The following is a 144,179-nucleotide window of genomic DNA, read 5'->3' as shown; positions in this document are numbered from 1 at the left end:
ACTGCCAAACCCTGTGGATTTTCACATTCAAAGTCTCTCCCCAGCCTGTCCACTTTTTTTTTTTCACTTTTTTAATATAAATTTATTTCTTTTAATTGGAGGCTAATTAATTTACAATATTTGTATTGGTTTTGCCATACATCAACATGAATCCACCATGGGTATACATGTGTTCCCCATCCCGAACCTCCCTCCCACATCCCTCCCCATACCATCCACTTTTATACATCTCCGCTGCTCTGCATGTAAGCCACCATCAACTCTCATCTGAACAACTAAAACAGCCTTTTCCTTAGTCTCCCAACTTACAGAGTGAAGTAAGTCAGAAAGAGAAAAGCAAATATTGTATATTAATACACATACATAGAATCTAGAAAAATGGTTTTGAGGATCTTATTTGCAAAGCAGAAATAGAGACACAGAGATAGAGAACAAATATATGGATCCCAAGGGGGGTGGTGCGTGGGTGGGATGGATTGGGACTGACATATATATATAAAAATATATATATATATAATTGATACTATATATAAAATAGATAACTAATGAGAACCTAGTGTATAGCACAGGGAACTCTATTCAGTGATCTGTTGTGACCTAGATGGGAAGGAAATCCAACTTCCACTCTTGCCCTTTAAGATCCACTTCCCACATAATTTTTGGAGTGATCAACCTAACATGTAAAGACTCGGTTCAACTCCTGCTACTGAAATCCTTTCATTAACAGGCTCCTCTGAGCCTGTAGATCTGAGCTCTAATGTTGCTTCCTCAGAGAGGCCTTCCTGGGGCCCTGATACTGAGTGGGCTGGTCCCATACCCATCCCATTCTTCTCTCTCCCAGAGCCAGTTCTTTTCCTCTGCCACATGTATCACAACTTGAAACTATATATTTGTGGGTGTCCTTTGAGCTTGAGTATAAATTCAAGACTCTGATTCATTTGCCACACTATCCAGCAACAAGCACAGTGCAAAATCCTTGGTGGGCACTCAATTTTTTTTAAAGAAATGAACAAAGGGATATATGAGCTGAAGTAGAAGGAAGGGTCTAGGCTAATTCCAGGGTCTCTGGGTGACATGACAGGGGACCAGTGGTGGCACACAGAGGGAGCGGCAGTTCTGAGGGGAGAATCATGAGTTTGGAAAGAGCATGAGCAGATGCATGTGAACTTGCTTTGAGAGCCTCGACATTGTGAATGTGCAATAGGGACAGAAGCCAACGTGAGCTAGTGTGAGCTGAGGTGACAAGATCATCAAGACCAAGGCACTGAAGAGTGAATGAGCACTAGAAATAATTATGTTTGGCGATAGGCATAAACCAGGACTGGCAGCAAACAGGACATTGGTAACCCTAGGAATAGATTATATAAAGATGCGTTATAGATATACAGACACAGACAGACTGTCATGGAGTCCAAGAGCAAGGGTACAGGGGAACCTCATTCATTCTAGAATTGATAATAAAAAAGCGCTAGGGAAAAGGCAGTATCATGTCCCTGTTTCTCTGTCTTCCTTTCCCTCTCTCTTTCCATCATTTCCAGTTGCAACTTCCCAGGGAAAGGCTCTAACTGGCCCAGCTTTGGTGAAGTGCCAGCGCCTGCCCCCAACTCCCATCCCCAGTTCATTATACTGGGACCAGTAGGCAGGAGACCACCTCACAGACATGGTTTCCAGGTAGTACATGAAGCTGAGCAGACTCTCCAAAAGGGATCAACCACAAAATTTAACTGCTGCTGCTGCTGCTAAGTCGCTTCAGGCTCCTCCATCCATGGGATTTTCCAGGCAGGAGTACTGGAGTGGGGTGCCATTGCCTTCTCCAAAAATATAACTAACTAATGTTAATTAGTTAGTCATATTATACTATAATTAATGTAATTAGTTATATTATACTATTATAACTAACTAATGTTATATTAGCTCAGCTGGCAAGGCATGATGACACATCAAATAAATGTTAGAGTCAGATGCTATCCAAAACCTCATAGCAGGGAAAGACAGTCAGGGAAGACTTCCTGGAAGAGGTGACCCTTGAGCTCCGCTGACTTTGGATGGAGGTGGAGGAACCAGAGAAGTTTCAAGAGAAGGGAACAGCATGAACAAAGGCCAGGAAGCAGGATAAATGATTATTTGTAGATCAGTCATTCTCATTTGGCTTTTGCTATTCCCCCAGTTAGCTGCATGGTTTGTTATTGCAAAGTCATTTTTTGGGTAATAATCTGTTTGAGGATTTGAAACCTTGCTCCCCATTATCCTTCTGCTTCTCATAGGTGGGCAGAGTGAGCAACTGGCCATAATTGGCATTGTCTACAGGGTTCAGGCAGGCTTCTCTGGTGGTTCAGCGGTAAAGAATCTGCCTGTAATACAGGAGACCCAGGAGATGCAGTTCCATCCCTGGGTTGGTGAGATCCTCTGGAGGTGGGTGTGGCAACCCATTCCAGCATTCTTGCCTGGAGAATTTCATGTACAGAGGAACCTTGTGGGCTACAGTCCAGACACAGAGTCAGACACAACTGAAGCGACTGAGCCCTGCAGCACAGCGTTCAGGCTGTGGGACGAATAACTGAAGCCATTTTATGAGATGCCATTGAGACCATTTACAAAGATTTCTATAATAGAGCTTTTCCAATCATGTATTAGTGAGTCAACCTGTATTTATTTTTAGTGATAAAAATGGCAGCAGAATAGAACATAGAAGTCATTGCAAGAAGTAAGGGTAAATATCACATTGTGAAACTTGTTTCAGTCACATTTACATGATGTGTAGGTCATGGTTAAAAGTATTTCAGAACATTGCCTGAGTCAGACTCTCCTTTTCAGAACTTCTCCTGAGGAATGGCTTTATGGGAGTGAGTGTGGAAGTCAATGCTATTAACTGGAGGCTTTCCCAAGATTTGAAATGAGGATAGAAGAGAATCCTCCAGTATTTGGGGTTTTGTGTTTTAAAGATGTGCAGTGATGTATGTCCGGAGAAGACAATGGCACCCCACTCCAGTACTCTTGCCTGGAAAATCCCATGGATGGAGGACCCTGGTGGGCTGCAGTCCATGGGGTCACACAGAGTCGGACACGACTGAAATGACTTAGCAGCAGCAGCAGCAGCAGTGATGTATATCAGCCTCAGTTTTCAAGTGCTTCTGTTACCTTCCTCTCATTCTCTATCCCATCCTCCTTTTACCCATGAAGAGGTCCACTGATATGGAGTAGGAAAAAAGGAAACAGCACAGACTGGTGTGCAATAGTCATGTATGGTTTGGACAAGAATTTGCTGCTCATCAACCTCAGTGTGGATTCCCCTGGTAGGCTGCTTTTTGAAATGCCTTCACAGTGACAGGTCATGATCCTGGAACTCTCCCACTAAGATATAAATGACCAGACCTCCCTCCCATCCACAAACAGATCATCCCAATCTTCAGACAGCCATGCCAAGCATTTGAGTTGTGCACCAGGTTGCACAGGGTGGACCAGCCCCTGAGGAGTAAGCTAAGCAAGTTCCCAGGGTCTAGCTCCAAGGTCGGGATGCTAGGAGCCAACAGATTCTGCCCTACTTTTCCCCACCCATGGAAAAGTGCAGCCTTTGGGTCATTGAATAGGCCACTGAACAAATGCCCAGTTGGCCCGTGAGCCACGCCTTGCTCATTTCACTGTGGGAGGTCAGTTTCCTTTTTCCCCTAAGAATCCAACATTGAGTTTCCCAGTCCCTCTTCTCATTACACATTCCAGCTGTTTCCTGCAGCCGCCTGCCGGGGTGAGAGCACTCGGCTGGAGATATGGCTCTGAGACCAGGCTCCAGCACTCTTTAGCCATAGCTAGGTTGCAAGTCCTCTGTTTTCTTGGAGCACAGTTTCTTCATCTGCAAAATAGGAAAAGCCTCCCTGGGCTTCCCTGTAGGGCTGTGGACAGGATCAGGTGGCACTATTGCCACATTCCCTTCCGGAAGCCTGGCTGCAGTCTGTGGAAGTGGGAGGGGTAGGGCGGAGGGAGAGGCCAGGGTTGATGCTCAGACGAAATGCTGACCCAGGGATACCTACATTGTACTTGGCCCTCGGCCCACCCACAACTTTCCCAGCAATCTTGCCGCACCTTAAAACCACCCAGCGAGAAAAGGGGGAAACTATTTCCCTCAGTCAAACCCTCGGGTCCTCCCTCTGAAACCAGAGCTTCAGGGAGAGTAGCGAGTGAGTGGTGACTCAGTGTTTAGTCTGTGGCATTTTGGGAGCATAGGAAGACTCAGGGGGGTCTCGCTGAGCTTCCAAGGCCTCTCGTAGGAGTCTGTCTGGGAATGAGGCTGAGTCCGGGATGACTGAGGCTGAGGGGACATGCTGTCCAAAGCAGTGAGGAGGGAAAGGTTTAAAAGGCTGCCCTGAGCCTGCAAGTTGGGGTCAAACATGGGATGGGCTGGGGTCAACGTGGAAGACCTTCCAAATGGAGGTTTCTGGAGCCAATGTGAGGCTGTTTGGCAATCAGAGAGCTTCTTCCCCAGTGGATCCCCAGAAGAGAATGTAAACAGCCCGTGGTCTCCTCAGGACCCCATGCATGACTAAAGCTGGGAAGGAAGAGCCCTGACCCACCTCCCACCTCCCAGGCTCCTGTCAGACCCCCCACCTCGAACCCTGGGAGAAATGGTCCCCCCAAGTCTCAGCCCCATCCAGGGGAGGAAAGTGCAACAGAAGAAACGTCTGCTCCTCTTCACGGGAGTAAAATGGCCTCTGTGTGTGCATCTCTGCTTCCCCCTCAGGCCTCTGCTCTCCCAGCTCTCTTTCTTCCCGACTTTTATAAACATAATATGTGATGCTTGGGCTCACAAGCCAAATCCTGGAGATATCTGGGTGGGTCTGGCATACGTGGTTCATTTGCTCCATGAAGGCCTGGCTGCCAGGTTGAAACACATCCCTAGAAAGAGGCAGGGAAAGAAGAGGAAGCAGGGCTGAGTTGGAGGTGTGAGGAACCCAGGGAATGAGGGACACGCCAGGCTCACACTCTGGAGGAGTCACCACCTCCTCAGCCCACGCGCTTAGTGACAACTGGGGACACTTTGATTTGTCCCTTCCTGATGTTGCAATCTCCCCAGCCCCAAGCCATGGTTTCCACCTGCACCTTATTTCTTCCAAAGTTTAATGCCAGGACTCAGCAAGTCATAAATAATGGTAAAATAAAGAATACTGGTGGATGTTAAATCATTTAATACATCAGGCTGACCAGACATCTCCCCCTTTAACTGAAGGGGCCAGTGACAGCAAAAGCAGCTGTTGGCTGATGGCCACTAGCCATTCACGCCATGCATTTTGACCAACCCAGATCAAATCTGAGCACACGTAATTATCTTTTCCTAGCGTTATTGCAAAGTCCTCTCTCGGGTTTTCCCTTTTATCTCCCAGCCTCTCTTTTCCTAGTCGTATCAGCCCATGTGCTTCATAGGATACCGGTGATACTCATGCAGACGAATTGCTTTGGATGCAAGGGGATAAGTCCAGGAATAAAATCGTCTTTGTGTCAAAGGAAGATAGAAGATGCTCAACCCCGTATCTTCATAACACTTCATTTTATCACCGCCTGACATGATAGTCTGTGTGTTATATGCATATTCTGGCTCCTCCATTAAAAGATAAACTCCATGAGGATGGAGACCTTGACTTTCAGGGTTGATTGCTCACTGTATCCCTAGTGCCCAGGACAATGCCTGGAACCTAGTAGGTGTTCAGTGAATATTTATTCAATGAATGGATGGTTGGCTGAATCTCTCTGATCAGATTGGATTATGAATGACAAGTGAAATGTCTAACCACACAAACACAACGGGCACAAGTGTGCATGTACAATCACACACAAGACTGGGAGAGTTTGTGTGAATATGTAATGATAATGATAATATTAATTCTGACAATAATAGCTAAAAGTCAAGCCTCTCTATGTCACGAAGTGTGCTAAGCATGTACCAGCCTTGTATCAGTGAATATTCACAATGTCTTGCCCTACCTTAAAGATGACAAAACTCTCAGAGAGTAAGTGACTTGGCAAAATCAAGACTTAGTTGAGAACAGAGCCAAGACAGGAGACAGATCCATCTGCCTATAAATTCCATGCTTTTTAACCATGATATGCTTCTCAAGGTCATCATTTCATTCAAGAATTTATTGTGTCCAGCAAAATAGTCTACAATTATTATTCAACTTCTCATGGTACCTAATCTCCATCACTAAATTAGAACTTCACAGAGTTAGGGACTATATCTTATTTCTCTATTATATTACAAGCAGAACCCAGTACTATGAGCTGACCAGAGCAGATACACAATACATGTCTATTCAATTAATTAATTAATATAACCATAGAGCACATCATGAAAGAGAACTCAACTATAGATGACCTTCGAAGAAAAAGAAATAAGACAGAGGTGTCAAAATGGCCTTCAGTCAGTTCAGTTCAGTCGCTCAGTCGTGTCCGACTCTTTGTAACTCCATGGACTGCAGCACGCCAGGTTTCCCTGTCCATCACCAACTCCCGGAGCTTACTCAAACTCATATCCATTGAGCCGATGATGCCATCCAACCATCTCATCCTCTGTCATCCCCTGCCTTCTCCACCTTCAATCATTCCCAGCATCCGGGTTTTTTCAAATGAGTCAGGTCTTCGCATCAGGTGGCCAAAATATTGGAGCTTCAGCTTCAGCATCAGTCCTTCCAATTCAGGGCTAATTTCCTTTAGGATGGATGGTTAGATCTTGCAATCCAAGGGACTCTCAAGAGTCTTCTCCAACATCACAATGCAAAAGCATCAATTCTTCAGCGCTCAGCTTTCTTTATAGTCCAACACTCATATCCATACATGACTACTGGAAAAACCAAAGCTTTGACTAGACGGACCTTTGTCGGCAAAGTATTGTCTCTGTTTTTAATATGCTGTCTAGGTTGGTCATAACTTTTGTTCCAAGGAGCAAGCATCTTTTAATTTCATGGCTGCAGTCACCATCTGCAGTGATTTTGGAGCCCCCCAAAATAAAGTCTGTCACTATTTCCATTGTTTCCCCATCTATCTGCCATGAAGTGATGGGACCAGATGCCATGATTTTAGTTTTCTGAATGTTAAGTTTTAAAACAACTTTTTCACTCTCTTCTTTCACTTTCATCTTTAGTTCTTCTTCGCATTCTGCCATAAGTGTGATGTTACCTGAATATCTGAGGTTATTGATATTTCTCCTGGAAATCTTGATTCCAGTTTGTGCTTCATCCAGTCCAGCATTTCAAACGATGTACCCTGCATATAAGTTAAATAAGCAGGGTGACAATATACAGCCTTGATGTACTCCTTTCCCAATTCGGTACCAGTCTGTTGTTCCATGTCCAGTTCTAACTGTTGATTCTTGACCTGCATACAGATTTCTCAGGAGGCAGGTCAGGTGGTCTGGTATTCTCATCTCTTTCAGAATTTTCCACAGTTTGTTGTGATCCACACAGTCAAAGGCTTTGGCATAGTCAACAAAGCAGAAGTAGATGTCTTTCTGCAACTCTCTTGCTTTTTCCATGATCCAGCGGATGTTGGCAATTTGATCTCTGATTCCTCTGCCTTTTCTAAATCCAGCTTGAACATCTGGAAGTTCTTGGTTCACGTACTATTGAAGCCTGGCTTGGAGAATTTTGAGCATTACTTTGCTAGCGTGTGAGAGGAGTACAGTTGTGCAGTAGTTTGAGCATTCTTTGGCATTGCCTTTCTTTGGGATTAGAATGAAAACTGACCTTTTCCAGTCCTGTGGCCACTGCTGAGTTTTCCAAATTTGCTGGCATATTGAGTGCAGCACTTTCACAGCATCATCTTTTAGGATTTGAAATAGCTCAGCTGGATCCATCACCTCCAAAATGGTCCTACCTGGTTGGAAATCTCTCCTTGGCAGGGCCAAGTTTTTTTTCTCTTTATATTTTCAGTTGTTCATAAAATTCTTGGCATCATGTTTATTGCATGTATTAAAGAAAAACTGGTTCATAACCTGGGGTCTCACACAGTGGAAGAACTGAATAGTCTTGGGGAGGATTTTATCTAGAATGCTGAAGGTTTTGATGGATAAGCACCTCATATAATGTCTAGCCTGTACCATATACTCCAAAAATTCACTAAATTGGTGGTAGCCTCATAGTACCTGGCACAATATTTGACAAAGAGTGAGTATTCAATAACTGGTTACTAAATTATATGATCAAATGATTTTTGCTGATCTAATAAAAAGTTTCCATTTATTGAGCCAGGCACTTGAATTAATCATCTCATTTAATCCGCATATTACTCTATGGAGTAGGTGTTTTTTTAAAATCTATATTTTACAGATAAAGAAACTGAGGCTCAAAAAGGTCAAGAAATCTCTCTAAGGTCCCACAGGTAGAAATTAAATTGTTTAATTCCAAAGGTTCAGCCTTTGGAATGCTAACAGGATAGGATGATGCTTGGTGCTGCCCTGTTAGCTCCTTCTGGCAGAAGCAACGTGACCTGACAACATTGTTTAGTGACTAAATCAACATGACTCTTTTGCGACCCCATGGACTGTAGCCTGTCAGGCTCCTCTTTCCATGGGATTTTCCAGGTAAGAATACTGAAGTGGGTTGCCATTTCCTTCTTCAGGGGATCCTCCTGACACAGGGATCAAACCTGTGTCTCCTGCATTGGCAGGCGAGTTCTTTATCACTGAGTCACCAGGGATGGTCCTGGAAATACCCACATCCATGAGCCCACTTTCTGGAAAGAACATCAGGTACATGGCAGAGACTTAAGGGAGCACCATCTTCTGACTTCCCTGTGACCCACAGCCAGAATCCCCCATGTTCTCCTGCCCTTGCAATAACAACTTCAAGTCTCGGGTAGGAACATAAAAGGTTGAAGGCTCTTTGTCCACAAGGGTGTCCAGTACCTAAGTTCTTTGCTTTCATTGTGTGGTTTAGGGGTCTCAGAACTGTGTGATGTGTATACTGATTTTATTCCCATCCTTTGGAGGAAGAAATTGAGGCTTAGGGAGGTTGAGTTTACTTGTCCAAGTTCACATTGCTGGGAAGTGGCAGAGCTGGGTTTCAAACTCAGTTCAAGAGGCTTCCTAAGCTCTTCACCACCACGACTGCTTTATTTAATTTTACAGTCAAGGCATTACTATTTTATTTTATTGAAGCAGTGTTGTGTTCATTTCTGCTGTATAACAAAATGACTCAGTTTTATATATATATATATATATTCTTTTTCATGTTCTTTTCCATTACAGTTATCATAGGATATTGAATATAGTTCCCTGTGCTATACAGTAGGACCTTGTTGTTTATCCACCCTCTATAACAATTTGCCTCTGCTATTTGCTCCTTGGAAGGAAAGTTATGACCAACCTAGATAGCATATTGAAAAGCAGAGATATTACTTTGCCTACAAAAGTCCATCTAGTCAAGGCTATGGTTTTTCCAGTGGTCATGTATGGATGTGAGAGCTGGACTGTGAAGAAAGCTGAGCACTGAAGAATTGATGCTTTTGAACTGTGGTGCTGGAGAAAACTCTTGAGAGTCCCTTGGACTGCAAAGAGATCCAACCAGTCCATCCTAAAGGAGATCAGTCCTGGGTGTTCATTGGAAGGACTGATGCTGAAGCTGAAACTCCAATATTTTGGCCACCTCATGTGAAGAGTTGACTCATTGGAAAAGACCCTGATGCTGGGAGGGATTGGGGGCAGGAGGAGAAGGGGACGACAGAGGATGAGATGGCTAGATAGCATCACCGACTCAATGGACATGAGTTTGGGTGAACTCTGGGAGTTGGTGATGGACAGGGAGCCTGGTGAGCTGCGATTCATGGGGTCGCAAAGAGTCGGACACGACTGAGCGACTGAACTGAACTGAACTGAAGCAACAGCAAGAGAAGGAAACACATGTGCAGAGTAAGAAATGCAGGTGCTAAGTGGAATGCCTTTTAGCAGGTAGGATTAGACCCCTTCAAATAACATTGCGAAACCTATAAAAACCTGTTGGAAAATGAATAATTTAAAGAGATGGCTCTAGGTGTTTTCTAGAAATAAGCATGTTACGTTGTTATCATTAGAATCAACATTGTCAGAGCAAGTCTTACACATTCATTAAGCTGGCAAATGCTTCTGAGTATAATTTAGGCACTCAGGGAGTGATCAGAATAACTCCTAACATCCGTATGAATTTATGGTGCATGTTGATTTTTCACATATACCGTATTGCTTTGTCCTTACCACAAACCATTGAGACGTACAGGATTTTCATTCAGAATTAAGGAGATGAATGTTAAGATTTTAGGTTTTCTGAATTAAAAGGATTTGATTTTTCAATTACTCTTAAATGTAACAATAATAATACATATAATATTAATAATGGAAATTAAGGGAATAGCCTGGCAAAGCAGATATACTCACCTTTCACATCTGCCTGGGCCTTGTGTGATATGTTGGCTTCTTGTATTTTGTAAGAGATGATGAACAGTGAGTTAAAAATGGATGTGATTCTTCCCTAATGGATGAGTATATTCAGGTGAGGTAATGGTGTTGCCTGTCTGAAGAAAATGCATTTGTGCATTCATCAAATACAAGGACATAAGGCTTTGCTGGCACATGACAAGTTTTTGTGCAAATTCCCAAAAGGCACCTCATCTTTACCCCAGGTAAAGACATATTTACTGACCAGCACAGCACTGTCCAGATTTAGCTCCCATTCATCCCTCAGGCCAGATACCTTTGTCCAGTGTACAAATTGTTTACCCAAAGCAAAGACTCATATCTAGAGGAGGGGATGATGTATATAAGTGGATCATTGCAGCAATGTAATTAATATAATAAAAGATTTGAGAAAGGAACTTCAGGAGGATTAACTAGGAGTTGTGTTCAAAATTTTGCTTTTAATACTACTGTTGAGTACTTTTAACAGTAGTACTCCTGTTGAGGTTTGAGAGAGCCCAACTAGTGTTCTTTTTCCCTGACCCTGAACCAATTGAGAGACAAAATTTTAAAATAAACTGATATTAGAGAATGTGACTTTAAGCCTATGAGCAAGTAGACATTTTCTTACTAAACCTCAGAAAGAGACCAATTTATACGTCTGATTAGTTACCAGTCACATTAGGTTTTCACTACCTTCACCCCACCTGGACCCACACCGGGGCCTGGTCACATCAAACTCAGTGTTTGGAGAATCCAGGCAGAATGTGTGTTCCTACAAAGTGAATTACACATGAGAAATGAGGAAGAAGAGATGGAGATACCCATTCCCAGTTCCTTATCCCCAGTTCAAAAATTCAAAAGGCCAGGAATTATAGCAGAATTACTCCCCCATGAAAAGAAACATCAAAAATGGGGAAGGACTTTCACTCTACCCTGCTCTCATCTAACAAATATGAAGATGTTATCCCGCCCCAGCACTAGATCACAAGCAGGGACCATGTCTGTTCTACTCTTTACTTTTTCTCCAGTATCCATCACAGCCCTTGGTGCACAGTAGACCCTCAATAAATACGTTAAAAAAAAACAATGATTAGGGACTTAACTGGTGGTCCAGTGGTTGAGAATCCACCTGCCAATGCAGGGCACATGAGTTTGATCCCTAGCCCAGGAAGATTCCACAAGCTACAGGGCAACTAAGCCCATGAGCCACAACCACTGAAGCTCATGAGCTCTAGAGCCTGTGCTCCTCAACAAGGGAAGCCACCACCACAAGAAGCCCGCACACCACAAGGAAGAGTAGTCTCTGTGAGCTGCAACTAAAGAAAGCCGACATGCAACCACAAAGACCCAGTGCAGCGCTCAGTCACTCCAGTTGCGTCTGACTCTTGCAACCCTGTGGACTGCAGCCTGCCAGGCTCCTCTGTCCATGCGATTTTCCTGGCAAGAATACTGGAATGGGTTGCCATTCCCTTCTGCAGGAGCTCATCCCCACCCAGGGATCAAACCCACATCTCCTGCATTGCAGGTGGTTTCTTTACTGTTGAGCCACCAGGGGAGCCCAAGCAAGACCCAGTGCAGCCAAAAATAAATAAATAAAATTTTTAAATGATTAAAAGTTGTCTGAAAAGCTCAGGAAAAGCCTTCAGAAAGGCAAAGTCATGTGAGTTAAGCCTTAAAGAATCAGTAGCCAAGATAAAGCAGTGATGGAGGGGAATTGCAGGGACATGAATAGAAGCAGCAGGATCTGTGAAAAGGCGAAGATGGGAGGTGATACAGGGGAAACCAAGTGGTGAGATGCCTCAGATGCCAATCAGAACAGTATTGGAAAAGAAAGAAAAATAAACAAGGGTGGGCTGTGGATTCACGGAATAATGTCTGGGTAAACAGAACAGTATGGAGAAGGCAATGACACCCGACTCCAGTACTCTTGCCTGGAAAATCCCATGGACGGAGGAGCCTGCTGGGCTGCCGTCTATGGGGTCGCACAGAGTCGGACACGACTGAAGCGACTTAGCAGCAGCAAACAGAACAGTATAGCAGTGTAGCTGAGACCCCTTACAAACCTGCCTCCTCAAGCCTCCTATTCAAATGCCCATGGAGATGTACCAAAGGGCAAAATCATCCTCAACAGAGTGAACAGAAGATTGTAGATTACATCATTCCTGGGAGAAGTTCCACCATCCACTTTATGGAAGGAGATGCTGCTATAAAGTACGTTCTACAGCTTTGTTTCTCATGCTCCACCTTGAAGCAGAAAAGCGGAACCCCCAAAGGGCAGACACCAACACTGCCGCTCACACTGCCATTCCCTTTTAATGGGCAAAGACTTTATTTATTTTTTTTTCTTTTCTCTTTTTGTAACACTTTATTTAATTGAAGTATGGGTGATTTACAACATCGTGTTAATTTCTCCTGTACAGCAAAGTGATTCAGTTTTATACACACACATGCAAAGGTGCATAAAAGAGAAAAATGTTGAATTATGTGCTGCTTAGAAGAGTTTCACCTAGAAGAAAATGGCTTAAAATGGTTAAAAACAAAAAGATGAGTGTATCATTGACCCGTGGACTTGTCTGGGCTAGGGCAGGCAGGAAAATCCATTCATGAATTCTCAATGTGACACCATAGCAACTAACTCCAGGAAAAATCATAACCAAGGCCAGTAAAATCAAACTACCACAGTCATTACTTAATCTTTCTGTCTTCCTCCTGGCTTCCATCTTTGATTGCTACTGCCCGTGTGCCTCTTACCTGCCTCCAGGATGCTCACCTACCTGGGCATGCTGGCCTGCATTCAAGTGTATCATGAAAGCTCTCTTACACTGAACTGGGCACTAACTCTTCCTTGTACAAGGCCATCCTCCTATTCTACCAGTGTTCTCTTCTGGCCACAAAAGGTAAATGAAGTGTGTGGGAGTTGTCCAACCTCGATTTTTTCTACAAGTCAATCTTTTAAATACACAGCCCAACCCAGGACCTCTGTGTCCTCAGATACAAGAGCAGACACGAACAAAGAGGAAGCAAGGGTGCCAATAGTCATATCAGATGATACAGAAAGCAAAGTAAAAGTGCTTTGCTTTTGGGACAAAGAGGGTTATTTTATTTTTAAATGTATCTATTTATTTTTGGGTGTGCTGGTCTTTCTTGCTGCTCGGGCTTTTCTTCAGTTGTGATTTGTGGGCTTCTCATGGACGTGACTTCTCTTGTCACTGAGCACAGGCTCCAGGGTGCATGGGCTTCAAGATTTGCAGCTCAGTAGCTGTAACTTAGTAGCTCTGCAGCATATGGGATCTTTCCAGATCAGGGATCGAACCCGTGTCTCCTGCATTGACAGGCAGATTCTTTACCATTGAGCTGCCAGGGAAGCCCATTGAGGGTCATTTTAAATGGATACATGGTAGACTCCACCACAAAGACATCACTAATTTTTATGGACCCAGTATTCATAAAGTGAAAACTGCCATTGCTAATCTCAGTCCCTCTCATTTCTCTTTGTATTGTGACAACCTCCCAGCTTGTCTCCCTACCTTCTCTCCTGGGACTCTGTAATCTCACTCCCTACTGAAGACAGAAAAGATTTTTAAATGCATTCTGTGAGTGTCGGGGCTGTGAGAGCAGGGATTACACTTTACGTTGTTCCTTCTTAAAACTCAGCACCCAGCACCAGTGCCTGGCACCTGCTAGGAATACCTAAATGTATTAGAGTAAATAAGAGAAGAGTTTGGGGTGGGGGTGGGGGGGGACATGGAGGAAGTGAAAGGAAGGAAAAGAGGAAGGCAGGGAGGGAAGGACCACTTAGAAGAGGCAAGGACAGAGAACTAGTAAATGTCATCAGCACGAGGAAAGAAATGGAGTAAGACTCCATCAGGGAGAAAAGTGAAAGTCGCTCAGTTGTGTCTGACTCTTTGCAACCGCATGGATATACAGTCCATGGAATTCTCCAGGCCAGAATACTGGAGTGAGTAGCCGTTTCCTTCTCCAGGGGATCTTCCCAACCCAGCGATCAAACCCAGGTCTCCTGCATTGCAGGCAGATTCTTTACCAGCTCAGACACAAGGCAAGCCCAAGAATACTGGAGTGGGTAATCTATCCCCTCTCCAATGGAACTTCCTGACCCAGGAATCAAACAGGGGTCTCTTGTATTGCAGATGGATTCTGTACCAACTGAGCCATCAGGGAAGCCCTCAGGGAGAAAGGGAGAGTCAATAGATGAGTGTTCCCTGAGTCTTCTGTTGGGGGATCCTGGAGTTTGCTCCCAGAAATCTTCCATCCCTTTGAGAGTCTGAGACCCTCAAAGGGATGGAGCCAAGCCAAGAAGGTCTGTCAAATGAATCAAGTATTTGAAACAAAGACACCCTAAAATCCAGGAATTCTGGTCATTTGTCCCTGTAACCCACATGTGTGTGTGCATGCTAAGTCATTTCAATCATGCCTGACTCTTTGCAACCCCATGGACTGCAGCCCGCCAGGCTCCTCTGTCAGTGGGATTCTCCAAGCAAGAATATCGGTGTGGGTTGCCATGCCCTCCTCCAGGGAATCTTACCAACCCAGGAATCAAACCCATGCCTCTTAGATCTCCTGCACTGGCAGGCAGGTTCTCTACCACTAGCACTACCTGGGGAGCCCTGTACCCACATGGGACAGACCAAAGCCAGACCCAGAATGAAGCCACAGAAATTCAATGCACTCCACTGGAGAAGCAAACTAAACAGCCCATTTCACTTTCATTTGTCCTTTCAGGGGACATGAACCTTATGTGAGAGTTGCAGGTTTGAAGAGACGAATCCACCCAGTAAATAATGACGGGTCCTGTCACCTTGTGTTCACCATCATGGCTGTCCAGGATCGTCATCTTGGGGCCTCCAAGATGCTTCTTCTTAAGGACAGAAAGAAGCTCACATTCCTGCTCTCTGCTCCACCCAACCTCTCTTCTTTCCCTTCTCCCCCATCCTACCCCTCCCTAAACACACACACACACACACACACATACACATATACACAGCACCCACCCCCACTCCTTCACTAACACACAAACAGCTGTGTTCTCATGATTGGAATGATATGAGATCTATTTATTTGGGCTTAAGAAGAAAATGTTTATAATTCACAAAATCAATGAATGGTTTCCTAGCAACTTCTTGTATAACTATTATGAAATAATATTCTTTCACTTTCTCCCTTAGTCGCTCTCTCTCTCTCTCCCTCTTTCCCTCCCTTCCCTTCCCTCTCTCCGTTTCTCTCTCACATCCTCTCCCTGACCACCAAGGAGTCTTTTTCTATTTTAAATAACAACACATTGAGGGTTTGATTTTAAAAAACTGCAAATCTCTTCCTATAAAAACACATGTAAATATCACACTTCTGTGCATACAATTCAAGGAGTTCATAGCACCCCTGAAACCTACCCATGGAACCCACTTAATAACCCTTTCCTACACAGGTAACATCCCCTTAGTTTGACTTCTCTCTTATCCTGACAAGGAAAAAAAAAATGGCTATGGGGTGGTTATTCTGGCAAAAACTTCATGAACTAAGCTTACTTCAAACTATCTCCTCCACCCGTCCCCAGCATTACACATTCTAATCCCAAAGCATCGTTTCGCCTGCCCAGCAGCATCTGTTCTGCCTGTCTCTCCCTGCTTCCCTCCAGCTAGCTAGCTGGCAGCTAGCACATGTGAACACACTTTATGATTGCCTGAGAAAATGCCATTAACACAAGGCACCCAAAGCTTTCAATATCACCAGTCTTCTCTCTCGGCCCGAGCCACCGCTGGGTGTTGGTGAGAGCCACGGCCAAATGCAAATGCTGGGATACCCTGCTCTCCCACACTCCTAAACACAGCCCAAGGTTGACTTCACTGCTTCATGAGGCCCAGGGGCCTTGTAAATGTCAGCTGGTTTGGGGATAACCAGTCACTTCAACATCATCAAGCTGGAACATCTCCTTGATCAATCCTTTATAAAATGAGAAACAGAATAAAGGCAGATGCTAACAATGATCTCTTAGTATTTATTATGATTACGTTCCAGGCACTGGGTTAGATGCTTACCTTACATATCCTTCTTTTGTCTAAGGTATCACTTCCAGGAGTCAGTATGGTGTGGAAATTAAATAGGCAGCCTCTAGAGACAGAGTCGGAGAAGGCAATGGCACCCCACTCCAGTACTCTTGCCTGGAAAATCCCATGGACGGAGGAGCCTGGAAGGCTGCAGTTCATGGGGTCACTGAGGGTCGGATACCACTGAGCGACTTCACTTTCACTTTTCACTTTCATGCATTAGAGAAGGAAATGGCAACCCACTCCAGTGTTCTTGCTTGGAGAATCCCAGGGACGGGGGAGCCTAGTGGGCTGCCAGCTATGGGGTCGCACAGAGTCGGACACGACTGAAGTGACTTAGCAGCAGCAGCAGAGACAGAGCAACCTGCTTGGAAGCCCATGTCTGCTACACACCAGCTATGTGACTTTGGCCAAGTTGTTTAGCCTCTCTGTGCTTCAGTTTTTCATCTATAAAAGAACTCTCCTTTTACATCATTTACATTATTATTCTAACAATGCTTTCAAATATCTCTGTTATAGGGTTGTCACAAGGATTAAGAGAACCATTAAATATATGACATTTGGAACAATCTAGGACTTCCCCGGTGGCTCAGGTGGTAAAGAGTCTGCCAGCCAGTTTAGGAGCCATACGAGATGCAGTTTCAATCCCTGCATCAGGAAGATCTCCTGGAGGAGGAAGTGGCAACCCAATCCAGTATTCTTGTTAGGATAACCCCATGGACAGAGGAGCCTAGCAGGCTACAGTCCATGGGGTTGCAAAGAGTTGGACACGAATGAAGAGACTGAACACACACACGAACTGGCAGCAGTTAAGTGCCTGATAAATGTAAGCCAGTACCACTCTATCCATTTTACAGATTATAACACAAAGCCTGAGAGAGGTGAAGTGACTCTCTCAAGTCATACTTCTCAATTACATCTCTGACAAGTGATCCTAAGGCATGGAGTCATAACAAATTTGTGATGCTTCCAATCTTGCTTGAATTCCAAACTCTTAGAAATGCTCGCCTTTTCAAAGTCAGTTGTTATAATATCACATTATTCCCACGATATTTCTGTTAAAAATGCAAACCTGCATCTAACTTATAAGGAAACATCAGATAAATCCAAATTGAGAGCCATTTTAAAAATAACTGGCCCCCACTCTTGACAAACATCAAGGTCATGAAAGACAAAACTGAGGACAATCTTACGTTTCAAGAACTAAAGAGACTTCACAATTATATTCAACACAGGAGCCTGAAATGGATTCAGAGTTAGAAAAATGTTTTTTTCCTTTGCTATAAAGGATATCATTAGGCCAGCTGGAAAAACTGAACAAGATCTGTGAATTACAAATAACATACATCAATGTGACTTGCCTGATTTTGATCACTGCGAGAGACAGTCCTTGTTCTGGAGGGAATACACACTGAAGTATTCAGAGGTAAGGGGACATTGTGTCTGCAACTTCCTCTCAAGAAGGTCAGAAAAAGAAATGATAATATGTATATAGAGAGAATGACAAGGTGAATCTAGTAAAATGCAAACTTTGGGGAAATCTAAGAATATTGGGGGAATCTTTGTAATATACTTGCTACTTTTCTACATCTAGATTTTTTAGATCTGGAATTACTTTGAAATAAAGTGGTTTGGATGGGCTTCCATGGTAGCACAAGGAATCCACCTGCAATGCAGGAGATGCGGGTTCAGTCCCTGGGTTGGGAAGATCCCCTGGAGAAGGAAATGACAACCCAATCCAGTATTCTTAGCTGGGAAATTCCAAGGACAGATCAATCTGGCAGGTTACAGTCCATGAGATTGCAAGGAGTTGAACACAACTGAGCCACGAAACAAGAACAAAGACAAAGTGTTTTGGAAAAAGAAAAGACAAAGCATCAGTCTTTGTCCATGATTGCCCCTGAGCATGCTAGCTGTGGGGCATGTTTTCTTACATTCTTACCTATAGACACAGCCTCATTCCAGAGAAGGCTTCCTTCTTGATGTTAAGACCCTAGATATGCTTTTCCAAGAGAGAAAATACTCCTAAACCTTCCACTGGACCCTTCACATTAAATGAGAGACTTTTAAAATTAGAAGGCATTGTTCTTTTTTCTCCAAGAGGATGTAACAATTCCTTATCCCTTTCCCCACTCCTAAAAAAAAAAATGTTCATGGCTACACTCATCATCTAACACCCACTCACAAAACCCTTTTTTGTCTGCCAGATTTTCACAGGCTTCTAAAGAATGCGGTGAATTTGCTGTTGCTGAATGTGGTTCATTTGAGCAAAATTCCTCAACCCCCTATTTCCATCCTCACTTTCATCATCCCTGCCCTTTTCTCCAATAGGTCACTTAAAAACAGGACCAGAGAATGAGAGGAGGAATGGCAAGGGCGAGGGGGGAAGCTGCAGCTCATTCCTCCGAGTAAGATTTGTTTAGTGAGCCCTTACTATGTGCTGCCAACAGGGACAGGGACCCAGCAAGAAGGAGGAGCCTGACCTGCCTGCATGGAGATTGCCTTGCAGAAGGAAAGTGGGAGCTGCTAACCAAAGCGTAGAGAGTGCTCCAGAAAGGGAGGTACAGGGTGCTGGTGGGACATGTAGGAAGAGAACAGGTCAAGGGAAATCTTATACCTGAGGGATGACCATGTGCCAGTTAGATCAGAGGGGGTCTGGGTGAGGACTGGGAAGGAAAAAGAATAATTTTTCACTCATAAAAATAAACAACCTACTCTCCCCCTGCCCCATGCCCACATCTCCATTCTCTGCATCTGTGTCTCTATTTCTGCCCTGCAAATATCTGTACCATTTTCCTAGATTCAATTTAATTCGCTTAGTCATGTCCAACTCTTCGAGACCCCATGGATAGTAGCCCACCAGGCTCCTCTGTCCATGGAATTCTCCAGGCAAAAATACTGGAGTGGGTTGCTATTCCCTTCTCCAGGGGATCTTCCCAACTCAGGGATCAAACCTGGGTCTCCTGCATTGCAGGCAGATTCTTCACCATCTGAGCCACTTGGGAAGATTCCATATGTATGCATTAATATATATTTGTTTTTCTCTTTCTGACATACTTCACTCTGTATAAAGGGCCTAGGTCCATCCACATCTCTACAAATAACCCAATTTCATTCTTTTTTATGGAGACATATATACACTACCATGTGTAAAATAGATAGCTCTGAGAAGATGTTGTTAGCACAGAGAGCCCAGCTTGGTGGGCTTAAAAACAGGACCAGAGAATGAGAGGAGGAATGGCAAGGGCGAGGGGGGAGGCTGCAGCTCATTCCTCCGAGTAAGATTTGTTTAGTGAGCCCTTACTATGTGCTGCCAACAGGGACAGGGACCCAGCAAGAAGGAGGAGCCTGACCTGCCTGCACAGAGATTGTGCAGGCAATTGTGATGACCTAGAGGGGTAGGATGGGGTGGGGAGGTTCAAGAGGGAGGGGATAAAATGTATACGTATGTCTGATTCACTTTGTTCTACAGCAGAAACTAACATTGTAAAGCAATCATACTCCAATTTTTTTAATTAAAGTTAAAAAATAAGCATGTATGTACTTTCTTAAAGCAAAACAGAACAGCCCATAGTTAGTAGAAGGAAATAATACAGGTCAGAGCAGAAATAAATGAAATTTTAAAATGATAGAAAAGTTCAATGAAAGTAAGAGCAGTTCTTTGAAAAGATAGACAAGATTGATAAACCTTCAGCCAACCAAGAAAAAAAAAATAGACCAAGGAAAAAAAAGAGAGGGTCCAAATAAATAAAATTAGAAATAAAAAGAAGTTACAAAATGACATCCCAGAAATACAAAAGACCGTAAGAATCACTAGGAACAATTATATGTCAATAAAATGGATAGCCTAGAAGAAATGGATAAATTCCTAGAAATGTACAGTCTAATATCAAAACCTCAGGTTCTAATCCAAGCTGAAATTTCTCCCTCCAGACCCTGGCCCCTCCCCACCACTCAGTTCAAGCCACACTCCAGTCTGGAAGCTGCCATTGAGGAGTGGGGACCAGAGGGTCTTTCCTCACCCTGCTCCAGCTCCTCTATTACTCCCTAATGCTGTTTCTGGTCCCTCAGGGGCAGGGGGAGAGCAGGAGTGAAAGGAAGCTCTGACTTGGTTGGTACTTGCAAAGTGGCCAGCCGTGCAGCAGATGAGAATGATTTTGTGGTGGCTGGAGATTCTCTCCTTGGTACTTCTCTCTAGCCCTTCTCTGGCCTAGGTGACCCACCCCGACTGACTGATTAGCACAACCTTCTCCCATCACCCCACACAGTCCTCAGCTCACCTCGCAGTTCCAAGGAGAGGGGTGAATCCTGCCATGATGATCTGCCATGGCTTCCTCATCCATTCTCTGCCACTGCTCCCCTCACCATTGGCTATCCTGTCACAAGCCTCTCAAACCAGCTTCTCGCTTTTAAACTTCTCCAAGCCAGAATCTGGCAACAGTCCCTGCATCTCTCCAAACATCCCCAGGCATCCTCAAATTCTCCCAAGAGCTCTCTAATTACACTTATCTCCAACCCAATGGAGGCCTGGAGGCCAGGAGTTTGCACAACTCGGCCGGTATGGGGGCAATGGGCATATTTGCTTGCTTCCTGGTGGCCCTCTCTACTCTCTGTGAAGGGGAGCTCCCAGTCTCTGACAGCTTTCTGCACACAAAATCCCTCCTCCCCTTCTTTCCTTGCTCTGTCTCATGTCTTTCAGTTTAGTCACTCAGTCATGTCTGACTCTGCCACCCCATTGACTGCAGGATGCCAGGCCTCCCTGTCCATCACCAACTCCAGGAATTTATTCAAACTCATGTCCATTGAGTTGGTGATGCCATCCAACCATCTCATCCTCTGTCATCCCCTTCTCTTCCTGCCTTCAATGTTTCCCAGCATCAGGGTCTTTTCCAATGAGTAAGTTCTTCACGTCAGGTGGCCAAAGTATTGGAGTTTCGGCTTCAGCATCAGTCTTTCCAATGAATATTCAGGACTGATTTCCTTTAGGATGGACTGGTTGGATCTCCTTGCTGTTCAAGGGACTCTCAAGAGTCTTCTCTTAAGCACTGGCTGAATGATTGATGGCTACAGGTCACAGAGCTGGTCTGGGACCACACTGTGCATGGATGGTCTAGCACAGTGGGTCTCAACAGGGACAATTTTGTGCCCTCCTCCACTTCAGGGACATTTGACAATGTCTAGGTTGTCACACCTGGAGGGGTGTTACTGGCATCTAGAGGGTCGAGAGGTAAGGATGTTGCTAAACATTCTACAAGGAGCAGGACAGCCTTTCATAGCAAAGAACTATCTGGTGCAAAATGTCAATAGTGCCAAGATATGGAGAAACTTGGCCTTGTACCTCCCTTTATATAATGCTGGAGGGGCGTGGACAGGTGCCTCTCAGGTTTGGGACCTTGGTCAAGAGTAGAAAAAAGTCCCATTAGACTTCTGTCCTTTATTATTTATATTAAGAGCTCCTGATGGAGAGTAGCTCTAGACTGGATCAATCCAGCACCTCAACCCTGCTTCAAGGGCCCTTTGAGAGGGACTGGGGCATCCCTGGTGCCAAACTCACTGTGCTAGTCCATCTGCTTAGGCTGGCTCCCCTCATGTTCCCAAGATGGCTGCTTCACCTTCCAGACTCCGAAGTCTGGGGACAGAAGAGGGAATGTGTATGCATGCGTGAGTGCTAAGTCATTTCAGTCGTGTCCGACTCTTTGTGACCCTATGGACTGTAGCCACCAGGCTCCTCTGTCCATGAGAATCTCCAGGCAATACTGGGGTGGGTTGCCATGCCCTCCTGCAGGCGATCTTCCCAACCCAGGGATCTAACCCATGGCTTCTGCAGCGCCTGCCTTGCAGGTGGATTCTTTACCACTGAGCCACTGGGGAAGCCCCAGAAGCGGGAGTGATTATCTTTTTAATCCACAAGGATAGCTATTCACAAAGACCCTGTTGACATCCGTTCCTATCTCCCTGCCAGCACTGGGTTACGGGGCCACACCCAAACCTGCGGTGGCAAGAAGGATCCCTGGCTTTCACTAGTCAGGATTTGAGGCTGGAAGTGTCCACTCTTACCAGAACAACACAGCCACCCATGGCCTCACACTAAGTTTTGTCCAGGCAGCAAGTACAAAGTGGAAGGGTGACTGATGGATAGGAACCCAACAGTGTCTGCCACATCCTGATCCTGTGTCCCTGGCCTTCCCCTCTCACAGCTCAAACAACTTGTTCACATAGTGGCCCTAGGGCAGTGCTTCTCCAATATCAACACACATCTCTGCCACCTGGGGACAGAAGCTTCTGCACTGGGACCCTTGCAGATTTGTCCTGTGTACCACTTCCTCTGATTGCTCGTGTGTGTCCTTTAAATGGCCATCATTCAGAATAGAGTTTCCCTGAGTTCCATAAGGTCTTTCTAGTGAATTATCAGATCTGGGGCCTAGGGATCATGGGAAAACAAAAACAAAAAAAAGTGAAAATGTTAGTCACTTAGTCATGTCCAAATGTTTTTGACCCCATGGGTTGTTGCCCACCAGGCTCCTCTGTCCATGGAATTCTTCCAGCAAGAATACTAGAATGGGTTGCCATTCCCTTCTCCAGGGGATCTTCCTAACCCAGGGATCAAATATGGGTCTCCCGCACTGCAGGCAGATTCTTTACTGTCTGAGCCACGAGGGAAGCCCCAGGGATCATGGGGACTGCTGAATTTGTAGCCAAATTAGGTAGGATGTGTGTAGCCTGGAGACTCCCACTTGCTTCTCACGTCTGAAGTAAGAGCCGTCTTGTTGGGGACCTGACCCTTTGACTTGTGGAACCTGATGCTAACTCCAGGTAGTTAGTGTCAGAATTGAATTGTGGGATACCCATTTGTTGGCAGAGAATTGCTGTTGGAATGCATCAATCATTAAATTGATATTATACATATACGTTTTAATCATTCCCATTTTAGAGATGAGAAACTGAGACAGAGTGGATTCACATTCTCACAATCACACAGGAGGAAGCCATAGAGCCCAAATTTACACTCAGATTTGTTTATCTCCAAAGCCTGAGCACAGTGCCAGGGGTAGTGCTAACATTTTGTTCATGTGGATGATCCTCCTGCCATTGTGCATTATTGTGCAATGCACAACAGCACTTCCCCAGCATTGGCCGGACTTGCCTGATCACCAAAATCACCTGGGGCATGTAAACAGGCATCTCCAGCCCCTCCTCTGACTCAGTAAGTTTGGGGTGGGGCCTGGGAATTTTTATTTTTAACAAGTTCCCCCCAGTGATTCTGACAATCAGGCAGTTTGGCAAACACTGCACTGCATTTACCAGCCTCCTCGCTCAGGTGTGTCCTCCTGCTCTAGAATCCAGCGCTCCTGTTGCCCAGGTTTTGACAGGGACCTGACGCATCCCTGTGCAGAGTTTCTAAGAGCTGGATATAGCCTTTTCCAATCTCCATTCTGTTGCTCATTCTTACATGGGAAGACTTTTCATGAATCAGGCAGTGTGAGTCCAACTCAGCAAGGCCAAAGCCAAAGCCATCAACAGCCCCCCTCCTGCTTCCTGCTCTTCCTCCTACGTTCTCCAGCTCAGCAAAGGACCCACCATCCACCCAAACGGCAGAGCCAGGAATCTTTGGCACATCTTCTTTGCTCCACTTTCTCCTTTACTCCTCATTTCCTGATCACAATTTTCTAGTGATTTCTACCTCCCACATAATACAAATCAAGCCCTCCTCTTCTTCTCCTCTTTCTTACTGCTTATTTGACATCCAACTCCACTTTTACCCAGACCAGATTGCTAATAAGGCTTTCTGCCATCATCTTCTGCTCCCATAGGAGACAGATTGCATAGTCCAAAGATGGTTACAGTACCTCTCGTCTCATACATTCTTCTAGAATCTTGCCACTACTCCATCAAAAGGTAGGGTTTAATATCCCTTCTCTTGAATATAGATATGCTTTTGTGACTATTTCAATCAATAGAGTATGCAAAAATGATGCTATATGACTTCTGAGGCTAATTCCTAAATGATGATTCAGATAATCCTTTACTCACTATGACACTCACTCTTGACATCTCTAGTCTCCGTCTATGCCTCCACACCAACAGTCAACTGTTCTGAGACCACCATGCTGAGAGAAAGCCCAAATTAGCTCACAAAAGAGATCTCTTGACATTGCCTTGAAACTACACAGAGAAAGAGAGATGTCTGATCAGCCCCCAGTTGCTCCAGTCCAGCACTATTAACAACTCCAGCCATCTCCAGCTACAATTTCACAAGAGACCCCAAACCAGAAGTGACCAAATGTGCCCCTCCCAAAATTCCTAATGCAAAGAAATCATGCTGCTGCTGCTAAGTTGCTTCAGTCGTGTCAGACTCTGTGCAATCCCATAGACGGCAGCCCACCAGGCTCCCCCGTCCCTGGGATTCTCCAGGCAAGAACACTGGAGTGGGTTGCCATTTCCTTCTCCAGTGGATGAAAGTGAAAAGTGAAAGTGAAGTTGCTCAGTCGTGTCTGATTCTTAGCGACCCCATAGACTGCAGCCCACCAGGCTCCTCAGTCCATGGGATTGTCTAGGCAAGAGTACTGGAGGGGAGTGCCATTGCCTTCTCCGAAGAAATCATGAGAGATAATAATAAAATAATTGTTCTAAACCAGGAAGTTTTGATAGTGACATTTTTATGCAGTTAAAGTTAACCAGAGCCTCATTCGATGGGCACACAGTGGCCAGAACTGCATGAAACATAGCTACACAAAGTGTGGCCCCTGGCCCAGGGCTGGAGAGTGAATTGTTTGTTACCAGTCAGTATAGAAAATGAGAGTAAGTATTAAGAAGCTTTCTTGGGGTGGTTTTATTGAATCTAATAATTTTAAAAATTTGGACTTTTGTTCTATCTGGATGTGGGCAGACCTGGGTTCAAAGAGCAGAAAGGAAAGCATTTTTGATTGGTTGGTCAGACACAGCCCCTTTGGGAAACAACAAAGCATTGAAATGATGGAGAAAGGCCTCAGGTGAGGAGCGCGAGGAGAAAGAGGACTGAGCAGAGGTGAGTGTATAAGGCGAGTCCCAATCTAACACAAGAAAAAGAGTGACACGTTCAGGGGACTAAAAGCAAGTGAGGTGTCTTTAGACAAACGCTCACCTTGAGAATCCCTTTAGCTGCAGGTCACAGGAAGCCCTTCTCCAGGGGCTTAAACAAATTGTGGTTTATTTTTCTTGTTGCATCAGAATCTTGTTGTGGAACCCCCATATCCTCTTGGCAGTGGACACTTCTTGTGCATACCAACCAGTCTTCCAGAGGCCAGAACGTACAACTCTTCGAGGGCTTTCTCCAAAGTTCCAGAAGGTCACTCTGCCCTTGGGAAGGATGAGGAGTGTGTGTTCTATATGGGCTCCCAGGTGCCTGAGCAGGATTCAGCCCCAGGTGCCCAGAGGGGTCATACTGAATAACTCACATTTATTGCCTTTCTTCTCCCCCTTGTCTTCTGCACCATGTCCCTCATCCACATTTCCAGGGATCACTTACTAAATAAACTACTTGCATTCTGCAGAGCCAAAGCAGCCTGAGCAAGACAGAGAATGGTCTGTGGTAATGCTGGAAAGTAGAGACCAGAGAGACAGAAGGGAGTAGACTTGCCTGAAGACACACAGAAACCATCACCCAGCTAAAATTAGAAGATGCACCCACGTAGTAAGACTGTCCATTTCATGAGGCTGCATTGTGCTCCCTAAGAAGTCTGGAGCAGAATGGTCAACCTCGAGTTGCCTCCAAAACCATCCTGGTGATTCTTCCTACAAAGGACTCCACCCAAATTCTTACTCCTCATGGTTTCTTCCAGTCAGGTAGCACCTACCTCAGAGCATTTTTAATGCTGAGACTCTTAGACCAAAAACAAAGGGGAAAAAATGGCTCAGAGGGGCTGGGAGTGTCCCTACTAGTATGTCCACATCAGTCAGCTTGAGTGGGAAAAACAAAGCCCTTGAAGGCACAGACTCTGCTGCATGTATGCCTCCTCTATCTGCTTGCTGTGTGACTAAAGGAAATTTTATTAATTTTTCTGTGCCTTTTCTGTAAATAGACATAAGCTCACAATGCTATCTTGCTGGGTCATTTCAAAATAAAACATGGAAAACTGCTGAAGTTGTGCCTAACACCCATTAAGTGCTCCAGTAATGGCCCATCTGCTCTCTTTCCATACATTCTCTTTCACTACAGAAGGAAAGGTCAAGGAAAGGTATATTGGCCAAATAATCAGCTGCATTGCCTGGCATTTCTCATCCCACTTGCTTCACATGATTATTTCTATGAGGTTAATACCTCATACAATATCACTGCACTCTAATACCAGGGGGTCCATAAAAAGAGGCCCAACTAAAATAAAATCATTATAATCATGGCCCAGTTTTAATCACTGGCTAGTGGGCTCCCCAGTGGTTTGATTAAGAGCCAAGCCATAGTCAAATAATCAAACTGCAGATGCTAGGAGAGCAAGTCAGCTTGGATTTAAACAGTGGCAATGACTCAAATGGCAGTGAGGAGAAAAGAGAGATGAGGAGTGAAGAGGCAACCTTGCACAATGTTGGAATTTCCCTTCCACGTCCTCCTGAGTTAATTGGCCCATAAAATAACCAGGCTTGTTAATGAATAATAGGCTCATTCCTGAGCAGCCCCTGGCTCAGGCAGTCACTCAGGCCCGGCTGGCTGTCAACTCTGCTCTTAGAGCTGAAAAGAACCCCAAGGGTGACATGAAGTGATCTCTTCGTACCAACCGCTCACAAGAAAGAGAATCCTGAGTCCTACCTAAAACCAGTCAGGAGAGGAAAGAAGAGGCAGATTAGCTTGAGGAGCCTAAAGCTTGTTCCCTAGTGGCTTAGTGATAAAGAATCCACTTGCCAATGCAGGAAATGCAGGGTTCGATCCCTGGGTCGGGAAGATCCTCTGGAGGAGGGCATGGCAACCCACACCAGTATTCTTGCCTGAAGAATCCCATGGACAGAGGAGCCTGGTGGGCTACAGTCCATGGGGTTGCAGAGTTGGATTCAGCTGAGCGACTGAGCATGCACGCACACAAAGCTCATGCAACTGGGGTAGGGGTGGGGGGGTTCCTCTTTGAGAAAAACCAGACAAAACTATCCATATAGAATATGCAATACCACCTTGGAGGAACACCATTCAGTACCACCTTGGTCATCCCAACTCCACTCAACCCAAGAAGTGTGAAGGAGATGAAGTGGGGTGGAAAGAGAACAGCAGGCGGAGCCCACTGAAGCTAAAATAGCTTTAAAAGGCCCACAGCCAGGTGAACACGAAGCCAGGGACACACCTAAGCAACTGGGGGGCCCTCAAAGCCTCATTAGCTTTATGGTAAACTCATCTCTGATGGGGACATAAGACCATGAACTCCTGAGTTTTCCAGATTTTGTTTCCTGATGTCATTCCATCGAACCAAGAACCTGATGCTACCTAACTTCAGAGCTGGACTGTCAATAAGAGCGTGGCTTAACTAGTCATGCTGAGCAGGGCAGAGGATACCTGAATGTGAATGACAGCACATAAGATTGTTTCCAAAACCAAATCACCAAGGGATTTTGATTCCCCAAGTTGTTCTCTCTTCTATCCATAAGAAACTACTTTAAAGCTAGATACTTCAAGAAATAGGTGGATACTGAAGCCCAAATTCTTCAAAGGAACCTGGACATTCAAAGAGAACTACAGTTTAGACCCTCACTGGGCAGACTGTCAGTGGCTGAGACCATCATGGTTAAAAGTATAGGTTTAGGGGCTTTTTTATTTTTTAACTGGAGGAAAATTGCTTTACAATGTTATATTAGTTTCTGCTGTATAACAACATGAGTCAGCCATGTATCCCCTCCCTCTTGAGTTTCCCTCCCCTCCATCCATGCTGCCCATCTTGGTCATCACAGAGCACCAGGTTGGGCTCCCTGTGTTATACAGCAACTTCTCACCAGCTATCTATTTTACACATGATAGTGTAGGTTTTTAAACTAGGCAGATTTGGGCTCAAGTTCCTGCTATGCTGTTACTAGTTCTGTGACCTGAGATAACTTACTTAACTGCCTTCAACATCAGTTGCCTCTTATGTAAAATTGAGGTAAAGATAATATCTATTTCATAGAGATTGAAGGGTTAATTAAGATAATTCACATAAAGCACTTAGTCCAGTTTCTGACATATAATCATGGGAGACAGATTCACTGAGATTAAGAATAAATCTACTATCCCTGAAAGTTTGTTACCTCCCCAAAATTCATGTTGATGCCCCAGCCCACAGTGGAGATAGGGCTTTTGTGGAGGTAATTAAGGTAAATGAGGTTATAAGGTGGGTCCCTGATCCAGTGGGGTTAGTGTCCTTATAAGAAACTGTCTGGTAGCTACCAACAGTTCTCCAGGTGAGGACACAGGGAAAGGGCCCTTTTAAATGTCCTTTGTTTAAGCCACTCCAAGCACTATCTGTGGACTGCCAGTCTTCCCAACCCCATTTCCAGCTACAGGGGTGGGCCAGCAATCCAAGATAGCCAACCAGAACACTTTATCTCTCCAGCCACAGGAATTGGACAAGAAGTGGACACATGATCTGAGCCAAGTTAATAGTCTTCACTGAGACTTTTCTGTTAAAGCTATCTGAGAGGACAACTTCCTGTTATGGGTGTTCTTGGGAGGATGTGTAGTTACAGCTTCCAGGTAATCTTCCTCTATAACAGGGAGTTAACCTGTCTACAGGAGGAGAAAATAAGGCCAATGCAGAGAAGGAAAAAGAGCAAAGAGATGAAGAAAAATAGGGCACTCTGAAGCTGAGTGAGGCTTTGATCCAACTATGCCTGAAACCTACCTTGGACTTGCCAGTTACATTTTACATTTTCCTTAAGCTAATTTGACTTGGATGGTTGTGGATTTTTATTGTTGTTTTTGTAACTTTTGTCAAAGAGAGTCCTAATACACTTCCCAAGATACACAACCTGACCGAATATTATTGGCATCATTTGGTCAGATGGGTCACCATTGGGCAGCATTCTCCCACATCACTCCATACTCAAAAGTGGCCATTCTTCCTTGTTGTCCAGTCCTTAGCCACCAAGTGGCCTCGGTGGTATCATGCCTACAGGCCTCTGCAAAGCACATGGCCCACACAACAGCATTTAAAGCAGGAAAAACCAAGTCAGGGCTGCTCTGCTTAAGTCTATCCCAGGCACCTTTAAACTTGCAAATGCACTTACCTGAGGGAAAGTTGGTGGAGTCTGCCAGCCCAACAGGTTCAGCCTGAGGGAGGGGTCAAAGTTTTTCTATCACTCCCACCGCTGGCTTCCAAAGCTGGGACCGCGGGTCCAACGTCCGCTCCGGAGAGAGATGCAGTTTGTCTGTCTCGGCTCCTCTGTGCCGAGGAGCCAGCACTTCTATCCACAGGACACAGAGAAGTGAAGCCAGCTTGATCTGAAGAGTGGCCAAACCATCTGACATGGGGCTGGAGGGCACTGGCTCCTGGGAAAAGCACATTCCCGTGTGTTCGGTTGACAGCCCAGTGCAAGCGAAACAGAGCCATTGCTGGGCCGCCACGTCACCGCCCCAGACTCGCTGGTAACAACACATCTGGGAAACAAGAAATCAGAGCTTTATGGAATTTCTTCCCCTTTAACCTATGAGAGGCTTTCACAGACGGCAACTCCATTCGAGTCTCCCCCCAGCCCAAGGACAGGAGGAGGGGACCAGGCAGAAGGGAGTCTCTTCCATGTGCTATCTAGGGACACTGAGGTTAAGAGACTAAATTGGTTTTTCAAAACCACACGGCCATTCCCGTGCCTCAATTGCCCTGCCTCAGCCCTTTCCAAGTGTGCCTTATCTTGGCCCCCTGACCCATCTGCCCCCGAAACCCGGAAGGCCTTAAGTGATCCCTGCAGTGTCCTGCCTGAGCATCTTGGAATGAGGCAGAAATTTCTTCAATACACAGACAAACAGTCCCACACAAGCACACCTTCTTACACAGGTACACACACACATGGACTTACACTCATTCATATGTTCACAGGCATGTCATGCCCCCAGGCTTATCACAAACACATACACAAATACCTGTGCAGGATACACAACAAAAAGACACATTCACCTCTGGTAGAGTTTAGTACCTGGCACCCCTTTAGGCAGGGGTTTCCCTGGTGGTTCTGTCAGTAAAGAATCCACCTGCAATGCAGGAAACCCTGGTTCGATCCCTGGGTCAGGAAGATCCCTTGGAGAAGGAAATAGCAACCCACCCCAGAATTCTTGCCTGGAGAATTCTATGGACAGAGGAGCCTGGCAGGCTACAGCCCATGGGGTTGTAAGAGTCGGACTTGACTTAGTGACTAAACCACTACCGCTTCAGGCAGCTTCACAACACAGACCCTTAGAGCTGATGCCTGCTTTCCTCTGTTGAACTGAGTCTTCCAGCCTGTGACCCCTCCCCTACACCCCCAGAGCCTAGTGATTTCATCCAGAACCGAGATCTGAGTTTTTCTTTATTCAAAACTTCTTACTGATGCTCCAGGACTATAGGTCTGTCACAATAGCCGGAACAAAATGTGTCACTAACATATGTGGAAATGCAATGAAGAGGAGGTGTGATCCAGTGGAAAAACCAGCAACGGTTCACTTGTGCCAAAACTAAACATGGAGAAAATGCAAATAAAAATCATAGTCCATATTCACTAAAATAGATGCTAAATTCCAAATAAATATTAACCTCAGATTTAGCACTGTAATAAAAGAAATACAGTCATGGAAAGAGTCATGAAGTAAGACATCTGCGATTGTAAATTATTACATTAACTCATTCAAAAATACTTATTGTGTTGTTTGAACACTTACTCTTTGCCAGTGTTGTACTGGCTCAAGTACAGAGCAATGGAACAAAATAGATGGATGAGCATGATTAAGGCTACAAATACATAACTGGAACAGGAGATCCCAGAGACAGACTGATATCTAGTGACATACCATACTTTTTCAATAAGGGTGACAATTTAACTCAGAAAGAAAAAAGACTATTCAATACATGATATTGACACAATAGCTCAATTACAAAAGGAAAAAATAAAATTAGATCCTACTCAGTGCTATTCAAACTAATATATCCCAGATGCTTTAGATTTCAATATAAAAACCCAAACTACAGAGTATGTCCCATAACAAATGAATTCAGATAAAGCACCAGTGATTGGCAATTAATTCTCATCTTCAGGGCCTGAACACCAGCCCCACCTCTTAAGTGACAATGTTTTGGGCCCCGCTTCTAGGAATATCATGGGGTTTTAGTATACCTAAAGAGAACATAGGAGAATATTTTCACAACCTTGATCTGGGGAGAAGTCCATTGTAAATAAGACACAATTTCAGATGCTGTAAAGAAAAGATTGACAGATACAACTACACTAAAATTGAAAGTCCTACAGGGCTTCCCTGGTGGCTCAGTGGTAAAGAATCTGCCTGTCAATGCAGGGGATACAAGTTCCATCCTTAAGCAGGGAAGATCCTACATGCAGCAGAGCAGCTAAGCCTTGTGCCATGACTGTTGAGCCTGTGCTCTAGAACCCATGGGCCCCAACCACTGAAGCCTGCATGTCTAGAACCTATGTTCCGCAACAAGAGAAGCCACTGAGATGAGAAGCCTGCACACCACAACTAGAACGCAGCCCCACTCTCAGCAAGTAGAGAAAACCCTCACAGCAACAAAGACCCAACACAGCCGAAATAAATAAATCATTTTTTAAAGATAAATTAAAAACTGAAAAAATATTTTTTTTAAAGAGAAGGCTCTGTTACATTAACAGCAAATTAAGTTCCAAGGTGAAGCACTAAAAACAATATAAATGTTCTCAAAAGCGTAATCACTAATAAATTTAATAGCATAATTTACCATCCAGTCTTTTGATGCAATCTTAGTTCAGTACAGATCAGTTCAGTCACTCAGTTGTGTCTGACTCTGCGACCCCATGGACCAAAGCCTTATGTATGGAATTTTATATGGAATCTTAGTACCGGTTACCAAAAGTAATGCAAAGTTATATGTATACAGGTGGAGAAAATTTTCTAAGACATAGAGCTGTGTCAAAAATGAGTCACAGAACTAATGGGATAGACGTGAGATGATAGATCTCACTCACATTTAAGAAGCGACGTGAAAATTATCAGTGAACTCCATAGAAAATGAGCAACACTCATCCATAATGAAGCATTAATAATAGTTATCTCTGAAAGTAGGCCAATAGGTAAGGGGAAAATTTCACTTTTCACTCTATATGCTTCTGAATTTTTGAATTTTTACAAAAGAGAGTGCAGTTGTACATTCCATGTAAGAGACAAAGAAAATAACATGTGAAATCAGTCAGGCTGTCATCCTAGCTCCAACTTAGATCATCTTTATGAGTTCTGGCAGTTGACTCTGTCAAAATGGGGCAATAACACCCTCCTCATAATAATGTCCTGAGCACTGGATATATTATCGATTCGGTTCAGTTCACTCACTCAGTTGTGTCCGACTCTTTGCGACCCCATGAATCACAGCACGCCAGGCTTCCCTGTCCATCACCAACTCACGGAGTTCACTCAGACTCACGTCCATCAAGTCAATGATGCCCTCCAGCCAACTCTTCCTCTGTCGTCCCCTTCTCCTCCTGCCCCCAATCCCTCCCAGCATCAGAGTCTTTTCCAATGAGTCAACTCTTCGCATGAGGTGGCCAAAGTAACCACTGTTTATTGAGTACCTACCTCATACCTTACATGCACCATGTGTAAATCACTTCTGTCATGTCCAACTCTCTGCATCTATGGGCTGTAGTCCACCAGGTTCCTCTGTCCATGGGATTCTCCAGGCAAGAATACTGGAGTGGGTTGCCATGCCCTCCTCCAGGGGATCTTCCCAACCCAGGGATTAAAACCGTGTCTCCTACATATCCTGCATTGGCAGGCAGGTTCTTTACCACTAGCAGCACCACATTACCTTTTAAATCTATTATCATGCTGAACTGTACTAGCAGCCTTGTAGCTATTACGTTTTGCTTGTAAGAAACTGAGACCCAGAGGGGTGAAGTGATTTGCCCAGGATCACAGAGCTGGTAAGGAGCAGAGCTGGGGAAAAACCTGGATCTTTTCGACTCCAAGATCAATGCTAATTCCTCGCGTGTGCACCACTCAGGGTCCTTTCATCTTCTCTCAGAGGGGTGATGCTTGCCCTGGGCTGAAGCAACAGTCCAGAATAAATCTTCGACCAGCTCCAGGACAGCCCTCAGCCTAGACCCTGCAGAAAGGGGATCAGGAATTCCTGACTCACAGCCGCAGCCGATTGCTCACAGACAGTGTCTGGAGGCGCCTATCTCCCACTTCCTCTGAAAGAGATAACAATGGCTATTTTAGCCTGAAATGCCCCTGGTGTAGACACACAAAGAGTGATAAATCTCGGTCTGAAAAAACTCTCTTTGTAAGACAGTTAAGGATAGGGAAGCCCGGTGTGCTGCAGTCCACAGGTTTGCAGAGTCAGACATGACTTAGCCACTGCACAATATCAATAACAAAGTGGCAGTCAGGGACTTGCATTTTAAACCCCCTTACCCTGCTACAGCCTGTTGGAACTCCCACTCTGGGGACCTCCTGCCAAAGAAAGGAGAGAAAGACCAGGGGACCAATACCATAAACAGTAGCAGGCTAATTAGAACCTTCAGAGGCAGAAGCTGAACAGAGGTAATTAGCCAGGAATGGCTAATCGGCTATTGAATTTTTTATGGCAGGGTACAGATTTCCCTTGGTGAATCTGAAATGTTCAATATACCTACAAATATTAGCCAACCCCTTTTAAAACTTATTATGTGCCAGGAAGTGTCCTAGGAATTTTCACAAATTGACCCACTTAATCTCCACAACAATTTAATTATTATCTTAAATTTCCAGACGAGGAAACAGAGGCATAGAGAAATTAGGTAAATTGTCCAAGGTCCCAAAGCTTGTGACAGGCCCGGGAAGTCTGACTTCAGGATCCCTGCCCTTCACTGCCATGCCACACTGCCTCTCAAACCTTTGAGGGAGAGGGGGTGCTTTGCATTGGAATCAAAGTAGGAGCTGAAAGTTAGGTTTGGGTTGATGTAGCTCAGAGAGGTTCATCTCAAGGCCAAAAATGGCCTAGAGGAAGTCAGGAATATTCAGAAGTCTGGAGAAGAGAGTTGGCCTGCCTGGAGAATGGGATGAGTTTTCAAGCCAATCTTATCTGGATCTCAAGGGTTCCAGAAACCCAGCTGTTGTCTGAATTATGTTTCTGAAAGACTTGACCACTTTTTCTCCCCCAGATCTCTTGGGAGGTCAAGAATTCCTAATGTGTGCTGGTCCTTGGCAGCTGGGTCTCTCCCTTCTAGTCCCCCTCTCATTCCCCAGTCCAGTTTCTGGACTGTTTCACCCTTGTCCTTGTTTGGCTGTTGTGGGATTTGAAGGGATCCATTCTCCTCTGCCATGAAGCCAGGCTTCAACAGTATGTGAACTGTGAAATTCCAGATGTTCAAGCTGGATTTAGAAAAGGCAGAGGAACCAGAGATCAAATTGCCTACATCCACTGGATCATTGAAAAAGCAAGAGAGTTCCAGAAAAACATCTATTTCTGCTTTATTGACTACACCAAAGCCTTTGACTGTGTGGATCACAACAAACTATGGAAAATTCTGAAAGAGATTGGAATACCAGGCCACCTGACCTGCCTCCTGAGAAATCTGTATGCAGGTTAAGAAGCAAGAGTCAGAACTGCACATGGAACAACAGACTGGTTCCAAATAGGAAAAGGAGTACGTCAAGGCTGTATATTGTCACCCTGCTTAGTTAACTTATATGCATAGTACATCATGTGAAATGTTGGACTGGATGAAGCACAAGCTGGAATCAATATTGCTGGGAGAAATATCAATAACCTCAGATATGCAGATGACACCACCCTTATGGCAGAAAGTGAAGAACTAAAAGCCTCTTGATGAAAGTGAAAGAGGAGAGTGAAAAAATTGGCTTAAAACTCAACATTCAGAAAACTAAGATCATGGCATCTGTTCCTATGACTTCATAGCATAAGGAAACAATGGAAGCAGTGAGAGACTTTATTTGTGGGGGCTTCAAAATCACTGCAGATGGTGACTGCAGCCATGAAGTTTAAAGATGTTCACTCCTTGGAAGAAACATTATGACCAATCTAGACAGTATATTAAAAAGTAGAGACATTACTTTGCCAACAACTGTCCGTCTAGTCAAAGCTATGGTTTTTCCAGTAGTCATGTATGGATGTGAGAGTTGGACTGTAAAGAAAGCTGAGCGCCAAAGAATTGATGTTTTTGAACTGTGGTTGGAGAAGACTCTTGAGAGTCCCTTGGACTGCAAGGAGATCCACTTAGTCCATCCTAAAGGAAATCAGTCCTGAATATTCATTGGGAGAACTATGCTGAAGCTAAAACTCCAATACTTTGGCCTCCTGATGCGAAGAATTGACTCATTTGAAAAGACCCTGATTCTGGGAAAGATTGAGGGCAGGAGGAGAAGGGGGCAACAGAGGATGAGATGGTTGGATGGCATCACCAACTTTATGAACATGAGTTTGAGTAAGCTCCAGGAGTTGGTGATGGACAGGGAAGCCTGGTGTGCTGCAGTCAATGGGGTCGCAAAGAGTCGGACACGAATGAGTGACAGAACCGATTTGCCTCTGCTCCACTGCCCCCAGGGCAAAATACCTCTAGCACTATAAACACAGAAGTCAGGTGGAGGGTAAAGTGCCGATTTTGTATTGTCTGGCTGGAGAACACAGCTAATAGCTCCTGGCTAATGGGGTTCCTATGACTTTCCCCAAATGTCCAGCCCAGTGCCATCCAATTGAACTTTCTACGATGATGAATATGTCCTGTACCTGCACTGTCCAATAGGTAGTCATAAGCCATGTAAGGCTCTTGAGCAGTTGAAATGTGACTAGTACAATGGAGGAAGTGAATTTTAAATTTGTATTTAATTTTAATATCTACATATGGCTAGTTACTAGGCTTCCCTGGTGGCTCAGTCCCTAGAAAATCTGCCTGCAATGCAGAAGACCCAAGTTCAATCTGTGGGTCAGGAAGATACCCTGGAAAAGGAAACAGCAACCTACTCCAGTAATCTTGCCTGGGAAACCCCACGGCCAGAGAAGCTTGGTGGGTTGCAGTCCATGTGGTCTTAGGAGTCGAATACAACTTAGTGACTAAATCACCACCAATGGCTAGTGGCTACTGATGTGAACAACACAGCTCTAGACCTTGGAGCACAACCCATGAAGATGAGCCAGACACCACACAGCAAGAAGGGGAATTGCTGCCTAATAACAATTGAGTCTGTATTAGTATCTTACTGCTGCTGTAACAAATTACCCAAACTTCATGGCTAAAAGCAACACAAACTTATTATCTTATAGTCCTAAATGTCACAAACACACGTATTAATTTCACTGGGCTAAAACCCTATTGTCAATGGGCCGTGCTCCTTTCTGGTGGCTCTAGGGGAGAATCTTTCCTACATTCCTTGGCTCATAGCTCCATCCTCAATCTTCAGAGACACCAGCACAACATCTTTAAGACTCTTTCTTCATCACATCACCTTCTGTCTATAATGACTCTGTGATTTAACTGGACCCACCCAGATAAACCAGAATAAACCTCTCAAGAAGACTCTTGAGAGTACATTTAACAGCAAGGAGAACAGACCAGTAAAATCCTAAAGGATATCAATTCTGAATATTCATTGGAAGGACTGATGCTGAAGCTGAAGCTCCAATATTTTGGCCCCATGATGTGAAGAGCTGACTCATTGGAAAAGACCCTGATGCTGGGAAAGATTTAAGGCAGGAGTAGAAGGGAATGACAGAGGATGAGCTGGTTGGATGGCATCACCAACTCCATGGACAAGAGTTTGAGCAGGCTCCAGGAGATGGTGAAGGACAGGGAAGCCTGATGTGCTGCAGTCCATGGGATCACAAAGAGTTGGACATGACTTACCCACTGAGCAACTCAAGGCCCTTAACCTAATCACATCTGCAAAGTTCCTTTTGCCATGTAAGGTAACATATGGAGGTTTGGGGGTTTAGGATGTGGATGGCACATTAGTGAGATGGCACTATTTTGACCACAAACAGCCTAAATGGGGAGAGCAAGAGATGCACTTGCAGACCTGCCTCTAAAAACTGTCTCTGAGCTCTGGTCCAGAGGTGTTTTCTACTGGAGGCTGGAGATGGAGAAGAATGAAGGGCTAGCACCCTGCTCAACTCTAGGGAGTGCCATTGCCCCTTTATGCAAAGGACTGCAAGGAGTTTTGCAGTGCACATGAGCAGCTGTATGTGGGAGCCCTGGGAGAAAGATTTCAGCCTATAGACAGGTCATAATGAAGGAAGAAAGAGAAAAAGAGGTGGGCATATATATTCATTCTTTCTCCGGGTTTGGCCAATCAGATTAGATCCTCTTCATCCCTTGGGGGAAGATTCAGTGAACAAAGGTAGAAAATGCATTATTTCCAAATACTTTCACCTCCTGGGAACATGAGGAAAGAGGGGAAATTTCTCCTAAAGGGCTTCTTGGTTCAAAGCATCCAGCTACTAGTTGGCCAGAGTAAAGAGTCCTCCCCACATCGCAACACATACACAAAACCTCCCCACCTCAAACGCTCCATGGACTGACGCAGCTGGAAGACTAATAAACCCCAAAGTCCCTCACAACCAAAATCACTAGATAAAACTGGCCCACAAAAATGTCCTGTGGGGTTGACTTTTCCCCACTGCAGAGGACCAAGTGAAATCAGCATTCTTTACCCGGCTCTCGGCCTCAGTCCCATTCACCATACCCCACCTCCCTTCAAGAAGAGGATTTGTCATTTAGCCACAGTTTTCCCCTCTACCCAGTACCAGTAACAAACAGAATTTCTCTGGCTCCAACCCCACACATCTCTCAGGGGAGATCCAACCACCATCAGATTCCCCACAGTGAGCTGTGGGGGCCCCAGGTGGGGCTCAAGTGTGCTCACCAATGTCCCCTCCCAGAGAACAATGGCCACTCTTCCGTCCTGCTCCCACAATGACATGTCCTGGCCTTGGTGTCTGGGCCATCACGTCCTCTCTCTTCTCTGACTGCACTATAGGCTGGGACAGGTCATAGCCTGACTTGCTCTCTGTTTCACAAAGGCTACAGTGCTGAGCCTGGAGACAGCAGGGACTAGCCATCAGGAGACTGGACGCTTGGGATCGTGTGCCCAGTAAGAAAGATGATTTGAGCAGATTTTCTCAATGTCTACCTCAATGTCCCTCTAGAAGTGGCCAGGTAGCATTCTGGGTGCAAAACTAGAATGAAACCCACAGATGCAGTGATAAATGAAATGCTCACTCACTTCATTAACAGTAGCTCCTCACTTGGTCAGCAAAAGAACTACATCCAAAATATTAAATCAGTCACACCTCAAGTTGGCTGCTCTTATGCTACCACTGAAAATCTTCTAATGGTCTCCTATGCACTTAAAAAAAAAATCGTGGATACATCCTTATCCAGATGTTAAGGCAGCATTAGCAGCTGTATCACGCACACACCCAAATCTCAGTGGCCAAACCCAATAGAAGTTTAATTCTTACATCTGTGCTGTGGACTGAATGTTTGTGTCCACCCCACCTCCAGCCCTGGCCCACCCAAATTCATATGTTGAAACCCTAATCATCAATGTCATGGTATTTGGGGCCTTTGGGAGGTAATTAGCTATAGATGAGATCATGATGGTAGAGCCCCCAGGATGGAATTACTGTCCTCTTAAGAAGAGGAAGAGACTACAGCCATCTCTCTCTCCCTCCCTCCCTCTGTGTGTGTGTGTGTGTGTGTGTGTGAGCCATAAGAGCATACAGCAAGAAGGCAGCCATCTGCAAGAGAGATACCTTTTCCTGGACTTTCCAGCCTGCAGAACTGTGAGAAATAAGCATCTGTTGTTAAAGCCACCCAGTCTGTGCTGTTCTGTTATGGCAGCCAAAGCTGACATGGATAAAGTCCAAACAGGTGCTCCTGAATGAAGGGTACCTGGCCTCTAAATAATGACTCAGGATTCAGGCTCTTTCCATCTTATGGTCCACCATCTTAAAATGTGGTTTCTAATGTTATCATACTGAAGAAAGAGCATCAAGTACGGGGCTAATGGAGGTGCCATTGCCTAGAACTCAGTCGCATGACCACGCCTAACTTCAAGGAAGGCTGGAAATTGTAGTCTGTGTGCCCAGGAGGATGAGGAGGACATCTAATAGGCTTGCCCTCCATGTTTACAATGTTCCTCCAATCTGGCTTTTGTCTACATCTCAAACTTTCTCCCAGGATCCTCCTGTTACCTGCTATGCCTCAGTCTTCTTTCCATTTTTGAATACCAAATCCCAAACCTCCCAAGCTTTTCCTGCTATGAAACTAGCTGTTCATCTGCCCAGGAACTGTTCATCTTCACCTGATCTCTCATTGACTAAATTCTTCTCATCAGGCTCATCTTTATTCAAAGGACATCTTTGATCTAGAAATCCCACTGTAAGTGACTTTCACATACATTATCTAATTTTCAAGTCCTTAATGGATGTCATTTTTTTTTTTTTTTTTGCACAGCAGGCTACAATAGCAAAACTTCCAGTAAGATATGTATGGACAACTGTCCTGATGGTGGTGATTGGGAACTGGTATGGGTTGAATTGTGTCCTCTCCCCAAAATTATGAAAAACGTCAAAACCCCAGGACCTCAGAATGTCATATTATTTGGAGACAGAGTGTGAACTGAACAACAATACACATACACACACACACACACACACACACACACACACGTATATTTGTTGTTGTTTAATCCTAAGGGAGATCAGTCCTGAGTGTTCGTTGGAAAGACTGATGTTGAAGCTGAAACTCCAATAATTTGGCCACCTGATGCGAAGAACTGACTCATTTGAACAGACCCTGATGCTGGGAAAGATTGAAGGCGGGAGGAGAAGGGGCTGACAGAGGATGAGATGGTTGGATGGCATCACCGACTCAATGGACCTGAGTTTGGGTAAACTCCAGGAGTTGGTAATGGACAGAAAGGCCTGGTATGCTGCAGTCCATGGGGTCACAAAGAGTTGGACACGGCTAAGCGACTGAACTGAACTGAACTGAATCACTAAGTCATGTCTGACTCTTTTGTGACCCTACAGATTATAGCCTGTAGGTTCCTTTGTCAATGGAATTTCCTATGCAGAAATACTGGAGTGGGATGCCATTTCCTTCTCCACACACACACACACACACACACATATGTAAAATTTACAGGTGTATTTATAGGTATTTATTTATTTACTGATTTATTCATTTATCTATAAATATTTTTAAATCCTTGATAAATAGCAGTAAGTAGTTCTGGATGGTAGGCTTATGGGTGATTTCTGGGTTTTTTCCCTTTATATTTATTAACTATTCTATAAGAGACATGTGTTACTTACATAACATGTTTTTAAGTTTTTTTTATTATTTTAGAAGAGTCTTTGAGATTCTGAAAATTATATTGCAACACAGTGATATACAAGTTGATCAACAGCCAGTTAACAAAAGAACATTTTCATCCCTGAGACCTGGGCTTGGGTTGTTAGTGTCAGGGAGAAAGAGACCTGCAAATTTGCCATTGGCAGGATTGAGCCTTTCTTCCTGTTCCTGGATTGGTCAGCATGGGGAGGACGAATGTGGGTACAAAGAAGAAGGGCTCACAGGACACAGCCCAGGAACAGAGGGTAAAACTAAACCTTGCAGGCAGGGGATCTGGCTTCTGATGATCACTCCCTCCATTCATGATGTGTGTCTATACCAGAAAGGTCTCAATGATTTATTAACTTACGTTCATTCCATTTATTGCATTCAAGAAACTTTTACTAACTACCTACTACACTCCAGGTATTATATTGAAAATAAAAAGATGATTCAGATGTAGTTCCTACCTTCAAAAAGCTCACATTGTCCTTGACATTTTGTTCTCTTATATTTACACAACCAGCTGAAAAGATGAAGTCAGACATCTGAGAAAGAAAAGTACTCCAGTTCCATAAAATGCAAGCATTCCAATTTTTGACACTGGAAACCCCTGCCAGGTTAATAATAGGTGATAAAACATGTGTACAAAGCTCTCTGCAAATCTGATAAAAAGGCATTGTAAAAGATCCTGGGCAATGTGAAGAGATATGTAGATGATAACAACAACAAGCAGTAATAAGGGGATGAGATGGTCAGATGGCATCATCGACCCAATAGATATGAGTCTGATCAAACTCCAGGAGATAGTAAAGGACAGGGAAGACTGTGCTGTAGTTCATGGGGTTGCAAAGAGTCAGACAACTTAGTGACTGAACAGCAACAATATCTGGATAGCATTCTGTAAACTCTCTCCAGAATCTCAAGTCTCAGACCAAGAGAACCCAACTGCTTTATATCATCATCTCCTAAAGGCTCAGTTGCCTCCTTCTGAAATGTTACCCCTTGGGTTGTGTGTTTTTTGACCTGCACTACCTGTTATCCTTAAGACTCCTGCAAGACACAGAGAGAGGCTCTGAAACTGAGGTAGGTCAGAAAAGAATAAAATTTGTGAAGCCTGGGAAGGAGGAGATTAACAAGCCCTCATCACCTCCGTCATCACCATCATCATTCTCTCCTTCAGGAGATTTTATTGAGCACGACCTATGTGTTGCAGCTACAGCATGAGCAACACAGAGGAGGTTTCCGCCCTCATGGAGCCCCCGTCCTCATCAAAGAGCGACAATAAAACAATTTCAGAAAATACCAGATAATGATAAATGTTTTGAAAGAGATAAGACAGAGTGACGTGGCAGGGAGAAGCTTGGGTCCTCAAGCGGGGAGAAAGCTTGGATAAGGAGACAGGAGGAAGCATCCTTGGAGGTAAGAATCTAGGGATAAGAAGGAGCCATGAAGCTAAAAGTTTGTGAGGACCATTCTCGTGCACGCACCTTCCCTGGAGACCCAAGTTCGATCCCTAGGTTAGTAAGATCCCCTGGAGAAGAAAATGGCAACCCACTCCAGTTTTCTTGCCTGGAAAATCTTATGGACAGAAGAGGCTGGCGGGCTACAGTCCATGGGGTCGCAACAGTAGGACACGACTTGGCGACTAAACCACCACGACCATTCTCTGTGCAGAGGGAATAGCACAGGCAAAGGCTCTGAGCTGGGAACAGGCTTGGCATGTTGGAAAAGGCAGAGAAAGAGTGGTGTTTGCAACAGTGTGTAATCAACAGCAGGGAGAGGAGAGGAGACAGGGTGGGAGAGATATGAGGGGCCAGAGCATGTGGGGCTTGTAGACCACATCAAGGAGGTTGAATTGTGTTCATAGTATTACTGACCATCTATTACCTTCCAGGCATTTTACAGATACTCTCTCTTTAAATCTCAGAGTAACCACACAAAGTTGATGTCATGATTGCCATGTTATAGATGATGATGCCACAAGGCAGGGAGTTTACAGGATGTGTTCTGTGTCCCACAGTAAAGGGCAGAGCTGGAATAAATCCACATTTGTTGGGCTGCAAACCCTGTGCAGCTAACCACTGCACCACGCTGGGTAAAAGGATAGGATTTTAGTGGTTACAGTACCACTGTGTCTTCCCCTCTCCTCTCTCCTCATCACCCACCCCAACTCTTTCCCTCAAATATCTGTGGTATGTGAACAATTTGAGGGCCAGTGCAAGACAGCCTCCCTAGAACCTTCCACAAATCTCAGAGCCCAGGACTCTGCATCAGCAAGTACTTCTCACCATTGAAAGGGAAACTTTCTTTCCCTCCCCTGGAGTAACATTTCTAGCTTCTCTGATTAATATGTACTTAAAAGACTGGGGTTCAAATTCTGGTTCTTACTGGTGAACTTTATGACAAGCCCTCACCCTCAATCTAGGCCTCATTGCCATATCAGTAAAATGAGTAAATTTAAAAAGTAAAAACTCTACGCCCTGTTGATGGAAAGGTAAATGATTATTGACATTTCCAAAAGCAATCTATCAGCCCTGAGTGAAATTAAATGCATCTATGTCCTCCTGGGTACATATATCCCAAAGAAATTCTGGTTCACAGTAAGGGTTTATGGTAATAGATGTTACCAGGGGAAATAAAGTTAAATGTAATGAAAGTGGTCCATGGAACATAGTGTTGCAAGGAAGTGACAAATTTCACATCCCTAGGGCAGAGTGGATAGATTTCAAAGGGATGGTATTAATATGCAAAATAAGCGAGCAGCCAGAAACACATGAAAAGACCTAAACCCTTTACTCATAATAACAACAAAAAAAAATGCCAATTAAATCTATAGTAAGATACCATTTCTCACCTATTGTGTTGTTTGGTCGCTAAGTCATGTCTGACTCTTTTGTAACCCCATGGACTGTAGCCCACCAGGCTCCTCTGTCCATGGGTTTTCCAGAGCAAGAGTACTGGAGTGGGTTGCCATTTCCATCTCTAAGACACTTTTCACCTATCAGATTACTCCAAATAGACGGGTGTGACTTCACTCTATTGGTCACTGGGAACGGGGCATCTGTCTTCCTGTTCCACTGACCTCATCTGATGGCTTTGGCCTCAAGGTCATTTCATGGTTCAATACGAATGCCAGAATGCCACAGATACATCTACATTACAGGCCAGATAAAGGGGGAAATGTGAAAGACCAAAAGGAAGGAAAAACACTTTGTCCCCTCCCTTTTAAACTTTCCAGAAGCACCAAAAAACACTACACTGTGACTACATTTCATCTGACATAACTTAGACACTTGGGCACACCTAGATATTAGGGCCCAGTAACGGAACCCAGGAAATACCATCCTTCATTCTGGAGGATGCACCCAACTGGAAATGATGGTTTGTTAGTAAGAGAGAGAGTTCAGTGTCTGCCAAAGTAGAAGGAAAATGGGCTTTTTGAGCACAGATTATGTGCCAGGTATTTTAGCAGACTTAGCACACCTATTCATAGGTTGACCAAAAATCTTTGTTTGAATTTTTCCATAAGATCGTATGGAAAATTCGTACAAAATTTTTGACCAACCTATATATGACCATAAAGCATGGGATACACTTATACTAAAAATTTATTTGTGGCTTACCTGAAATTTGAATTGAATTGTGCATGCTATATTTTTGTTAGTGAAAACTGGCACTCTCACACCCTCAGGTGATAAAGGCTAGCAATTAGCCAGGAAACTGTACGGTTTAGCAGCAAAGCAAGCCAACTCCAGGGTCTGAGTACAAGGGTTCAAATCCCCACAGGTGAAGGGACCTTGAATAATTTCTTGGTGTTTTTAGTCTCTTCCTATGCTTCAAGTTCTTTGATTGTAAAATGGAGATAATAATAGGCTCTATTTCTTAGGGGATAGTCGTTAGGATTGGATGAGCTATGTGAACACCTGGACAGGGTGTGTCTAAATACATAGAGGAAGTCAGTTTTGGATAAAGGGCCCAGTCCACTGTCTTGTGCTTCCTGCTGTCTTGTCCTCCTGCCGCCCTCGCAGGCTGTGGTCCAGAGAGCATGTACAACCATTGACTTTCTATATTTCATAGTCAGTACTATTGCTAATTATAATGATTGATCATAATAGCAGGAATTCTAATCATCTATCCACTGTGCTTTACGAGGTATGAAAACAATCTCCCTCATACTAACTCATGCTCTCAGCCTCCATGTCCTCATCTGTAAAATAGCAGTGATGATACCACCTCTGGGGCCGCAGTAACTAGTGAGTGAGGTCGTGTGTGTTGCGTGCTTGGCACATAGTAGGTGTTCAACAATCATGTGCTTCATTCCTGTGCTCTACTGTGTAGCGCTGCTGCTGCTGCTGCTGCTAAGTCGCTTCAGTCGTGTCCGACTCTGTGCAACCCCATAGACGGCAGCCCACCAGGCTTCCCCATCCCTGGGATTCTCCAGGCAAGAACACTGGAGTGGGTTGCCGTATCCTTCTCTAATGCATGAAAGTGAAAAGTGAAAGTGAAGTCACTCAGTTGTGTCCGACTCTTCGCAACCCCATGGACTGCAGCCTACCAGGCTCCTCCATCCATGGGATTTTCCAGGCAAGAGTACTGGAGTGGGGTGCCATCGCCTTCTCCGCTGTGTAGCCCTAGGGGTGCACCAAATAGCAAGTGTTTATATATTGAATATTTGTCTCATATATATTTGAATATTGAATGTGTATTTATATCTTTATTGAATATATAGGTTGCTGTTGTTCAGTCACTAGGTTGTGTCCAACTCTTTGAGACCCCACAGACTGCAGGACTCCAGGCTCCTCTGTCCTTCACAATATCCCAGAGCTTGCTCAAATTCATGTCCATTGAGTCAGTGATGCTATCTAACTATCTCATCCTCTCCCAGCACCTTCTTCTTTTGCCTTCAATCTTTCCAATAATCAGGGTCTTTCCCAAAGCATTGGCTCTTTGGATCAGGTGGCCAAAGTATTGGAGCTTCAGCTTCAGCATCAGTCCTTTCAATGAATATTCAGGGTTGATTTCCTTTAGGATAGACTGGTTTGAATATATAGGTATATATTGAATATTTATCATAAATAGATGCCTCCATGAACCAATTCTTGTCAGTGCCACTAGTCATCCTCGAAGATAACTTATTGGGGAATCACCTGAGGCAGTTTTGAATTGGGGTTTCCCTCTCTGGGGGTCTGAGCTTAGTTGTTTCCATTTAGCTTGGCCTTCACACCAACATAGTAACTCAAACCTCGTAATCACTGGCCAGTGCCTCTTCTGCTCCAAAAATCTTGAGTAGAAAACAGGCTCCAAATGAGAGGGGGTTTTGCTGTTGTTCTCTCTGGTGCTGGCCTAGCTCAAAGCAAAGAGGATATGTGGCAGAAGAAGAAAGGATGCAGTAAGGATGCTAGGAAGTACCTGTAGTGCTGAAAGCACCAGGTAGGTCCCAAGACCCAAGGAATGTTGTGACTGCTGGCTCTTCCTGGGTGAGTGGGATTCTGAGGACTCCATCCCATTTCATGGCAATGCCAGGTGGAGAAAGACAGCCAAGGGGACAGGAGAGCTGGTATCTGGTGTGAGTAGATAGAAGAGACAGAAGGGTGAGGCTTCCTCATGCAGGGGGAGTCTCACAAGGAGGGCTCAGACATCCCTTGTCTGAGTCTAACATAATCACATCTATGAAGTCCCTTTGCCTTTAAGACTGGAGTCTTATAGGGGCTGTAATTTGGCCCACCACACCTTCCTCTCCTAACCTACTCTGCCAAGCCTTAAATTTCTCTCCTTGCTCATTGACCAGCTTAAACCAGGTTTGCAAAGAAAGAAGAAAGTGGAAGCAAGTGAAGTCACTCAGTCGTGTCTGACTCTTTGCTACCCCATGAACTGTAACCTGCCAGGCTCCTCTGTCCATAGAATTTTCCAGGCAAGAATACTGGAGTGGGTTGCCATCGCCTTCTCCAGGGGATCTTCCCGACCCCAGAATCAAACTCTGGTCTCCCACATTACAGGGAGACTTCTTACCATGTAAGCCACCAGGGAAGAGGTTTGCCTCCCTTAAATAGATTGATTGACTAGTCAGACCTTGAGTTATTTCACAGACAGCACTGCACCTGTTCAAGTTGGGTGTCCAGGTCTCCAGGATGATCCAGAACCCAGAACCTTCAGTCTACAGAGCTCAAAGCATAGAAATGCTGCCACCAGAACCCTTTACAAAGCGAGGAGTGCTGCAGTAAGGAAAATCTGGCCTCCAGCAGCCCAAGTAGCTAATATGGACTGATTGGAGACTAGCCAATCAGCTTCCATGTTTTAAATTCCCTGAACCCTTTAAATTTCACCCTAGATTCTGGATCAGGGAAACAGACTTATGAGCTTGGCCTCCTGTCTCCTTGCCAGTCGACCTCTCAATACAGCTCTTTCTTTTCTCAAAAGCCAGTGCCATGATATTGGCTTCTTTGTGCGTCACGTAGTGAGCTCCTGCTCAGTAACATGAAGACTGTTGATCTGTCCTAGAAAATGTTTTACAAGCGCGATCCGATCTGTGTTTTAGAGAGATGCCTGTGGTGGCAGTGTGCAGGAGGGAATGAGGAAGGAAGAAGGCAGTATGCAGGAGGGAGTGGGGAAGAAAGAAAGAAAGATTAGCTGGTGTGGGAGAGGATAAGGGTGAAACCCAGGACGCTGGCAGTGGGAGCAGACATGGCATGGAGGGTGATGGAGAAACCGACTGAAGATGGAGGTGGAGAGCCGGCTCCTCCTAGTTTCCGTCCTCATCTGATGCCTTCAAGCAAAGCGGGAAACTAGGGAGGAAGAAAAGCAGGTTTGCTGGGTGGGGAAAAAGTGGCTTTTATTCTAATGCGTTGCATGGGAGAGGCCTGAAAAATATCACAGTGAACATGCATCCCCAGGTCCCAGGAGGAGGCAGAGGGACTTGAGAAAACAAAAGTTAAAGCCAAAAACAGCGAAAGGAAAGGGAGGGAGGAGGGATTGGGAGGGAGTGGGAAGCACAGTCAAGGAGGGAGAATTCAGAGCGTCTCAAACACGTGAGAGCGCTGCGGAGGACTCAGATCCTGCCGGCTGGGCTCCTTCCGACATGTGACTTCAAGTTCCCATCTGCTGCCTAATCATCCACGCCAGCCACTGCTTCCAGAGCACAAGGCTCTTAGGCTTCCCAGCAAAGCTGCCGCTCAGCACCGGCCGGCTGGCCTGATTTCGCAGAGATAAAGGCTGCTTGTGGGGACTTCATGGAACTCCAGATGGCACTCTGGGATGCCTGCCCGCACACCTTATGCTTCCCAGTTCAGTTGCTCAGTCATGTCCAAGTCTTTGCGACCCCATGGACTACAGCACACCATTCCTCCCTGTTTGTCACCAACTTCCAAAGCTTGCTCAAACTCATGTCCATCAATTCAATGATGCCATCCAACCATCTCATCCTACATCATCCCCTTCTCCTCCTGCCTTCAACTTTCCCAGCATCAGGGTCTTTTCCAATGAGTCAGTTCTGGGAAGTCAGTTATGCTTCCCAGGCCCCTGAATTCTCCTCTTTTCCTGCTTCCCATCCCCAAACGGCCTGCGCAGCAGCCCCTTACCTGTCTCCTTCCTCCTGCCTCTGCCCTGTGAAGCAGTGGAAAGATCATGGACTCAGGAACCCAACAGACTTAGGTTAGTACCTTCACCAGCTGTGTAGACTCAAGCAAGTTTCTTAACCTCTCTGAGGCTCGGATTCTTCACACAGAGAAAGAAATCAGCAATACCAGTGTCAATAGGCCTGTTGCGAATAAATTGCCTAATACAGTGCAAAGTAGAAACCCAATCAGGGTCAGTCCCCATATCCTGCCTGACACACAGCCTGTGGCTCTCTTTTCAGAAGCAGTAAAGCTACAACCACAAGCCCCAGGGCCAGAGTGACAGTGAAGAGCACAAGCTTTACAGTGAGAAGGAAGGAGTTACCATCTGTCTTTGTCACTTCTCATTGATGTCATTGTGGGCTCATCGTCTATCTAACCTCTCTGAGCTTTGTCTTCCTTGTCCAGGAAATAGAGGCAGTAATAGCTCATGCCTGTGCTGAGGATCTACCATGTGCCCCTCCACAAGTACTCCCCACCTTTTGCCATGTGCTCTGAGCCCTTAGAAGGTGTCGATCACATCAGAAGCTGTCCCTGCCCTGTGGGTCCCGTTGAAGTTCAGCTGAGGGCTGGGTGGCGGGGAGGCAGCTACTGGCAGATCAGAGGAAGGGAGAAGAGTGCTGGCTCGGTCAGTGCCAAGCTCCCTCCCTTCAGGGTCACTGTGGAACAGTATGGTGCCCAGGTTGCCAGTCCCGGGGGAAGGCTCTAGACACTTCTACCCCCACTGCATCATGTTACCAGAGCCATCAAGAACACAGTGCAGTCAAATACTGGATGGAGCAAAGCTTTACTTTCACAGAGAAGAGATGGGACAAGGTCAGCTTCCAACAGTGGGTGTGGGTCCCCCCTGGCTGTCAGGTCTCTCTCGGTGGTGGATACAGGGCAACTGGCCTATGTGGACTCCTCTGTGCCACCGTGGAAGGAACCTGTTCCCTCCCCAAGGACAGGTCCAACAGTGTTGCTGGCCAGGTGCCATGTGACACACACACATTTTAGAAAAAGAGCACCCATTGTGCCTGAAGCATGGAAAGATAATCCCACACAGAGCGGGAGGCCCAGCACAGGTGGGGTGGGCCCTTTCTCATGAAGGAGGCCATCATTAGGCAGCTGAGTGGAGGTTGAAAGACAGCCGGCCGGAGACCAACTTTCCCAACGGCCCCCCCAGCTGCCGCTTCCCTTGATGAAAGCTCCTGTCCTTCCAGAGCCCAGCACCAGCCCCTTCATCACACGGACCTCACTGCCCCTGGGGACTTCGGAAATTGTCCTTTAATTAAAATATCAAGTTATCCTGTTTCACCCCAGGACCCTGCCTAAAGCTGATAAGGGATGAATTGATTAAAAGATGCCAAGGGCTTTAAAAAATTTCTGGTATAAACACGAAATGTCAGCTCTTATGTTACTTCATAGGGATTCTGTGAAAATTTAATAAGATTATTTTTGTAAAGTGCTTGGTAAACGTGTCTGACACAAAGGAAGACCCCAGCTAATGGCAGTACTAGGGGAGTGTTTATTCTTCCTGCTTTGACAAAGGGGAGGGAACTCCTTTCCTTCATAACAGAGGGAATAGCAGGACTATTTTATCCTTCTCTTCACCCCTCTCTCCTATGGGACAGAGTGATCAGCTGGTGAGACCAGAAGAAGTGCACACAGCAAGGTGATCCAAAGACACTTTGGGTCACTCTCTTGCTCAGCATCCACCCACAGGAGCCTCGGGTTCTTCCCTTGGTCCCAGGTGATGCATCTTGGGTGGAGTTGGCTATGTTCATCAGTTTCTCTGCCTCTCACTGCTTCATGTTCACCTGAAGAGAAGACGCAAAAAGGCTCCATATGGTCTAAAGGCTAAGCTGTAGTCTCTAATTTTGCTTGATCATCAATATAGCTAACGAGAAAGCTAACACCTGGGGCAGTTTTCAGAAAAAATGAAATTGTTACCCTATCTTAAACTAGAAGTTGATTTCGTATCATCATCACCATCATCATTATTATTGTTGTTATTCTACTAAAAAAAAACCAAGCATCCATTGCTTGGTTTTTTGAGGAAATATGCCATATGAACCTATTTTGCAAAACTTGTCAAATCTTAGTCCTCCTCTAAAGTATATACCAAGTTCTTGGGGACAAAGATGCTATATGTTCAAACTTAACCTTCCCTAATATGGTAAACACTGTGGATATTTGTCATCCACCTAGCTCCCTAACATCTCTGGACCCTCACCCTTTGTCCAAAGAAGTCCTCATCTTATGAGGTTTACCCTTGCTGCTAGGGTACAGGCATGTGACCCAGTTCCCATGAGTTAGACAAACCCATGCCCAGCTTTGACCCACAGGCAGATCCCACATGGAGTCTATATTCTAGGAATGGAGGTGGTGTCTATCTCCAATTTTCAGTGGCATCTGTGACAAATATTGTATCATTAGTGGCCTGTCCCCAGCATCCCCTTGTCAGATGTTGGCAGGGCAAGGGGCAATGTCTGGAACTGGCTGGGGAATCTCTACCTAATAAAATCTACAGCAGAACTATTTCTGTACCTGCAGTCTCAACGTCTGGCCCTCCCAAAGGTTCTATGTTTACAAAATAGCCTTTAATAATTTCCATTTCTGCATAAAAGACCCAGAATTTTATTCTAATGTTTGAAACTAAGAACTCTGAATGATACAGCCATTGAAATGACAGCCTCTTGGACCATGAACAATATGAGGGCAGAGGCCAAGTCTGTCTTGATCACCACTGTACCACTAAGAGTTCTCTTTGGCTTTTTCTTCCAGATTATGCTCAGAAACTGTATCAGACAAGAATTCTCTGGTCGCAAGTGACAGAAATCCAAATCGAATTAATTAAGCCTGCCCCCAAAGAGAATAACTCTTATAACTGAAGTATTGGGTTACTGTTGTCTTTGTGCTCAGTCGTGTCCAACCCTTTGTGACCCCATGGACTGCAGCCCACCAGGTTCCTCTTTCCATGAAATTTTTCAGGCAAGATACTGGGGTGGGTTACCATTTCCTCCTCCAGGGGATCTTCCTGACCCAGGGATTCAACCCAAGTCTCCTGTGTCTCCTGCATCGGCAGGTGGATTCTTTACTACCAGCACTACCCGCGAAGCCCACTGTTTGCTTTAGGGACGGCTGAACCCAGAAGTTCAAACAATGCTGCAGCACACATTCCATTACCTTTCTTGTTTTTTTTTTTTTTTTTCTCACTTGGCTTCATTCTCAGGTCATCTTTCTTATCACTTGGTTATTAAACTGCCACCCTTCGTATCTCTAGGTTTACCTCATTCTTACTGTAATTCCAGAAAGAAAAGGAAAAAACACAAACCCCTCTCTCCCAATATTCACACCTGATCACCCAAAAGACACTGACCCATCAGTGCACAATAAGCCATCATTGGGTCCAGGAGAAGGAGAATTCCAACTCATTAGAGTGGGTAAAGCACTCACTTGTGCAGTGTAGAAGGTAATTACAGCTGGTGGTGCCTCACAGGAGTCACATTGCTTTAGGAGGGACTATTCCCCAAAGGAAAGTGACACAGAACATGCAGAAATGACAAAAAGGGCAGATTTCCACCTGGGAACCATAAGTGGCACAGAGTTGGTAGTCAATAAAAGCCAGTAGAAAGGAAACAAAAAGCCTTCTCCTAAAACCAGTATATTTTTCTCTCTCTCCTATCTCACTGGCCCATACATTCACATACAAGGAAGTGGATTCAAACAGTCCTGGGATCCTTGGAAAGTGGAAGATCACCCCACTATTACTTAGGCAACAAAGCTGAAGTCTCTTGTTACATCAGGAGGAAAAGACAAACCATGAACTGAGGCATAAACTTCCTAATTGTGAGGCCCGTAACTGGCAGACAGTGAATACCTCATCATTCTCAAGTAGATCATAAGCTTCAGGAAGCTTTCAGTAAATATCCTTTTATGTTGACATGGATAAAGTTGATAAGGTGTGGGCTATGTTTGAGGTAGTAGAGACTGAAAAGAGAAAAGAAAAAAAAAACTGTGTTTCTGATGTCCCTTTGCATCTCACTCATTTCCAGATACTGACATTGAACCACCACAACGAGCCAAGTATCATATTCCCAAAATATCTGCCAGACATTCTTGCCATTTCAGGCTTATTGAATTACAATGTGGTGCAGCCTTAGAAATATAAATCATGGAGAAGCAGGAAATGCATTTATTTCATTAACCCATGTAGCCTTCATTTAAGGCCTGCTTAAGCCTCTCTTAGGAACAGCTCTGCAACCTCACCCTGCAAATACATTACATTTTGCTTTCCAGCTGTGGCAGACCTAGTGATAGACCATCACTTAAGTCCTGCCTCTCCTCAAAAGTCCTTTCTTTCCAATGCAGTTGCCCAGATGGAGTGCAGAGCTTTAAAATGAGAACATCTTTGTATGTTTTTGTTTGTCATTTCTTGGTCTCCTGGGCAGTTGTTGGCCAGACTTGCTTTTCGCTTCCATTCCAATCAACCAGCCACATAGGGGAAGAACTCATTCCTAAATTTGGCAACAAACATCTGGATGACATGCAAGAGCCCTGATGACCTTTGGCACAGAACTTGGTGCTCTGCGGAGGGGCTGCATAAGCAAGATGCTCAATTGATTGCACGAGTAATGAAGATAGATGATTCGGTCATAGCAAGCAACTTTGCATGCTTAGATGACAGAGCAGATTTTAGGATTGGAGTCTCTGGAGTTACATGGCCTGAGTTCAGATTCAGGCCATGCACTTACCAGCTGAATGACTTGAGTCCATGACTTCCCTTCTCCAAGCATCCATTTTCTCAGTGGAATTAATGTTTGCCTCCAGGGCCTGTTGAGAGGCAGCTGCAAGGAAAAAGATAGTATGGAGGGAACCTGTAACCCCGGGGTCCCCAACCTCTAAGATCTAATGCCTGATCCTCTAAGGTGGAGCTGCTGTAATAATGACAGAAATAAAGTGCACAATAAATGTAATGTGTTTGAATCATCCTGAACCCATCCCCCACTCCTTCCAGTGGAAGGAAATTATCTTCCATGAAACCAGTCCCTGGTACCCAAATGTTGGGGACCATTGCTGTAACCTACAAAACATTGCTTGCTTTGTTATTATGACACCCAGACCGAAAAAGGCAAGAAACATATGCTTGCCTCAAGTGGCTCAGCTTGACGCAAATTTCAGAATGTATCCTTGCCACCTTTCCTGTGAGAATTTCTTTGTTTTCTCATCCAGTCCCATTTCACAAGGAGCCATGTTGGTCTGCATTCTTATTCTCAGTTGGCCCTTAATATATTTCTCCTGAAGCACTGATGGCTGGCTTATGTTCAGTGGCTTGATATGTGATTCCTCCTGGGGGTTATGGTGCTTAATCAGGAAGGAGACCCTAACTTCTCTCCTAACCACTGGAGACCTCACCAGAGTCCAGGGAGACATTCTGAAAATGTCACCATCTGGGCGTTTCCCACACGATCACATTCAAGTTCTGGGAGAATGAATAAGGAGAGGAAGAAGAAAGCAAAAGAGAACCTAAGGGGAGTTACTTCTTGTCCCCCAGCATGAAGAAAAGCCTAGTGTCTGGAATGTGGTAGTTATTCCATAATCTTGAATGGATAAATAATGATAGAGAGAATGAATGAGCAAATTAAGTGAAGAGCCACCCCGCATATTCTTCAGTCACAAGTAAAAAGAATAAATGAAAGCTCACTTTGGCAGGGCACCTATGAGAAGTTGGCACCTGTGTAGCCAACTACAATGGCAAGCTCCTGGACTAATCCTCTTTACTGGAATTACCAGTAAGCAGAATAATCAACTTGCCTTTCACTGACAGGATTTTTACCTGCCTGCTTTCCAGAGTGTGTTTTTAAAAAGAGGGTGGGGATGGTGAAGAGGAACATGATCTTAGTAACATTGAAAGCCACAGGCTCTAAATTCTGTCATATCTGAGTCTAACATCCAGTTCTGCCATGAATTATTTCTGTGTTAGGACAAATGACTAAACTTCAACTTCTATCTGTGAAGGAGAAACTCCTGTGGGATACGCCTTGCCCCACTGTTTTTTTGTTTTGTTTATATTTTTTTCTTTTACAAAAAAACCCTGCAAGACAGGGCAAATATATTAAACAGTTGTTTGCAGACATTAGACAATAAGCAACCTAGGACTATAATCGCCAATAGAAAGGAAAAAATGAGGTAAGAATTTAACCAGAGGGCAGTTTCTGGTGAGAATCACCAGGAAGGGGAACCCAACAGAGAAAGTGATGGTACTCAGGAACACCATGAAGACTAAGGCAGCTCGATTTGGGTCACAGAGTGCTGGAGAGGAGGGCACTATGCAAAGAAAGATCTCCAGAAGTCTGCACAGGGACACTAATTTGCTAATGTGTAGGGGGGAAGTAAGCAAAGAAAAATAACATGAAAGAGAACTTTCTCGGGAGCAGCAAACCAAACAACTTCTGAGCTTACCCAGGATGGAAATAATTCAAATTCCCACCAGCCAGAGTACCGAGACATTGATGAATTCATGTAAGTACCCAAAAGTACTTTTAGAGATGAAAGTAACAATATCTGAAAATCACACATCTGAAAATTTCACTAGATGAAATTAACAGCAGATTAAATGCTATCAAAGAAAAGTGAACTTGAAGACATACTCCCCCGCCCACAAAAAAAAATCCAAAACAAAGCACAGAAAGACTAAAAAATATGCCAACAAAGCCTCATTGTTTTAAAGAATAAAATGTGTGTACAATATCAAGCAGTATAACATATGTAACTGGAGTTCTGGAAAGAGAATAAATATGAAGAGTATCTGAATACATAATGGCAATTTTAAAATCAAAATTTTAGCAAAAACAATGAACTTAGTAAGTAGGTCAATGAACCCAAAGGATAAACACAAACAAAAAGCATACCAAGAGAAATCAGAACCAAATTGCTTAAGAAAAAGTGATAACTAGAAAACATGAAATGTTGTTCAGAAAAAAAAAAAAAGACATGCTAGATATGCTATACACAGAGAACAAAGAGGAAAATTTTCACAGACTTCTCATCAGAAACTATGGAAACCAGAAGACAGTGGCATATCTTTATAGAACAAAAAATAAAAACTGTCACCTAAAATGTTGTAAGTGGAGAATATCTTTCCAAACTAAAGTTGAAGATTTTTTTTCAGACAAAAGCTCAGAGAAGTTGTTACCAGCTAATCATTACTAGAAGAAATATTCATGAAAGTTTTTTCATAAAGAAGGAAAATGATACCAGAAAGAGAAACTTGGCACACAAAGTAGTAAAAATACAGCAAACGTGAAATCAGGAATAAACGTGAATTATATGGTCTGATTCTTTGATTAAGATAATTCTATTTTAAAGATAATATTAAGATAATTAAAACAAACAGTAATGTACTGTGAGGTTTAAAACATGTAAAAGTAAAATGGGTAAAAACAGTAGGGGAAGTGAAAGTTTTTACGTTATATCAAGTGGCATAATATTATTTGCAGGTAGATTGTGATTAAAGTTGGATGCAGTAAACGTAGAGCCATCAGTTTGCAAAAAAAAAGGTCTTTCCTCACTCTGATATGTAGTTGTGAAGATCTGGGGGATTTCTAGCCATCCTTGGGCCATATCTTTGCAAGTTCCAGGAAAATAATCTCTCCATATACTCCATGTGGGCTTCTGTGGCTTGGGATGACACAGCCATCTACCTCCTTGGCATCATCTCCAGTCATTTTCCTAATATTCCTCTGCTCCCATCACCCTGGTCCTTGTTTTTTCTTGAGTTCCTCAAATGTGCTCCTTACTCAAGGCCTTTGCACTTGATGCTTCCTCTGGCTGAATACTTTCTCAGTACACAGCTGCAGGGCTTACTGCGTAACTCTCACCTAATCAATAAAGCTTTCTCTGACAACTGTACCAAAAATACTGCTCCTCATCCCATCCCCGTTTCCTTGTCCTGCTTTATTTCTTCCATTGACTCATCATCATCTGTCATATTGTGTGTTTGTTTGTTTGTTGCCTGTCTCCTCGGACCCACCATGATTCTGGATCCCAAAAGGACCCGAGCATGTGATTATGAGTTGTTTCTCTCAAAGGGGAAGCATTTTCCCCCAAGTGTCTTAATTCATCATCGTGATGCCCCAAACGGTGTTTATGAGAAGTCAGCCTAAAGCAGCACCCACTACCTGGGACCATCTGTACTTCATAGAGATTAAAGCCACAGCCATGGCCTCCTTGGAGCTAACCAGCAGGCTTGGTTCAGAGGTCCACATCTGGCTTTCTGCTTTGTATGCATCTTTCATCTGGGCTCCAAAGTCTGATGGCTGATGCTTCTGGAATGCCCTAGGCACTGCTGAATCAGATGTTTTTTAGCTTCAGTGATTCACAAATTCCAATTTGCAGGACTTTCTCAGGATGGTCATTTTGGGGAGCTCCTTTTCTCCATTGCCTCTTAAATGAATTTTTCCCACCCTGAATTTCACCTAACCGCAAGGAGTTCCTCTGGAAGTCCAACTGAAACCATGCCTGTACAATGGCCCCCTGCTCTAGGCTTTGAAGACACGGTGCTGCTCTGCGTCTTGTGTGATTGAAGTTGCTGTTGCTGTGCCTGACCCCAAGCACATCCATGCAGCCCAGACTGACATCCTGTGTTTCCATATGTTTCCAAGAAGTTGCTTTGTGCTCTCAGTTCTCTAGGAGCAGGGTTGTGTTAGGCACACTAGCACTGGAAAGAATGGGTGGAGCTCTCTTTGGGGGCACATGTGATTACATAGCTTTGGACAGAAGGGACCTGGCCACTGAAGGCCTATGTCCTCTTTACTGAGTTCTAAGACCCAGCAGGTTCTCAGGATGGGAAAGACTCACTGTTCATCCCATGCCAGTCTAGCATAAACAAATCTGAGTCAACTATGTTAACTCCATCTACTGATATCAGGTCTTCTAGAATCTGATACCAATGGGGTGTTGGGGGACTATTGCTCTCCTATCCGTGTTTGTTGGGAGAATGCACAGACTTGGGCCAGCATCTTCATTTCTGATGGTATCTACTTAGCCTCTGCAGGAAAATGCCGTTTCCATGAACAGGAATGGTGACAGGATGGGGCATGTGATCAATGAGCTTGACTTGAAGGATCATCCCAGGTGCACAACAGAGCAATTAAAGTCTTGGACTCAGAAGCTGGTCAGTCTGGTTTGTATTTGAACCCAGCTCCACATTTAACCACTGGATGATCTGGACAAGCTACTGTGTGTTTCCAAGACTGCTTCCCCATCTTTGAAGTGTTAGTTGTTCAGTTGTGTCCAACTCTCTGTGATTCCATGAACTGTAGCCCACCAGGCTCCTCTGTCAATGGAATTCTCCAGGCTGGAATACTGGAGTGGGTAAAACATTCACTTCTCCAGGGGATCTTTCTGGTCTAGCGATCAAACCCGGGTCTCCTGCATTGCAAGCAGATTCTTTACTCTCTCAGCCACCAGGGAAGCCCTTCATCTTTAAAAACCAGAGATAAGGAAACACAAGGAACACTAAAAGAGGTGAAGCATTAGAGGGAAGACTCAATGCCTGCAGCTCAGTAGGTACCTGGTTGCTATTAACAATACTGATTTTTGTTTATGCTGCCCGCTCACCCATGGTAAACAGGTGGAAGTTATGACAGAGCCATTGTTATGGGTCCATCTGATTTTATTTTACTTTTCACTTTTTTAAGTACTATAGACTTGAAGACTATGCAGGAAGTTAGGTGGGGGTCAGGTGACTGATTTCTAATGATGAACACCACATCCAGCCCTGATCATTAAGAAGTCCTGACTTGTGCTCTCTCTTGCCCTCACTGGAATAGATAGAAAAGAAGGACCCCAAGATGACAGAACCACAGGATGAAAGAAGCTCAGATCCTGGAGTGCCCACGTGGAGATGGCATGCTCGGAAGAGCTGCCCAAGTTATATTGCACTTGGTGAGACTAAGGGCCCCTGAGTAACCCACATTTCAGGGTTGGTTACTTTAATATAACATAGCCCATCCAGACTAATTAAAAAATGAAAACTAGCACAGGGAGTGGACAGAAGAGCCAGTTGTCAAGATAGAGTTGCTATTCCCAGTCAGGTAGGGACAGGAAGTGTAAATTTTTTATCAGTAAGAAAATAACTGTCAGTTTTAAAAGAAAATGGATTGCTAATTTTCTACACAATTCCTTACTGGAACCACACAGTTGTGATAGAATGGGGCAGGTTTTATGATATGAAAACTTTAGTCTGCATTTTTCTGGTCTTTATATAACATCACTGTCCCACGTCCATGCCCCAAACTTCACATGGTTCTGTGAATTAAAAAAAAAAAAAAACCCTCTCCATAAATGTCAATACATTGGCAGCGATTTTCTGCAGTGGAAACATATTCTCCTTGAAAATTGCATGTCCTGGCATATGTCTCGTCTGGGGACCACCTGTCAGAGGAAGCAGCCATTTGTAATTAAGGATACACAGAATCATAAATGATCACAACCAGTTCACATTAGAACGTGGCCACATATGTTTAGCAAAACACCAGACTTCCTGGATCATGATTGTGCTATACAAATAGACCTGAATTTAACCCTATAAAGCTCTGTTTTAAAGACACTAAGGCCTTTGCATACATTGTTGCCTCTGCCTGGAATGATCACTCTTCCTATAGTTAGTTCTTCATCTTCAGACCTCTCCCCAAGGGTCATCTCTTCAGGGATGCCCTCCCTGACTACTCTTTCTACAAGAGGTAGCCTTCCCTTGATTCTCTGATTCTGGGTCCTATCCATTTAATTTATAGCTCTCACTGCAATCTAATTTGGGGTGCTGTTTGTGTGTGGGGGGGGAGGTGTTTGTTTACTATCCATTTTTGGTGTTTGTTATTTACTATCCATTTTCCCCACTAGACGTAAGTAACCATGATATCCGCCCTATCTAAAATTCCAAACATATGAACTACTAAAGCCCCTGTAGTGTTTAAACCAATTTCAGCTGAATTTTCTGATGTTATACCTGATTGTACAGCTAAAAATCTTCCTAAAAAATGTATCTTTCTATATTATTACCTTTCCTAATCTCTTGAAACAAGAGATCTGTGTCAGATCCTGTATTAAGTGATTTATTTCATTTAATTTTTACAATAACTCTGAAAGTTAGGCTCGTTTAATGCTATTTTATAGATGAGGAAATTAATGTCCAAAAGTTTCAACAAATATGGGTCACTTTTTGTCAGGTTTACATCCCTTCTTTTCAGACAGCAGCCCTCCCCAGCTCTGTGATTCTGAAGGAGGTGTCACTCAAGTATACCACAAGAGTGGGCACATGATGCAGGCTAGCCAATCAGAGCATCTCTCTACATGGACTCTGTGATTGGGTCAGAGTGAGACATGTGACCCCATAAAGCCAATCACAGTCCTTTTTGGGCACATAAAAGCTAGTATATTAAACATCTCTGTTGACTCTAGGATCAAACTCTAAGAGGACTACATAACTCTCTTACTACCTGGAGCTCTCTTGCTGCCATGCAGAGAACTTGCCCCAAAATAAAGCTTACATCCGGCAAAAGTCAGTGAAAAAGAGACCGAGGAATCACTTGAACTCCTGGATCAGCTGTGCCTGAGACATACATCTTGGACTTCTCAGTTGCATGAAGCAGTAGATTTGTCTTGTTAGGTAACAGGGTCTGCATGTGTGCATGCTAAGTCGCTTCAGTTGTGTCTGACTCTTCCCGACCCTATGGACTGTAGCCCACCAGTCTCCTTCTATCCATGGGAGTCTCCAGGCAAGAATACCGGAGTGGGTTGCCATTTCCTCCTTTAGGGGATCTTCCTGACTCTGGAATCGAACCAAAGTCTCTTATGACTCCTGTATTGCAGGCAGGTTCTTTACTGCTGAGCTACCTGGGAAGCCCTAACATGGTCTAAATTGGGTTTATACCACTTGCCACTGAATAGGATGAAGCGAGCACCCATGTAGAAGCTCAATTAATACTAATTTTCTTGATTTTCCTGAAAGTTACCACTTTACATTAACCTCACATAACCTCACTGACATAGCTGACAATATGTTAGCTGTGGCAATCCAGCCAGCTCTATTTTCTGGCTACCCTTTACATGTCACATTTGATTCAACCTCTACAACAGGGTTTCCCAGGTGGCACAGTGGTAAAGAATCCACCTGCCAGTGCAGAAGACATGAATTCAACCCCTGGGTCAGGAAGATCCCCTGAAGAAGGAAATGGTAACCCAGTCCAGTATTCTTGCTTGGGAAATTCCATGGACAGAAGGAGCCTAGTGGTCTACAGTACACAGGGTCACAAAAGAGTCTGACACTTCTTTGCAACTAGACAACACCTGCCCAGATGGAGAGAACCCTGGCAGGGTGCAGGCAGAGGAGGCTGACATGGGAAGCAAGTGTGGCTGAGTTAACCTTTGATGCTATCTCCAGTACAGGTTGCAGGAACCTGGTCAACTTTTTGGAAACTAGAACTGAGAACATGTGAATTTGTAAGCTATCGGGTAAGCCAAGGTGGGTCATTAAAACCTGGGAGAAGAAAGTAAGGCTATGGAAACAGAATAATAAAATCGGACTGTGAGAAGGAGCAGAAAAGAGGGCCTGGATCCTACTTTTTCAATTCCTGGTTCCAACTGCACTGCCAGCTACATTTCCTCTTCTGAGAACTTTGAAGAAATTTCCCTTTTGTGCTTAAGCTAATGGGTGGGTTTCTGTTACTTAATACCCAGTCTATCTCTTAACTAAGAGAAAAACAACCAAATAAAGACACAAGCTTCCAGTTCAGTTCATGGCAATTTATTTAATTTAAAAATAAAAACAAAAACAAAATCAGTTTCCAATGAAAATACAAACATTTTGGGTGGTTATCCAGCATTTTTTTTTTAATCCCCTATAGGCTGTCCTGGGCTCAAACCAATCAAATGAATGAAAACCAATTTTGACTGGAGCCATAAAGCATGTTGCACCAATTAAATTACACCAATATATTATTATAATACCTTTGAAATGCCTTTCAGACCAATAAATAAAAAAAGACAAATTCAAATAAAAAAGTCAACTTTTTATTACCAAAAAAAATAGAAATTAAATAAAAGTCACAACATGGATTAAAAAAAAAAAAAATGTGCAGTCAAGTTTCTCTCTTTTTTTTTTTCTTCTAGGAATGATACCATGCCAGTAAATCCCTACAGAACATTTCCAGTTTGGCAATAAGCAGTCAGTCAGTCATTCACATTTGTACTCAAGACAACAGGCTTGGCCTACACTCACCTGAGTTTCACCCCAAAAGGTACTCTTTGCCATCTGCAGAAGCAGCACCTTATAACAGGGATGGAAATTCAGAGAGCACTTGGCATTTTCATTTCACCTGAGGTCTTGAAGCACTTCCTGAAAACTGATCATGCCTTGAAATTTACCTGTAAAAAGAAGTATTAACTCTACTCCTTTGGCAGATGTGTAAACTAAGACACTGAAAAGGCCCACGGAGGCAAGGAAAGGACCAGGAGAGCTGACCTCGAATCTCCTGCTTGGTCCACCAGGTCATCAAAGTGTCTCTCACTTGTAATTCCATGGAAATAAATCAAGCATGATTTCCTTGGCTGGAAGGGATGAGAGGACTTACTTAAGAAGGAAGGGAGCTGCTTTGCGGTCTTTTCCCTCTATTCCAAGTTTTTTCTTTCTTTAAAAGGACAGAGTCAACATCATATCCAGAATCAGAGGATGTTAGCAGGATGTCAGAACTAGGCAGGGACTTCAGAGACCAGCTAATCCAGCCCTCATTAAAGAGAAAACTCAGCCCCTGAAATACTGCAGGTGCCTAAGACCACCAGCAGACTAGGACTCAATGCAGTCTCTGCCTCTGAGTGGAGAACCGTCTTTGCCACAATCCACTGTCTGGGTCTGCTGAGAAAGAGAAAATACGTGTTTTCTCTTTTGGAGGTTAGGGATAGAATGACTTTCCTTAATAGTGTCACTTTTACTTAAAGATTATAAGGATGGAAAATACCAAACAGACACAATTACTTGGGCAAAAGGAAACTACATCAACCAGTAGGTAGATGTTATACCTAAGTCACACTGACAGCTACCAACTAGACAGGCTGCCATGCATGAGCGACCAGCAATGTGGCAGTATAGGCTGTCCAGAAAAGGTTGCATAAAGTGATACAAGGAAGAGGGAGCTTTAGAGGTTGGAGAATGCCCTCCACGCACCCACATATCCCACATACAATTTGCTAGCTATAGGTTTTTTCCCTTTGAACCTATATTGGAGTTCAGGAAGGAGGTGGAATTGAATGAAAGGAAACCCGCAAAGCTTCCCATATTACACTACTTGGCTCAACCCGAAGGGATGCACAAGCCAAAACCCCAGAGCTGGTGACAAGGGGAGAACTGGAGCCATCTCCTTTGGCAAAGGGCAGTTTCATTCTAATCAATGTTCTTAGTGTCTGAAGGTAAATTCCATCTCAGCTCTCCATGTTGGTTTTCCCCCAAACACCCCCCAAGACTAGTTCTTCTTAAATATCCAGGTGGCTTTCAGAAGTTGACCATCTTGAAACAAGAGTTTCAATTAGCTGGGGCCAATAGAATCTGAGGTCGTCCCAAACTCCCAAATATGACCATCAATCCCAAACTCAGTATCTGAAGATGTCGCACCATGGGAGTGATGTCTTCTCACCTGCAATCTGGGTGTCCAGGAGTTACACAAGTGAGTTATGTGACTTTTCAAGATAAGAGTCCTGTCACACCTCTCGTCTGCCTTCTCCAGAACCATCAGGAAGACGTCCAGGGAACTGTTCCCTCTCCCACTTTCTTCCTCCCAACCCACTCTGCTCTTTTAGCAGCTTATTCATTTTGAGTGGCTGGAACCTTTCCCTCAAAGTCTAGGGGTTCAAACCCATGACACAGAATACCTAGATTTGAGGGGGAAAACACCTTCTGCCTGACTTGACTTTCCTCCTTCAAATATCCCACCTACACACTAACTCCCGGAAGCAAACTCGCCTACCTCTGAGGATTCTACACTGAGTGGATGAGGAAACTGTTTACTGTGAGTAAATAGGGTAAATAGTTGAGTCAGTTATTCCTTTGGAGACTATAGCCAGTATCACATCCAATTCAAAACATTCATGCAGGTGAGAACCCACAAGGCAGCATTCCAGTTAATATTGAGACATTAAAGAAATTGACAAGTTGCCCCCTTGCTGGTATGGATCAATTTCGTTCATTTAGAAAGATCACAGAGGGTCTCGAGCACTGTTCTACACTATAGTTTTGACCTCTGACACCACCAACTTTCCCCCTGTCCACCCTTGGGAGGTTGTGCTGAAGAGCCAGGCAGACACTAGGAAAGAAGAGGCAGACAACAAGAAGCCAAACAATCACCATGGGCTGACTCTAAGTCCTTAGCAGTGTCCAGAGCATTCTTTCTCTGACCAAGGCCCTGTCTTCCATTCAAGGTAGAGTAGCAAATTAAAAAATGCCCCATGGTGGCATAAAAGAGACAACATAGATCCCATGGGATCTACACTAACACTCCCAGGGCTTAGCCAGGTCAAGGATGACAACTACAAGGCATGAGTGCTACCGCACCCCTTCCCATCCCCATGACAGCCATTACTAATCAATCACAGCACTCCTTCCCACTGGGCTACTCAAACCAATGCACCCAGCAGCCCTTATCAATCGATCACTGATTCAAGCTCAGATAACTAAAATTGACATGCCCACCCTAGGCAGTCAGACCAAGCCTGCTAATAACATGAGAAGGAGCAAGCTCTCAGAGATTTTGCAACAGATGGCTATAGTCTGTCCTGCCCTCCTCCAGAAGCATGTGGATGACTTCTAGAGAAATGCTTCCTCTCCCATATGCTCCCTCCCTATCCTGGAAGTGCTGGCCAACACCACCTCCCCTGGACAGCTGGTCCCCTAGGAGATGCCATAAAGCAAAATGCCAATTAGGATCCCAATTCTAACTGGCAGTCAGCAGGACTGGCCAACTGCCCACCTCTCCCACATAGGCACTGACTCAGCTTTCAAATTTGGCCAAAGCCAAACAGCACCAATCCCTTTGTCAGTCTGTTGTCACGGCCAGCAAAGAGGTAACCAGCTCCAGAGCCCAGTCATCATTCCCACTCCTCTCCCTCATACCCACCCCACCCCACCCCTGCACCCCGAGAGCTAGTTGAGCTTGTTGCAGATCTCTAACGCCTTCTTGTAGACCTGAGTCACGTCATCCATGTCTGTGAGGAGGGAGAAGCTGCTGTCTGCCAGCCGGTTCCGGTACCGCTTCAGGTACTGGGGCCGGGGCCGGTTCTGGAGCCCCTCAAAGTCCTGGATCTGGAGGAAGTTCTCGGCAGAGACGCAGCTGCGGATGCGCTGGCGGGTGGGGCGGTTCTCCTGCAAGTCGAGCAAGTCGAAGGAGTCGCTGGACAGGACGCTGTCATCGCTGATGACGCTGGAAGGCCGGCTGTAGCTCCGGGAGAGGCCCTCGGCAGGGACGCCCGGCTCTAGCAAGGATTCCAGTGTGGGCATTTCGGGGCTGGCCAGGGCCGGGTCCATGGTGCCCGCTGAGTACTTGCTGTTGTGCTTCAAGATGCCCTTCCTGCGACAGGAGAGGCTGTGGGATGGCACCCTGGCCGGGTCCGGGGGGCTGGGGGAGGGGATGCTGCTGCCAAGCCCATCGTTACTGTCCAGCAGCTCCGAAGACTCGCTGCGCTCCGGGGATGAATAGTAACCCGATTCTCTCTGCTGGGTCTTTTTCAGGATGCCTTTCTTGGGCATCGTGGCGGACTGTTTGGGGCTGAGTTTACCTGGCACTTCGGCCTCTGGGGGGCTTGGCAGGGGTACGGCAGTCCGGCACAAGTCCTGTTCCAGCTTGAAAGTGGGCGGTAAGGCCGGGCTGACAACGCCCTCGATGAAGCCAGTGCTGTGGGAGCGATGCTCGCTGTTGCTCCGCTTCTTCAAGATCCCTTTGGGCCGCTTGGAGCTCAGCTTGGATGGGCTCTCAGGCACCGAGTCCTGGCCAGACTGAGGGAAGTCATTCTCTTTCTTGGACTTCTTCAGCGACCGCTGACGCTCCAGCACGACCTCAGGGGCCCCAGGTTTGGCCAAGCCTTTAACTTTGCCTTCGGCTTCAGCCTGCAACCCTGTGGAACGGTGGTGCCAGTCGATAATGCGGGCCAAGAGTGGGGACTCGGAGCTGTGAAGGGCATCACAGTCGCAGACACTGCTCTTGTAGCCCCAGTTCACCCACCAGTGGTTGGCGATGTCCTCGATGGTGGCCCGGCGGTCAGGGTTCACCATCAGCATCCACCGAATGAGGCCTCGAGCATCTACGGGACAAGAAGCAAAAGGAACAATACATTTTTTTTGTTTATTTTTGGCCATGCCCTGCATGGACCAGGGATTGAACCCATGCCCCCTGCCATGGAAGTGCAGAACCCTAACCACTGGATCACCAGAGAATTCTAGGAACAATACATTTTATGGGAGCTTTGGGCTTTGCCAGAGGGCTGACACTCCAGGAGACACTCATTTGAGGAAAATCCAAAGGAAGCCCTAGTTCAGCCACACTGTGGAGCGGCAAGCTGCAGCCTTCCAGACTGGACATCAGAAAGCACCAGCCAGACTCAGAGCCACGGGCCGGGTGCCGTCACAGCCTGGCATGCTTCTTCACACAGGTGACGCAATGTCAAATTGTTGAGCTTTCCATCAACTCAGATCTTTATAAAATGGGGAAGACCAGATAACCAGGAAAGAATCCAGGCCCAAGCCCAAGCAGGGCCCCACCATTCTTTTGGTGGGTATCATCTTACCAAAAGGGAAACAGGTGTAGATCCATGACTTTCTTTAGTCCTCCAAAGGTAGACTTATATAAATACACACTGCTCGAGTCATTGGGAAAGTATGTCAGCACAGAGAGGGAATTTTAGGGCTAAAATGGCAAAAAAAAAAAAAAAAAAAAAAGGAGGCTTCTTATCAGAGAGGGAGAGACAGAGAAGGATGGAGCGGTGCTCATAGCTGGCACACCTGGGCACTGAAAGGCACTGTACTCAAGGCTGGCCTGAACCCCAGGGCCTCAGCCAGGCTGACACCCACACCCAGCGCTCACCTCCTATCCCTCTCTGACATAATCCACAGCCTACCCAGCTGTCGGATCAGAGAGCTGATCTCTATCTGCTATCCGTTTATGGCCCGTCTGAAAAATTCCATTTGCAAATTTCTGCTGCCAAAGACTTAAGGGAAAGCCCCAAAGGGATGTTGAGGAGGCCACAGGAACCAACTGACTCTCGCAGCTTATAAATCACCTTTTAAGATCAAACTGTGCTTCCCCAGTGGGGGTTGAATTATATCCCGGGAAGGCGCCACCTCCCCTCTGCTACTTATGAAGCTAATGAGTAGCTGGCAGGGGCCTGGCAACGGCGCCGGGGGTGAGGCACACCTCTGTACAGCAACAGGATGTTCATTCATTTGGTCAAGAAATAGTCTCTGAACCCCTGTAATGTGCCAGAAACTGTGTTGGGACCATTTGGCTATTGAGCCAAAAAGGCTACCATAGAGGTCACCCTGAATTTTCTCCAACAAACCCCACAGGTTGGCTCATTGAAAAATATATACAGATATAGATATGTGTATATCTATATCTATTTATATAAAATAAGTCAATGTTCATTATTCAGATTCTGTATTTGTAAACTTGCCCGCTCACTAAGCTGTATTTGTAACCCCCAAATTAATACTTGGGGTGCTTTCCACAGAGAGGCAAAACATGAGTTGCCCCCACTGTGCATGTGTGCTCCCAGCTGAGCCAGAGCCAGGTAACAAGGCCCTGTCTTCTTGGTTCTGCTCTTGTGCTCTAAGTGTCTTTTTCCTAATCCATTTAGTTCATGCTTTTCACATTGTTGCCCTTTTTGTTGGTGATTTTACTGTTGAAATGGCCCCCTAGTGTGGTGCTGAAGTGCTGTCTGGTGATTGTAAGGGCAAGAAGACTGTGAGGTGCCATGCAGAGAAAATGTCAGACAGGTATCAGACAAGTATCAGGCAAGCTGCTCTCGGGCATGAATTAAAGTGCTATTGGCTGTGAGTTTGATGTTCATGAATCAACAGTATAGTTTAAAAGAGGCATCTTTAAACAGAAATGTACAAACGACAAGGACATGGAGTGATCCATTGACAAAAACGTTGTGACCAGAGGCTCACAGGAGTCGAGCCCTGTAGCTCCCTAGGAGCAGTGGCTCAGTATTCAGGAATTCAGCATTCACTGCAACTTTACTGAATTGCCACAAATAATGAGAATCAACTTGTGTGTGTGTATGTGTGTGTGTGTGTGTGTGTGTGTACACATGTAGGATGTGTGTATATGAAAGGTCTGTTAATTACATTCTAAAGTCGACTACCTGTACACACCCCTTCTATACCTACATGATGTTCTCCTGTCAAGAGATGGAGCTTATGGCCTTGGTCACTTTGACTGATAAAACATGGCAGATGTGACCTTATCTGGCTTCCAAGGAGACATTAAGAAGACCTGGCAGCCACTTCTTCCTCCATCTTCAAGCCCTGAACTGCTATGTAAGAAGTCCAGGCTACTCCCTGGAGGGACAGGCCTGAGGAGGCTGCTTATAGAGACAGCCCACACAGAGGGACCCCAAGGTGTCCCCACAATTGGCCCCAACCTCAGCTACCATCTGACTGCAACCGCAGGAGAAACCCCAGCCAGGCCAGAGGGGCTCTCACCAATCTGGGAACCAAGAGACATGGCTCATCGAAGTCATTTAAACCGCTGAGTTTGCTAGGAGGTGGGGGCAATGGGACAGAGTTGTTCTCGGCCATGGTAATGAAACAACACCCATGCACCATACCTGCAGTGCGGCAAGGTGTGAAAAAGAGGAGTTGCCACCCTCGTGCACTTAGAGTCTACCAAGGGAGTTTATGTCTACACAGACTGGAAGGGATTTCATGTAATATCTTTTCCAAAATGTGCACCAATAGCGGAAAACAGAATCTAAACAGAGTAAGAGCCTTGCCCAAGTTTGCACAGCAAGCAAACAGGACTCTTAGCCTGCTCTGTAGAACAACTGATCTGCAGGTACCACAGTGGAAAGGTTTGGGGAAAGTGGACTAACAAGTCAGCTCAGCAAAGATCTGGGGAGAAGAGGAATAGCAGCTGTCTTCCTTACAGACATCGACACAAAAGCGGGACATGTGAGCTGGCCTCGCCCAGCCCAGCCGCTGGCCGTCCACGGGTGCGCACCTGAGGGCTGCGTGGGCTCCCGATATTCACCACTGCTGATCTGCCGGATGAGGTTCTTGTGATCGAAACCATCGAAGGGCATCGTTCCGTAAACAAGAGTGTAAAGCAGTACGCCCAAGGCCCAGCTGTCCACCTGAAGCAGAGAGAGACAGGACAAGTAGATTCCCTTCCCAAACATCAGCATCACAGACCATGAGCAGCCACCCGCAACGACCCCAGGAAGGGAATTTAGCACCTGGCAGCCAGGTTCCCACCATGGCCTGACACCTGATATGCAGTGCACCTGGGGCCTGCTTCAGAGCCTGACCTTTCCGTTTCAAACAGTCCTAATTCATAGAACTTTCTTCAATAGATGATCTTCTTTGATCCTCACTATAATTTGGGGAAACAGGTAGGGCCCTGCGTTTTCAGCCCCATTTGACAGAGAGGCCCAAGGGAGTTAAATGGTTTCTCCAGAGACGCACCATCCTAGTGATGGAGGTCAGACGGGAACACGGATCTCTGGACTTCTAATTCAGGAATCCTGCACCGTCTTCAAATGGCTCAGAGGCTGCAAACCCAAATGGCTACAAGAGCCAAGCAGGCAACAAACATGAACAAGGCAAGACACAAGGTGGGGTACAACGTGGAGTGTTGGTTTGAAGGCAAACTGTGGCGGGCAGTCACCCATCTTAAGCAGGCAGCCTCCTCTGGCTAGTGGGTACCACTTAGTCAAACAGGCCCAGCACTATTAGAGCCTTTGGTTTTTCAAGAGAAGTCAGAAAATAGACTTTTATGTGAAATCGCCCATTGATTAAATGTTTGTCCACTTTTTTAGAAAGACTAACGTGGCCAAATAAAGTATGCTTGCTGGCCAGATCACAGGCTGCCAGCTTGTAACCTCGGAAATAGACCATCAGCGATCACAGGAGCATTCGTTATCTATGATAAATTTAGTGTCGAGTTTCTGCAGTTTTGTAAATTGGATCCTAGGCTCCTCCCTTACATTCTTATTTTAGAAAGACTTTACTGCAGTTGATGGAAGCTCTTGGCATCCATCTCTCTACCCTCTTGCCCTGCCCCTAAACACTCTCAAACAGATAAATATTTGGAAGAAAACATTTCAATCCACTGAACGGCTGCTTTTAAAGGATCCTAAGTAGATGACTCTGTCTGCAAATAGAACTATCTTTCTAAAAATGAGTAATCAGTCACAACTTACCCATTTTCAAAAGGACTTTCTCACATACATGTCTTTCATTGGCCCTGATAGGTTTAGGCATATAGAGAGATGCATTTCTCATGAGTCAGAAGATGCAATTAAAATATATTTCCTGGATCAAAAATATATGCTGTCCAAAATGCATGCAAAAAGATTCACTGCAGACTGAGACAGTTTGCTTTCTGTTTTGCCTGTTTTGTTATAACAGGGAAAAACTAAAAGCAATCTGTCTAAATCTAGGTAAGTGATTAAATAAATTATGGTATATGCATAAATAAGTGTGTCATCACTAAAAACCATGTTTTTAATAACAAATTGAGAAAATGTGATAATTTTAAGTTAATAAAAGGTGAGATATACACGTATATAGTGATCTCAATTATTTGAAATATGAGATCTACACTGAGGGGGGGGAACCCTTTTAAAAAAATCACATAAATATTAAGTGGTTATCTCTCATGGGGAAATTTGGAGGCAACTTTATTTTCTCTTTTCGGCTTTTCTGGATTTTTCTTCCAGATATATATATACACATATATGTTATGGCTTTTATAATTATATAAGGTTTTGCTTGCTTGCTTTTATGGGTTTTTTTTTTAAGTATTCCTATCTTTCCTTCCCTTAAGTCCCCCACCTTACACACCAGGCAAGCTGCTTACCTCCGGCCCTCGGTAAGGCCTCCCATTGACAATTTCAGGAGAGGCGTAGAGTGGGCTCCCACAGAACGTTTGCAAGAACTTGTCCTTCTGGTACAGGTTGGAAAGCCCAAAGTCCGCAATCTACAAAGAGAAGTGAGACCCAGGGAGCCTGTTAGCACTGCGGTCAGTGTCTGCGCTAGCTCTGCTCACACCTCCCAGACTAGAGCATCTGAGGTGCCCCTGGCTGGCCCTGCCAGCTGGGTTGAGTCATCCTTTGCTCTCCAGCCCTGAGCTTTCACAGAAGGACCAGTTTGCACAACTGGGCCTGTGACTCCCAACTGCAGTGCTTGGCACCCACTGCATGGTCTATTACTTAAAAATCACTCTGTGAAAGGACTCTCTTCTCACGTCAGTAAAGATGTACCCTGAGAAATACCCACAGAATCACTTGCTTGGTGTTTCTGATGAACACTAAAGTGTATAGTTGCTACTCTGAGAACTGTCTGCGGCCTACCGAAAATCTCACGGCATCCATCCATGTGGTACATGCACCTACCTGTGCACCAGACATCACCTACACACTGATCAGAACTGTGTTGTGCACACCTTGGAACCCTAGATGAAATGGACCCAGAGCACGGGCTCTGTGTCACCATATTGCAGCCCACACTCCACCACCAGCCACCTGTGTGCCATGCAGCAGGGTCACTTAGCCACTCTGAGCCTCAGTTTACCTACAAGAAAATGCAAACCCATGATCCCTATCGTGTTCTAGATTGCAGGACTATTGTGAGGATGATAAGAAAAAAATTAATCAAGGTGAGATTGTGAAGGCCAAGGTGCTTTGTAACTTTCAAGTCTTTAGGGTCCAGCCAAATGTTTTTCTTAACCTTGCTTCTCTTGTATCACACCCCCCTTGGAATCACTCTCTTCTCCTTTTGTTTCTTGAAGTGTTTTATTAGCCTTCATGGCAATGCTCTTCCATGTGTGTGTGTGTGCACCTATTCATATATACATATAAGGCATATATGTTACATGTATACACATACTGTCACATGCATATGTATATTATGCATTATGAATTATCACATATATTCATATATACTACATATGTACATATAAATTTGTATATACATATATCCTGACATATACATAAGTATGTAGTGTATATATAAATACATATATACTATATATATATAGTATCTATATACTATATACTACTTATGTGTGTATGTATACATCAGGACATATGTATATACAAATATACATATACATATAAATGTAAATTCACCTTGCATACTAGGTTGAGTCCCCCAAGTCAGGTGGCAGGTTCCATATCCACCCCTCATCTTTGCATCATCCACTGCTTAGCCCCTGTCCTCACCCAAGAAACACCTGTCACCAGAATAGGCCTTATATTTTGAAAAGCACAAGATAATTAGCAGATAATACAAAATAATAATAATAAACTTAGTTACCACTTATTGAACAACCTCCAGTTATTAGGCTCTGTTCTAAGCACCTTAGCACGTTACACTCTCCAATCTAATCCTATCTAAAATCCCATTTACACAACAATGTGAATGTATTTCATGCCACTGAACGGTACATCTAAAAATATCGAAAATGGCAAATTTGACATTATGGATGTTTTATCACAATTTTTAAAAAAACCCACTGAACAGATGAGGAAACTGAGGTTTAGGGAAAGTAGGTCATTCATCTCAGGAGAGCTAACTAGCAAGCGACAATGTAAACCAGGTGTCTCTAAAGGTTCAAACCACTGCCTTGCACTACCAGTGGGCAATCTGCAAATTTCAGCCAGTCTAAGACAGCCTTCCATGCTGAGCCTCTGAGGACTTCTGTCCTACCCTATACCCATTTCCACTGGAGGCTTATAAATAGAATGAGTGATTTCATCCATCCAGCTGAGGCTCTGAATGCAGCGCCAAGAAGCCAGTTTTATAAAGTCACCCCAAATGAATGGAATGGCACAGAAAGCAGTTGGCACATAACCGCACTCAGAAAATGCATTCTTGGGACTCAGATTGCACTTAATTGCCCTGAATTTCACTTTCTTATCAAGGCCCCTCCCTGCCTGGCTTGCAGGAAGTTGGTTAGAAGCTTTATGAAGCATGCCCTGTCAATCAAGACACGAAGGGACCAGCTGCAGCCCTGGAACATTCCAAGAAGTTGGCTAAGGCAGGAGCCGACACAGCACTGTGAACGCTGGTGGCATCTGGGGCACTGCATGAGCTTCCAAACACACACACACACACACACACACACACACACACACACGAGACACCCACCACCACTACGTGCAAATCCCCACATGCACACCTGAGTGCTCCAAGTCTAGGCATCCTCGCTTTCTTTGTAGCCCTTCTAAGAAGCGTGTTTATGTTATGTCCCACTCCCATCCTTACAGACTGATGTCTATCAGCCTCTCCCAGTAAAACTGTCATTGCTGCTGACATAAAATTAATAGAAATCTAGATTAGTCCATGTTCCTAGCACTTCAACGGAAAAGCAATATTAATCAACACATACACTTTTCCATCTTTGAGCCACTTGAACTTGGGCTGCAGCTCTAAAATTCCACACCGCATGGACAGTATAACAATGATAAGACAGGGAATGTCCACTGGTTCTAAAACTTCTCAAAGTCCCCATTTCTCATCTGTAAAATGGAGGTAGGAATAATATCCAACCCCACGATGTCATGGTGAAAATTAAATGACATAATGTATGTGCCAATTACCATTTTAAGCATTTTTACAAAGTTGGAGCTCAAATACATGTCCCCCCTTTAAATCCACATGGGTAACTTGATTAGCTTCATTATACTCAAAGCAATACTGGTTTTCCCTTGGAAGTAATTATGTAAGGTTTCTTTTTCAAATACATAGGATTTTTAAAGTGAATTGAACTCAATAAAAATATGAAAGTGAAATAGCACAGAAGATACTAGAAAAAGGCAAAGAGAATGAAATAAAAAATATTTGGGGATTTGGGGAAATGATTATTTTATACATAATAAAACAAAAAAGAATCTCAGAAATGGTTCCAACCTGAAAAAGTCATAATGGAGCTAGTCCTGCCCCCTGCTCTGGAAGTGAAGCACATGAAGGTTAGAGGACTTAAGAAGGTACTATGTATAAAACAGTGAGAACCACCATGCAGCACAGGGAACTCCACTCAGTGCACTATGGTGACCTGAATGGGAAGTCCAAAAGGGAGGGGGTATATGTACATGTATGGCTGATTCATTTTGCTGGACAGTAGAAACTAACACAACCTTCTAAACCAACTGTACTCGGGTAAAAATCAATTTAAAAAAGAAGAAGAATCTCTGCTGAAGGTCAGAGACAGAAGACCCATGTGAACACTGGGTTCTCTAAGACTCTCTGTAGCAGAACATCAGTTGTGTATTGAGACTGACTCTCCACCAAGGAGGCATCTGGTTTTGCTTTCAAAGTTGTATTTTGCTGACACACTGGTAAGCTTTGGAGGAAGGTAACCACTTTGCATTTGTACTGCTAATGGACTGCTGCTCTGCCCTCTTCGGAACCACCTCTGTCCTCACACTGGGCTGTTCAATTCTGCCTGAACTCTGAAAAAAACGTCAACGCTCATGTCCTTAATTTCTGGAGTTTTGTTGTTTTCTAGAGGCGTGCCCTGCTGGATGAAAATCAGAGACACAAACTGGAAAATGATTATTCACATTTCAAAAGAATTAGCCTTGCTACAATATGGATGACCCTTGAAAACACTAGTCACCTAAGTGAAACAAACCAGACACAAATGGATAAATATTACATGATTCCACTTATGTGAGGTACTTAGAGGAGTCAAGTTCATCAAGAAGGGGGGAATGCCAGGACCGGGGTGGGGGACGGGTGATGCAGGGGCAGGGGTTCGGGAATGGGGAGTTTCTGTTGAATGGGAACAGAGTTTCAGTTTGGGAAGATGTAAAAGTTCTGGAAGTGGATGGATGTGGTGGTTGCAAAACAAGGTGAATGTACTTAATGTTACTGAACTGAAAACCTAAAAATGCTAAACTTTATGTTACGTATATTTTACCACCATTGTTTTAAAGATTATTGTGAGTAATCCCTGGGAGTTCACCCAATGAAAAAGGAAGTACTGGCTTGCTGATGGTTAACCTCTGGGAAAGAAAGTTGATGTTGATAACATAAGCTGTGGTCAGACAGTAACTGCAGTGACTAAGAGGACGTGCACCGGACAGATCAGAGATTGTGCAGCCAGAAGAACCTGGAGCTAGCCTTAGACTCGGCACTGCCAGCTGACGTGGGAGCTGCCACCAATTTCCTCATCAGCAAAACAGGAATAATAGTAGAACCCACCTCTAAAGCTGTTGTGAGGATTAAAGACATGTATGTAAAGCCCTGCAATAGCCCTAGTAGTGGCCGACTCTATGAACTACAGCCATTAGGATAATGCCAATGGTTTGGTTTACTTAGCAACTGTTTGCTCAGGGTCCACCAAAGAGCCAAGAGAAATAGTTAACATCCATTTCCAAAATAAGCATGTCCAGCCTTACAGAAGCTGCATCATATGATGAGAAAAGCAAGGGATGCTGGGTTTGAGTGTTTGAGCTCAAATCCTGGCCGCATCACCTACCAGCTGGGAACCCATTGGAAACTGAGGCTCCCAGGCCCCGCCCAGAGCCTACAGTGTCAGTGTCTGCACTGTCGCAAGACCCCAGGGGATTTGCTGCATGTCAGCCACTCTGACCCTGGGTTCCTTCAACTGTAACTTAGAGGATGATGGTTATGATGTAACCTACCTCATAGGGCTGACATGAAACCAAATGAATTGGTAGAGGTTAGCCTTTGACTGTGTGGATCACAATAAACTGGAAAATTCTGAAAGAGATGGGAATACCAGACCACCTGACCTGCCTCTTGAGAAACATATGCAGGTCAGGAAGCAACAGTTAGAAATGGACATGGAACAACAGACTGGTTCCAAATAGGAAAAGGAGTACATCGAGGCTGTATATTGTCACCCTGCTTAGTTAACTTCTATGCAGAGTACATCATGAGAAACGCTGGGCTGGAAGAAGCACAAGCTGGAATCAGGATTGCCGGGAGAAATATCAATAACCTCAGATATGCAGATGACACCACCCTTATGGCAGAAAGTGAAGAAGAACTAAAAAGCCTCTTGATGAAAGTGAAAGAGGAGAGTGAAAAAGTTGGCTTAAAGCTCAACATTCAGAAAACGAAGATCATGGCATCTGGTCCCATCACTTCATGGCAAATAGATGGGGAAACAGTGGAAACAGTGTCAGGCTTTATTTTTGGGGGCTCCAAAATCACTGCAGATGGTGACTGCAGCCATGAAATTGAAAGACGCTTACTCCTTGGAAGGAAAGTTATGACCAACCTAAATAGCATATTCAAAAGCAGAGACATCACTTTGCCAACAAAGGTCCATCTAGTCGAGGCTATGGTTTTTCCAGTGGTCATGTATGGATGTGAGAGTTGGACTGTGAAGAAAGCTGAGTGCCGAAGAATTGATGCTTTTGAACTGTGGTATTGGAGAAGACTCTTGAGAGTCCCTTGGACTGCAAGGAGAACGAACCGGTCCATTCTAAAGGAGATCAGCCCTGGGCGGTCTTTGGAAGGAATGATGCTAAAGCTGAAACTCCAGTACTTTGGCCACCTCATGCAAAGAGTTGACTCACTGGAAAAGACTCTGATGCTGGAAAGGATTGGGGGCAGGAGGAGAAGGGGACGACAGAGGATGAGATGGCTGGATGGCATCACCGACTCAATGGACATGAGTTTGAGTGAACTCCAGGAGTTGGTGATGGACAGGGAGGCCTGGCATGCTGCGATTCATGGGGTTGCAAAGAGTCAGACACAACTGAGCAACTGAACTGAACTGACTGAAGTGCCTTAAACCATGCCTTATACATAGCAGGCCTTCAGTCAATGTTAGTGATCACTACTTCCAACTGAGTCTGTTTCCTTTTCTGGAAAAGGGAATTGCAACAGGCCCAACCACACGCTGTTGTGAAAAGCAAAATCAAACTAAATGAGAAAATCATAATAACAGCAGCATTGCTACACAACAGTCGCCATTCTGTGAGTGGTACGTATATTAAATTCTCACACCAACCCTAGGTGTTATCCCCATTTTGCAGATGAGGAAGCTGAGGCCAAGGGAAGGAATGCAGCTAGTCTGAGATGTGGGTGAAGAGGTGCACTGGCTGTAAAGCTCCACATAAAGAGGAGTTATGGCTCTTGGTGGGTTAGGAGGACATGGGCTCTCTTCAGGAACCTGTGTCACTCTTCAGGAAGACACACTCCATAGCCTTCTATGAAGGCTGTCATCACATTCCTTTCTATTGAACTCCTACTCATCCATCAAAACCCAGTTCAGTCACCACAACCTCAGCAATGGCTTTCTGATCCTCCCATAGTTCAGACCCACTGCTTCCTTTTAACAGGAAGGTTACAATGGGGCTATAATGCACACAGTAGAGCATCTGGGCCTGCTAAGAGGTAAGGACCAAAGAAAGCTTTCTGGAAGAAGAGGACTTGAAGGTGAGATTCTAAGGATGGGTAGGTAAAGATCAATAGGAAGGGCATTCCAGGTGGAGGGAACTGTGTGTACAAAGGCCAAAAAGCCTAGTGAATTTGAGTTGAGTCCTATGCAAGGGGCCATCTCTGACTGCCCCCACCCCCACTGGCCCCTGGCCAAAATAACACCCCCATCCTCCAGCCTCACCCTGCATGGATTTTCGTCACCACCAGAGAACTACATGATGTATTTATTGTTTGTGACCCCAACTGGAATGCTAAATCCACTAGGGCAGGTACCTTACTTTCCTCATTCACCTCCGTAACCTTCTCAGGCCTCATTATTACTACAGCTAGTTTAACAACTGCTAGAGCCTGAGCTCTGAGAAGAGGAGAACCTGGACATCTGGTTCACTATTAAATTCCCAGCATCTAGCACCACGTCAGGTACACGGTAGCAACTTAGTAAATACTTGTGGTCGAATAAGTAGTGCTTATGGGAGATGTTCACTCTGCTGAACGGATAAGTGCAAGGATGGAGGAGTGAATACAGGCATTCATGGATATATATGTACCCACACACACACATAAGTGGACAAATGAACAAGCAAATGAATGGATGTGTGAATGCATGAACGCAGCATCCTCACATTCATATAATCAAAGCCCAGAGGCCCATACCCTGAGCTGCCTATCCTGGTCTTGATAAGCCTCGGGCCTTCCATTTCAACTCAGCCCTGGCCATTCAGAGCCGCTCTTATCCGCAGCAGTGGGTCTTTCCATTGTCATCAGGGGCAATGGGCCATTTCCCCTGCGTCCTTCTACTCTGAGCCCTGGGAGCTCACCAAATTCCCAGCCCTCTTTTCTGGGGGTCGGTTGACCCTGGTGCTGGGCCCTCTTCTCATTGTCAGGCACTTTAACAGGAGCCATCTATGGGAATTGTCAGCATTCCATTCTCCCAGAGAGTGGGATGTGAATCTGGCCCGTTTTTATTAATTGCAAATTAATGCTATGCTGGGTGTCTATTTTGGTAGACATGCTTCTCCACAGAGGACGGAATGCAACCCAGAGAAGCACATTGCTCTCATTCTTTCTGCCGACTGACTGTGTGAATATTTTTAGAAGCCGCACCCTTGCGCAGTGGCCAGATAAATAATTCCCAACGCCAGATGTGCTCTTTGCAAGTCAACATCAGGAAGGGAAGGGAAGAGGAACGAAACAAGAGCCATGGCTCACACCAAAATTGCAATGACACGTGACAAGTTTCCACCAGTAACATTTTTATAGGCTTCCTGGGAAAAGGCCCTTTACCCTTGAAACACAGAAGATGGACCCACCTTTTGAGAGGCACCTGCTGCTCATACTCTGCTGGTTGGTAACAGACCTTGAAGGTCAATGCCCACCTCCACCCTTCCACCCCCTGCCCCCCACCCCGTCCAGACACTGATGACATGGGATCTCTTGAACTCGGAGGCCAGCTTGCAGCCATGTGTCTGTCTGTCTTTGCTACAAGTGCCCTTTCTAAATATATTTCCAGCAAAATGCTGAGTCAGGAAGAGCTGAGCACATGCAGCCAGAAGAGAGATCAACGGCAGCTGAAACACATTTTCAAAAACCTTGGAAGCGGGTGTGAGATGATGAAAAGAGAATCTTCCTGGAAGTCAAACATGTGAATTCTAATCCTGGCTGTCATCCCTTCGCTGCAAAATCCAACAGTTCAGAGTACCTACTGTGTGACAAGCTCTGTGCCACTTTCCAGGGAAACAAAGACACAGTGATGTACTGAGGCAATCAGACTTTGTAGGCCATAACGGTTAAAACAGCAGTCAGAAAATGACCTAAAGACTCTTTCAAGCTCTAGGTTTCTCAGATCCTTTTAGGAGTCCTTGAACAAGCAGAAGGAAGGGATAGCATCCGAGAAAGGGAAGGTTATAGCTTCCCAGGTGATGCAGTTGTAAAGAATCTGCCTGCCAATGCAGGAGGCTCAAGAGAAGTGGGTTCAATCCCTGAATCAGGAACATCCCCTAGAGGAGGAAATGGCAACCCACTCCAGTATTCTTGCCTGGGAAATTCTATGGACAGAGGAGCTTGGTGGGCTACAGTCCATGGGGTCGCAAAGAGTTGGACACAGAGCACACACACACTCTTCTCACTCTCAATTAGGCATTTTAGCTTGGTAAATGCCAGGAGTAGAAATTCTTAAAGACTCCTAAGGCAAAAGGATCAAAACCTCAATTTTCATAATATTTAATGTATCTGCTTTTTCCCTACATAATGGTCAGGGACCCTGGATGGAAGACTTGGTCCTGGGAGCTGAGAGGCCCTATATCACTGCCCTTTTGCTTTATGTAAATGAGCCATTCTCTCAGGCCTCCTGCCCATTGTTCCCAGCACAATTGCTTTCTGAATGCTAACCATTCTTCTCCTCCATTGGGGAATTCTATGACTCCATAGGAAGCTATGTGCCTTATCACTTCTGCTACTACATCGTGGGACCAGGAGGTCAAGCTGTACCACAGAACCCAATCCCTGAATGACAGGCTTGCATTCCAGGCCTTTTAAAGACTACGTCTTGTTTTGAGAGCTCTGGGAGCAGGTGGCAGGAAGAACCTGCAGAGAAAGTTGCCAGGGTGGAAGACACAAGCCCTTAGAATGTGTCCCTTGGAGCAGAACCCAGTTCTCTCGCTGTGGTCTGACCACCAAGCCCCAGGCACCTTCAGTGCAGCTGACTTCCTGTTCAACTTCCTCCTGGACGGCCAGCCTTATCAGCAGGTACCTTGGATATGAAGAGTCAAGTGCTAAGAGCTTTGACTGTCTAAATTCCTCAAATTTGTCGTGGATTGTCCAGGACTAGGCACAGGGCCTGACACATGGTAATGAACAGATAACCAACAATCCCCAAAGAAATGGGCTGGCATCTCTACTGGACAGATGAGGAAACTGAGGTTTAGGTAAATGAACAATTCCTCTAAACACTGCTGTCAGTAAGGGGCAAGGCTGCATTACAAAACCAGGCCCTCCAACCCCAAAGTCACTGCTTTTCTTAACTTTGACTCACTGAACAGTGCTCAGATAAAGCTAAACAGATATCTTGTTCAGTCGTCAAGACAAGCCTGTGGGCATTACCACCTCCCTGTTTTATGGCTGAGGAAACAGGGTTAAGTGGCTCCCCCAAGGTCAAGCAGCTAGTAAACCACACAAGATGGAACTCTTTTTAACCCTGCAGCCACTGCTCCTTCGAGAATCACCCAACCACTTTGCCAGAAATGGAGAAACCCTGAGATTTCACTTCCTGTTCCTAGAAAGACTAATTTGACCAACTGTTTCCTTCTTACACTATGGACTACAGAGAAATATGTGATCACCGCCAACCACTCACAAAAAAAAAAAAAAAGAGATCACCCTGACGTGTCTTCCAGGGGCCTCTCATAGGACGATGGTGACTAATGGTTGCCACCATGATCCACGAACAGAATCCAAACAGCAAGGCAACTCCATTCTCCCTGGCAAGGAAGTAGTCTCCCTGTGATGCACTCCCCCAACTGAGAGCAACAACCAAAGGAGGGGATGATGCAAGGTCATTCCCATGCCTGGTTTGGGGACCAGGGATGAGGCACTAACGTCACCAGCAGCCAATGGGAGGGACCCCTGGTGCCAGGAGTACCAAGGCCATTTCATAATGAAACCCATGCGGTGAGCTCCCGTTTATTTTGAAACTGCATTTGCTTATTTTGTAGCCATGATCAAAAGGCCATTTGGAGTGCTCTGCGGGAGGCACTGGAACCCTGTTGGCCAGGAGAGCTTTCTCCAGCTCCAGCAGCAGCCAGCAATAATATTCCCCATAAAAGTCAACCCCATCACTTGCTGGTATGTTCTTTTCCCAACAGCATTTCAGTTTCCCGGTTCCACAGCTGGGGTGGGGGCGCGGGTGAAGGAGAAGTAGGAGACAGGGGATGGGAGTGACAGAGGAGTGACCAGGATAGATAATAAAATTGGGGGCCTGCGGGCAAACCCAGCAGAATGATTCAAACTTGGGCTCAGTGGATCAGAGAGACGTGGGTTCAAACCCCCAGCTCCGCTGCTTACCACTGTGTCATTTTAGGACAGTTATTTAACATCTCTATGCCTGAGTTTCCCTATCTGTTAAATGATATAAATAACCGTCTCTCACACGGCTGTTGTGAAGATTCTATTTAAGTGATATCGGGCAAATATGATGTGAATACAAATGCACTGGGCTACTGTAAGTATTTTGATGGTGATCATTACAGACTATGAGTTTCCCAAGGGCAGGGACGGTATTTTAAGTCAGTTCTTAGGACAATGTCTGGCATGGAGTTGGAGATCGATAAATGCTCGTTGCATGAATTCAACCGAACTGAGGGCTCAAGCCTCGTGATGCTCCCCACCCCACCTCGTGATGCTCCCCACCCCGCCAGCCAGGGAAGGAAGTGGCCGTCTTATTCGTAGGCTGCAGCTTGAAGCAGCGTTTAACCACCACCTCCCCGCCCCCCACCGGCTACAATCCCCAGGTCTGGCACATCCATCAGCGTGGCAAGAGCTTTACCTTAATATTACAGTTGTCATCGAGCAGTATATTTTCCAGCTTCAAGTCCCGGTGGACCACACCATTCTGAAATGAGAAGACATGCAGGGAATTGAATGGGAGTAGTTGGGATGAAGGAGAAATGTGGAGAGGGGGAGGAAGGGGAAGGAGGGTGAGCAAAGGGAAAAATCTTTGACAGATTAAAGTGCACCCGCGCCGGTGGTCTTCGCCCCCATCCTTCGGGGGCCTCTCTCACTGTCATGAAGCACCCCGCCAGCGACCAGCACCAGCGACGGGAGAGCATTAGTCACTTGCTGCGTGGTTAAGGGAAAAATGACTGGAATCCATTCTCCCTCAGAGCCTGTAAAACAGCGGGGGGATTCTCTGTGGGAATGTCATTCCACCGTGTGAAAGCAGTATCGTCCCAGGCAGGGGCAGACATCGTCTGTCTGTGATGGCGATTCCCAGGGAAGAGGCAGATCTCCCTGCTGGCGGCTCAGAATGCAGGGCTCACAGACCTGGCTTGTCTCTCTGTCTACCTGTCTCCCCAACACTGGGTTCAACCTTTTTAGACCCAGAAAACCGTGCACAACTGTCCTGAGGATAACAGAAGCCCTTCCAAGGGTTATTTCCTAAGCAGCTGGGAGGGAAGGTTCTAGAAATCCCTCTCTTCTGGGCAGAACTCAATGTGGGGTGAAGGGTGAAAGGCGGAGAGGCCAAGGAGACCAAAGCAGACCCCTGCCATACTGCAGGACCTTTCCATTCAAGCAAACACTGGCAAGGCTGGCTGCTGAGCCCAGTGACAAGCAGCCAGCCAGTTGAACAGTGAAAAGAAATCCTTAACCAATAGGCCGCTGGTCTATACAGCAGTAACAACTGTCCAGTTTAATTCTTTTTAAAACCCAACGATGTTTTAAGGGGGTGGGTGGGCAGGGAAAGAGAAGAAGAACTGAAAGAACCAGCTACTCAGACCGGGAGATGTTTTTAACATCATTCAGCATAAAAGACCTTTGCAATTGAAGCTGCCCTTTTAAGCAAACCAACTGGCTAGGAATTCTCTTTCATTCAGGATTTCTTTAGTTCAGAATCTGCATGTTCACAGCTGGTACTTTATTGCTTAGTTTCCTTTCCATTTGACAATTCTTAGTTTCTCCAAAAACACTGACCGAAGAGGTTGAAAACATGTATTTCTACCACTCTTTCTAATTCAAACCTTCAGGGATGTGTTCTGAAATCAGACATGCACAAAGCAGGGCTCCTGAACAAAAGATATAGATCACAAGGTGGCTGATTTTGTTTAAGCATTGGAAGTAGTTTGGTTTACACGGCTGCATTCCTAGTTTTCATAAGATGGAAACCCCATTCATACACAATCCAAGTTTCACACTCTTAAATAATGAAAATAGGATCTATGATGCTTTATGGTAATGCATGATGATAAGATACAAAACACTGTACAATCTGAATCATAAGTGCCTTTTGAGTCAGCTAAGAAGTCAAATAATGTTCATGGGTTAAGGATTTTAGATTGTAAATAATTAGAAGATGGTCATCCCAGAGTGATTCTCAATTAACCAGAATATTGAACAAACCAGAAGGCCCTGTGTTGCAATCACTTCAGTGAAGAAATTGACTCTAGTTTGGAGGCTATGCTGGATTCAAGTCACTCAAAGTGAGGGACTGTTCCAGGTGTGACAGTTCTGTGGAAAAGTATGAATGGGATGAAAATCAGGACTAAAGTGATAAATAATAATTGGGTGAAGTACGGCTCGGAGTTATGTGTGTACTTCACTCCCTTCTGCAGAGGCCAAGGGTAGCTAAACTGGGGGGATTAAGAGTACATCCCATTAGTTGTGTGGCAATAAACTGTACATGTGTGTACATAACCTGGCTTCCCAGGTGGCGCTAGTGGTAAAGAACCCACCTGCCAATGCAGGAGACTTAAGGGACTCGGGTTCAATCCCTGGGTCGGGAAGATCCCCTGGAGGAGGGAATGGCAACCCACTCCAGTATTCTTGCCTGGAGAATCCCATGGACAGAGGAGGCTGGCGGGCTATGGTCCATAGGGTCACAAAGGGTCAGACACAACTGAAGTTACTTCCCACACTCGCACACTCGTACATAACCTATGTGGATGTAACCTATGCAAGGGAAAGAAACCAGGGCATAGAAAGGTTCAGAACCTATGGTCTACTAATTCCAGTTCTGGAATTTCTCTTAAGTCAATTATTCAAATGATAGAAAAAAGGTTACTGTAGAAAGATGTCAATCATTATTTATAATAACCAGAAATTAGAATGTCTAAACATCCAACAATCACAATAATGATAGAGAATTTTTAGTAACCTAGGAAACTGTTTAAATTAAAATCCTAAGTGAAAAAAGTAGCAAGACAGAAATGTAAAAATGCATACAAAGTGGTGTCTAGATTGGATCCTGGAATGGAAAAAGGTCACTGGTAGGAAAACTGGTGAAATCCAAGTAGGAAAACTGGTGAAATCCAAGTAGGAAAACTGGTGAAACCCAAGTAAAACAAAACTGTGAGTTCTGTTAATCACAGTATACGAATGTGGGTGTCTCCATTTTAATGAGCGGACAACAATCTTGTAAGATGTTAGCATCAGGGTAAACTGAGTGTGGTGCCTGGGGACTCTGTACTATCATGGGAACTCCTATAAACCTAAAATTATTAACTAAGCTTTTAATAAATGTGAGGAGTAGAGGGAAGAAGATTGGAAAGAAACAAACAAGAATGTCGATAGTGGGTGATTCCTGGATTCTGGGATTCAAGGTGATGGTGATTTTCTTCTTTCTAGTTTATAAATTCTCTGTATATACTACAATGCCTACAGCGGCATCACCGACTAGAGGGACACGAGTCTGAGCAAACTCCAGGAGTTGGTCATGGACAGGGAAGCCTGGCGTGCTGCAATCCACGGGGTTGCAGAGTTGGGCACGACTGAGCGACTGAACTGAACTGATACTACAAAGAACAGATGTCACCTTCATAACATGAACAGAATCGCGTGGTGCCATGGAAACCACCTGCAGCGGAAGCGTGGGGGGCGGGCCATACCTTGTGACAATAGTGCACGGCGGAGACGATCTGCCGGAAGAAGTGTCTGGTCTCCCGCTCGCTGAGGCGCCGCCGCTCGCTGATGTAGTCGTACAGCTCCCCTTTGCTGGCGTACTCCATGATGATCACAATCTTATCTTTGTTCTCAAACACTGCGGGGGGAACAGCGACACACAAACAGCCTGTTTAACCGAGAAGCTCACTTAGGACTACAGACAGCGCAGTAGAGAGAGGCGATGGTGGAGATGTCGCTGCACAGGGGGCAGACCAGTCCGGCCATCAGCGTGACGAGGAGAGGGGCAAGTTGCCCAGACAGGTGGACAATGACATCATCGCTGCTGTGACTGGACTCGCCTTGCTAATGCTGCAGGATAAGTGCCTCTCTTCTGAGGACCCCACCCCCTTCACCAGGTTCATTTCTCACAAGCCCCTCCCACTTCTACATCTCCCTTGTTGATGGGATGATGGGGAATAACAAACACAACAACCATTTATTAATCACTGGATATGGAAAAATGGGTGGCTGAACTTGTCACCTCTTTACTCAAAACCTTCCAGACTCTCCATCTTACTCAAAACAAAACCCAAACTTCCAAATGTGGCCCCCCAGGTCCGACAAGTCCTATGGGCCCTTCTTATCCCTGTTACACATCTGTGCATTTATTCTGTCTGTCCCATTAGAATGTAAAGTAGGCTGGTCTGTTTTATTCACTGAGGTATCCCAAGCATTCACAGCCTTTTGGTAAAGGGGTTCAATCAATATTTATTAAATGAGGGGACTCAACACTTCATAAATGCATTCTGGACTGTTACAGGAAACCACTGCATGGCACTAAATGCTTCTCTCTACTCAACCCTGATATTCTCCAGCAATGATGCTCAAACTCTGCTAGACTGACCTAGGAGTTCCAGGCAGTCAGATGCCCATGGGTCCAGGTCAGAGAAGGACATGAAAGATGGGCTTCAGGTCCTCAGCTCCACCTCAGCCAAAGCCACCCCACTGCTGTTTTATAAGCAGAAAGCCTGGGGCTTTTCACATATGATGTCTTTTGACCAAGTACAAAATAATCATTGTGTTGAAATCCATCGCTCCCAAAGGATATAGTATAAAAATGTTTGTAGGATACCCAAGACCCTCCTTCCCAGGTAGATACCTGCCTACCTCCCTCTATCTCATCAGCTTCTGCCGCTCCCTGTCAGGCCCCCTATGCCCACTGATGCCAGACTGTTCACTGTTTCTCACTATCACACACACACACACACTGCTGTTTCCCACCTCCATGCTCTTCCCTCTTTCTTTACTCCCACCTGTCTGACCTACCAGGGCCCCTCCAACTCATCAGGCAACAATAAACTCAAATATGGCATCCATGTTGCCTCCTTTCTACCTCTTATCATACTTTCAAACTGCGTGGATATATTTGCTGACTTATATATTTATTTCCTCTGTCTGGACTGTGAACCTAGACTTAGAGAGGTAAAAACTAGTTTTGGAACCAGACACTCCTAAGTAGATTTCTGGATCTGCTTCTTACTTGCTGTCTGACTCTGGAAGAGTTGCTTGCCCTCTCTGTGCCTCACTTTAACGGTAAAATGTGAATATATCAGTACGTACTTCTAGAATTTTGGGGAGGATTTATTGATATCAGGTATTTTAAATGCTTATAACAAAGCCTGCCTTTTCACTCAATAATGTTAGTTATTCTTGTTGGTATCAATACTATTGGACCCCAGGACCTAGCACTGAGCCAGACACACAGACACACTCAGTGAACCAGAACGTGCCCAGGCCTGGGTCCCCTGTCCTCCCACATCTTGTCACTGGCTGCTAGAAGCTCAGGCCCCTCCAGTTCCTCTTTGGCTCCTTCAAGTCCAGCCAAACCTCTCTGATAAAAAAGAAGGGAGAAGCAGGAGGGCAGGGGGGAGGAGGAGAGAGAACAGCCAGATAAAACTGGCTGCTCCCAAGTCTCCTGGCCTCGCTGCACCCTGCAGTCTTGGCTCCTGCTGGGGATTTCAGCCTGTTGTGCACTTTTCATTGACAATAAACTCTGGAAACTGGAAAACCTGCCTCAAGATGCATGGCTCAGCCTCAAAAAATGACAGAGTGACAGGCCCTGGAGAGGGCAGCGGGTTTTCTAATTTTAAAAGTTGGGGTGGCAGAGCGGGTTTGGGGGGAGGTAATTGAAGGGGAGAGAGGGAAAGTACTTTGATAGGGAAATAAACACGGAGCCTCACACTTCCAACAAGCCTGATACGTGCTTAAAGAAGGCCAAAGCCACTGGTCCCTTCAGTGACCAGCAGAAGGTGTGGTCACTGGCTGCATGCATACAAAAGGCCTGTGACAGGGACCAGACGTGTCCCTTTCCAACTGGCTAACTTGGTATCAAGGAGGTATAAACACAGTCCTGTTTGACATAGTTCAATGTGCCGAACATTTTACTAAACAACTTCCAACAGTCAGTCCTGCTGCTCCTACCTCTAAAATAGACCCTGGTTCTGTCCACCTGTCTCACGTCCCCAGGCATCCCTTTCCTAATAATCTCCCCCAATCCTTTCACTCTTGTTCCTTTGCTGACTGTGTTTGGAGGGGCTGGGGAACAGCTCCAAATACATGTTTCATGGAGCACTAGTCCCGCAAGACATCCAGAGGAATAAAGGGTTCCACGGTCAAACATCGGTAAAATATTTGGAAAATGCTGATACTTGATCACCCCTTGGATCACACCTGGCTTCTTTAACCCTGAGTTTTGCCGGGTGATTTGGCCATTTCAATATTCCCACTGAACTAACTAGGAGTCAGTTTGGGAAATGCTGAATGAATGAGGCAAGAGCCCCACTGTTGCTGGCAGGGCTGGTGGGCAGCTGGGTTAAGAGAACTGTCCACATGACCAGGCCTGGCTCTGGAACCCCACTCTTCAGTCCTCCAGTAGGAAGCAGCTGGAGTCTCGGGGTCAATGCCATAACTGCAACCCTGTGTAAGGTAACTGCAAACATTTCTAGACTTGGAGCATCAGTGATTCATCAAGGAGGCCATGAAGTGTTATATATGACGTTTCTGAGCCCTTCCTAATAATAGCAGCATTTTTGGAAGGCCTACTATGTGCAGGCACTGTGCCGATATTGCATGAATTATATCACATGGCTTTGGTCCTATGACTATCCCTGTTCTACAGATGAGAAAGCCCAGGTACAGTGAGGTTAGTGACTGCCACGGCCACAGAGCAAATACAAGGCCTGAGCCCTCAAATGACTGCACACTCCACGCTCTTGGCCCCTATCCTATTATCCACATACATCGACCTCTCTGAACCTCAGTCTCTTCATCAGTAAATAAGGCCAGGAACCTCCTCACACAGTAAGGGGAGATTCAGTGAGCTCACGGGCCCTAGCTCCCTGAGCACGGTGCCCAAGCCACTGCTCAGTCACCGTGAGCTATTCTTGTAATTACTCTGTCTGCTTCTTAGGCAGCTCTGGCAAAACAAAACCCTAAGACTTTCCTCTCCCCACTGGCATCACTCTTTAAAACATGTGGTGGCTGCTCCAGAATCACAGGATTTTTGAGCAGGAAGAACCTTAGAGATCAGCTATTATTTTTCCAGAGTAGCCCAAGATTTATCACATATAAGAGCAAGGCCTTGGGAATTCGTCCTGAAGAATGACCGGTTTCCGCACCCCCAGCCCACGGCTCGGGCTTGCCTACTGTAAGGTCTCTATCAGCCAGGTGATAGGAACACTCTCAGCCATTCTTCGGGCAAAAAAGGGCTGCTTCCCTTGGGCACTTTTACAACTGGTTATTTATAAGCCCAGAAATCTCGTCTGTGTTTATGTTATTAGTCACCAAGCAAAAGCTTATTTTCCACCAGTTGGGAAGGGTTTCCTTTCTGAAAAATGAAAGCCTGTGTCTCTTGGCCAGACAGTTTTACCCAGAAGCCTGGTGGCTCCAGAATGGTAAGGAAAACTATGGCCCTTGACAAGCCAGGCCTACCAGGAAAATTAAACCCCTGAATAGAAACTGAGCTCAGCTTGAGTCAGCCTACAGTGTGGGGCCTGAGTCCATGTGGTGCAGACCCAGGTTTTTAACAGAGCAACAGAGCTTTACAGAGCACCCATGGGGGACAGTGGAAGAAGTCTCTACCAGGGTAAGAAGGGGAGGAGACACCAGCCATCAGAAGGAGCAGTGTGAGCGTGGGGGAACCAGGAGCATGTTAAGCAGGCTCACCGGAGTGGACAGTGCCAGGGACTAAGACGAGAGAAAGAAGGAACAGACTATGAATAGAACAGAGTCCTTGAATGTCCACAAGGAGCTCAGCAGACATGTGACCAAGAAAACCTGTGACCAAGAGCCCACAAGGAGCTCAGCAGACATGTGACCAAGACATTGCCAAGAAAAATAAACAGATGGAACAAGGGACAGGGTAGCATCTAGGATCCTGGACCCATGAAACAGTGCAGGATTTCATCACATCACCCCGAGAACTTCTCCAGACAGCGATCCCTCCAAGAAGGCTGATCCATAATCACTGTGCATTGTTAGTTGCTCAGTCATGTCTGACTCTTTGTAACCCCATGGATGGCAGCCCACCAGGCTCCTCTGTCCATGGAATTCTCCAGGCAAGAATACTGGAGTGGGTTGCCATTCCCTTCTCCAGGGCATCTTCCAGACCCAGGGATTGAACTCCGGTCTCCAGTATCACAAGCGGATTCTTTATGGTCTAAGCCACCAGGGAAGTTCATTGTAATCACTATAGTGAACATTTATTGAGCAATTACTACACGCCATGGATTGTCACATCCAATCCTAACAATCCTATGAGATTAACATTATCCCTACTTCATAAATAGGGACCAGCGCTCAGATCATGAAACAATGTGGCCAGCACCCTGCAAGTACCCACCATGTCTTCTTCAGTCACTAACCATCTCCCCAGGAGTATGTATATAGGCCACTATCACAGATTAGTTTTGGATTTTGAGTTTTCTAAAAGTGGAATTGCAGCATGTAGTATATTCTTTTGTGTATGGCTTCATTCGTTCAACATTATATTTGTAAGATTAATCCATGCTGTTCTATGGAGTCAAAAGACTATCCATCCTCACTGCGGTAGAGTACTCCAATTTGTGAATGTATCCATTCTGCTGGTGAGAGACATTTGGGTTGTTTCCAGGTGAGGGTCACTACGAACCAAGTCGCTACGAACATTCTTGTGTATGTCTTTTGACGCTGCTCCGTATGCATTTCTGTCAGGAAGATAACCAGTTAGGATTTGATCCCAAATGTGTGTGACTCAAAAGCGTGTGTTCTCGTCATGACTCCCCACCACCTTTCTCCATCATAGGTTTACCCTTCTTGCCTAATACTCAATAAAGACTCTCTTTCATTAACCAACATCACTCCCTTTTCTGAAAATGCTTGTTTATCAGCCTATCTGAAGCATTTATCTGAGCATCTCGCTACATGATAAAGGGGATACAAACATAGCATAAGACACTGTTTTTTGGAGGAGTTGCTATCTAGTTGAAGAAAACTGCATGCATGCATGCATGCTAAGTTGCTTCAGTCATGTCCGACTCTTTGCAACCCTATGGACTGTAGCCCAACAAGCTCCTCCATCCATAGGACTCTCCAGGCAAGAATATTGGAGTGGATTGCCTTTCCCTTCCAGCACTTACAAGTCAAGGGCTAACCTGTGAGATACAGACTTTAAGTACCTGGATGATCAGAGAGGAAGATGGGAAAGGCAGTCTGAAAGGACCTGCAGAGATTCCTAGAGAAAACAAGGGTGGAACTGAACCATCAAAAACGCCTTGCATTCTGTTTGCAGGAACTGGTTTTACCATTGTCTCAGCAAATCCTAAAATATCCAGACTCTCTCCTTTTTCTCCTACTGTTCCACAGAAGGGCCTTCTTTCCAGACACTCACTTGAAGTATTTGTCCTGTTTTCTGTTTATTTTCCATTTTAAGGGAGAGTGGGAATTGGTTACTATGGTAACAGCTACTTCTCGCAATTAATTCTGAATTTCATCAGATGTTGAGTTTGACAGTCCAGTTCTGCCTTCTGATTGCCTGGCTTTCACAATCTCCCTAATTACCCAACTCCTAACCATTCCCTCCTGCTGCCCTCAGGGTTAATAACACAACTTGTAGAACTCGAGAAAATGCATACGATAAAAACAATGCCCTGGCCTGGGAGAAATGCTGATGAGTGAGGAGATCATGGGATTTCAACCATCCACTGGCTGCTTTAGAGCCAAAAAGAGGCCATTTAGGAAGAAAATGGGCTTGGGAAGGGAGAGGGTGGGAATCATTTAATGTTCCAAGAGAAGCAGGTTATAAAAATTGGAACCTATCATTCTGCTTTACATGTAACCTCAAGAGAGGCAGGCAGGATTTCCATGGTGGTCCAGTGGTTAAAAATCTGCCTTGCAATGCAGGGGATGTGTGTTCAATTCCTGGTCAGGGAACTAAGATCCCACCTGCCTCAGGGCATAAGCCCTCATGCCACAACTAAGATTCAATGCAGCCAAATAAATAAATTAAAAAAAAAAAAAAAAAAAGGAAGGCTCATTTGTTAGTTTTAAGCAAAAAGCCAAGGGCCTAAAATGGATCAATCAGAATTCTTTTCACGCCTTTGCGTTCCATTAGCTCCATTTTCTAAATCAGTTCCAGGATGCTGCCCTTCCCTCCGTGGTGGGGCCTCCTCACATTGCCAGCATTTTTATTACTTTCCTAAAACCTCAGACCATTCCACTCCTCAGGGATGCTCTTTTATTAAAGTTCAGAAGGACCCTCGCAGAAAGCCTTTTTCTTTTTCATTTCAGAAATAGAGTGATCTTTCCTTTGCAAGAATTGTCTGCAGCCTAATTAGGTCATTTAGTCAATACAGGATTCATTCTTCAAGAGTTACCTCCCCAGAACTAAATTTCAAACACCTCATGGGCTCACGGCTCCATAAAATGGTCCTCTAATACCTTACATCAGAAAGCCTAGGGCAGTGAGAGTGAGAAAAATAACCTAAACTGGCAGCTCTCCCATTGTCCATGAGTTGGTCAGTGTTGACTCAATGTGTTTCCTGGTGTGGACAATGAAAGGCTCTTTAATTCACTCATTGTCTTTTCTTAAACCAAAACTCTGGATGTTGGTTGGCATGCCCAAGGAGAACCAGAGCCAATCAGGCCACCCACAGCCAGCAGTGGACTCCACAGAAGGCAGACGAAATGAAAGAAAGTGTATAAACTACCTAAGGAAGAGTGGATGCAAAAGCCTGGCCAAGAACTATTCATCAGTGTTATCTGAAGGGACCAACGGCAAATACCGGGATGGCAGGAAAACAGCCAGCAAAGAGGGGTTGTATGGGAGAAAGACGCCAATCAGGGAGCCATGTTGGACCAACTATTGGACTCCACCCTCCTCCAATGAACTTCTAGGAAAAAGCATGCTTCTTCAGTTTGGGCAGTGAAGGGGTAGAAATCCCATCCTCTGTGAAAACAACCTTCATCTCCCTCCCCTGAAAATCACTGTAGGGGACTTCTCTATATGGTTTCATTCCACTTTTTTTTTTTTTTTTTAAACTTTCTATTTTGTATTGGATTCCTTCAGGATCTAACTTGCAGAGTCTGAGATTTCTCTGATTTTGGAATATGTGCTCTGTCCCTTCCTGTAATTCCTGACGGTGGGTTCATCTGGTATGTGCAGCTCCGAGATTGCTTTGGAACTCCACTGGAAACTGAAGAATGGATTCCAGTTAAGACAACCAGTCAATCCTAGAGGAAATCAACCCTGAATATTCATTGTCAGGACTGATGCTGAAGCTGAAGCTTCAATACTTTGACCACCTGATGCGGAGAGCCAACTCACTGGAAAAGATGCTGGGAAAGATAGAAGGCAGGAGGAGAAGGGGACGACAGAGGGTGAGATGGTTGTATGGCATCACCAACTCAATGGACATGAGTTTGAGCAAGCTCCGGGAGATGGTGAAGGACAGGGAAGCCTGGCATGCTGCAGTCCATGGGGCCGCAAAGAGTTGGACACGACTGAGCGACTAACAACAATTTTGTATTGGAGTATAGCCCTTGGACTGCAAGGGAGATCCAACCAGTCCATCCTAAAGGAAATCAGTCCCGAATATTCATTGGAAGGACTGATGTTGAAGCTAAAATTCCAATACTTTGGCCACCTGATGTGAAGAACTGACTCATTTGAAAAGACCCTGATGCTGGGAAAGATTGAGGGCAGGAAGAGAAGGGGACGACAGAGGATGGGATGGTTAGATGGCATCACCAACTCAATGGACATGAGTTTGAGTAAACTCCAGGAGCTGGTGATGGACAGGGAGGCGTGCTGCAGTCCATGGGGTCACAAAGAGTTGGAAACGACTGAGCAACTGAACTGAACTGATAGCCAGTTAACAGTGTTGTGATAGTTTTCAGGTTCATACCCCCTTATCACTTAGGGTGGATAAGTCAGATTTGTGGTTATCACACTTTTGGTTCTGGTCACTGCTTGACCCTCCAGGAGTGGCTCATGACTTTCTTTTCAACCCTAAATCCTAGTCTGCTTCATTAGACAATAGAGTGCAGAGTTTAAGAGCTTGACTCCCAGTTCAAATCCAGGTCTGCCATTTACCCAGCTGAGTGACCTTGGCAAGTTACCTAACCTTTCTGTTCCCTCAGTTTCTTCATCTGTTAAATGGAAGCTTCTAACCTCATCGTAAGGATTACCCCAGCACATAACAGTAAGCAGACACATAAGTATCAGCTGTTATTATTAGGCAGCAGGTCTTAGTTTAAAAATGAAGAACAAATGAAGACATGCCTGGATCAAATCCAGGATTATTATGAATCTCTGTTGGCAGAATCCACTCCTGAGATTGTATTTGTGCCCTTGGACTAGAGGGGTTCAAGAATAGAGGAGATCGTGAACTAACACTCAAAGGCATCAAAGGACTCAGCAAGCCTGGCTCTCTTAACTAGGGTCCATTCTTCAGTTCCCAGTGGAGTCCCAAAGCACCGATGTCGATCTTGGAGTCACACCTACCAGATGAACCCACTCTACAGAATTACTAAAGCGGGCAGAGCACAAATTCCCAAATCAAAGAAATCTCAGACTCTGAAAGTTATAAGTTACAGTTCATCAAGTCCAGTCCCCCTTTCATGATCCAAATGCCCCTGGAGGGTATGATCATTGTAAAGACAAGTCCATGAGCCCTTCTAATAGTTGCAGCCTTGGCAAATTTACAGAGGCATCCCAGTTCATTTCAAAAGACCCTATGTTACATGGCAATACAGTTCATTTTTTTTCTTTAAAAATTAGCTTCAAGTACAAGTGGTATTATTTGAGGCACTAGAAAATATTGAATTCCAGGAAACCCAAGAGGGCGAGGCTGGACAGCCAGGGAGTAGCATTCGCGTTTGGTTGTTTTATGTCTAATCTCCTGCCTCTAGAAAAATGACTTGGGTGTAATCAAATGAAAACAATGAAAATAATACACTTGAAGGTCAAATAGCTAACTTCATAGGAAACTCATTAAAAACGTGACTGGACAGATTCATAGCCCAAGAGCTTGTTCATCTGATTCTAAGTGAAGAAAACTCTCTGAGGGCTATGCAAGTGATCGGGGGTGGGTCCTCCATTTGGATCCAGTCTGATGAGAGAGACTTCATGTGGAACTTGTGAATCTGGCAGCAGAGGGAGTGTGTTAAAGTACTCAGCAATTCGCCATGGGTTCAGAAGAGTAAACACAAGCATAACACACCACTTTGCCAAGTTCAACAAACTGTTTCATGGGGCTCTGAGTCCCTGATGAGGGCAGCAACCAAATGGCTGAGGAAGGAAACCCAAGGCCCAGAGGTATCGCCCACGGCTCACTGGTGACGACTGCCAGATGCATGTTCTGCTCTGGAATCCACTGATGACAAATGATCAGACCAAGACAACCGTTTCCTCCTAGTTGGAGGATCAAGCCAGTCTTTCTCAGCCTGGCCAATCAAACTGAAATCTCTAGGGCTGGCATCAGCATTCCTTCTTACAAACACCCCATGAGATTCTAATGTGCATCCAGAGCTCAGAATCATTGACTTGGGCAATCTCACCTCAATCCCACCACCACCCAACAGAAGTTTCTACTCCAGCCAGCAATGACCTCTCAGATCTCTAACATCACATCAAGAATAACTAGTATGGCTTTATTGAGCATGGAGCTCAGACCATGCTTAGCAATTTTATTCATTATCTTTTTTTAAGATGTTTTTTTAATGTGGACCATTTTTTAAATCTTTATTGAATTTGTTACCTTACTGCTTCTGGTTGTTTTTTTTTTTATGTTTTGATTTTTTGGCCATAAGGTATGTGAGATCTTAGTACTCCGAGCAGGGACTGAACCTGCATTCCCTGCGTTGGAAGGTGAGGTCTTACCAAGACTGCCAGGGAAGTCCCTACCCATTAGCTTAATGCTCACAATCTTATAAAGTAGCTAGCTATTGACCTCATTTTATAGCTAAGAAAACAAGCCTCAGAGAGCTTAAGTCACTACCCCAAAATCACAGAGTAGTAATTGCAAAGCAATTGATTCATTCAAATCTAAGCCCATTTGGACAAGAAATACATACTCACCCTACTAGACCAGTACCTGGAACATAGGTGCTTAATACATTTTTGTACAATGAATGAATGAATAACTACAGAAATGAAGAAGAACATGGGGTACTATTAGTGACCAACAGATCTTGTTAGATCAATTCAGCTGTCCCCTGCCTTCAAAAGGGCCAAAGTCCAGATCTGCTTCAGTTCAGTTCAGTTCAGTCGCTCAGTCGTGTCTGACTCTTCGTGACCCCATGAATCACAGCACGTCAGGCCTCCCTGTCCATCACCAACTCCCGGAGTTCACTCAGACTCACGTCCATTGAGTCAGTGATGCCATCCAGCCATCTCATCCTCTGTTGTCCCCTTCTCCTCCTGCCCCCAATCCCTCCCAGCATCACAGTCTTTTCCAATGAGTCAATTCTTCGCATGAGGTGGCCAAAGTACTGGAGTTTCCGCTTTAGCATCAATCCCTCCAAAGAAATCCCAGAGCTGATATCCTTCAGAATGGACTGGTTGGATCTCCTTGCAGTCCAAGGGACTCTCAAGAGTCTTCTCCAACACCACAGTTCAAAAAGCATCAATTCTTTGGCGCTCAGCCTTCTTCACAGTCCAACACTCACATCCATACATGACCACATGAAAAACCATAGCCTTGACTAGACGGACGTTTGTTGGCAAAGTAATGTCTCTGCTTTTGAATATGCTATCTAGGTTGGTCATAACTTTCCTTCCAAGGAGGAAGCATCTTTTAATTTCATGGCTGCAGTCACCATCTGCAGTGATTTTGGAGCCCAGAAAAATAAAGTCTGACACTGTTTCCACTGTTTCCCCATCTATTTCCCATGAAGTGATGGGACTGGATGCCATGATCTTTGCTTTCTGAATGTTGAGCTTTAAGCCAACTTTTTCACTCTCCACTTTCACCTTCATCAAGAGGCTTTTGAGTTCCTCTTCACTTTCTGCCATAAGGGTGGTGTCATCTGCATATCTGAGGTTATTGATATTTCTCCTGGCAATCTTGATTCCAGCTTGTGTTTCTTCCAGCCCAGCGTTTCTCATGATGTACTCTGCATATAAGTTAACTAAGCAGGGTGATAATATACAGCCTTGATGTACTCCTTATCCTTTTTGGAACCAGTCTGTTGTTCCGTGTCCAGTTCTAACTGTTGCTTACTGACCTGCATACAGATTTCTCAAGAGGCAGGTCAGGTGGTCTGGGATTCCCATCTCTTTCAGAATTTTCCACAGTTTATTGTGATCCACACAGTCAAAGGCTTTGGCATAGTCAATAAAGCAGAAATAGATGTTTTTCTGGAACTCTCTTGCTTTTTCCATGATCCAGTGGATGTTAGAAATTTGATTTCTGGTTCCTCTGCCTTTTCTCAAACCAGCTTGAACATCAGGAAGTTCACGGTTCACGTATTGCTGAAGCCTGGCTTGGAGAATTTTAAGCATTACTTTACTAACATGTGAGATGAGTGCAACTGTGTGGTAGTTTGAGCATTCTTTGGCATTGCCTTTCTTAGGGATTGGAATGAAAACTGACCTTTTCCAGTCCTGTGGCCACTGCTGAGTCTTCCAAATGTGCTGGCACATTGAGTGCAGCCCTTTCACAACATCATCTTTCAGGATTTGAAATAGCTCCACTGGAATTCCATCACCTCCACTAGCTTTGTTTGTAGTGATGCTTTCTAAGGCCCACTTGACTTCACATTCCAGGATGTATGGCTCTAGGTCAGTGATCACACCATCGTGATTATCTGGGTCGTGAAGATCTTTTTTGTACAGTTCTTCTGTGTATTCTTGCCACCTCTTCTTAATATCTTCTACTTCTGTTAGGTCCATACCATTTCTGTCCTTTATCGAGCCCATCTTTGCATGAAATGTTCCCTTGGTATCTCTAATCTTCTTGAAGAGATCTCTAGTCTTTCCCATTCTGTTGTTTTCCTCTATTTCTTTGCATTGATCGCTGAGGAAGGCTTTCTTATCGCTTCTTGCTGTTCTTTGGAACTCTGCATTCAGATGCTTATATCTTTCCTTTTCTCTTTTGCTTTTCGCTTCTCTTCTTTTCACAGCTATTTGTAAGGCCTCCCCAGACAGCCATTTTGCTTTTTTGCATTTCTTTTCCAGGGGGATGGTCTTGATCCCTGTCTCCTGTACAATGTCACGAACCTCATCCCATAGTTCATCAGGCACTCTATCTATCAGATCTAGGCCCTTAAATCTATTTCTCACTTGCACTGTATAATCATAAGGGATTTGATATAGGTCATACCTGAATGGTCTAGTGGTTTTCCCTACTTTCTTCAATTTCAGTCTGAATTTGGCAATAAGGAGTTCATGATCTGAGCCACAGTCAGCTCCTGGTCTTGTTTTTGTTGACTGTATAGAGCTTCTCCATCTTTGGCTGCAAAAAATATAATCAATCTGATTTCAGTGTTGACCATCTGGTGATGTCCATGTGTAGAGTGTTCTCTTGTGTTGTTGGAAGAGGGTGTTTGCTATGACCAGTGCATTTTCTTGGCAAAACTCTATTAGTCTTTGTCCTGCTCATTTCGTATTCCAAGGCCAAACTTGCCTGTTACTCCAGGTGTTTCTTGACTTCCTACTTTTGCATTCCAGTCCCCTATAATGAAAGGGACATCTTTTTTGGATGTTAGTTCTATAAGGTCTTGTAGGTCTTCATAGAACTGTTCAACTTCAGCTTCTTCAGCGTTACTGGTTGGGGCATAGACTTGGATTACTGCCTAAAAACCCTGCTGCTGCTGCTAAGTTGTTTCAGTCGTGTCCAACTCTGTGTGACCCCATAGACAGCAGTCCACCAAGGCTCCCCCGTCCCTGGGATTCTCCAGTCAAGAACACTGGAGTGGGTTGCCATTTCCTTCTCCAATGTATGAAAGTGAAAAGTGAAAGTGAAGTCGCTCAGTTGTGTCTGACTCTAAGCGACCCCACAGACTGCAGCCCACCAGGCTCCTCCATCCATGGGATTTTCCAGGCAAGAGTACTGGAGTGGGGTGCCATTGCCTTCTCCGCCTGAAAATCCTAGATTAAGGTTTCTTCTGCCAGAGGAGAAAAGTGTTAATTGCTTCTACTACAGGTGTTTCCAAACCACTGATGCTCACAGCGCAGCCCTGCTTTGGTTTCTAATCTAACCGACTGAGCAATGGTTATTCTATGGTGCTTCTCAAACTTGACAGTGCATTAGAGTCACCTAGAAAGTGAAAGTGAAGTCGCTCAGTCGTGTCCGACTCTTCGCGACCCCATGTACTGCAGCCCACCAGGCTCCTCCGCCCATGGGATTTGCCAGGCAGGAGTACTGGAGTGGGGTGCCAGAGTCACCTACACAGCACATCCAGGCCCACCTGCAGGGTTCTGATTCTGTAGGTCTAGGGCGGGGCCCAGGAGGCACTGATGCTACTGGTTCTGAGTCTCTGTCAGAGAACCATGCTCAGATGTATTATTCAGCAGTTTCTTGGGATCCTGCCACCATCAAGGGGTTCTTTTCCAGGGCAGCAACAGTTTCTGACTCCAGGACCTCTGCTGGGTTTGTGGAAACACGTTTTACTGGCCCAACTGTCTCTGGCCACAAGTTGTGAGCGAAGAGAAGGCAGGAACATCCTTCACTGGAGCCTGGATTTTTAAAGCAGTGATTCTTCACTAAGAGACAAGCAAACTCTTTACCTGCTGAGCCATAGGAGAAGCCCATATCCCCTTCCAGAAAGATCTAATGGAATCTCAGAAGGCACAGTTTGCTTGAGAAAGCATATATGTTTCTAAGAAGCTGGAAGGAGCTTTTAACTGATGTAAACTCATGCAAGACATCTCCATGGTAGGAGTTCTGATTGAGTAGAATACAGTCTCTTTCACATCTTCTCATGGGCAGCAGGTTTAAGGTAGATGAAGCCAGGCCATGAAACTCACATGACTATCAAAAGAGACACATTTGCTTGCGATTTTGTTTCTGAAGTTTGAGAGACTCTCCCAAAGGCAAGCCATCTCCGCTGACAGAGGCCAAACAGCCATCCTACTTTGTCCCAGAAAGCCAGGCTCCCTCTTACCTAAGACAAGGGATGTGATGAAAGGGCTAGCCAATTCCGAAATATCACAATGCAAAGGGCCAAGAGAGAGATGTAATCTTTCAGGGCCAAGAAGAGAGATTTCCAGGAACAAAAACACCAAGGGCATCAAAGTGAAAGCAGCAGCCCAATCTCCCCCACTCCCCACCTTTTTGCTTTTACGTGCGTGACTGTTACCAGATGGGGTGCTGTTTCCCTGAAGTGTTATGCAGCAAGACACTGCTTCATGGTTTTGCAGATTTGAATCTCCGGGGCTTTCAAAGGGGAAATGGGGGTGAGACAATGTGCCTTTGATGTTTGAACTTGGGTCCTGAAATCAGAACCCCAGGCAAAAACCGTTTTTATCTCTTCCATCCTAGGCAACCAAGTTGAATGCTCAGGCGGACACTTCCTTTTCAGCTGTTCTTTCCTTATTGTCAATTACCTCCCTGCTGAGAGAATGGCATCCCTTTGACTGAAAACAGGGGTCCACCTTGAGATGAGACCAGTGATTTCTTTCTTTCTTTTCTCTCTTGATTAGGTTACCCTTAGTATCACACACCAGAAGGTAGGTGTCTATCCCCTTTTATTTACTTAGCATTAGGAGCCAGTGATGGTTTGTGTTTACACAGAGTTGACAAATTTGAGGGTCAATCACGTTCACTACAGGTCAACACGAGAGTAACCCTGGGGTCTGGTTTAAGAAAGAAACATTTGAAAGGAATTATTTTGGGGATCTGGTGACCAGCAGCAGTGATTCAGTGAAGTTGCAGATTTTATGAGCCTGCAGATATTGTGTGGTGGTGGTTTAGTCGCTAAGTCATGTCTGACTCTTTGCAACCCCATGGACTATAGCCTGCCAGGCTGCAAGTACTGTGAATAATATACAAATAACTTACATTTCCATGAACTAAAGCTCATAAAACACTTGACCAGTGAGTTCACCAGACTGGGGACCCAAGCTTCTTCTTGAGATATATGCAGAATTATTTTCTAAGGTACACACCATGCTGAGATTGAATGCTCTCACATATTTAAGACAGTAACCACTATGAAGGCCAGGAATTTTGTCATGACTGCTATTATTGTTTCTGCTACTGCTGCTGTTGCTAGGGTATGTTTGGTGTATATGTTTGTGTGTGTGTGTTTTAAATCACAAAGGTCCTTATTTAAGAAGAAATTGTAAAGTTCACTTGGCTAATGTCCCAACAGCCACTTAGATGCCTGGGCACTGATTTTTCACTCCAAAAATTAATGCATCTCAGCACTAAGCTAAGGCTTCTGATTAGCTCATCAAATAATCAGCTGTCAAGAAGAAGGTTCCGCTTTCACTCTGTGAGCTGCAGAGACCAGTGTATTAACTGATAAACTCGGGTTTCATCACCATTTCTGTCACCACATTGCCCATGCCATGCTCCAAGGTTCAAAAGGAGGGGACAAAGGCCAGGATGAGGGGGATGCCTGGAGCACAGTGGTGGGCTGCAGAACCAGAAAAATATGACATGAGGTCAGAGGTCCAGGGCTGAGGACTGGCAGAGGAAAAAAACAAATGCAGTAAGAAGAACTTTGTGCTAGGGCCATCAACTAGTCAGCAGACTCAATATTACAAGCTGAATGTGCTGTGCTTAGCTGCTCAGTTGTGTCCAACTCTTTGCAACCCCATGGACTATAGCCTGCCAAGCTCTTCTGTTCATGGGATATCTCCAGGAAAGAATACTGGAGTGGGTTGCAATGCCCTCTGCCAGGTATAAGCTGAATATCCCCCCCTGAAAAAGTTCGTATGTCAAAGTCCTAAACACCTAATTCTTCAGAATACAACCCTATTTGGAGTCTTTAAAGACATGATTAAGTTAAAATGAGGTCATTACAGTGGACCCTAATCCAAAATGGGCTTCCTTGGTGACTCAGTGGTAAAGAATCAGTCTGCCAATGCAGGAGATATGAGTTCGATCCCTGGGGGAAGGTCCCCTGGAGGAGTAAATGGTACCCCACTCCAATATTCTTGCCTGGGAAATCCCAAGGACAGAGAAGCCTGGCGGGCTACAATCGGTGGGGTTGCCAAAATGACTAGTGACCTTCTAAGAAGGAGATTTTTGGATACAGATACATACAGATGTGAAGATACACAGAGAAGACAGCCATCTACAAGCCAAGGAGACAGGCCTTAGAAGAAACCAACTCTACCCACACCCTGGTCTTGGATTTTCAGCCTCCAAATCCAAAATAAATTTCTATTGTTTAAGCCACCCAGTGTGGTAGCAGCCCTGGCAAGCCAACACACCCAGCAAGTCATGAACCTGCCTCAGGTTCTACAACCACAAAATGGGAACACCTAGGCTGATTAGCTCCTGGGTAGGCTGCAGGGATCAAATGCAAGTAGGTATGGGAGAGCTCTGTGTACAAGGCAGAATTCTACAGATAACATCAGGATGTCTAACCTCACTCTGGGTGCTGCGTTCTCGGGTCCTGAACAGGAGACAGATAAAGTCACAAGACCTGGAGACTCTGGGGTCACAGGCGGGGAGTCATAGCTGGAATCACATTTGGGGATCACCTGTTCCTAATCCCTTGGGAAGGGAGGGGAGCTGCCCTCCTCCACAGTTATTTAGTGGATGTGGGAGAAAAAGAACTTGCGTGGGAGAAAGGAAATAGAATGGAACAGATACTGGAGATCTCCAAGAAATTAAAAGAAAAAAAAAGGCATATTTAAATTCCTGGGAGTTCTGTGGATTAAAACAATACCTTTTATTTGTAAGGTACACTGCTGGTCACAAAACATTTAAAACCAATATAGTTCTTTTTAACCTATTTGAGGTCAGGAAGGGGTTCCCTGGTGGCTCAGACAGTATAGAATCCGCCTGCAATGTGGGACACCTGGGTTCAATGCCTGGATTGGGAAGATCTGGAGAAGGGAATGGCGACCCACTCCAGTATTCTGGCCTGGAGAATTCCATGGACTGTACAGTTTATCCTTCTGAGAGTCTGATGAAAGCTATGCATTCACTCACTACCTAGAGAAAAATAACTCATGAACTTAACACATAAAACATTATATACCAACATGGTCCCATCCTACAATAATGAAAATGCTCTATATCTATGCTGTCCAATATGGCAGCCATGAACCACTAGTGGCTGTTGAGCCACTTGAAATGTGGCTAATGTGACAGAGCAACAGTATTTTTTATTTATTCCAATTAATTTTAATTCAAATATCCATCTATGACTAATGACTTCTGTTTTAGACAATATAGTTATATACTATTCCAGAGGATTTACAGACCCCTGCTGCTCACCCATGAAACACCTTTATCAACCACATTAAGAACCACTTGGGATGAAGCTGACATAAACTTCACATCAGTGACCTTTTGGAACCTACCTGTATATGTATCATCTCATTTAATCCTGCTGCCAAACCCTAGGAGAGGACTAGAATGGCAATCCCCATTTTATAGGTACAGTCACTGAGGCACTGCAAAGCCAACCATCCTGCCCAAAGTCTCATGTATAGTGTAACTCAAACTCTTCCTTGACTCCCTAGACCAGTTCAAAGGATTTTAGAAATTGAAGCCCAAGTTCTCGCCTGAGGCCTTGGTAGAAATTATTTCTAGTCACCCAAAGAACTTTAATGCATGCAGATACCCATCGTTAAAGTTACAAGCAAAGGCTTCTCTTCTGGAAGCCACCAGCAAGGCCTGAAGTAAGGCCATTTTGACCTTGATAATAGTATATGATTCCATTGAGGTTCATCTCTGGCCTTCCTTTGGGAAGTAGACAGACTCCTGTTTCCCATTCAGCCTGAAGAATTCCCAAGGCCAAGGAGGGCATGATGCTAATGAAGAAGCAGGCTTCTTGATGCCAGATTTCTGTGACCACAAACTGTCTCCCAAATAAAGAACTGGAAACTTCACACTGGATTAAAACTCTCTCTGCCTTCCCGGCAAAGAAGCCTTCAGCTCTAGGCCAAGAAATCTCAAACACGGAAGTGTGCACAGAGCACGTGACCCACACTGGTCCATGCCGTGCACAGTGGCCTTCAGGTTTCCATGTTTCCACGGCAACTGGGCACACTGGGCAAAAACACTCCACATTTAATAAAATTCACTTTCATCCTGCATTTTGTATCTCAACTCACTTCTCACTTCTGGAAATTCCCCTCAGTTACCAGGCGTATTCAGATTTGTTTCTATCAGCCTGGAATTCTCCTTTTGTCAACTCTTCCTCGGGCTTCCCTGGTGGCACAGTGATAAAGAATCTGCCTGCCAATGCAGGAGATGCAAGAGATGTGGATTTGATCCCTGGGTCAGAAAGATCCCCTGGAGTAGGAAATGGGAACCCACTCCAGTTCTTGCCTGGAGAATGCCATGGACAAAGGAGCCTGGTGGGCTATAGTCCATGGGGTCGCAAAGAGTGGGACGTGACTGAGCACACACACAGGCACGCAATTCTTCCTCAAGAAAAAATTACCTTCAAGGCCCAGCCTGGATGCCATATATTTCCATGAAAATGTCTAAGCTTAGGTCTCCATGGTCCCAGAATATGTTATTTACATATCTACAGCAGGCCCTAGGACTCTTACATTTCTAACAAACCCAATTTATGCTGTTACTACTGGTCCAGGGGCTGAAATCAGAGACTCACTGCAAGAGATGTTTGTGGAATGAATAAATGACTGAATAAATATAAATTTCCCATAAAACCCTATTCCCAAGGCCCCAAAAAATGAGTTTTAGAAAAATCAAGATAAAAAATATTACCAGCACTTACTTCTAGATGAGGAGCAAAAACAGAAATAGCCGGGGGAGTGGGGGGGAAACAATAGCAAAAATCAACAGGGAACCAGAAGATGAAAAATCTGAAATATCAGAAAAACTTTAGGGTTACCATCTGGTTTCCTCTTAGCCCTTACTGTATAAATTATGAAGAACAGACCAGAGATTAAAAATAGGTTTATTTTTCTGAATCATATATTAAAAATATTCTGTAGAACTGCTTTGACTCAGTAAGTCCAAGACTAGGACTATTTCATAAGAAAATAATCAGAAATGAATGTAAAAATGATCTGCAAGGAAAGTCATTAAAAGCCCTGTTTACTATAACCAGAAATGTGAAACAATTTATATATTTGACAAAAGGAGATAGAGCCAATAAATTATGGTATGCCCATAAATGGAATACTATAAAGCCTTTCAAAAATGTCCTTATAGGGGAATATTTATTCACATAGGAAGAGATGTATGATATAAAAAATGAAAAACAATAAAGCTAAAACCCAGTATAAACAGTATGATCTAATTTTGGATTAAAAAACACATACATATATAGAGAAGTAGATAAAAATCTAAATATGGATAGAGAGCTATTTATCATACTAATAATTATGCTAATTTTAACAGTTATATTTCGATCATTTTTGCAATAAACACATGCTGCTTTTCTAATTTTTTAAAGGATATTTTTTTAATGTGAGTTGATTTCTTCCTGTGAAGGACCACAGAAGTGAAGCATGAGCACATATATAAGCTTTTTCCCTCCCTATGTTTCACCAAACACCAACAACGTACGTTCTATTTGTAAAATATCTGTCACACCAACTGATCCCTCTTCTTTCTTGGTATTTCTTGGACCGGTTGGAAATTCCTAACTCAAAAAGGCTAACTTTCAATAAGTAATGACACCACCCCTGAAGCATCAGCTTTGGGGAATGACATTTACAACAGATCCACCGTTACTTGGCCACCCAGAAAACTGCCATTTTCCCAGAAACCATGGGTGTCTCACATACTGGCTTTCAATAAGGTGGGTTGCTTAGCAACTGCCAAGAAACTGGGAAGATGGAAGAAGGCACCAGCCAGAGCTATTTTATGACCAAAGTACACTGTGCTACATGTGTCTGGTTGCATTCAAGGTAACCAAATAAGAGATAACACCCGGCTATTTTTGCATCATGAGGAAAAATACTTGGCTTCTGCCCAGAAAGGCAATTACCTAAAAATCTTGGCAAGCCCCATGGTATGAGAAATGGTCACTGATACGGGGGTGAAAAAAAAATCACTGACCTTCATAAATACTGATGATATGAGGATGGTTGAGGGATGACATGATCTCAATCTCTCGTCTGATGTGAACCATGTCTTGTTCATCCTTAATTTTGTCCTTACGAATGGATTTTATAGCCACCTATAAAGTCAGGAAATGAAATGTTACTCAGAGACCTAAACAGATGCAAATCAGCCATTGGGAGAGTTTAGAAAATAAATACAGATGTTACTTGTTGGCAGAACTGACAATAACCAAAACAAAACTTCGAAATACCCCCTATCATGTCTTTCATTTATAGCAAAAACACCCTTCTCCAGACAACAGAAAACATCAGGTTTTAACAGCCTCGGTTCGGGATAGTGTTTCCCCCCCCCCCTCCACAAAGCAAAGGGCTCCTTCAACAGGGCCAGATTCATTTACTCTAGGAATCCTGATCCTTTTTGAAAGAAGAAAAAAAAGAAAAAAGAGCTTGCTGTACAGGAGGTCAGTGACTAACACCAAAAGATGAAATTAGCATCAATCGGCCCCACCATGCAGCTGCCACAGTGATGGACAGAAAAGGCCTTATTGCATGGCCTGTCTGGAGGCCAATTCTGATTAAAGCTTGGATTTTAAGACTTTAGCCTATGCTGTGCTAATGCAATTGCTCAGAAGCCAAATCCTCCCTACATCCTTCCTCTCACTAAGGTACCTTTGCTAGCACATGATATGACCAAAAAGCTCTGCTAAAGAAAAAAATCAGAGTAAATCCAAGAAAACAAAGCTAGACTCCCTGCCTGGCCCCAGTTGATCCCAAAGCTCCATGCCAATGTGGTCTGCAAATCCAAACTGTAGAGAATTCCCAGGGCCATGACACAGAGCACTTACTCAGAAGAAACACAGAAATAAAAAAATTAAAAAACAATTTTTTTTAATTAAATGACAATGGGAATCTCATAGGGAAAAACTATGTTTGCCAATGGATTCATCTCTGCTCATAAACAAGTTGGTTGATAATTTCATCTGCCCTGTTTCTAAGGGGGGCAAAAACTACTTTGTTTGGGGGGGGTGGCGGGTTTTGCTGCCAGCTCTGAAAGCCTGCTTGGTTCCCTCCAAACTGGTCCTCTTGTGACCTCAGGCCTCAACTTAGCACTCTTTCTTGGAGGAAAGGCAGTAAAACCACCCCTCAGACTGCAAAATCACAAAGCACTCTGGAGAAAAAGTCCTTGTTAGCAGCTGCCCAGGGTCACACCTTGACTGTCTAAGAGTCAAGCAGGGGTGGTCTCCGCAGGAATGCACTCATCTCTGTGAACATTTGCAACTTCTGACTTGCAGCAGATACCCACGCAGCCCTAGACTTGGAAATGTTTCCATAAAATACAACCAGTCCAAGAGAACTAGGAAACTCTCATTATTCTTGATTTTGCTATGTGTTGGTTAAATCAACCAGCAGGTCCCCGGATTTCTCTTTTGCAGAACTTTCCCCAGTTGTCGTTAAATCCATATTGGTGTCATTACTATACTAGTGGGGATCTTATTCACTGCTTTAGCTCCAGAGCTTAACAACAGGCCGGGCACATGGCAGGCCTGTGAAAACACTGAGCATGGGCAAGCAGGGAGAGGGAAGGAAAGGGAGAAGGAGAGAAGGAGAGTGGACAGCGGGGAGGGGCTAATGCTACTGGATGGCTGGGAAGCCAGACCAGGGAAGTGATAGTCGCACTGAAGCACAAAAGGAGGGACCGTTCCAGTCAAACGTCACCACCAAGACAGGAACGTTAGGTTGATGGCTTAGGATTTCTTTGCATCCTACCTACGTGGGCCATCGAGGAATGGGGAAAGCAGAGGAGGAATACATGATGTCCTGCTGTAAACCCAGGGGCAGGCAGCATCTGCCCTACACTGTGGGTGGACCACACGGCTGGAGACAAAGAGATTGCACAGAGATGAATGAGTTTCCAGCTTCAATGCCCCCTTTCACCAGGGTGTCAGGCCCCCCAGCTCACCCGGGCCCTCACCTCAGCCCCATTCAGGACACAGCAAGAAAAGCCTGCCTTTGCTTACGTCAAATGTAAAGACATGACTGGAAGGCTTTATTTTATCTAAGCGGGGCCTGCAATCCTGGGAGCCTGCTCTGGAGGAAGCCGACAGTGAACACACGCAGGCCAGGGAGGATGTGGGTGGCTCTTGGACCAACTACTGCATTCCTCTATGAACTAAAGATGGGCTGAGGGGAGAAACCACCCCTGATTATGGAGCAGGCTGAACTTGGCCTTGAGGAGGCCCTATTGTCAAATGACAATAGAAATAAATTCTTTCACCATTCAGGGTCAGGCGAGGGTAGTGACATTCTCAGGGGTAAGAAAATAATCCCACCTGTCAATCTCCCCAACAGTCCAGTGAGAGGCCAACGGTCCCACAACATATCTGCCAGGCGTGGAAAGGAAAGTCCACAGCCCAGTGTGGAAAGGAAAGTGCCCGCATTCTAAGCAAACCCCACCCCAGCACTGAGAAAACTAAAAGGGCTCCATATATGTTAACAGCCGTGGTGGCTGTCCCTCTACAAAAGCTTCCCTCATCCGACAATGAATCTTCTATTGAAAGTGTAAAAGAGGACTCATTCTGCCCCTATGTCAAAGGCATAGTGGGAGACAAATGCTAGAAATCACTTAGAACCGTGCAACTGTCAAGGACAGAGGGAAGACATTCAGTTCAACTCCCAAGAGCGGTGTGATGATTCACCCAAGGTCACAGATCCAATTACTGGCCAACCATGAGAGCAATAAGGATAAGAATAATAGCAGGCATTCAAGAAGCACTTAATATATGGTACAGACATCAGACCATGGTTCTTTACGTCCTTAACGTTCAGGTTTCAGCTCCATGGTCCCTTAGGGAGACCTTCCCTGACCCTCCAGCTGCTTAGGCCACTCCTCCCCTATCCTCTCACTCCCTTCCTGCACAATCTGAAATGAGCCTGCTGCATATTCAGCCGGAAGCCAATTCCAGCTACCAAGATGTTTCCAGAGGAAACCCAGAGAGCTCAGAACGGTTGTCACTTTTTTGAAGAGTTGTTTAAAGAGGAGAATGAGCTCATAAATGCCGCTCCTGTAACGTAAGGTAGTGCCTCCTTTGTGGAGTGGAAGGATATAAACGGAGGGCAGCACATGGTGAAGCAGTATGGCCGGATGGGTTATGAACTTGGCTTTGAGTCCAGGCTGAAACCACATGCCAGCTGTGTGACCTGGAGCAGGTGGCAAAACCTCTCTGTGCTCTTGTTTCTTCATCTGTCAGGCAGGAAAATACAGCACCTGTCTCACAGGTCCTTATAAAGATCAAATAAATGGCTCAGAACACGCCTGGCCCAGGATAAGTGCTCAACGAATGTTTAAGGCGGAGAAAACGCCCCATAGATAGAGCCTTCCTTCCTTACTCTCCACGCTGGGAACAAACTTAATTCCTCCTGCTTCCTCATGGGGCAGCAGGAGAAGGTCTAGGGAATGGGGACCCCGCTTTGTTCTCACAGTGCATTAAGTGAACGAGAATTTCTCTCCTGGGTCTTTAAATTGTACCCTCAGCAGAAACGTCCAGAAACTCAGAGCAGCTGGGCTCATGGGAGCATCATGGCTCCTGAGTCTGAGACCAGACAGGAGGAGGAACAACTGGAATCCAAAACACAGCCTCGGGGCCGTTTTCCCCTTTCTTCTAACAGTGGCTGCCGGGTGAACATGGGAATCAAATGTTTCCACTTAGAGACAGAAGTCTGACTCATGGCATCCACTTGAGCCTTTCTGGATTTTGACTGTTCGTGGACTTAATCCTTTTGAGTGCCCACCTGGGACCGAGCACAGTGCTGAGATGTCATGATGCAAAGTGATTCTGCCCCAGCCCTTGGGGAGCAGGGAATGAGAGGACAAGGGCAATAAGCAAAAAACACACAACTACATGATTACCCTCATGGCCAAAGGCTACCAAAGAGACCCACAGATACACAATGTTATGGAGCAAACCTCCTCTCCAGTTTTCCTCAACCCTCACCCATATCTCCCAGGTGGCTCAAACAGTAAAGAATCTGCCCGCAATGCGGGAGATACGGGTTTGATCCCCGGGTCGGGAAGATCCCCGAGAGTAGGAAATGGCATCTCACCCCAGTATTCTTGCCTGGAGAATCCCATGGACAGAGAGGGGAGCCTGATGGACTACAGTCCATGGGGTCACAAACAGTCTGACACAACTGAGCAACTAACACACACACCCACATCTACAAAGAAACAGAAGGTGAGGGCCCAGCAGGAAAAGACTACCAAACGTCTGAAATCATAAACCCTCTAAAAAAATAGGTTCAGTTTGTCCCTGCAGGAGTTGGAGAGATTTCACTGAAGCTGGGAACCCAGGTGTGTGAGCCCAACACACAGCCCGGCCCCTTTCCTAAGTGTTCCCAAGTCTAGACAGCATCGTGTGCCTTATAAAATGGTCTGCTTTTAAATAAGGCCACCTTATCGTTTAATGATTAAACCTTCTGGCTGTGGACCTGCAAATTCTGCCCCACGGTGCCTGCCTGTTTAAGAGGCAAACAGCCCAGCCAACGCTGATCCCTTGTTTAATGTAACAGCCTTCTCTTCTGCCGTGTTCATTTTTCCTTTTTTGAATAATCACCCAAAACCACCTGTTCTGCAGCCACTTTTCCACAGTGGCTATTGTGAATGTTCAGAGCTCAGGGATGTAGGCAGGGCTATGCAGAGCAAAGCAGTATGATCAAAGTTCAGGCTTTTGCTGACTGGGTGACCTCAGGTGAACCCAAACCTCACAGGTCTCAGTTTCCTCATCCGTAAAATGGAGTCGGCAAGTCCTAACTCTTGGAGCTGTTACAAGGAGGGGAAATAATTTAAGTAAAGTGACTGGTACTCAGGTATTCACTGAATGGCAGTGACTATAACAAGGTCTGTTGGGACAATATAGTGATACAGGGTCCTGGGCCACATGTAAAGGCGTGACAAGCCCACAGTATATCATCATATTGACTTCCCCCCTGCCGATCCCTCCCACACACATCCTCTCCGTCCCCATATTTGTACTGAGGCAATAGGTGAAAATTTATATCCACCCTGCCTGCCTACAAAGAGCAAGGCAGCCAGCCATCTTCCTGGCCTGCTTTGAAGAGTGGGGGAAATCCCAGGCAGACTGCATATTTGAGCCTCTAACCAAGAGAATCACTACCCTGCTCCCTCCACAGCCTCCTCCCATGATGCTCATTGATTGATACATGTCAGTCTGAAGAGAGGGTTCTAGAACAGTATCTGTCAAAGGGGTCCTGGGTTTCGTGTCAAAAGTGAAGATTTTGAATCCAAAGGTCTAAGATGGAGCCTGGGATTCTGAATTTCTAGCAAGCTCCCAGGTAATGAGCCCGTGATGTCAGCCCAGGGACCACACTTTGAGGAGCAAGATCTTAAACCTTTGTCTTGAGCCTTAACTTTACCAACATTCTTAAAACAGTAGCAATATTCTTAATAACAACAACAGCTAATATTTATAATGTGTTAACCAGTTAAAAGAGTCCAAAATGCAGTACTTGGATGCAAACTCAAAAACGACAGAATGATCTCTGTTCATTTCCAAGGTAAACCATTCAATATCACAAGTAATCCAACCAGTAACACTGAAGAAGCTGAAGTTGAACGGTTCTATGAAGACCTACAAGAGCTTTTAGAATTAACACCCAAAAGAGATGTCCTTTTCATTATAGGGGACTGGAATCCAAAAGTAGGAAGTCAAGAAACACCTGGAGTAACAGGCAAATTTGGCCTTGGAATATGGGATGAAGCAGGGCAAAGACTAATAGAGTTTTGCCAAGAAAATGCACTGGTCATAGCAAACACCCTCTTCCAACAACACAAGAGAACACTCTACACATGGACATCACCAGATGGTCAACACTGAAATCAGATTGATTATATTCTTTGCAGCCAAAGATGGAGAAGCTCTATACAGTCAACAAAAACAAGACCAGGAGCTGACTGTGGCTCAGATCATAAACTCCTTATTGCCAAATTCAGACTTAAATTGAAGAAAGTAGGGAAAACCACTAGACCATTCAGGTATGACCTAAATCAAATCCCTTATGATTATACAGTGGAAGTGAGAAATAGATTCAAGGGCCTAGATCTGATAGATAGAGTGCCTGATGAACTATGGGATGAGGTTCGTGACATTGTACAGGAGACAGGGATCAAGACCATCCCCCTGGAAAAGAAATGCAAAAAAGCAAAATGGCTGTCTGGGGAGGCCTTACAAATAGCTGTGAAAAGAAGAGAAGTGAAAAGCAAAGGAGAAAAGGAAAGATATAAGCATCTGAATGCAGAGTTCCAAAGAATAGCAAGAAGAGATAAGAAAGCCTTCTTCATTGATCAATGCAAAGAAATAGAGGAAAACAACAGAATGGGAAAGACTAGAGATCTCTTCAAGAAAATTAGAGATACCAAGGGAACACTTCATGCAAAGATGGGCTCGATAAAGGACAGAAATGGTATGGACCTAACAGAAGCAGAAGATATTAAGAAGAGATGGCAAGAATACACAGAAGAACTGTACAAAAAAGATCTTCACGACCCAGATAATCACGATGGTGTGATCACTGACCTAGAGCCATACATCCTGGAATGTGAAGTCAAGTGGGCCTTAGAAAGCATCACTACGAACAAAGCTAGTGGAGGTGATGGAATTCCAGTGGAGCTATTCCAAATCCTGAAAGATGATGCTGTGAAAGTGCTGCACTCAATATGCCAGCAAATTTGGAAAACTCAGCAGTGGCCACAGGACTGGCAAAGGTCAGTTTTCATTCCAATCCCAAAGAAAGGCAATGCCAAAGAATGCTCAAACTACTGCACAATTGCACTCATCTCACACGCTAGTAAAGTAATGCTCAAGATTCTCCAAGCCAGGCTTCAGCAATATGTGAACCGTGAACTTCCTGATGTTCAAGCTGGATTTAGAAAAGGCAGAAGAACCAGAGATCGAATTGCCAATATCCGCTGGATCATGGAAAAAGCAAGAGAGTTCCAGAAAAACATCTATTTCTGCTTTATTGACTATGCCAAAGCCTTTGACTGTGTGGATCACAATAAACTGTGGAAAATTCTGAAAGAGATGGGAATCCCAGACCACCTGACCTGCCTCTTGAGAAATCTGTATGCAGGTCAGGAAGCAACAGTTAGAACTGGACATGGAACAACAGACTGGTTCCAAATAGGAAAAGGAGTACGTCAAGGCTGTATATTGTCACCCTGCTTAGTTAACTTATATGCAGAGTACATCATGAGAAACGCTGGACTGGAAGAAGCACAAGCTGGAATCAAGATTGCCGGGAGAAATATCAATAACCTCAGATATGCAGATGACCCCACCCTTATGGCAGAAAGTGAAGAGAAACTAAAAAGCCTCCTGATGAAAGTGAAAGTGGAGAGTGAAAAAGTTGGCTTAAAGCTCAACATTCAGAAAACGAAGATCATGGCATCCGGTCCCATCACTTCATGGGAAATAGATGGGGAAACAGTGGAAACAGTGTCAGACTTTATTTTTCTGGGCTCCAAAATCACTGCAGATGGTGACTGCAGCCATGAAATTAAAAGATGCTTGCTCCTTGGAAGGAAAGTTATGACCAACCTAGACAGCATATTCAAAAGCAGAGACATTACTTTGCCAACAAAGGTTCGTCTAGTCAAGGCTATGGTTTTTCCTGTGGTCATATATGGATGTGAGAGTTGGACTGTGAAGAAAACTGAGCGCCAAAGAATTGATGCTTTTGAACTGTGGTGTTGGAGAAGACTCTTGAGAGTCCCTTGGACTGCAAGGAGATCCAACCAGTCCATTCTGAAGGAGATCAGCCCTGGGATTTCTTTGGAAGGAATGATGCTAAAGCTGAAACTCCAGTACTTTGGCCACCTCATGCGAAGAGTTGACTCATTGGAAAAGACTCTGATGCTGGGAGGAATTGGGGGCAGGAGGAGAAGGGGACGACAGAGGATGAGATGGCTGGATGGCATCACCTACTCAATGGACATGAGTTTGAGTGAACTCTAGGAGTTGGTGGTGGACAGGGAGGCCTGGCGTGCTGCAATTCATGGGGTCACAAAGAGTCAGACATGACTGAGCGACTGAAGTGAACTGAACCAGTTGCCAATGGACTGTATCTCATTTAATCCTAACTACAATCCTAATCCCCAATGAACAAAGCCACCAAGTCACTAAGAGGATAAATATTGCCTAAAATTCCACAGCCTGTAAAAGATGGAGCAAAGATTTGAACTCAGGCTGGCTGAGCCCAGAAGCTGCTGATTCTTGAGGTTATGGATAAAGTTGGGGTGGACAGCAAACACGGCAGGTGAGAGAATTTCTCCGAAGATCCCAAAGAATCTCCAAAACCCAGTGTGATGAGCATCCTCCAAGCAGATGAAGTTTTTGTACAGGGTCCCATGTGAGGTCCCGGGGAGGCAGGACTAGGGGACCAAGCAACAGGGAAGAAATGGGGCCATAAACATGGCATTATCTCACTTAGTGAGAACAAGTTTGAGTTTTGCTCCAGCAACGGGAGCTGGCCCCTTCCCTGCCATTCATAGGTATGATCTCATACCCGGCCGCATTCCACAGGAGCTGCAGGGCACTGCATCAGAGGTAGCTTGGGGGATCTTTTCTTACCGAGGGGCCCAGAGGCCACTAGCAGTGGGAATGGTTACCCAAGTCAAGTTGGAGAGGTGGGGGTTCCTGCCCTGGTCTGGCTGATGGTCAGAGTTCAAGGCCAGGCACAGCTCCTCGTGGGACCCATGGGTCCAAAGTTCCCCAGGATCACCAAAGAACTCCCATTCAGAAAGGCTATGCCCAGCCGTGACCATGGTGATGCCAGCCAGGAGGCCACCTTCTAGCCAAAGTCCCTGATTCATCAAATGACCCCTAGCATTTTGTGAGGAGTCCGGCCAACTCAGGCCAACACTCACTTCTGCAAGTTGCTGTGATGCAACCAGCCCCGCAGGGACGCAAGCCAGCTCCGCCGCAGGGCCTCTGGGCCTCTTCCTCTCTGGCCTGTTGATTCATGTTGATACACGATACATGGATGTTTTTTCAGACAGAAGCGGGTTGGAAGCCAAGAGTTGTATCAACAGGCTCCGAGGAGAGGCATCCTGATGCCAGGGAGCACGGCATGTGTAAGAAAGAGCTTCTTCTTCAAAGAAAAGCATCCTACCATTTGCTGCCACCAGCCCTTTAATCATGCAAGAGGTTATGAAAATATAATCCTAAGTAAATCAGCTCTCAATCTTCAATTTATCAAAATTCCCCATATAAGATGCTGTTTCCTCAGATGACACTGATTTTTTTTTTTTTCTCCTGCCATGAAAAATTCGTTCTATCTCCAGAACTAAAATGGCAAACCAGACTTTGATTTGACCAGGCCAGGGCCCACCTGGGACCCGGGGACATTTCTATCTACTTGTATAGCCATCCCTGGTTCCGTGCCCGCCCCTTCAAGGGTTGAGTGGAGCATGTCATCATTACACGTGGCGATGCTGCAAGGGGAGTAGAATTAATGACTAAGAAACTGAGGGCAGATTTACACTCCCTGTATGGCACTGAGGTTTGTAAACAGGAGACAGTGGCCAGGGCTGACCAAGTAGAAACCAAAAGAGCCACTGATGGAAAGTTAGTGCCAGCAGCAATGCCAAAGCAAGCCATGAGCATTTGCATTTGATTGTTCAAATGCAAACCCCAGGGTCCGCCCCAGACCTACTGAATTCGAGCATGAGGGCAAGCTGTAGGCACCCAGGTGATCCTACAATAGTGATGTCTGAGACCCATCACCTTAAACCCCAATCAATGAGGCTAAAAGAGCACTCATTCCATAACTTAAATTATGCAGGGGACTTCCCTGGTAGTCCAGTGGTTAAGACTTCACCCTCCCAAAGCGGGGAGCACGGGTTTGATCCCTGGTCAGGGAACTATAGGGCTTACCAGATGGCGCAGTGGTAAAGAATCTAGCTGCAATCAGGAGATGCAAGAGACATAGGTTTGATCCCTGGGTCAGGAAGATCCCCTGGAGTAGGAAATGGCAACCCGCTCCAGTATTCTTGCCTGGATAATCCCATGGACAGAGGAGCCTGGCGGGCTACGGTCGACAGGGTCACAAAGAGTCGGACACAACCAACCACGTACACAGGGAGAACTAAAATAAAAACGGTACACCCAAAAATAAAAAATAAATACATAAAGATGAATTAGATAGAGCTTGAGTCAAAAAAAAAAGAAAAAAAATACCCTGCAGCCAAAAAGCTAGATAATTAAAAAAGCTAGATAATTCAGGGAAATTCATGAACTGCCTATCTATAAAGAAAGGAATTTAAAGCAAGTTACTTCCTTGAGGAGACTCAGTGACCTGAATGAATTTGCCCCTGTGAAAAGGAAGGTTTGTTCCCAGAGGACATCTGGGTCATCTGGACATCTGGGGCCCGTCTTAACCCAAGGCAGGCCTGTGGATGCCCGGAGACCACAAACGCTTGCTGCTCATGGGTTACTTATGGCTTTGCAGGCCACCTGGAGCTCCCACGCCGGGTCAAAGTGAATGTGTCCCAAGGAAGAAAGAGCAAATGAGCTCTGGAGCCCCGCCCTCAGTCCTGCCTGCTCTGTGAGAGAGGGTCTGCCTGGGGCTGTGAGGAACCCCCTCTTACTGGGATCTGCTGGAAATCTCTATGAAACAACCCCAGGGCTCCTTGCAGGAAAGGGCATCTGGTAGCAGAAGAGATGCCACAAAGGCAACACCAGAGTCCCAAAAAGACTGAAAATGCGAGGCTGGGACCGCAGGGTTTATCTGGGCACTCACACTGAAAGTGAGATGCCACAGCAACTCAGAAATAAAATACAACAGCAACTTGGAAATCGAAAGGGCAGCAGCTCTTGCTCCAGGTTTTAATCATTCTGGGGAGAGGACAGACCAGACCAGAGGGCTGAGGTTACTTCTAAGTAGGACAGCCTCAAGCAGTAGCATCTGATCACTCTGACACTGTTTACACCACGGCTTGAATAAGCTTAGGGTTGTGCAACTCTGATTCATCCAGCTCCAAGCCCAGCAGAGCCCCAGCCAGCAGCGCTGCTAAGAAAGCCAGCCTCAGCCCCTCGGCCCTGTCATCAGTCACAGGAACGTGGCCCAGGAGCCCCCCCCTTCACAGGGAGGTCCTCGGGCCACCATGTCACAGCCTCAGTTACCTCATCTGTAGGGGAGGTGACAGAGCACCAACCCCACAAGGTGGCTGTAGGGATCACATCAGATCAGATCTTGCACGTGGTGAAGGCTGAGAAGGCATAGCCAGTACCATTACTGCCAGCAGACATCTGAGCTGCAAGGACCCCAGAATGTTCTATGCCAACCCCCTTGTTTTACAGATGAGGAAACTGAATCCCAGGGAGGTTAAAGTACAGACCCAAGTTCACGAAGTTAACAGCAGCACTGGAACGGCAACAAAGGTCCTCAGTTCCTCTCTAGTCTGGGATATAACACACCTAGGGTGAGGATTCCTAGCAAATTCCAAACCACAGCTAGCTTCAGAAATGAAACTGCCACCCCAAAAATATCATATATTAATGCATATACATGGAATCTAGAAAAAATTATACTGATGAACCTATTTGCAGGGCAGGAATACAGATGCATAGAGAACAGACTTGTGGGCACAGAGGGGAAACGAGAGGGTGGGACTATTGAAAGAGTAGCATTGAAACATATATATTACCATATGTAAGACAGATAGCTAGTGGGAAGTTGCTATATAACCTAGGGAGCTCCCTACAGTGCTCTGTGACAACCTAGAGGAGTGGGATGGGGTGGGGGGTGGGAAGAAGGTTTAAGAAGGAGGAGACCTATGTATAAATATGGCTGATTCATGTTGTATGGCAGAAACCAATCCAACATTGTAAATCAATTATCCTCCAATTAAAAATAAAAATTTTAAGGGGTTTAAATTAACATTTACATGTAAAGCAGGCCCCAGCACAACAAAGTTCCTATTATTAATAAATTGAGGTGGGGGGCAGTGACAGCCACTCGTAAGTGTGCTGGCAAATCAGGATCCGTTTCACAGCACGACGCATGATTTCATTCCATTTGATGCCAGGGAGCTGTCCTCACACAGACATGCTAGGGATGCTTTTTGCAATCCAACTCAGTCCAAACCTTGCTCCAATTCCTGAAGCCTGATTTGATATCACACATGAGTAGGCATACCTGGAAGGTTCTTATCCCACTTTTTCTTAATTCACTGAAAACACTTCTTTTAAATATTAACTTCAGACTCCCACTGGATCACTGATCCCAGGAACCAATGAAAAAGGGACAGAAAAGACCTAAGAAACAACATTAGTTTTCCAAAGGGAGAGGAAATTAGCTAATTGAGTTTGGCTGATCCAGGTGAACAGAAGAAAGAAAAGAAATTCTTCATGTCTTAAGATGGTAGGATACACATAACACACACACACAAATGAAAGGGCAAGGCTTTAAGTTTTCCTTTTTTTCCATGGGTGATTTCACAGACAAGTGACAGAAGGGAGTCTTCAGAAGTTATTTTTATCCTGACTCAATCCCCCTTAGTCTGAAAAGGGATGCATAGCAATTAGGGTGCACAGAGTAGACAGGAAGGAACAAGAGGATGGGCTGCAGTCGGTCCCCCCAGAGGCCTCATTCATCATCTCCTCAGAAGCAGCAGCTTCTTTCTGAGGAAGCTCTCAGTGGCTCTCAGTGTCCATTAGCCAGAGAGTTCACAGGCTGGTCCCTACTCCACAGCCCCCCACACACACCCCCACAATCCATCTGTATGCTTGTCAGCTCCCTAATTACCGCCCTACCATCCTTCCAGGGATGCTGTCACAGCGGGACCTCCGGCTACAAACACACAGACCCCACCCAGCACCGACAGCCCGACTCTCAAGGAGCAAGCTCAGCCCCCTTGCGTCCGCCACCACATCAGGCCGGCTGCCTCCGGGACCCTCACCCAGCACCCATCACTCAACTCCCACCCCTGGGGACACTGGGGCAGGGTCTGTTGGTCTCCACAAGGACTCAGGGAGCAGCCTGGGTGTGTCCATGCCCCTAGACATTTATGCTTGTCATTTCCCCTGCCCAGATCCCACCATGCCCTACTGTCTGCAACTAACTTCTCCAGCTGACCACCTCCTCCACATCCACCCCCTGCAATGAGCCCCCATGACACATACACAGATCCCCTTTCATAACCTCACTCACCATTACTTGTAGCTTTCACTCACACAGAGACCATTTATCTTTTATTCACTGCAATGTCTCCAGTGCCTAGCAAGTGACTGGTGTTTGTAAATGCCAAAAAGCTGTGTCTGAAATGACCCTCCCACATATCAAAAAGACCTTTATAAAACCCTAAAACAATAACAGGGCATCTTATTCCACCCAACCTAGCCCCCAGCTTCCTGTCACTGACTCCTCTCTTGCTGAACTCTCAACTGTCAAATCCCTACTTATCCACAAATTACTGAACCTGAAATTCCTCGTCTTTAAAATGGAGTGGTAATAGTGCCCACTCCAGAAGGGCTGGAAGAGAATGCACGACAACAGCTAATGGTAATCATAATAATCCCCAGTTATCAAGCCCTTATTGTGTGCCAGGCACTGGGCACCATGCTGTTAAACCTCTCCACCACTCGCTCACTCATTAAAGTCTTGCTAAAACATTATTTCTGCTTGCTTGATGAATTTAAACTGAGTCTGAGGGAGGTGAATAACTTGCCCTAGGGCACACGACTAATGAATAGGAGAGCTGGGTCTCACTAAACCCAAAGACCACATTCCGAAATTCGGTACCAACACTGACAAAGCAAGGAGCACAGGGCCTGGCATTTAGTGCATGTTTAGAGAAAAAAAAAAAAAAGAAAGAGCTGAATCAGAGTCTCTGGAGATGCAGGTCCCACCAAAGCCACACTGCACTGCTTTGTCCCCACCCTAAGTCTTTTCTTTTTTTAATTTAAATCATTTCATCTTCAAAAACACAACCGCTGCTGTTCCTTGCTGCTCTCTGTGGGATCAGTCAACACAGCTGAACAAAGGCCAGAATCAGACAGGAGGGTCTGGGAAGTGCACCCCTAAAATGATGCAACAACGAGTCAATTCTCCAGCAAGCAATTCTGGGAAATCTGCTCTGGATAAGGCACTGATCAAGGTTTAGCAGATTATGGGCCTAATCTTCCGGTTGCTTGTAATTCCCTGGAGAGGGCAAAGAACAGGGGGGCTCTGTCCTGCCCTGCACCTGTTCATCCTTCTACTAGTAGGAGCACCCTGACTTTGCACTGGGGATCACCCCTACCCCACTGGATACAGTTTTATAGAGACTACCAGACGAGACGCTTCACGTTCCCTGTGCCAATGAGTAGACACGTGACCCCGGGTTTAGCCAAGGAGATGCTCTTTCTAGGACTCTGAGTCCCTGGCAAAGGGTTCTTTTGTGAGGTAACAGGCAGAAACTGATGTCTGTGTGCAGAGGCAGGGCCTCATGAGAAGTCCTTCCCTGCCTCACTCCCCATCTCCACCCCTGAGTCTCACTCTTGCTCCTAAACACAGAAATGAGTCCCACTATGCTCAGAGTATGAATTGTCCCATCCCCAACAAAGAGACCCTGCCCTGTCCCCTTATACGCCTCTTGTTGTGAGCCTTACTCTCCATCACCTCCAGTATAAGATGGACCTCTGACTACTTCACTTCACTAGTACTAGTCAAAATACCATCATCAGGACCCAGGAAGGTTAATTTTTACAATTTCCTCTCACGCCCCAATAAAGCCAGAGTAAATTATTATGGAGTTTTGCCCTTTTTTTTTCTGGTTGACAGGGGGTCCAGTAAGGTCATTTTGATCTATCTTGCAAAAGAGGTACAGGAAGTCCAACTATATTATATTCTCTGCCAAATGATGTTCACCCCTATAAAATATGTGTGTGTGTGTGCTCAGTCGTGTCCAACTCTTTGCCACCCCATGGACTGTAGCCCACCAGGCTCCTCTGTCCATGGAATTTTCCAAGCAAGAATACTGGAGCAGGTTGCCATTTCCTACTCTAGGGGATCTTCCCAATCTAGGGATCAAACCCGAGTCTCCTGCATTGGCAGGGGATTCCTTACCACTGTGCCACCTGGGAAGCCCTTATAAAATATTTACCAGTTGTTATAAACTGAATTGTGCTCCCCTCCCCCCAGCATTCTTGCCAGGATAACCCAATGGACAGAGGAGGCTGGCGGGCTACACAATCCATGGGGTCACAAAAAATCAGACGTGACTTAGCGACTAAACAACAACTGCCATGTATACAATGTCATCCACTTTATTTTGCACTTTCTACAACCCATAAGGCAGGCTACTTATTTTGCAGAAGAAGGAAACTAATACTGGGGAAAGGAGTGCCCTGAGTCCCTGCAGGTCATCAATGCAACATCCCAAGTTCAACCGAGGTACCTGAATTGTGCACCCAATACTACCTGGGACATACCTGTTTCCAAGTGTCATCAAATGGAACCACAGGGAAAAGAAGAAACACCCCAAGTTCTAGCACTGCGATGCTTCCTTTTTCTGTCATTTAAACCTTGGGGGAAAACTAGCTCAGATATAGAACTATTCCCTGTGGGCGATCTGGCCGGAGAGCTAATCAGAGCAATTTGAGTGCATGGCTAAACAAGGACACCCCTTCCTGGACCAAGCCTTGCCTTTATGGCAACACTTCATAAGAACCATTCCCTTACAACAAAACTGTCAAATCCAGCAACCACAAGCCAGAAACATCCCATCTGAAGCCCGCCAAGCTGCTTTCTGATGTACTGTACACACAAATACCAATATTCCCCAGATGTTCTCCATGTAAAACATTTGGTTTGAGACACAGCCCTCCTTGCCCCAAAACTCTTACATTTGTTTAATGGACTCATACAGTTCAGCTAAAATATCCTGGAGCCGACATCTGAGGCCAGCCGGGCTCTGATGCAAGCTCCCCATCTGCAGAAAACACGAACAAGTAAATAAGACCGTCCTCCCCGAGATTTATGCACCCTGCATCTCTAAGCAGGTCATAAAATGTAAGCTATGTATGGAGACTGATGCAAGTTGCTTTCAAGTGTGTTTCTGCGTCCATCTCGGTATTAATCTAAGACTGATGTTCAAAAAGACAGTAGGTCTGGCATGCTGAAGAGGAGGCTGCATCCTGCTTCTCTTTTTTAATTAATTTTATTTATGTATGTATTTATTTTTGGCTGTGCTGGGTCTTCGTGGCCGTGCAGGCTTTAGCTGCAGCGAGCCCAGGCTACTCTCCAGTTGCAGTATGCGGGTTTCTCATTGCAATGGCTTCCCTTTCGCCGGAGCACGGGTTCTAGGGCATGCAAGCTTCAGCAATTGTGGTTCCCCGGCTCTACAGCACAGGCTCAATAGCTGTGGCGAGCGTACTTAGTTGCTCCACAGCATGTGGGATCCTCCCGGGCCAGGAATCGAATCTGTCTCCTGCATTGGCAAGCGGATTCTTTATCACTGAGCCACCAGGAAAGCCCTGCATCCTGCTTCCTACTCCTTCAGAAGTTAAAAAATCTGTCACTTGAGCAACCTAGGTGAATGAGGTGAAGGTAGGTTTTCTCCTGGTTTTAGTTTTCCAAATACTCCAAAGTCATTTATCCCTTAACCCACAATCTGGAACACAGGCAAAATGTGAACAAAATGGAAAATGCAGTGGACCCTGAATCAAGAGAACCAGCTCACCCACATACTAAACTGAGTGAGTCTGGCTGGCCCAACTCCCCCCAAAATGGCTCATTCCATTACATGAGAAAACAGTACTTTTCTAGATTCACTGTCATGATTCTAGACTCTAGGTTCATTTCTAGATTCATTTCTAGATTTGTGGCCCATTCATCTCTGAAGATTGTATGAGGAAGGGAAATAAACTCTTAGAAAAGCCACTTCAAGAAATGGCCTAGAATCTATCCACTGAGCCCCTGAATATGGTCGCCCAGTGTCTTCCTGCTACCACGGTTCTAACAAGCTTGTCATGGCAAATCTGTAGGGAAGTGGGAACATGAAACTAGGAAGCCACTACAGACAGCCTCACTGATGGATCAAGGCAGGATAACTAGCTTTACCTTTCATCTTTAACTTTTCTGTACCTTGTGAGTTTTCAGTTACCGAGCATTATGTTTGCTAGAGGTGAAAGAAAAACGTTATCGTGTAAAAGGGTCACAAAAAGTCATGGAAGCTGAGATGAAGAAGCAGATTGAGAAACTATGAACAGCAGGCATGGGAACGCCACAATACAGCACTGAGAACAGTCTAGAAGTTCCCCCAAAGACATCAAGAAAATGTTTAACTACCTTCGAGGTACTTTGTTTTAAGAAGGAAGGAAGTGTACATCTTGAGAAATCTTGAGAAAGATTTCCTTAAGAAACACTACAATTTTTTAAAAAAGACTGGCTTGTACATGGACGAGTTTCAATTACCTGAAAAAATATATACGGAGCTCTCTTATAACTTTTTACTATTTCCACTTGACCAATGCATCAGACTAATGATAATTCTCCACTTTCTTGATTGGGACTCATGGCAGGTTGAATCCTAGGGACTGCTGGGCTGCTTTCTGCTTTTCCCGCCCTCTTCTGTTCAATCAGCCAATGACCGACCACCATCCCAGCCAAGCCAACTGCCCCAATATGGCAGCTTCTATAGTCCATGGGACATCTCATCCTCCCAGTGTGTGAAAGTGAAGAATGAAAGTCACTCAGTCATGTCCAACTCTTTGTGACCCCATGGACTGCAGCCTGCCAGGCTCCTCTGTCCAAGGGATTCTCCAGGCAAGAATACTGGAGCGGGTAGCCATTCCCTTTTCCAGAGGGTCTTCCCAACTTAGGGACAAAACTCAGGTCTCCTGCATTGCAGGCGGATTCTTTACCATCTGAACCACCAGGGATGCCCAAGAATACTTGAGTGGGAAGCTTAATCCTTCTCTAACAGATCTTCCCAACCTAGGAATTGAACTGGAGTCTCCTACATTGCAGGTGGATTCTTTACCAACTGAGCTACCCGGGAAGTCCCCTCTCCTCATCCTCCAAAAAACACCAGCAAACCAGGCTACAACTGTAACTTCCCCCACTCAAGGATAAAGATCCCCAGATTTCAGAAGTGTTTACACTCATTATTGCCAAGAAAAGGCAAAATGCAATGAGACAATGTATAAAAAATGCCCAATACTGTCCAACATACAGTACGTGCTACGAAACTGTTTTTTAAATTATTGTTATTAACAAATAGGCCATATGCAGAAATGTGTGTGAGTAAAAATCCTGCAGCAAAACCTTCCAAATACGAGGTTGAGAGGACGGTGTCAGAGGGCAAAGGGAGACGGGGGTTGGGAGACAAGGAACAGCTGTAGCCTCTTTTGAAAGGGGACAATTCGGGTCACCCCAGTAAAGAAGTCCCTCCAAATGTACTTCTGTAGCACTCAGGGAATCGATTTTGCAGGACGGAATTATTTCCCTGAAATAAACAGACGCACAAAGGTCGCTACAATTGAAGCCTAAAAAGAAAACAAGCCAGCTGCCGATTTACGGGCAGCCTCTGATGCAACGGGGCAAAAGGTCCCCGGCTCAGGTCCAGTGGGATGGCTTAGGCCACGCCAGCCCTCCCTGGAGGAAGGAGGCCACACAGGGGAGGGGCCTTGCCTTGCTGCGGGCAAGGTCCTAGGGTGACCAGGCACAGAGGGGACACCTTCAGGAGTTGCAGACCTTAGGGCCCCTGTCGTCAACAGGCTCCACCATGGACTCAGCTATGCACTGAGGCATCTGTTCAAAAATGGGCCCCATCCTCGAGAGCTTCTAAAAGGGCCCTAGGCTATTCTAATGCTCAGCGGGATGGAGAACCCACAGTGTAGGGGGAAGAGCCCACAGTGGGGTCATATGTGCCTGAGTCTTTAACTCAGGTGCTACCCTGCTTCCTTGAGCAGATGAGTTACCCTTTCTGAGGATCAACTTCTCTAAGCGCAAAGAAAGGATAATGGTCACTTCATGACAGAGTCGCTGTGAAATGGAATGAGGCATGGAAACACTTACGGAGGGTGATTATCCTACCAAGCTCACTTTATTCTCCTTCTTTCAAGGTTCTCCCAAGAGGGTCAGGAGTTCTGGCATCTCTCAACTCTAAGGGGTTGCCTGCCTTGCTAGGTGGGGGGAAAGGGCACATCGTTCCTTATGTTGAATCCCCCCCATCATACACACAAAATACCCACACTCAGAACCCCTACTGGGTGATATGGGCTTGTGTGCTAAGTTGCTCCAGTCATGCCTGACTCTTTGCGACCCTATGAACTATAGCCTGCTAGGCTCCTCTGTCCAAGGGATTCTCTGGGCAAAAAATACTAGAGTGGGTTGCCATGCCCTCCTCTAGGGAATCTTCCCCACCCAGGGATCAAACCCACGTCTCCTGTGGGCTCCTGCATTGCAGGCGGATTCTTTACTGCTGAGCCACCAGGGAAGCCCCAAAATAGGCATATTCTACAGCAAAACTATGTAAAGAATGGAGTCACAAGCAGCAAAATAAGGGAACAGCTAGTTGGTAAGATTTGCTTTGCTCTTCCTGTCCAGAGGACAACCTAACCTGGGGGCAACGCTTTCTTGGGAGGTCCCTGCCCCTGCCTCAGTCTCCTCTATGAGCTGCAAGCCTCTTTCACCTTCCAGCACCACACAGGGCAAGGTCATCTTAAGCCCAAGGGAATGTCTGAACGAATTATGCTCCCTGAAGCCAGGGATGGGCATTTGTAGACCCACAGAGTTCCTAAGGCCTACACGTGTTAAGTCCCTAAACAGGCATTTCATAAATATACCTGAACTTTGATTCTGAGTAACTGGCAGAAAAAGATATAAAGGCACATTTGACTTTGGGGAGCCGCAGCTCAAGGCCCAGTGGCTGAGAGCAGCAGCTTCACAGCGCTTCAGGGTTGGAACTCCACCTACAAGTAGTGTACACATGGGCCCGTGACTTAATTTTCTGGGCCTTAGTTTATCCACTGTAAAATGGGGATGATAATGCTGGGCATCTCCTAGGGGGACCATGAATTAAGTCAGTGATTCAACAAGCTTAGACTACTGCCTGACCCAATTCCTGCTAAGTAATTGTTTGCTATTATTATTATTATTCTTCCATGGGATAATAACAGACAAAGAGATCTCAAACTACAGCTCCAATATAAAGGTCTGCGGTCTTAGGGGGGCTCCAGTTATCACAAAAGGTGTGGAGTGAAGAAAGTGGGGTGATATATCCTCAGATGAATGCAGAGAGCTTCCCACTGTTGTGTTTCCCAAGGACACACCATGGACCAACCCCATCACATTTCCTTGTGGTATTTGGTTAAATTGCTGAAGACTCCCAGGTCTCCATAAGTCCCCCTACCCCGCTGGACCAAGCTCTCTGGGGTGGGTGTGAAGGATGGTGCATTTTAACAGGCACACCCAGAGACTCCCATGTCCCTGCAAATCTAAGAGCCCTTAGACTGACTAAGCTCCTTAACTAGAGAGTCATGTCCATTTACTCACCCTCACAGCCTTTGAGCCTTGCACAGAGTATGCCTGACATATACTACATGCTGGACAGGTATCAGGTGAATCCATTCAAGGGTTACAACTCTGTAAGTATTCAGTCAAGGTCTGCTATATGGCAGCTACATGCAAAGTGATGCTAAATCAGACAGACAACTTCATTCATTTACTCAAAATCTTCACCATGCTTACTATATACTAGGTAACTGTACTACACCCTGGAAATGCAGAAAAGATGATGAATGAGGTTGCTTAGAGGTAATTACAGATGGTGACAAGAGCTATGAATGGAGCTAATAAACAAGGAAGCGGATGGAACATGCTGTCATTAAGCTCAGCCTCTAGAGCAACACCATCCTTTAGAACTTTCTGTGATGATGGAAATTATCTTCCCCACACTGTCCGATGGTTGCCACTAGCCCCGTAGGGTTATCTAGCACTTACCATGTGGCTTAAGGAACTTAAGGTTTTAATTTTATTTCATTGTAATGAATGTTAATTTTAAAAGGCACATGTGTCCACAAGAGACAGTGCAGGTCTGGAGGAGGAAAGAGATTAGTAAACGGGAAATTATAACACAAGGCACTCAGTGTTATGCAGGGGGGTGAGGGGGGTCAAGCACCATGTGTTATCAAATGCCTCTCACCCAATTACCAGATGCTCTAACATTCTCTGGCTCTGGGAATCGAAAGAACAAGGTCAGGTACAAGGCATTGTACTTGGGCTGGAATTTTTATAGGCCATGATCAGTTGGAAGTGGTATGCAGCCCAGCCAAGCCCCAGAGACCGTGGTTCAAGAACATACCATCATCCACCAAGCCTGCCCACAGCTGCCAAATAGATCTCTCTCATCCCGTCATTCCGCTGACGGTCATTTTGTCCTTGGCTACAACATCCCACTGGGCCTTGCATGGATTTTACGAGATTTCTTTGCTTCAAGCACAAGTACGAATACAAGCCTCCTAAATTCCACCGGAAAATTGGTGGCTAATCCAAACATTTCATAAAATTAGAACTCATTGTGGGGCTGAAAGGAATTCAGACTGTGCCGCCACCAGAGAAATGCAAAATATTTGTTATAATTTCCCCCTTCATGAGCTGTTTCAACCAGCAAGGGCTCTTTCAGCTTGAAGTTAAAGAAGGCGGTGGGGTGGGGAGGGGAGGGATGGGAGAGTTTTTGTTTTTGTTTTGTTTTCTTTGTGGTTTGCAAAAAGCATCACCAGATGATGAAAAATCGAGGAATCCTGCCTGCCTCCCTAATCCCTCAGCTAGCAGGGATAATAAACTGTCCCCATCTCGGCTGCATCTTGGCTTTATAAAGAGGGTGTTTTTCCTGGAAAATTGTACTTTTGCTCCTTAACTTTCTTCTTGGGCTTTAGTGACAGAATTTTTGATATCCTGAGATTTCATCAGCAAGAGAGATACCTGCAATCATTCATTCAGGCATGCATGCAGGCAGGTCAACAATACTGATTTGCCAGGCACTGTGCGAGGCACTTGGGCTACATCAGGAGACAAAACTGGTGAAAATCCAAGCCCTGGGAGAGCCCGCCTTCCAGGGAAGGGGGACCAACAACGGAGGATTCAGTGACTCCCACTTTGAAGCAATTTGGAGACCAGACCTAAAGACTCACCAATTGCAGAATCTGGATAGGGCTGGAGTGGAAGTCCAAATCAATCCTAGAATGCTCATCTCACAGAGAAAGTAGCTGAAGAAGTACAGAAAAGGGGACATAATTCTCCCAAGGTCAAGCGGCTCACATGGTGGCAATAGAGGAACCAGCCCCCAAGCTTCCTGACCACATCCCCAGACTCCTAACACTCCACAGCCATTCAACCAACATGGACCGCCTTCTTCCTGTGCACCAGACACGGAACCAGGCACCAGGAGTAAGACATGGAACAACTGGCTTCACAGAAACAAGTTCCTCCAGTTGCTATTTTCACAAGCCCGGAGACAACAGTGAGTCTGGCTGGCTTCAGTGGGGCTCCACCCTCGGCCCCCAAGTGTGTGTGAAGAACCAAAGCAGGAACCTGCAGAAGATTCCAAGGATCCACACCCGTGAGAGGCCATGGAGCCCAGCAATTACTACCTTGAACCTGAAGGCAGATGGCCCAGTCCTAGAGCCCAGCTCCATGACTCTGTGAAAGTCATGTGACTTCTCTAAGACTTTCCTTCCCGGTCTGCAAAATGAACGTACTAATAATGCAGGTTCAAAGGAGAGAAGGCCCCTAAAGTGGTTAGAACAGTGCCTGGCACACATGCACCGTTCAATGCGTGTTTCCTGCTATTATGATCATTAGGGAAAGGATCGTCCTTCCACTCTGGACCTTCCTACACATTCAAGAAGGTGGCTACGAATCAGTGGAGATTTCCACTTCATCCCTCCCATCTCCAGTATTGATACCACCAGCTGCCAGCATGCCCACTCACACACTGATTCCCTCCCAGAGCATTCCATTTGATTCTGCCTGGGAAACAGAGATCAATTAACTGTGAGGAAGACACAAAGTGAGGTTCTCCTGAGTGGGTGCATCACAGTCCGGCCTTTCCATTCAAACACATCCATGTGCTGGGCTGAGCTCACCAGGTCAACCCAAGTCTCAGTCTCTTCCCTCCCACGGCTTCTGCTAGTTGGAGAAAGATTCACTTTCTAATCTACCCAGAGCTAGACAAGCTGGAATGTTACATCAAGGACCGCTGAGAGCTTCTCAAAGTTTGCTGGCATCTCTTCTAATTGATAACAAGAAAGTCAAGGCTGTATAACCAAAATATCTGATACAAAGAGATGAAATTCTAAGAGATGAGAGAAAGGGAAAAAACACACAACAGGGAATGGGTCTCCTTCAGTAGATGGGCAGGAGGGGTAAGCATGCACCACAAAGGCTGGGAGGCTGGGGATGTAGAAATAACAAAGGGCAGCTGCATGTTCTAGAACCCAGAGCTGGTTGAGTTCCTCTGGGGCAGAGGCTGTACTCTGTCCCCTTGCCCCGGCCTCCCCAGTGCCTACACAGTGCCTGGCACAGAACAAGAGCTCAGCCAAAATGTGCACAAATATGTTTAAACGTGCGACCTGGGAGAGGCAGAAGGAAAACTGACACCTGTTTCTACTTCCTGGAAGCCATCTAGGGTCACAGCCGAGAGCTCAGACAGACGTGAGTTTCATTCCGGCCATCATCCCCAGGTCGTCACAGACAGTGCATCCCTGGGGGCTTCAGTTCCCTCTGCAGTAAAACGGGGGCTGTGATAGCATCTGTCTTGTGGGAGGAGGGAGGGTCTAAGAATGACCAGGAATTCAGTGAGATGATGCAGGCAACACACTTACCCCAAGGCCTGGCGGATATAAAGTGCTCCACAGAAGTGAGTCTGATGGCGTGACTTCATCTTTAAGGATGGCAGAGTAGTAAACACGAGCATCTATTCTGCCTTTTAAATGAGGCTGCCAAAAACATGCCTTTCCGTGGGGAGAGGGCCTCCTCCTTGAAGCCTTGCCTCCACCCACCTGTCCCCGGGATGAAGGAACTCCCTGGATGCCGAATGCCCCCCATCACTGCTAAAAGCACGGGGACACTCAAATGCACAACAGACAGCAGAGGTGGCCACAGGCCTCCAGCCTCCAAGGCAAAGTCCCCTAAACTAAAAGTACCCAAGGAATGAGTGAAGATCCCATCAAGCAACCCAGCAGAACATGAGACTGCCTTCCTCTGAATCCTGAATAATAACAGCCTATAATTATTGACAACCAGCTACATGTCAGGCACTGTTCTTGGCACAGTCCCTGACAACCTGGGAAGTAGGTTCTATTATCATGCCATTTTATAGATGAGAAAACTGATAGCTTCTTTGAAAGTATTTTCTAACTCACATGGGTTGTCCAGAACCCACTTCATAAACAAGCTTAAAAAGCAATGTCTGCCTTGAGCTAAAAGGAAATGCAGGCTCTCCCTACACTTGACAAAGCCTGCACCAAACAATCTTAAAAGGGTTTGGGGAGCCAAAGATACTTCCCTTTCCCGCAACAAAGAGACCTCCTGCCAAAAACCAGGCAAGAGGAAATGAAGTCTGTTTCATCAGTTCCATTCAGCAAATCCCAGGATTCTCTTCCTATGAGCTGGCAGGGACCTTGCTGAGCATTTTGTCTTGGTCTCTCAATTTATAGGTGAAGAAAAGGGATTCAACACTGGGGCACCTACTGCTCCATGCCCAGGCTGCTGGAGGTACAAAGACGGCTGAGCCCCCGTCCCACCTTTCCCAAGAAGAGGGCTCCTTCACGGATAACATTTCTCTATGGGCCAAACACTCTTCTAAGAACTCGACAGACAATTCGTTGATCCTCACAACCACTCCCCATTTCACAGATGAAGAAACTGAGTCTCAAATTTACACAGGATGCTAGAGCAGGGTCTCAAACCCCAGTGCCTGGCTCCAGAGGCAGACTCAGAACCACTCCTTTTGTACACTTTCCTTCCACCTTCCTGTAGGAGATTGGGGTTATGAGTGTCCTTGGCAGCTGGGGTGAATCATACATGAACTGAGCCCAATCACAATGAAATGACAACAGCCAGCAAGGATTCCCTCCAACCTGCACCCATCAGTTGCCTCAGTGACTTTAGAGTCAGAAGAACTAGCGATACATGAAGTGTGACACCAGCGGGAGGGGATTGGATTGTAAGGAAACACTGACAAAGCAGCAGCTCCCTTTTCTTACGCTGGGGAATTGCCCCTTTGGCCACAGAGATGCAAGCTGCGCTCTGAGCCATCTGGACACCGCCCTTCCCCTCCCTTCCAGGGAAAGAGGGAACCAACCACGGCGGCCTCTTAGCACCCTCCCATTAAACACCTCCGGCTGCCCCTCAATACCTCTAATGAAAGTAAACCAAGTGGAATTCTTTTCTCGAGTTTTAAAGGCAAATCACGATGGTGTTTTTTTCCAGACATACATTAACTCTGCACTCCAGCTGGTTTACAATTCTTTAAGTACTTGATTTACAACCCAGGGAGAAAATGTTTTGAAAATCTTGCAAATGCATTTTGCATCTCAAGCTTGCCTACTCCCAGAGCTGATCACCGGGGATTCTCAGACAGGGTGGGGGATGCAGTGAAGGGGGGCGGTTGCTGGTGGCTCTCTGAAGTGTGGGAGTGACCAGGGAGGCTAGAGAGTTGCAAAGAACTGCGGGAAGCAGCCGCCAAGGGTGGGAATCAGCTCCCTTCCTCCTCCCTGCAGCCTCAGCGCAGAGCTATGATGGAGAGGCACCTGGCCATGCTGGGCCGACCCTCCACAGCTGTCCAAAGGGTGATAAGGAGAGGGGTGACCCGGAAAATGGGGAGAATGGGGGCCCAAGGGGCCTTCCCTGCTGCCTCCCACCTCCACAGACCCCTCCCTTCTCAGGACTGCTGGTGCACTCTTCATGCAGCTGTTTATTCATTCATTCATTCATTCACACTGAGCATCTACTATATTGCCTGGCTACAGGCCAGGATGCAGTGGTAAGACAGTGACCCTGCCTCCCTCCTAATGGGGGAGGAAGGGGAGGGTGTGTGTACAGACAAATCATCAAACCCACAAGCTCTGGAGGAAACCGATACAGGCCCAAGACAAGAGGATATGGAAGCAAGAGTTGGGCAGCCAGGCAGGACTTGAAGGATATGCAAATTCAGAGTTTAAGTCCTCAGCCACCCATGCAAAAGTTTAAAGCAGGGACAGCCACGACCAGGAATAAGAAGGCCACCAAGGTGCTCGTTGCTTGCACTTCTCACTAATTCTGATTTCCAAGAGCCTAATATGCACAAGCTCTGTATCGGAAGGCTCCCAGTCCTACTTCTCATGGCAATCCCACTTTGTTGGATGTTGGCAGCCACATTTTCTAGAAGAGAAAACAGAAGCTCAGAGGAAATATGTGATTTTGCCCAGGATCATCCAGGTGCTGAGCCGCAGGGGAGAATAGGAACCCAAGTCTGTCTGATTCTACAGCCATTTCTTCCTCCTCATTCATACCCTTGTGCTGTGCTCAGTTATTCCAGATGTGTTCATGACACGCCCCAACTAAGTCCTCAGTACCTCCATGGCAGGACTTGTCATATTCTGTTCTGAAGCTTCCCACTGTCCTGGGCACTTTAGGAAGCCCTCGGGAAATACACCTTGCCAGAGGGAAAGGAAAAGATGGGACGACCCTAGTGGAGGCTGTGTCTTCATGATAGGGAATCTTTAGCCCAGCCCCAGGTTGAACATGCAGTTAAAAGTTTACTGAAGAGCCTCACTGTGAAGTCAACATCTGGCTGCCTCTGGACCATTTCCAGAGAATTTTATCAATACAGCCAGACTCTACTCACGGGTGGGTCATCTGGCCCGGCCCCTCCTGGGCCCTGGGCCTGGGATCTTCTCATTCCTGCACTGCACAGTGTCGTCTGGGCTGGCGGGATGATAAATGCATTCTGCTTTAAAGCAGATACTTCGCAAATCATAACTTACAGATGCTCCAGGACTTTCATGTGGGAAAGACAAATGAGACTTAAGCTGTCTGACTCCGGGGCCACTGAGGACAGGAAGCCACAGCCAGGACGGCTCTCTCCTCTCCACGAGCACAAGACCGAATGGGAATTCGAGCAGGGAAGGGTCTGCCTGACTTTGCAGACACTGCTATGTTACCCGCCATTCATTTCCAGCCATTGTCTTTTCAAGCCCACAAATCAGAAAGCTCTTTGAGGTCAGGGGTGATGACTACAGCTCTCATACCCTCTGAAATAGTTACTCGCTATTGTATTCCCTTCTGTGCCATCCCACAAGCCTTTTGCCCGGGACCTCCTTTGTGCCTGGCACTCTGCTAGGAATGGACAGCAGATCCAAGATGGTTGGATGGGACTTGTCAGCAGACAAGACACCTTGACTCAATCCTTATCTCCTGCAGCTTCCTGGGAGGAAGTGAGATCAGACGTCCTGGAGTGGTGAGGGAGCACTTCTGTCGCTGCAAAGTGAACCAGCTGACCTCCAGAGGGCCCCAAGGGATTCCAGAACCTGAGGCTGCTGAAGGCACAAAGAACTCAGTGTATGTCCAGGAGAAGCGCTCCTGGACCTGCTTCATTAACAGACTCGTGGCCCAACATGCAGACCTCTCTCCCCGCCCTCACCCCTGACACCATTCCGATCTTTATCTTCTCATAGCTCAGCTCTTGCGAAAACCTCCAGGTTGGCTCCCTGCTCCAAGCCAGCACTGCAGACCCCTGGGCTCAGAGCCCCGCTGTGATCAGAGCCCAGCTCAGCCCACCTAGGGGAAGGGAGCTGGCCACAGTCTTCACGTTCACGCTGCCTGAGTCCAGGCCCCGACTCTGCTGCAGCGTGTGACCTCAGCAGGCTAGCGAACCTCTCTGTGACTCAGCCTCTTCATCTGGAAGATGAGACGATTACAGGATTGTTATGAGAATTAAATTAGTTAAATGGACCTGGCACGTTATAAGCACTCAAGAAGAATTAGCTGCTATTATTTATTGTTATTAAATGTTATTATTATCCCCCTATTCCTATCTTACCTGCCTTGCCTCCTACTGCATAAAGCCCATATTCCAAGAGATCTGGCCTGCTCACCCCAGAATCTGCCCTCTGCCTGAAAGCTTCCATATTTCGGTCTTTGGAAATACAAATCAAGGGTCATCTTCAACAGCCCTTGCCCTCCCTAATCCTACAGTATTCCCTGGCCCTCTCTCAATCCCCTTCCTGAACAATGAGAAACCTCTCAGGAAAAGCATCTCCCCATGGCTAGTTCTCTTGAACAGGAGCAAAATACCACATCCAAATCCAGAGGTCACAACAAAGATAAAAGGTTCTCCATGTCTCCAGCAGCAGTGGGTCTCAAAATAGACTTGTTTGATGCTTCCTTGCTACTTAACCCTGGGCAAGTTACTTAAACTCCCCAAGTATTGTTTTCCCCATCTGTTGAATGGGTCTGAGGTGAGTGCATGCCTCTTAGGGTCATGGTGACAATCAGACATGAGAAAATATCTGTAAAGCACTTAGCACAGCCTGACGTACCCCAGACTCTCAAAAATATTAGCTGGTAGTAATAAGAACAGTTTTGGCATTTGAGGGAGGGGGTGTTCCTATCTAGCATGGCACTCAAGTTAATGAACTGATCTTCAATGAGCTATGTTTCAACTTGAAAATCTCCAGAAGTAATCAATTCCTGTACAGAAGAGGTACCCACAGCCTAGCAACTGCTCACTCTTGTCTCTTCCACCAGACTATAAGTTCCTTAGGTCTTATCCATGTGTATGCCCCAGAAGTTAACATGGTGAGAAGCATATGGCAGATGGTAATAAATCTTTGTTGAACTGAGCAGAATTAGTTCAATATTTGTAAGTACATTTCATCAGTGCTACTAGATTATAAACTCTTTAAGAGTAAAGATCATGTCTTGTTCTAGTAAAGATGTATTAAATGAGTGATGGAGAAATACCAAATGAAGAATCGGGTTTTTTAGACTCAGCCTACTCAGTTACCAGCTGTGCAACCTCAGAGAAGTCACTTGACAATTCTGTGCCTTATTTTTCTCACCTCAAGGATGGATGAAAAGTTTGGACTACACATCTGTCGAGGTCCCTTATACCCTAAAACTGGGTTTGGGCCTTAGCTGCAATATGGTACCCCAGCCACCCTGCATATGACAGTCATACATCCCTGGTTCGGCAGGCCAGCTTACTAATTTGCACCCCTGAGCTGCAGTTTTCCAGCATCAAGCTATGAATAACTTTGGGCCAGTGCTTAAAATACCCACTTTTAGTCAAATCAGTTCCTTTGCCGGGTGAGGATGCTCCATCACCCATCCCAAGGCATCATAGTAATTTGGGGGCACAACTGACCCACCAGCCCTGCCATTCCCATGCCAGACCCTCCCGAAGACCTGCTTCCTGCTCACACCACACCTCAAACTACTCACAAGAGATAACCTGGAGCAGAGAGAGAGATGAACTTAGTTGACAGTGAGCTGATCGCATAACACCTCTCCCCAAAACGTTGTTTATTTTTGCACTTGGATTTTTTGGCAATTCTCAGTGCAGCCTGAGGGTCCAGGGAGCTTGGCTCAAAGAAAATGCCATGTTATAACACAGGGGCTCGCTCTGCAGCCCTGCCCGAAACTGTATCAAAACGAAAGTTGTGCAATAAATAAAGCCCAAATTCAAGGCCTTAGAAATGTGTTCAGATCCTATCAGAATCTGGCTGATGGTCTTGGCTTCCTATGGGTGCACTTCCCTAATTAACCTGAAAAGTTGCTTATTTCTCCTACCTCTCTCTGAGTGAGTTAATTGTCCAATGCATCATGCCTCTCTGATGGTCTTAAAACCTAAATGAAAGTCCAAGTGAAATGAAGGGGGAAAAAATCTGCTAAAAAAAGAAACTGAATTTGCTAATTTCCCCTTTTAAGGCTTTCTAAGGGCTTCCCTGGTGGCTCAGCTGGCAAAGAATCCACCTGCAATGCGGGAGACCTGGGTTCAATCCCTGGGATGGGAAGCTCCACTGGAGAAGGGAACAGCTACCCACTCCAGTATTCCAGCCTGGAGAATTTCATGGACTGTATAGTCCATGGGGTCACAAAGAGTCAGACACAACCGAGCAACTTTCACTTTCATATAGGTTATTTTATTCAATTCTTACAACTAGTTCATGAGGTGGTACTATATTAGCCCATTTTACAGATGAGGAAATGGAGGTTTCTGAAGGTTAACATAGCTTGCCAAAGTCACAAAGCTAGTCAGGAATCAGTCAGGATTTGAGTATAAGCCAGGGCTCTTAGTCCTTCTGCCAGCGTGCCTCACTTGTGCAGCTTATGAACTCTGGAAGAAGCCACTTTGAGTCCTTTCTCATAGACATGCCCAGACAGTAGCAGCAAGACTACATTTGGGATGAAAAGGATGCCTGGAGAATGCCTGGACCACGTAGAGGGCTGGACCAGCTGACTCCAAGTTCCTGATTCTGCAAACTCTCTCTTCCGAACTGCCTTTCACAGAATGCTGATGCTCCGTGGTGTGCTGTTTGACTCAGAAGGCCCTTCCAGACGTACAATTAAAAGCCACAAGATTTTTAAACAATTCTCTGTCTCAAGGGTGCTGATTTCATAGCATCTCAGGCAGCCTAACACCCAGCACTCTACTTGGGCCACTCGCGTTGGCAAAGCAGCTGAAAGGCACGGTGCCTCTTGGAAAGTGCTCGGAAAGGCTTGGGTACAAACGAAAATAAAGCATCACTTTGCAATTCTACCCAAAGACCTAAAAGGCAGAATTGAGACAACGTGCTCTGAATTTGGAATCGCACCTCAAAAGCAAGTGGATATTCAGTGTATCCTTGGAACCACAAGAAAACTCCAAAGTCACACTTCAGATGAAAATTTCTGGCTGCTCTTGACAGATTCTGAGTCACCAAGCACTGTACAGGCAAGAACAACTTGCTGACCAATTTTTTTTAACGTATGTTTTATTTTCTGTCCAGTCAGGCATAGGGAATTTTTCCACCTGACAATTTCTGTTTCTCACTTAAGGTCTGACACCATCTGTGAGCAGTGTGCTCCACGAGGAGGGCTGAGGGGACGGACTTGAAGTCAAGGAAGCCTTCCCTTCACTCAATCTCAGTTTTCTCATCTGCTTAATGCATCTACTTAGATTATTTTGCTAACATCCTAAGCTTATCTATCAGGTAGAAAGCAGTCTGGGGATTGCCAGTTTCTGGATGTGGATCTGCTACCAGACTGAGAATCTTCACATAATCTTTGAGTAAAACAAGAGATTGAGCTGTAATGAGAAGCACAATGGGAAACTGAACGGAGAGCTGGACAACAGACCAGGACTCAGCAGCTTGCTGCTGTGAAATGAGCCTCTTCCGTTCTCAGGGCGCCCCCTAGTGGCCATTCGATTAAATTCCGAAGGAATGTTCAGAGTTTCTGCAAATAAAGGGAAAGAGACACCCACCACAAGAGAAAGGCAGGCTCGCGCCTACTGATGCAATCAATCCCTTTCGTTCTATCCTAGTCCGTGGATCAGACAGCTATCAGAGGGAATACCTGAGGCCCCAGTGAAGCTCAGAAAGATGTCTGCCATAAGACAAGCTTTCACTCTTGCAGTTGGCGGCAAGCTACTCAGCCTTCCGGAGTCTGTGCCCCCTCACAGATCCCAGACACACCCTTTACCACTCAACCCCTCACAAGCTCTCATCCTCAACCTGCAGCTCCAACCGCGTCTGGTTTTCATTACTCCGCTTTCGAACTTCCCAGCGTGATTCTTCAACAGCTATTAAGACAACATGAGCAAGGAGCTAGGCTTAGGTTTTGCTTATTCAACATCCAGCCTGGGGAATATCACCTCAGACAAAAAGCATGAATGAAGCGCACGTTTCTCAGCCTCCTCTTCCACAGACCTTCGAGTGTGCTCCTCAAAGGACATTCTTGCATCTCCTCTTGAAAATTTTCAATCTACAAAAATGGCACCTGCCCTCTCAACTACTTGCTATAGATTTTGTTGATAGGAGACAGCTTTAAAATACTATGTACAATCTCTCAAATTTCCAGTTAATCTATAATGGACTTTAATTTTTAGGATCTGGGATAAAGCTGTATCAACCCAAAGAGTGAAGCCTAGAATGAAGGAATTATCCAGATAAACCAATATTTGAGAATTGGGCTGGCTGAACTTTCTGATTGGTGTCAGGTTTTGTCCACAGAACTGTCACTGCACAGATGCAAAAGAAAAATACTGACATCAACCCACCACTTACTTTATTCAGCAGCCCATTTTGCTTTTCCCCTGTGATCATTTGTTAAGTTTATAAGCAACCCAGGGCTCCCAAACACCCCCCAAAAGTGTGCACAAGGAGTTTTATAATTACTTCCTGACTTTGGCCCTCAATCGATTAAAATCCATCTGATATGCTGAAAATGAAAGAACCATGTTAATTTTCTGCCACACACCACACAAAATCTTTCTGCAATAGTCAGTCACTTTGAACCCAACCCTCTAGCCACAAGCAGCGTGGACTGCAAGGGCCTGTTCTGCAGAAAGGAAAAGGACAACAAGCCAAGGTTGGGACAATGCAAAGACTCCAAAGCACTCAAGATGTTACTTGGGGCTGAGTAAATGGCCTTAGGACCCTGCCAGGGTTACAGCTGTCACAAAGAGTGGGGCGACTGGGTCAGACCCCTTACACAACACAGCAGTCTTGCAGCCGGGGCCTGAAAGGCCATTGAATCTGCAACTCAGTGTGGCTATCCATGCCCTAGGCATTTCAGTCCTTCCAAAAGACAGCAGCAAACTGTCACAACCCTCAGGCATGAGTGTTGAACCTTCACTTCTATTCCCTAACCTTCTCTCTTAAAAACAGGCAGGAGTCCGTCCTCCCTTGCAGCGACCTCAGCACCGCGGCGACGGGGACTGGGAGGATGCACGGGAGGGTGGGGGGGTCTCATTCATCTATAGGATACGGGACCAGGCGAACCAGCTCCTAGCTGCGGATGTGGCTCTGTGTGGAGTTACAGCAACAAGGCATTACAGGGCATGAATGCGTGCCCGCGAGGGGAACCCCAACGGTCCCGATGGTGCAAAGTGTTTGCAAATCATAAACACTACTTTGCTGCTGGGATCAAAACCCCCAAAATATGCGCAGACAGGATGTAACAAGTGTTTCGGGAGAAAGACACGCCTGAGCCACGGGGGGCTGGAGCAGCGGGGGTTGGGGGGGGTGAGAGTGAGGAATCTGGGGGTTCCGGGGAAGCCCCCTCTCGGACCAGAGACGCCCCCTCTGCGCCCCCAAACCCCGTCGCGTGAGCGCTGCGTCCCCAGCAGCGTCTAGACCGAGCCCGCCGGGTTTCCCCCCAACTCACCACTCGGCCCGAAAACCTCTCGGTGGCCCGCTTGACTTTGCCGTAGGTGCCTTTGCCCAGGGTCTCCTGCAGCTCGTAGCGGTGCTTCAAGTTGTGTTTGTGATGATGCCGCTTCACACCGTGCGGCTTCCTGGGTTCCGGGGCCGCCGCCGAGGGGGCTGCGATCGCCCCCGCCTCCGGCGGAGAGCCTGGCGCCCCCGGCCCCAAGTCCGGGCCGGCCGCGGGCGCAGCGGCCCCCTCCATGTCCGAATGTGGGGCAAGCCGGGCCGGAGAGAGCAGGACCGAGCACGGCGCTCGCGGTGTCGGGGTCCCAGCCGAGAGAAAGCGGGGCGCGCTCAAGGTCGCCCCCGCAGCATCGGGAAGGCGGCCGGCTCCCGCCGGGGCTGCGGCTGGGTCACTGGCGGCGGCGGGGACTGCACATCTGGCGCCCCCGGCGCGCACGATCCGCGCACCGCCCACCAGCCGCGGCGAGCTGCGGCGCGTCGGGCGAGGTGGCGGCGGTGGCAGAGGAGGCGGTGGTGTTCGCAGAAGGGAGGGGAGAGGGGTGGCTCCGAGCGCAGGAGGGGGAGTGTTATGTGGGGCGCCGCGCCCCCAGACCCCTCCCCGGGAGGACGTTCAGACTGGGCGGGCGCGGGGGCGGGGGCGGGGGCGGCGCGAGGGCCGGCCCCCGGGGAGGGGGGCGAGGGGCGGCGCGGCTGGGGCTTCCCCCCACCTCCAGCCCGCCTCCCGGGCCCGGGGCCACCCCGAACTGGGAGGGGGATGGAAGCGTGTCGCGACTCGCCCTTTGTGCAGCGCCGGCTAGGCCGCGCCGGCGGCCAGGGAGCTTTGTCCTCCCTCGGCTGGGAAAGAGACGGGGGGGTTCCCAGCCCGGGCGCCCCCTCCCCCGGCTCGCCCGCCGCCGCCGCCGCCGCCGCTACCGCGGGCTCTCAGCCGCCGCCGCCTCCTCGGACTCCGGCTCCGGCCGCTCGGCCTCCCTTCCTGCTCGCGCCCTGGCTGCGACGACGGCGGCGGCTCGCCGAGCCCCGGGGCCGGGTAGACGAGAGCGCTCGGAGCCGGGGGCCCCCGGGGCCCGCTGGCGATCCGGCCGGGGGCGCTGCGGGCTCGGGCGCCCCTTCATTTTCTTTTAGGTGTCGCCGCGGCCGACAGGCCGGAGACGGGGAGAGGTGGGGGAGGGGAGGCGCGCGGGTGTTGGGTTACAGGCGGTGAGTCACGGCTCCCCCTCCCCCGCCGCGGTGCGCACCCCCTCGCGTTCAGCCCAGGCTGCCATCCGCGCCTCGCAGACCCCTATCCCGGCTGGCGAAGGGCTGCTCTCCCGGGCCGGGGTCGGGGCAGCTGCGCGCCCCTGAAAACCCCAAGAGGGGCGCGTTGACCTCGGCCCCGCGCCCTCGCCGGAGAAAGGCGAAGGCGGGGAGGAAGGGAGGCTCCGAGGCGAATCTGCGACTGGTCGCCGCATTGCAGCCCTCCGACACTATCCAGGACTCCCGCCTGGGAGAGGAGGAGAGTTGGGTCGCTAGAGGTGCCTGGATGCAGCTGGGCGCCTACCCTGCCCGCCAAAGCTGTGTTTGGATATGGGCAAACCAGGGACCTCGGATGGAGCAGGGCCTGAGACTGGCTAAGCCAGAGGCGATAGGCAGGCCTCTTGGCCCCTTGGGCGTTTGTATTTCTCCTTTAACTGAAATGGCCAGATCCTGGAGATGGTACCCAGCACCCCACCCCCACAAGCGAGGGTCAGGCAGGAATGGCTACGACTGTCCCAAGGCTGCCACCTTCTAAGAAGCAGCAAGGGAAAATAAGGAAGAAGGCAAGAGAAAAAGAAGGCTTCGGGAGTTGTTTCAATAGTGTGGTATACCAGACTGGGATGGGAAGAGTGAGGGGTGAGGAATGTCTGGTGCGTTCTGCAGATGGCGTGGTGGTTCATTTTTTCACCAGTGAGCCGGACTCGCCCTTCCTCCGCAGCTCTCAGGTTCATCCCTCTGCATTCCTGCTGTCTTCAGGCCTGTCTATACCTTATCACCTTACCCTGGATCCCGCAACAGCACGTCCTCCCTGCAAGCCCCCTCTGCGCTGCCAGAGTAATAGCCTGTAACACTAGTCACCATAATGTGTCCTCCACCCTTGCAGGGTCTCCCTGCCTGCCTCCTGCAACTATTCTGCTTTTATACAAAATCTGTAGACTTTGCATATGTAGATTAGAAAGTCAGTATAAATAACATGCAGGTTGAGCCTGGCTTCCCAGTGGCTAGGCTGTGTGACATTTGTCAAATGACTTAACCTCTCAGAGCTTCAGTTTCTTCTTGAAGTATAGATTACTGGATCTGTTTTACAGGTAAACGGATCATGTCTGTAGTGGTAATTAAAACTGTTAACCCTGGGTCTTTCCCTTCCCAGGGATGTGGTGTGCTGTGCTTAGTCACTCAGTTGTATCCAGCTCTTTGTGTCCCTCTGGGCATGGGATTCTCCAAGCAAGAATACTGGAGTGGGTTGCCATGCCCTCCTCCAGGGGATCTTCCCAACCCAAGGATCCAACCGAGGTCTCCAACATTGCGGGCAGATTCTTTACCATCTGAGCCACCAGGGAAGCCCATGAACATGGTAGGAATCCACTACCCCATCTCTTGAAATTAAATGTGGCCACATTACTTAGACCAATGGAATGAGAGCAGTGATGTGCATTGCTTTTAGGTGGAAACTTTGAAGGACCAATGGGTACATGCCCATGTCTTGACAATCCTGAAAATGCAATGTTGGCAATCACAACAACCATGAAGAATAGAGATAGAGCCTCCATCATCCAGCCTGGGCCTCTGTAACGATGGCAGAACTGGCCCAAGTAACCTGCATTGTAAAAGTAGTGTGAGCAAATATTAAACATGTGTTAAACCAGGGAGATTTAGCGGTTGTTTGTTACAGCAGCATAACCTAACTTATTCTGGCTGATGGTGATCCTCCCCAGTGCCTAGGACTTAATCAGTATTGAATAAATAGCACCTACAGTGTGCTGATCCTATTTTATGACAGTAAACCCTGTTTTCAGTTGAGGAAACCATATCAGAAAGGTTAAGTAATTGGCCTGAGATTACACAGGTTGTAAATAGCCACGCCAGGAATTAAACCCTACCTGTCCAGTTCCCAAGCATGTGTTCTTCCACATATGCAGTTCTACCTCTCCTTAATTGGGAAGGATGGAAACAGTACAATGCCTGGCACAAAGTCATGCCCAAGAACAGGGAGTTCCTCTCCAGACTGAATTCCTATAGCATTTATAATTTGAACCACACTTTAGCACAATGTTATCATGCATTGTGCTCAAGTGTTTTCACATAGATAAAGCATTTCCTCCAACAAGCTCCCAGGCTCCTTGGTTAAGAGCTTGAGTTCTAGAGTCAGACTGCCTGGGTTCAAATCCCTGTTCCACCACTCATAATTGAGCATTTTGGACAATTGTTTTCCCTCTCTATCTTTCTGTTCTCTCATCTGCAAAATGGTGATGGTAATAACATAGGTGGTATTGGCAGTGGTAACAGTATGTCTCAGGGGGTTGGTGTGAGGATTGAGAAATATATATACTCAGTTAATCATGGCTATTAAGATTATAATCATTTTTCACCTTCTTATGACTCTTACTAGAATTCAGGCAATTATAAGCAGGTTAATCATACTGCCTGCTTAGACTCTGATTTCTGGCTTCATTATGGATATGAGACCAATGTTGTCACATTAGCAGTTGGAAGCATAACATCCACACTGTCCTACAACTTATATTTTCATAAGGCCCACTATTTGTTTTTTATTACACTTTCCATTGTCAAGGCAATTAAAGAATAGAAAGTAATATTTGCTCTCTTAAGAAATAGCTGTTTAGAAGACCTCATAATGCCAGTTATGGTTTATCTGCTATCTACCGTCTGCCAGGACCTTTATATATATTGGGGGCTTCCCTTGTGGCTCAGCTGGTAAAGAATCCGCCCGCAATGTGGGAGACCTGGGTTTGATCCCTGGGTTGGGAAGATCCCCTGGAGAAGGGAAAAGCTACCCACTCCAGTATTCTGGCCTGGAGAATTCCATGGGCTGTATAGTCCATGGAGTTGCAAAGAGTTGGATACGACTGAGCCACTTTCACTTTCACTTATTTGTATTACCTCTAATCATCATGAAACTGCAAGATGAGTATTAATGATCCCCACCTAGCTGTTCACACTGAGTCTCAAAAAGGTTAAGTTGTCTATCATCAAGCTTTCCTCTGATCCCTGTTCCAAGCTGCCTGACATCCCAGCTCATATCCATGAATGTGTATGCTTTGGTTAACTAAAGTCTTACATTTTTCTAGATGAGGTTTTGAAAAGTTACCAAAGGTTGTAATATTTCTAACTTAAATATGTTGTTTGGTAGACACCTTACAATAAAAAGCAACCCAGGGAAGTGTTTGTTCTTCACAGTGGCAGATTTCTAGTTGTTGTTCAGTTGCAAAGTCGTGTCCAACTCTTTGTGACCTCGCCAGGCTCCTCTGTCCTTGGGATTTCCCAGGCAAGAATACTGCAGTGGGTTGCCAGCATTCCCTTCTCCAGGGGATCTTCCCAGACCAAGGATTGAACCTGTATCTCCTGCATTGGCAGGTGGATTTTTTGCCACTGAGTCGCCTGGGAAGCCCAGATTTCTAGTTGCCCACCAAATATTCATGCTTCTCAAGCAGGTGAGCTCACAGACAGCTGCTCTGCTGGGAATGTATGTCCCCACTTCTCTTGATCCCAGTGTGGCCATATGACTGGTTATCTCTAATGGAATATGAACAGAAGTGATGTGCATTACTTCTAGAGCAGAGTGTTGAAAAATGGATGTGTATTCCCCTCTTGGCCTAGCTGTAAGCAGAGGGCTTCAAAGCCCCAGAAGATGGTGAGGTCACCAAATAAAAGAAGCCTGTGTTCTTGCATCACCTTAGGAATAAAGCCAACCTCTGGCCAGGACATTGGACTGGTACATGAATGAGAAGTAAGCTGCTACTGTGTTAAGCCCCTGAGATTACAGAGTTTCTTTGTTACAGCAGCTAGTACTATCCTAACAAATATATACAGTTTATACTGTGTGTGTGTTCAGTCACTCAGTCGTGTCCAACTCTTTGTGACCCTGTGGACCATAGCTCATGAGGTTCCTCTGTCCATGGGATTTTCCCAGCAAGAATACTGGAGTGGATTGCCATTTTCTTCCTCCAGGGGATCTTCTA

At 45.7% G+C, this 144,179-nt stretch overlaps 1 protein-coding gene across 1 annotated transcript; it reads right to left on the bottom strand.

Moving 5' to 3' along the window:
* Positions 1–61,354: 61,354 nt before the first annotated feature.
* Positions 61,355–139,512, bottom strand: NUAK1 (NUAK family kinase 1). The gene is made up of 7 exons (XM_055574893.1): positions 138,962–139,512; positions 105,543–105,663; positions 84,846–84,997; positions 81,791–81,856; positions 70,688–70,807; positions 68,828–68,960; positions 61,355–65,906 (listed from the first exon to the last, which is right to left on the bottom strand). Exons 1-7 carry the CDS (start codon positions 139,202–139,204, stop codon positions 64,753–64,755), a joined length of 1,989 nt encoding a protein of 662 aa, XP_055430868.1. The 5' UTR covers positions 139,205–139,512; the 3' UTR covers positions 61,355–64,752.
* Positions 139,513–144,179: the final 4,667 nt, after the last annotated feature.

The sequence above is a fragment of the Bubalus kerabau genome, chromosome 1 (assembly GCF_029407905.1).
Source record: "Bubalus kerabau isolate K-KA32 ecotype Philippines breed swamp buffalo chromosome 1, PCC_UOA_SB_1v2, whole genome shotgun sequence".
In the NCBI taxonomy this organism is placed as follows: domain Eukaryota; kingdom Metazoa; phylum Chordata; class Mammalia; order Artiodactyla; family Bovidae; genus Bubalus; species Bubalus kerabau.
Note: the sequence above shows the minus strand (reverse complement) of the source record. Positions and strands in the feature narration are given on the sequence as shown.

Bases quoted from the DNA above. Each gene is read 5' to 3' on its own strand.
- NUAK1 (XM_055574893.1), bottom strand. From the start codon at position 139,204: ATGGAGGGGGCCGCTGCGCCCGCGGCCGGCCCGGACTTGGGGCCGGGG. The intron at 105,664-138,961 runs GTGAGTTGGGGG...CTGACTTTATAG, and splicing joins AGAGGTTTTCGGGCCGAGTG to GTGGCTATAAAATCCATTCG. The intron at 70,808-81,790 runs GTAAAGCTCTTG...TTCTCTTTGTAG, and splicing joins ATGACAACTGTAATATTAAG to ATTGCGGACTTTGGGCTTTC.